General features: G+C 37.7%; 2 protein-coding genes and 1 non-coding gene across 9 annotated transcripts; 1 reads left to right on the forward strand and 2 right to left on the reverse strand.

The window, feature by feature from the left end:
* The first annotated feature begins 7,419 nt into the window (after positions 1–7,419).
* On the forward strand, positions 7,420–48,958 carry WDR26 (WD repeat domain 26). 3 transcript variants are annotated; one of them, XM_063115448.1, is made up of 14 exons: positions 7,420–8,327; positions 10,159–10,258; positions 10,359–10,463; positions 16,694–16,830; positions 20,218–20,315; positions 21,383–21,539; positions 26,528–26,666; positions 32,096–32,236; positions 34,928–35,047; positions 37,084–37,229; positions 37,537–37,615; positions 37,891–38,020; positions 41,396–41,581; positions 44,290–48,958. In XM_063115448.1, exons 1-14 carry the CDS (start codon positions 7,963–7,965, stop codon positions 44,313–44,315), a joined length of 1,929 nt encoding a protein of 642 aa, XP_062971518.1. In that variant the 5' UTR covers positions 7,420–7,962; the 3' UTR covers positions 44,316–48,958. The 3 variants fall into 3 exon arrangements, with proteins under 3 accessions (XP_062971518.1, XP_062971519.1, XP_062971520.1); XM_063115449.1 differs by having other exon boundaries at positions 7,875–8,327; positions 10,359–10,415; XM_063115450.1 differs by lacking the exon at positions 32,096–32,236 and having other exon boundaries at positions 7,875–8,327.
* Positions 48,959–53,879: 4,921 nt separating this feature from the next.
* On the reverse strand, positions 53,880–53,988 carry LOC134391421 (small nucleolar RNA SNORD22). The gene has a single exon (XR_010024962.1). It is a non-coding gene; the product is annotated as a small nucleolar RNA SNORD22 (small nucleolar RNA).
* Positions 53,989–56,841: 2,853 nt separating this feature from the next.
* Positions 56,842–95,328, reverse strand: CNIH4 (cornichon family AMPA receptor auxiliary protein 4). Of its 5 annotated transcripts, XM_063114086.1 has the most exons (7): positions 95,193–95,328; positions 94,822–94,933; positions 92,959–93,003; positions 91,835–91,969; positions 67,959–68,071; positions 61,553–61,693; positions 56,842–57,040 (listed from the first exon to the last, which is right to left on the reverse strand). In XM_063114086.1, exons 4-7 carry the CDS (start codon positions 91,871–91,873, stop codon positions 57,013–57,015), a joined length of 321 nt encoding a protein of 106 aa, XP_062970156.1. In that variant the 5' UTR covers positions 91,874–91,969; positions 92,959–93,003; positions 94,822–94,933; positions 95,193–95,328; the 3' UTR covers positions 56,842–57,012. The 5 variants fall into 5 exon arrangements, with proteins under 5 accessions (XP_062970156.1, XP_062970154.1, XP_062970155.1 ...); XM_063114084.1 differs by having other exon boundaries at positions 94,822–95,328; XM_063114085.1 differs by lacking the exon at positions 92,959–93,003 and having other exon boundaries at positions 94,822–95,328.
* Positions 95,329–101,179: the final 5,851 nt, after the last annotated feature.

A 101,179-nucleotide genomic window follows, 5' to 3' on the forward strand; every position in this document is an offset into this window, starting at 1 on the left:
ACTAAAATGTATGGTCTAAATGTGGCTCATAAATTGTCAGTTGCAACTTTTGCTCTATAAAGTCATTCTTTGGTGCAGGAAAAAAAAAAAAGAAATATGTATGTGTGAAAATGCAAACCCTCCTAGCATTGAGGGAACCAACAAGTCTCTAAAACACCTGAGTTAGTTACACTAGCCACAACAAGCTAAGAGCTACTGTTTTGCTCTTTTGTTGTTAATGACTGGTATTCATGGCCTCTCATTCAACAAACTTTTTTTAAATTTAGGCACATTAGTCCATATATTTAGTATTATTTAGTAAAGAGCACCATTTTAAAAATAAAAATAATTAACTGAAGAAGTCTAGAGATCCCTTCAACAATTTTTTAAATTCTATGAGTAACCTACGACAGTCTTTTAAATTTTTCAGTTTTAAATGTCTAGTCAATGGTTTATTACCTCTTTATGGGCTGTGCATACATAGTCAGAAAACATTTTCTCAGAATAATTAGAATTTGTTTGTTGTTCACAGTAATAACTGTGTTTTACTGTTGATTATTATTTATGATCGTCATAATGCCAGAGGGATGAACAGCACATTTGAAACTGAGAATAAGGAAGACTGCCCAGAGGGCCTGTTGTCTAGTCTATGCAGGGACTCCCAGGGCTATTAATCATTTATCTACTTTTCAAAGTCAATAAATAGGAATGCCACTTTAAGGCTGGAGCTTTTTGCCCTTTTTTCCTCAGGTGAATTTAACCAAATGAGAGATGGGGATGTGCATGTGCAGAGACAGCAGTCAGAGGGTACAGGAGGTACAGATAATAAAAAGGAGACTTTAAAAAACAAATATGCTTAATGTCAATGAAATATGCATAACATTGCTTTAACTAACATGCTTTTATTATGATTTAAGCTCTCATAAATAGTTTAATGGTTTTTGAGTATTCTTTTAAAAATCTGAGTGCTATAAAAGCATAATATTAATACCAAAAAAAAAAAGCAAAATTATCTATAATCTCACAATCCAAACCCCTGTTGACACTTTTTTTAAAAAAAATTTTATTGAATCAATATTGATTATACATATTTTGGGGGTTCAACATTGAGATATGTTGATAAAATCAATATTACTAGCATATATATTGTTACAAACCATACTTACTCTTTATGCCCCTTGCCCAATCTCTCCAATCCCCCCTCCCTCCCCCCTCTAATTACCCTAGATTTCTTCTCTCCTGAAAGACTCATGGTTACTCTGTTGATTTGTTGCCTAGATGATCTGTCCAATGCTGAGAGGTGTGATCAGGTCCCCCAATATTATTGTAGAGCAGATGCTTCTTCTGTCAGTCTGAAATGGGATTTCTGGAGACATCCTCTTTTCTTTATCTCTGCTGGTGACTCTCCTTGTGTCAATGCACTCCAGTGGCTGGCAGACCATCTGCGTGGTGGTTTAGTGTCTAACGGTTTTCGTAACAGTGATGGTTATTGTGATGGCTGTGGTGGGCCACCCACACGGAGGTGATGTTTTTGGCATGCTCCTTAGTGCTGACAGTGTGCCTGGTTGTGAGGAGTGTCTGGTCCCCGGATCCATGCCTCAGATCCCCAGGCATGCCCTGAGGCGCTGGCGCAGTGTGCCTGGTTGTGGGAGGAGGGTCCAGTCCCCTTCTCCATTCCTAAGGTCCCCAGGTGGGCCCTGAGGCACTGGCATGGTGTGCCTCGTTGTGGGCAGGGGGTCCTGTCCCCGACTCCATGCCTCATGTCCCCTGGTGGGCCCCAAGGCACTGGTGGTGTTCCTGGGCCGGAACTAATTTTTTGTCCTTTGCTTACTTCTAACATAGGGGAACTTCCTGTGAGACCCAGTACTTGAGCTGTGTGATTGAGCTAAATTGCCACTTTGCTGCTGTTTCCCAATGGAAGGCTTTTTGCACAGCTCAGGGTTTAATGGTTGACCTTATAGGTACTTCCAGCTCTCCAGAGACTTGGTACACCTGGGCTGTGTAGAAACTCTGATCTGGGCCTGAGTTTTTTCATCAAACTGCATCCCATGCAATTCTGCATTCCCAACCAGTCTCCTCTGAGTGGTCCTGAGCTGACTGGGGGGCTGCTCGGCTGTCCATGCTCCGCCTCAGTGTTTTCCTAGTGGGCTGGTCTCCTCCTCCTCCCATGCTCCAAACATTTCCCATGGGACAGGCCCTGTGTTGGTCCCTTGCATTGACTCACTGGCCTCTGAATGGCTCCCCTTTTTTAGCTGTTATGGCTCCTTACTCCTGCATGGGTCCACAGGAACCCTATTAGTGGTCTTGCAGTCCTGGGGACCACCAAGGTCCTCTTCTCCCCTGCCGCCTCCAAGTAACTCCATCTGAAGGGCACAGCTGCGGCTTCTGCCAGCTCCTGCTCCATGTGCCCAGCAGCTCCAGCCTTAAAGTGGCCGCGGGCCAGAATACTCAGAGCAGTTTTTTCTTTCTCTCATTGTGGCTTCTCCCCCTTCATGAACTCCATAGGTCTCTCCTCCTCTTCCCCTGAACTCCAGCGGCCCCAACTTGGCTGATGTTACATTTTTATATTTGTAAATTGGTTGATTTGTCAGACAGAGTGACACTGGGGACCATCTATTCCACCATCTTGACCAGAACTCCCCTGTTGAGACTTTTTAAAAATACTTGTATGTAGTTAGAAAATGCAAACACTGAGGAAAAGTATAAAATGAAAAAAATAAGAACCTCCTTCCTCATTACCCTAGTCCTCCACCCAAAGATAAACCACTGTTTACGCTTTTCTTTCCTCCCAGAAAAAAAAATGTAGGCATATATATAATCATTTATTTACTAAAATGAAGCATATTATGCACACTGTTTTGTAACATGCATTTTTCACTTATTAACATATCTTGGCACTGTGTCTATATCAATACATGGTGATTACAATGTACTCTTTGCTCTTACAAACAATGATTCCATGAATATCTCTGCACCCACAGCTTAGTGTTACATGTATTTTCTTAATGTGACCCCACCAGAAAGTCAGTGCAGCAAGTACAAACTACTCCAAGCAATCTATGCCAGCTGGGTGGTGAGAAGAGAACAATTTTCTTTCTGTGGTTCATTTCCTTCACAAAATTTCCTGAGACACTGTTATTTACACCAACTGGGTCTCAGGAACAGTTTGAGATGGCTACTGAGAAAATGACTGTTTTTTTTCAGGTGAGAGGAAGGCAAACATTTCTGTTTGCTTCTGACTGTAAAGGCTCCTCTGGCAAAGCAGTAGTCTTTGCCCACCTGGTATGCCAAACCTACCTCTGCTTACAGGAGTATACTGAATGTTCATGGCATGAATGGAATGTTTGTAGACCGGGGAAAATAAGCAAGCACTGGAGAGACATGCATGCAACAGTCGGTAAAAGTGCCAGATTGTGCCATTCAGCCCACTCATGGAAGACCAATATGAAGCACAATATTCAGAGTTGTCTGCCTAGAGCTACACAGGTAGAGCTGGGGTAAGAAAGTCACTACAGAGTCCACAGCTCGGAAATGTCAGTAATAATAAAACTATGTTACACCCTTGCATTTAGCTACCTCAACTCCCTTTTAATGATGGAGGATTTACATTACATTTTGAAATATTTTAACATAGTATTTTTCCAAATATTTGTTATATTCATGATCTCATTTGACCCACACATCAACTCTATTAGGCAGGTAGGCCAGTATCATTTTCCCTACTTAAAGATATGACCAAAGGGCAGAAAAGTTAGATGACAATCAGTTAATCAAGTGTCCTGACTCTCAGAACTGTGCTCCCCTGAATTCTCCCAAGCCCACCTGACTCCAACAAGTCCAGTTTGCCAGTTTGAGAATCCTGAACAAAGAAAAATTAGGAATGAAGCTAGAGATGTACATATAAATATATCTCTTCCCAGGGATATCTGAGATCTTGAAAACTACTTCTTCCTAACAGAAATTTATTTATTTATTTATTTTATTTTATTTTAAAAGATGACTGGTAAGGGGATCTTAACCCTTGACTTGGTGTTGTCAGCACTACGCTCTCCCAAGTGAGCTAACCGGCCATCCCTATACAGGGATCCAAACCCGTGGCCTTGGTGTTATCAGTGAGCCACAGGACAGCCCCTTAACAGAAATTTAGTAAACTGAATATCAATGTTGCTAAGTATCTACCACACTTAAATCTTGACAGAAGAACTATAATCCCTACTAGTTTTACAAAGACTTGGTGAAAATTTGGTTTTATGTTTTATTAAAAACACCTACACTATCTCAGCTTTTTAAAATCTGGTAGCGCTTAATTTTTATAGTTAAGACATTGCCTTGGATAGTACTAGTGATTTGTCATTTGCATATCCAACACCTATTTTTTGAGTTGCCTTCTAGTCAGTCAGGACTGGCTTAGATGAATGTTTTTCGAACTTTTTTCGAGAAAGACCTACAGAAGAAATATATTTTACCTTGCAAATCATAGACATGTATCTGTCATTGAAACAAAAAGTCTCACAAATAATAATCACTCCTCCATAGATTATTTAGTTGGATATTTTCCATGGTTTTACACTTTTCCACTTCAGTTTTAAAAATACTAATTATGGCCCTCTAGATTGATTTCATGACTCACAAATGGGTCATGACCCACAATCTGAAAAAACACTGGCTTAGATGAACAATACACAGATTCTGCCCTCAAGGAATTTATACATTAGTTGGAAGTCTTATATGTACAAAGTTCACAGACAACTCGGCCTTAGAGGTCAAATAGTTCAATTACCTACTCTGTAATCGCTTCTACAGCATTCCTGACTCAGTGGATACACCTGAAAGCCTTTGCTTGACTATTTCTAGGACAAGAAGTTACCTCTTATTTGGAACCTAGCACAGGGTTGGTCACATAGAGACCTGTTAAAACAGTACAGAAATAAATTTAAATTTATTTTAAAATTTTTTTAAATTTCTTTTTTCTAAAAGACAACGTGGACCATTATGTTACCTATTTCCAGGAGGAGGGTGAAAAGGAAAATCAGGGAACAGAGGTCTAGAAAGATTCCTCTTTGATGACTTGAAGAAGGGAATCTTAGCAAATTACATTACAAGCAAGCAGCCTTCAAAACTGAGGGGCCTAATAAACAATAGTCACAATTTGGATTAGGAGGCTGGAAGTCAGGAAAGTCTCCCCCTGAGGATATTCAAAATGAGCTGAGGGGCCGGCCCTGTGGCGCACTCGGGAGAGTGCAGCGCTCCCACCGCCGGTTTGGATCCTATATAGGAATGGCCGGTGCGCTCACTGGCTGAGCGCGGTGCAGGTGACACCACGCCAAGGATTGCAATCCCCTTACCGGTCACAAAAAGACACACAAAAAAAATGAGCTGAGACTTGAAAGACTGACTGCAATAAGACAAGTGGAGGAAAAGATGGGAGGGTGTGGTCAAAGACTGAGAAGAAATGAGCCTAGCACATTGGGAGACAGTAGTCGTAGGTTCATCAAGGGGAGCAGTAAGAGATAAAGCCAAAAAGAAAGACTGAGACCAATCTGTGAGAGCAAGACAGAATCGGGATTTCATCTTGCAGGTAATATGATGTTACTGAAAATTTCAGAGTGTAGAGTAGTATTTCAGAATTATTCATCTGCACGTGGACCTGAAACCTGGCTCTTAAAAGACCCAGAGTTCAGACATCAGGTTCTCAAGCTGTGCTTTAGTATACAGAAAAATGTGTGCACGTGGACTTCATAAATTCACAGTTCTAATAAGAGTAGTCTTGGTTACCTAAAATGTAGAAAAGCTGGGATATACATATTGATTTTATACAGTAATGGAGTCCGATTTCTTTTTCCTTTCATCCTTTTACTTTTGTTAATGAAGTGTGAGCCTTGTCTGTAACTACCATTAAGTGACTGATGGTTTCCTTTATAAAAGCTATAGACTTTATTCAGAAGTGTGTCCTTAGTGTTGCTATGGGCCTAATAAATTATAAACCATTTTTCAAAAATTAAATTTTGCCTAAACAGTAGCAACTTTTAATAATAAGGTTGTCTAAAGTTAATACACAAAGATCTCTGAAGGTGTTAACTATCTAGTAATTCTGGCTCTTCTGGATACAGCAACAGTACCCTACGAACTCAAGCTAGAACTCAGGTCTGTCTCAGGTGAGTATAAACATTGTATATGAGTCACTTTGCAATTACAGCTGCCACCTGGAAGCATATTTCATTGATGAGAACTACAAAGCTAAATCTCTGTAAGATCCTTTATTGGTCTTCCTCTCCCTTCTTCCAGTCTAAGGATCAATAAAGCTCAGGATTCTTTACTAATTCTTCATCAGCATCATTTTTTATTACACTTCTAAATTTAAAGAACACTGTCTCCAAAGGCCTCAAATTACTTTGAGTTATTAATATTTGTAAATTTTAGAGAGATGTATTAGATGAGTACATGTTTCTCTTCCCACAGGGAAACCACTTCTGAGAAAGATTTCTAAAATTTCTGAGAAAATGTTTGTGCATATCAGGTATATATATGCTATCAACCACATACATGTAAATAATTGTTTAGGGGTAATGCAGAACATTAGCCAATGATTAAGATTCAGCCCAGTTCTTTTTTGCTGCATTTCTACATCCACATAAATTGGTATGTCACAGTGACGAAGGAGCCTCACATGTCACGTAAAAACTTCAAACCTGGATGTGAAACTGGAGCCTCCTAGGATGCATATTTTGGAGGCAACTGCGTATTTTGAAAGCAACTCAAAAAGCAGCTGGGCGGCAGAAGGAGGTACTGGGCAAGTACCAAGAAAGAGTGCAGCCCCATCAGGAAAGTCCCTCCCCTCGTCTACACACACACAGCCTTCTTGTGACTTCTGGTCCCCATCAGATATGCTCCTATAGAATATTTCACCTTCCCAGGGCGGAGGACAGAGTGTCATCTGCTCATCATCTCGAACTTCCTGAGATGGCCACGGGCACAGCAATCGTGTGGTGGATCCTGACTGCAGAAATTCAAGTTTTTCCACCCTAAAACGAGGAGGCCGTTATTCCTGGTTTCAGTCCTGGCTGCCATTAAGCGAGTCGACAGGGGCTCACCACGACCCAGTGCCTGGAAGACCTCGCTACGAAACCCCGCCACCTGCTCGACCCCTACCTTCAACCCGCGACAGAACCTGCAGTCCCTCCGCACCTCCTACACTTGCAGGTCACCTCGGCGCACGCGCACGAACGCAACCCCGCCGCCCGTACACGCGCGGCCCGAGGGCGGCTGCGGACCTGCGGCGGCCGAGCGCGCCCCGAGCAGGGGCCCGAGCGGACCGGCGGCGCCGGCGCGGGTGGCAGCCCCCGCGGGCTCCATACCTGCCGCCGGAAGTGAGTGAGGAGGGCAGTATAGGCATTTCCTGTGACGCCAGCGCCTGGACTCCATTAGGCAGCAGCTGGGGAAGGATCAACACACCGGGGAGCGGCGCGGCGCGGCCCGAGGACACAGCGGCAGCTGCCCCCGCCGCGGCTCAGCCCAGCGGCGGCCCGCGCCCCGGCGACCCCGGCGACCCCCGGGCCCCGCGCCCGAGCTGCCTCCGGGAGGGGGGGGGGAAAGGGCCCGGATCCTCCTTCTCCCCCTCCTCCTCCTCGCGCCCCTCCCGCCCCGACCCCCGCCCCGCCGCCCCGGCCCTCGCCTCCCGCCCCCGCCTCGCCCCGCCGGCCTCCCACCACGGCCTCTCTCGGCGAGGAAACTCTGGCCTCCGCTTCCTCCTCCTCCGACTCGGACACCGGCGGAGCCTCCCCGCCCCCGCGGAAGAAACCCCGAGCCTCGGCGGCGGAGGGAGCAGGAGAGCCCGGGGCTTCGGCCGGCAGAGCAGGCCTCTCCCCTGCGTCGTCCTCCTCCTCCTCCGTGGTGGTGGTGGTGGGACTCGCCCCGGCTGCCGCCCCTCCCGCCGCCGCTGTCGCCCCCCGAGGCAGCGGCCACAGCCCGGTCAGCGGCAGCGCCATGCAGGCCAACGGGGCAGGAGGAGGAGGAGGTGGCGGCGGCCAGGGGCAGACCCCGGAGCTCGCCTGCCTGGCGGCCCAGAACGGGGAGTCGTCGCCCTCGTCGTCGACGTCCGCGGGGGACCTGGCCCACGCCAACGGGCTGCTGCCGTCCGCCCCCTCCACCGCCAGCAACAATAGCAGCAGCCCGAACGTCAATAACGGGGTTCCCGGCGGGGCGGCCGCCGCGGCCTCCGCCACCGCCGCCGCCGCCTGCCTGGCCACCCCGGAGCTGGGCAGCAGTCTCAAGAAGAAGAAGCGGCTCTCCCAGTCCGATGAGGACGTCATTAGGCTGATCGGACAGCACCTGAATGGCTTAGGTCTCAAGTAAGTGTCCCTCACCGGCAGCGGGCGGTGGACGGACCGAGGGACGGCGGCTGGCAGAGCTCGGCCGGGGGGACTTGCTGCTGGGCACGCGAGGCCCAGGCCGGCCGCGAGGGCAGCGGACCCGGAGGGACGTAGGAGAATCCGTCAATCTGACGGATGGTGAGACAGGACAGAGGGCCGCGGGGTTGGGGCGGGGGAGTAGACACCAAGAGAACGCTCCTCTCCACACACCTCCAGAGCTTCATTGTCGGTAAAGACAGATGCGGGAGTGTGTCTCTGTATATGACGGGGGAGGGGTGGATTGGAGCTGGTGGAAATAATGAACCTTGGAAGATTTGTTTTTCAAGCACACCTTAGAGGCATCTTGTGGGACACCTCCCCACCCCCACCCGTGACAGACAACAACCCAGGCAAACTACCAGTCAGGAACGACAATCACCTACAAGTGTTTAGGAGAACTGGGGGGCTAGGACAATTTGGAAAGAGGTTTTTGAATAAATCTGATGGGAATAATGAAGTAGGGTACCGTGTTGATGTCATTTAAAGGCCTTTATGTGTACAAGAGGCCTAGCACTAGTCTGAAATCCCAGTTTAATACCAACAAGATGATTGCCTCTGGAAGCGGTATATCTGATCTGGGAAATCATTTGTTTTAAAATACAGTAGAGTGGCCTTGTGTGCCTAACATAGGGTGAAGGTAGACACTGACCTTGGCCCCAAAACACCCTTTTGTACACACACAAAGAAAAACTAAAGGGGTGGAAGGTAGGATTGGTGGGAGTGCCCTGAAGCCGGATGGAGGATGGAAGAGGTGCGACAGGCAGAACCAGAATGAGGTGAGGGGAAAATACATGCAACAGTCAGTTTCCTAGCCTCAGAGGGTAAATTAAAATAAACTCAGGCTGGCCACCGTGTGGTTTTGGATTCATGGATTTGTCGGGAAGTGGGTAAAAGGACGGCACATTTTAAAAGTGACATGAGTATTTTGATTCTCAGGCAGATCATTGCATAGTTTAACTGAAAAATAAGTAAAGCTGAATAAGAAAGCATTGAAAACATACACAGTCAATAAAACTGAAAAATAAAGGTTCTTGGATATCAGAATATCTTATGGAAAAACGACATTTGATGACTCTTTTAAGCTCTTAAAGGGAAATATATTGTAGTAAGATTTCACTTTATTCCCTAAGGAGAAGGATTAACATGAAAACAGATTTTGTAAATGCTAACAGAACATTTTACAGAGACAAGAAGCAAGCTGACAGCAGCAGGAGGAAATAACTCGTGACTGTTTGGAACCTACACCATAGTAAATTTGCTATTTTTAGTACAGAGAGAAAGAGAATGATTTTTGATGCTGGATTTATTTCAATTTTAAAGATTGACCTAGTAGAATTTCTGTGCGAATGTAGTATCAAGATGTAAGGCTCTTACCTAACACAAGTCATCTGTCACCTTGTATGGAGCTGACAATTTTTATCTTCAAAATGTAGCACCATGGGTAGTATGTAGATCCTGCCTGGTTTTTCATTTATTTGACCAGTTGATAACACATTTTTGTAAAGTTTATACTTCATTAAACTTCTGAGGTATTAAATGAGAAAGTAGGAAGAAATTTCTGGTTTCAAGAAAGGTTTTAAACTTGACTAGGAATAAGGGTAGGTGGCAGTTTTAAATCAAGTTTAACAAAGCACATTAAAGCCTTTTTTTTTTCCCTATATCATGAGGTTAGCTTAAAAACTTTGCAACTGTTTTCATAGACATTAGTTTATTTGGAAGAGTAAAACCCTAAAATTGGCCAGGTCTTTTTTACACTGTATCTCTCCTGCAGCCAGACTGTTGATCTCCTCATGCAAGAGTCAGGATGTCGTTTAGAACATCCTTCTGCTACCAAATTCCGAAATCATGTCATGGAAGGAGACTGGGATAAGGTAAAGTAGGGCATATAGAGCTGTGTGACTGCTGCTAAGATTATATATTTGATGTGCATTTTGTGACATTTCTGTTTTTCTTTTATATCAATTTTTACAGGCAGAAAATGACCTGAATGAACTAAAGCCTTTAGTGCATTCTCCTCATGCTATTGTGGTAAGAGGCGCACTTGAAATCTCTCAAACGTTGTTGGGAATAATTGTGGTAAATACACTTTTGTTCTTAGTTTCACATTTATGCTTATTTTAGTAGGTTATTGATAACTTTAGGCTTCTGCCTCTTATAAAAGATAAGACCTAAAAGTATGTAGTTAAATTTCATATAATTAAATTTGTAGACTAGGATGAGTGTTTATGTTTTAAATTGAGTTTTATATTTTTAAAGTTGTACATAGTAAATGTCATTTGAACCTAGTTTATAAATTAAGGTTTACAAAAGTTATCTTGAAAGATCTTCATGCTTTCAGTGCTATTTTATATTACTGAAAATACTGAGTGTACTGGTTAAAGAGAAAATGTGTTTGAGTGTGTGTATATCCATATAGCCTTAAGAAGCTGATATTTAATTACTCTTTTTTTTTAATTAATCTTTGGGAATTATAGTAAATTTGAACTAACTGTGATGGTGTGCTCACCATTTTCCATTCTTGCATTCCAGTTGTGTGAATTGACAGTGTCAGAGTTTGTATACTAGTATCACTCTGGCAGAGGGTTTGTATGCAGATTTGACCATTAGGACCTGCTTACAGGCTTTATTTCTTTGACAAGATCAGTTTAGTAGTTTAACCTGTTAGCCACTTCCATAAATCTGAATGAATCTTTTATACTAATGGGCTTTAATTCTTCAGTTGGTGAGGGAGAGGAGGGGATAAGTTTTTTCTAAGTGCTGATTGTTGGAAACCATGAAGAATCAGCTGCTAGCTGGTGGCTGCCGGCTTTTTAACTTCTAGCTGATTCATTTGTTGTCAAAAGCAGTTTCCTGCCCGATGGGGGAGGGAAAGAGGGGAATAGGAAGTGAAGTAGGAAAACCAGCTATTTGTTAAATATTAGTAAATGACTGTTACATTTTGATTTTTTTTAAATTAGATCAAACATTAATCTTTTCTGCCTTTGTCTATAAACTTAATAGAGACTTAGTTTCTTTTTTTCTCTTTCCCTTTTTTTGGAAATCTTATTGCAAAAGAGTTCTCAAATTCTTAACATAATTCTATACAATAATATAATCTTAGACAATGGGCTTCAGGTGAATTAAAGGTACAAACAAATATAGACAAATAGGGATTCATTTAAATTGATGATCTAGTATATTATTTTTATTCTTCCAGTAAAAACTTAAATATTAAAAATTTTAAACTACTATTGAGTCAGATGATAATAAATTAATTTATGGAATAATCAGTTCCATAGTAGAATTTAAACAGAAATTAAAATAGTTAAACATCTATATTCAAAGAGGTTACTACTTTTTCAGTAACTATAGTTTTCATCAGTGTGTTTGGGGTTTTAAAAAAACCTAAGTATATTTTTATTGGGCAGTTTTCCATAAATTTTTAGCTGTGACTGAATGAGCTAAAATAAAAGACAATTAAATGGCCAAAATAAGAATTTTAGGGTTCCTTTCCCACTGGGCAAGTTAGCACTGCTTACGTGGTGACAGTAAAGAACTTGCCTGTGGGCTATTTTAAAATAGGTGTGTGTGATTTCTTGGAGATTGTTTTCCTTTTTTAAGCTTCACCCAAATTATAACTTTGATTTAGTAGTAAAAAATTTAATAGGCTCACTTCCTATTTTTTTATTTGTTTATAGTAATTTGAGACTTATGTGTTGGATTTAAATTGTGACTGTCTCATTAGAAACCTTCATTAGAAGCAACATGTAAACTGAAGAAAGGTAGTTGTAGATAATAAGGAGAAATCCTTTCTTTTTACAGCCTGTTCAGTCTGTAGAACATTCTAGGATCTAATAAAAGATGAAGATTAAATCTCTGGCTGATCCTCACGCCATCAAACTGTTTAGGTATTTATACAAAGAAAGGGGTTCCAACTTTTATCTTACTTTAAGCATTGATGAATCAATTGCTTTTAAAGATTCAGTTCAGCATTTTTGAAGTTGCTCTTAACCTTTCTAATTGTGTTTAAATTTACTACTCTCTCTGGGCTGACCCCGTGGCTCACTCGGGAGAGTGCGGCACTGGGAGCGCAGTGGGCGCTGGGAGTGCCGTGGCCGCAGGTTCGGATCCTATATAGGGATGGCTGGTGCACTCACTGGCTGAGCGCGGTGTGGGCGACACCAAGCCAAGGGTTGCGATCCCCTTACCGGTCACAAAAAAGACAAAAGACAAAAAAATAAATAAGTAAATAAATAAATTTACTACTCTCTCCCACCCCATCTTTAGAAGATAATCTAATGTAACCTTAAATTTGTCATGTACCTTAGAATACATCTATTTGGATTTTTAAAAATATAATTATTTTAATTGTGCACCCAGACGCATTTGATGACTTAGTCTAGACTAAAATTTTACTTCATTTTTAAAATCTGAATGTTTTTATTAACCCAATCCACTCCTTCCACCCCCACCCTCATCCCCATTGTTAAATCGTTTCCAGTCAGATAATAGTAGGAATAGCAGAAGTTGCTCTGGGTTTTCTGGAAGCTGAGCTCATGAATCAACATTTTTTTAGTTTGGGTTCAAATATGCTTAGCTATGTCTGGGGGATTTGGATGGGTATTTGAGACCAGTTAAAAAGAAAACTTTTATATGTCTAAAAATGTTTGATTATGTTTTAATATAATAGAAATATGCTTAACAAAAATGCTCAAATATTGACTTGTCATATAAAAATTAGCTAATATATTTTGAAGTCAAATAAGGAGGAGTTTTAAGGGCCATGGTTTAAATATAATTCATTTCCCCTTTCCTCTGAGTCATGATTTAATTGATACAACTTGTTTATAACCTTATTCCAGAATTAGTCATAGCCACTACTAAGTTAAGTAGGAACCAGACTTTCTGTGTATCATAACTTCTGAGTTTTTCTTTCATGTTGAGTTTCATTAATAATATGTGAGGAAAGGATAAAGCAGTCCAAATATTGAGTGGGGTAGACAGGCAACAGCAGAATTTGCAATGTGAAACTATTTGTTCAGGCTACCTTAGTCACTTATCAAGTTCAAGTTTTTATTATAAAAAAGAAAATACTGTTGGGCTCAAAGATGCTGAAAAATCAACAGAGACCAGAAATAATCCTTTAGGGGTCTAATTGGGAGTTGGGGAAAGATAGAAAGGAGAGTTTATTTTCTCACCCTCTTTCTTTCTTTATATAAGAAGCTTATGATGTTTTTTAAAAAACAAATGTTAATAGAGCCCTGTCCCGATCTCAGCAAGCTTCAATTTTGCCTGATTTTTAAAACTTTCAATAAATAACGTTATTTGTGCATTAAAAGGTCTTTATTTTCTTAATTATATTTACATCTGTGATTTAAATTTGAGGAGGTAAAATACAGTTTTATTTCCCATCCTTATCATCACATGTGTCAAATACTAGAGTTGAACTGATGTTAGGAGAATGAACATTTTCTCTCACCCAGATCTCTAGCTGTGCTTGGCCATCAGCGTGTTATTTGGCATGCCCAATACCAGGATTTGATATGTTTGAGGATATTCTTTGTCTTAATCTGGATAAAATGACTCATAGAGAAATGTTCTTGCACTGCTTTCATAGCATTCGCTGTATATTCAAAAGTATGTGTTTATATTGGCCTCTCTCAAAGTTTTAGTCTGCCTTCCTCTTCTGTCCTGCCCCACCTCTGCTCCACAGAAAGCAAATAATTTGTTCTATCAAGTTCTTGGTGGGAAAATAAGGGGGAAATAGCACTTGGGGCACTGACCCTACACACATTGGAATGGGGGAGGGGCGGCATAGGACCTAATGATTGATACCAAAAAATAATAAATAAAAGATTTGCCCTGAATTTTAAAAAGTCCCTAAATTCCTAATTGCTAAGAAAATTTAATGAAGACATTAAGTCACATGCTAGCCAGTTCCATGTGCCATTTGAATGAAAAAACTCTGCAACTAAATATGATTTCTCAGGTCTCAATGAAAAATATACTAAATGGAATGAAACTTTTAGCAGCATATTGATAGGTGGATGTATATGAGCTCTTCATTTCCTAAAGAGTTGAATTTTTTTAACCAGAAACTAAAATGGTGAGAACATCCAGAATAACTTCAAACATCAAATCTTTTGATTTTTAGGTTTTTTATTTTGTTTAGTTTTTGGTTTTTGTCACCTGATGAACTCTTGATATTTTTTATTTGACATATAAAAGGTCCTTCAGGCTACCAGTACTGTTATACATAGCTTTTCAGGGCATCTTGGTAATTACTCTTATTTCTGAAATATTCACTATATGTGTAAAATTTGGTAAGTGTAATTTTCCTAGAGTTATAGGAGCTTGTCTCACTTTAAAATTTTTTCTGTTCTTTAGCTATAGATTTAAGATTATATTATTATCAGACATAAGCAATGTGTCTTACAAAGGATGTATTTAAATGTATGACTGACTTATTCGAGAGAGTTTATTTATTTATTTTTAAAGATGACCGGTCACGGGATCTTAACCCTTGACTTGGTGTCGTCAGCACCACACTCTCCCAAATGAGCTAACCAGCCATCCCTATATAGGGATCTGAACCCATGGCCTTGGTGTTACCAGCACCACACTCTCCCACGTAAGCCGTGGGCTGGCCCCGAGAGAGTTTATTTTTGATTACTTTCTCTAAAACCATTTTTATAAGTTTGTAGTTTATGCCTCTCTTCATTTTTTTTTTGTTTTTGGTGGCTGGCCAGTAAAGAGATCTAAACTCTTGACCTTGGTGTTATAACACACCAGCTCTTACCAACTTCTAAGCCTCTCTTGTAAATACTCCTTGATAGAAAATCTTGTACTCTTAATTATGTAAATAAATGGTCATTTCGCCACACCATTTTGTGACAACGGTATTTTTTTTTTTTTTTTTTTTTTGACTGGTAAGGGGATCGTCTGCACCACGCTCAGCCAGTGAGCGCACTGGCCATCCCCATATAGGATCCGAACCCGCGGCCCCAGCGCTACCAGCGCCACACTCTCCCGAGTGAGCCACAGCGCCGGCCCAACAGTATATTTTTTAATGATTTTAAAAGTCAGCATCTTACTCAAGAAGAAAAAGTTATAATTTAGGTTTTTATTTTAAGTGCGCTTGAGATCTTTACCACAGTATTCATTGGAGTCAGCAAGTATAACTAACATTTCCACCTCCTGACCTTTCTACCTAGTTCAGTTGGCTTCCTCAAGTGCCACAAGTAGCAAATGTGATGAAAAGGTCCATCCGTGCAGCATTCCTTAATTAGGTTCAAGGTTTAAAAGAAATTACAAACATGATTTTCATAAACATCTCTTTTCTTCAGTGAAAAGCTACTATGATTGTGATGATCACTTTCAAGTTAAAAGTAGAATGATAGGGTTATGAAATATTTAAAAAGTGTTAAAGCCAAACACATTTCAGAAAAAAACTAAATGTGAAACTGCTTTATAATAAGCTGGAAATGGTTTATCCTTTTGGAGTAAAAGAGCTGATAATTGTGCCTCACAGTTAAATGCATCAGTGATCAGATTGTTATAAATACACACATAAATATTGACTCTTTTCAAAGACCTTTAAGTTCAACCTTCTAATGTAGGCATCCTTTTATAGCCTCCTACAGGAGAGCAAGTCCATCAGCTTATGTTTGTCTACTTTAGTCACAAGAAATTCAATACTTTGTACACCAACCTCTAGTCCATTTGTTGGACAGCTCTTCTTGCTTTTGATAAACCAAAATGTGACACTTTTTGACTTCTAAGTATCTCTAGTTCTGCTTTCTGGTCTACTTAGTCTCTCTTTCACAATTTCACATTGTGAAAATAATAATTCCTCCATTTAATAAATAATAATTAAATAATTCCTCCATTAACTGGTTTTTCTCCAATCTTTTCAAAACTTGTTACATAAAACCCCCCAATGTCCTATTATAAAAGTCAGACTTTTTAAAAAGCAATTTAGAATACTTGGAATAGTTCTAGATTTTCATACAAGAAATAAAATCCTAGCTGAATGTTTTGAGAGCAGAATTCATATTTTCCTATGTTGATGCCTTGGTCACTAATGATCTTGTCTGATTTGAAGTTATTTGTTCAAAGCAGAGTTTTATTAAGATGTGGAATTGAGCAAAGTCATGTTCTTTTATGACTTTTATTAAACCAAAATATTTTGAGTCATCTTGAAACTTTATAAAAAGCTATTTTCAAAGGGCATAGTAGAATGGTTTCTACTGTTCTGTTTAGGCACAAACATTTTCTGAAACTTCCATCAACTTTTTTCCCCTGACTGCTGCTTTCTGTCATGTCAGAGGATGAAGTTTTTGCTGCTGCAGCAGAAGTACCTGGAATACCTGGAGGATGGCAAGGTCCTGGAGGCACTTCAAGTTCTACGCTGTGAATTGACTCCACTGAAATACAATACAGAGCGCATTCATGTTCTTAGTGGGTAAGGAAGCAGAGTTCTTATCAGCACCACACTCTCCCAAGTGAGCCACGGGCCAGCCCCAATGGAAGCTGAGTTCTTAGACTCCAGGTTGATGAAGGAGCTATTATTTTTACAAAGGTTATCACTGGCCATAGTTATATTTCTTTAACATTTTTCCAAGATAAAAATACCTGAATATTGCTAAATTCTTAGATAATATTTGTCTGAGTAAATTAACTTCTGTGAATCAGACAAAAAAAAGTATACAAACTATTTTTGTCATCCTAGGAAGCTATCTAAATTAGGATAGAGAGATATTTAAGTGGGTGAAAGAGAGAAGAAATATGTATTGCCCGTGAAATGTTATTTCAAAATCTTCTATAAAAACCTGTGGCGTGGATCACAGTAAGCAATGAAGTTTCCAGTATTGGTGCATACAAACTTTTTAAAATGAATATTCGTCATGTACCAGGTCCTTCCTAAGCATTTCACATACACAGTCTCATTTTATTCTCACATCAATCCTTCAATATTAGAGTACCCAAAGGCTTGATCTCCCCTTCTGTTCTCTATATACTAGGTAATCTCATTCTGTAGCATGCCTTCATATACTATGTATAGGCTGACGGCTCTTAAATTTATCCCTTCATATGAACTCCCAGTGTTTATATCTACTAGCCTACTTGACAATCTCCATTTGGAAGATTGGTGTCTAATAGATGTCTCAAAGTTATATGTTCAAAACAAAATTCTTGATTCCAGTTGTACCTCCACCTACTCTTACCCCCCTGTAGATCTGTGCCACCTCTAATAAATGGCAAGACCTTCTACCCAGTCGCTCCCACTAAAAACTTAAGCCTCGTTGTTTATTCCTCATCTTTTAGCTATGACATGTATGGTCCAACTCCAGAGCATCCCAAATTTGTCCGTTTTCCTTCATTTCCACACATTCTATCCTGTTAAGCTGTAGACACCTCTCCTGGAAAATTGTAGTAGCTTCCACCTAGTTGCATTGCCTTCACTCTTATTCCTTTATTAATGCATGCTTCACATGTAGCCAGAAAAACACATAAATAACTCCATACGTTAAGTCATTTCACTCCCTTGCTTAAAACCTGCCTTCCACTGGCTTTCCGGCACACTTGAAACCCAAAATCTCTGTTCAAGCCCAGAAAATCCCTGATCCTATCCTGCCATCTTTTTCTTTTTTTCATTACTCTTCAGTGACACGAGTGTTCTTTCTGCTCCTTAACTTTCTAAGCCTTCAGGCATTTGCACTGTCTGTCCCCTGTGTCTTAAGTGTACTTCCCCCAGTCTTTCCATGGCTGGCTACTAGTTGCTTAGGTCCCAGCCCAAATGTCCTTTCCTGAGACTACCCACAGGGCATTCTCTGTAACATCACTTTTTTTATTTTTTCTTTATAGCATATTTTTACTATATAACATGGCCCCAGCATCTAGAATAATATCTGAAACATAATGAGTTTTCAAATAGAAAATGATGGACAAAAGAATGGGCCCAATGAGGTATATAGGGTTCATTTTGCAGATAAGGAAACTGAGCCTCAAAGATATTAAGTAACTAGCCTGAAACAAAGCCAGAAAATCAGAGAGCCAAGACACAAAGCCTGGTTTGACTGATTCCTAAGTCATTGGTCTTTACACTGCCACATCTTGAAATAGTAAATTCTGCTGGGTATTTTGATTATTGTGGCTGACAAATTACCTCATTCTGATTACTTTTTTCATAAGGTCACTTGACTTCTTTTTTACCTAAATATCAGTTACATGATGAGATTTTTTCCAGTGGTTGTAGCAGAACATATAATTTAATCATGTAGTTTTTATTCCAAGGTGAACTGCAGCATCAAGTTTATCCCCTGACTTTTTCAGATAAGGAAATGGCTCAGCAGTGACAAGATATGGAGCTGGGATCAGAACCCAGAGTTTCTTCCTTTCAGTCCAGTGTCCTTTTAGTTATACCATGTGACTTTTCATAAAGAGACATTCATTTAAAACCTTAAGGCTTAATATATATTTTCAGTAGACCATAGAAGCAGTCGTAGGTCACTGTTGCAAAATTAAGCAAAAAATGTCAGTTTTCCCAAAAAGTTAGTTTAGAAACAAAAATTTCACAGTATCCAACAATTTCTTTCCTAAAGGGTATTTTGAGTATAATTACTTATACTATTTTTTTTTTAGAAAGTAAGTTCTCTTCAGCTAAGGCACTATTTATGTTCTAAATAGCAAGAAAACAAGTAGTTCTGCTGTTGAGTAAGAGGCTGTTCAATTATTCAGACTCTAAATGAAATATGCTTTATGTAGTTAGAAAAAGGCGGGGGTGATACTCATGTTAACTGAGAGTTTTGTGATACTTGTGTTACCATGTATTGAGCGTACATGGATAGCAGGTAGTAGACCAAGTACTTGATATACTTTATCCTCATTGTGCTATTTATTATCCCTTTTACAAGTGAGAAGAACAGATTTGTCTAGCAGAGTACCAGACAAAATAGCAGGAGAGTTACTTGCCATGTCTCATCTCCGTGTTTAAATAATGCCTTCACTTCTTTTACTTTCAAAGCCCGTTCTTCTGAGAAGAGCCAGAACCAGGTCAGGGTCACACTCCCAGCAGGGGGCCCATATGTATTCTCCAGACTCCGTGAGATTTAACATTTATGCCACCTTCTGTACATATAGTGAGTAATAAAACAGTTCCCAAATTTTGTGCTCTGGCATCTCAGTACCTCTCACAGGATGACACAAGGATGATTATCCAATTGTACCGTTTCTTGAGTGATGTTTATGATAAACTCTTGAAGCTATATTGTTTTTATTTAATTAACTTAGGATAAATATCTTTGAAGATGTTTTCAGTTTAGTTCTGTTTTGTTTTACTGCTGAGAAGCAGTTAAGTTAGCACAGTGGTTAAGAGCAAGTTCTGCAGCTAAAATGCCTGGACTCATATTTCTTGTTTGACTCTTAACTAGGCAAATGCTAGGCCAGTTACTTTAGCTTTCTGTGCTTTGGTTTCCTCATTTACAAAAACAGAATAATAATAATGCTTGTGCTTCATACAGGGTTGTTGTGAACATTAAATATAATATATGATGAATGCTTAGAACAGAGCCTGACATACAATATATACATAATATATATTCTATGTAATATATATTACATAATATATATTCTATTAATAGGTAACATATTTAGCTGTTACTGTCATACTGTGTTTTAGTAAGTGTATGCAGGTGCCAGGTTGTATTAATGTATTGGGTCTGCTATAGAAATTTCTTCTTGATATGTTTTATTAAGAACTGGATAGTGAAAATTTTGTCGATATTTTTCAATTATATTTATTCCAGAGAAAAGGGTTTGATAATTGTTGCTTTCTCGGTTGTATTTTTAGGTATCTGATGTGTAGCCATGCAGAAGACCTACGTGCAAAAGCAGAATGGGAAGGCAAAGGGACAGCTTCCCGATCCAAACTGTTGGACAAACTTCAGAGTGAGAGTCTTAATTTTTGATATTTCTGTGTTTTGCATTAGAAATAGATATTATGGATCAATTAGAAATACTTATATCTAGACATCTTGTCATTGAGGGGTAATAGGAGAAGAGGGGGATTCATTAAGAGGACTTTTAAACAAAAGACTTTCAGACGTGCCATGGAATCTAAAAAGCTAACCTCAGGAGTCAGTGAGAGGGTACTGGTCCCAGAGCAGTTCTCCTTTCATTTGTATTATGTAGTGATGCTCCTCTTAAGATTTTATCTGGGGTAGAAGTGCTGTGGTTAGAGGAAAAATATGTAAACCACAACTTTGTGCCACAAGTGTTTTTGTTAATTTCAATTGTAAGGCCCAGATTTCTTTAGGTAAATTGTTTTACTCTCCCCCAAATATGTTGTATAACCTCCAAATTGTACTGGGGACTTTATTTTTGCCAAATCTTTCTGCAAAAGACCTTCCCCTCTCTGGTTAAGTCATATTCTATAGTTTTCATGCTGGGATGGGAGTGGAGATCCTAAGAATTAGAAAACCATGTGTTTGGGGAGGTATAAGTCATTGAAGGATTGGAATAGGTTGGTATCAATATTAAAACACCGACAGTTCCCTGAATTTCCACAGTATCCTCAGCGTTAGGAGCAATTTGATGGGAACTGGATTTTGATCTGTTCCAGCAGTTTGGCTTGCTCTTTGTTAAGTGGAGATTTTTCTTATACCTGCTCTTCCTCTAGTACATAATAATTGTTAGATTTCTTTTTTTTTCACTGTCATCTTCTTTTTCTTCTTCTTGTTTTTTGTTCTTGTTGGGGTTTTTGTTTTTGTTCAGAAAATGCACATACAAAGTGAAGCCCTTCTACCCAAATGTATCCCCTTGCAGTGGCAGCATAGGCTATAGGTGTTGACAAATATTCATAAAGCTCACTTTATATCACCCACAACTTCTTTATTTAAGGGACATGATATTATTGAGGTAGGGACAAGTACAGCAGAAGATGAGCAAATGTCTTAAATAAAAGTTTACAATTTATTATTTTTATTTCTCTCTTTTTAAAATATTTTCTTTTGAAGCCTATTTACCACCATCAGTGATGCTTCCCCCACGGCGTTTACAGACTCTCCTGCGGCAGGCGGTGGAACTACAAAGGGATCGGTGCCTGTATCACAATACCAAACTTGATAATAATCTAGATTCTGTGTCTCTGCTTATAGATCATGTTTGTAGTAGGTAAGACGAAAGCTTCTTATATTCTGAAATAGGCTAACATTTTACAAACTCAATTATGAACTTTATTAAAATGTTTTCTCTTTTTTAAGAGTTTTACCCTGTAGCTATATAACAATTTATGTCTGATTTACCATTTGTTCACAAGTGAAGCTAGAACTACCATCATTGAAAATTAAGGAACTGGCCACTTAGCTCAGAGCATGGTGCTGATAACACCAAGGTCCAGGGTTCAATCCCTGTTAACGGCCAGCCACCAAAAAAAATAAAATAATAAAGTGGAAAATTAAGAGAAAGTTGTATATGTTTATATAGTAAACCACACCTTGAGAACTGAAACTAGAAAGTCAGTATTGCCTTTTTATCTATGGATTTGGTTAGTCATTTTCTGTGTCTGACAATTTAACTGTGGCCCAGATTATTTTCTGCCCATGAAGGTCATAAGAATACTTTTTCCTTAATGAAAGTTCTACTTTTTAGTAGAAGATGGACTCTGAACTAGAAATGGTTAGAATAACAAGTAATAACTTCTTTATTTGGGTTTTGGTATACCTACCCATGAGCATAATTTAACTTGTAAGAATTTCGGTTTCTCTTTTGGTTTTAGGAATGTTTTGATTAAAAACATCCCTATTATTTATTATGACCAAAAAACAAATTGTGAAATTTTTCAAACTCCAGGAAGGAGTTTGGGTCTGGTGAACCAAACATGACAGAGAACAGCTGCAGTGCACATGCTCAGTTGCTTTTGCCAAAAGTCATTGAAGAACGGATGAAAGCATAAGTTGGAAGAACAAAAGTTTGTAGGTGTGAGGGTTTTAGATAAATGACGAGCTTCCGAATGACCATAAAAATTACGTGTATATGTACATGTGTACTTTGATTTAAAATAACTTCTTAGATGTACATAAACCACTTTCGCTTGTAGTCATTTTCACCTCTCTCCCCCATTTGCAATAGAAAAGTAGTAATTGTTTGAGCTATTGGCCTTAAATTACTTGAAAGTATTATTTACCTTAAAGTATTAGATTATTACTTGGTGCATGTCTTAAATGTTCTGCAAGAAACTAATTAGAGATCCTTTTCCCTTGTCCCTTTTTACTTTCATACAGTTCTCTGACTTGCTTCTGAGGATTTTTAAATCTTTTCATTTAAATCAAATCGAAGTAAGGAGGAGATAAAAGGTTAAAGAGCTGTATAGTTTCATGTTTCATAGCTCCTTTAGGGGATTTGAAAACAATGTTAAAAATCGTTGTGAACCCAGATCTTTTTTTGGTTCATAAATTTATTGCTGTTGAAATACATTGAAAGGTGATGACTGGATTTTATATTCAAGAGGTCAGTAGGTTAAGAACTTGCTTGCCTTTTCAAAGTGCTTTAACTTCTATATCAGTACCTATGAAACTAAACGAAGGAAAATATCTAGTCTAACTTTTTCCAACCTTAAATCAGGGACCAGGCTGATTGGCAGGTCTTCTCTGTAATTTTAAAAGAAAAAAAAAAAAACTATGACTCTGTGCTGCTAGTTACCACTCTCTCTCTCTTCCTTCTGCTTTAGAGCTAACTTCTTGAAATTATTGCCAACTATACATTCACAATATGTGTCCTTCCTTTTTCCTTTACTCTTAAGAGTTCTGTAGTATTAGGGCTTGTGCAACTAACACAACACCAGAACTATTGCTGATGTTGGTGAGGAACAACCTCTTTATTAAATTCAGTAGATACTTTCCAGCGTATGTCTTGACATTTCCATAGTGTTTGATTACTCTGCTTTGAAACTTTTCCTCTGACTTCTAAAACATTTCAGATTCTTAGTTTTACTCCTGGCTGCTCCTTAGGTCCCCCTCCTCTTTACCTGTCCCTTTATAATGTGTGTTCCAGAATTGTTTATTCCCTCATCTTTCTCTCCTTCTTAAGTTATACTTCTATGGTCCTAATGACTCCTAAATATAGGTCAGAGCTATGGAATTTATCTCCTGAGCCTTAGACCTTAATACAACAATTTGGATGTTGCTCAGGTACCTTAAACACAGCAAAGTCCAAAACAGAACTTCCTCTTTCTCTCACCTATCCTTGCAGAGTCTGTTTTTCCTCTTGAACTCCCTATCTCAGTGAAAGGCTGCCATCTGCCCAGTTTTCCCAAGCCAGAAAATCAAGTCAACCTTGACTTTTCACTCTAAGATAGATTCTAAAGACACTAGGAGGTAATGTCAGGCATCAAATCAGTATACACAGCCGTAAGAGTGACTTTTGGGGGGTGGGGGGGGTGGCTAGCCAGTACGGGGATCCAAACCTGAATTACAGCTTTTTAAGAAATCCTGAACTTTTCAAGAGTGAAAAGTTTTCATTAGATTATATATTATAATTTTTATTTTTCACAGTTAATGTACACATATTTTTGTTAATTTGACCTATAAGGAACACTGGTTTTTTCATTTATTTTTATTTATCTATTTATTTTGGAAGATGACCGGTAAGGGGATCTTAACCCTTGGCTTGGTGTTGTCAGCACCACGCTCAGCCAGTGAGCAAACCAACCATTCCTATATAGGATCCGAACCCATGGCCTTGGTGTTATCAGCACCTCACTCTCCGAGTGAGCCACGGGCCAGCCCAACACTGGTTTTTTTAAAAAATAATTTTGTGGGTTTTTTCACCAACAGTTAACGGAAGGATATTTCCACAGGTAGCTTTATAAGTATTAATTTTTTTAATAAAGGATTATTATAAAATATTTATAGCAACTTACAATTTAAAGATTCAGTTTGGTTAAAATGCTACTTTTTATTCAGTTTTATTTCAGCATGTACTGCTTTTTATAACACCATCTTAAATTTTAAATTTATTTGAAAGCAAAGGTACATAAACTATCACTTGTATACATCTAAAAAATAGGCTTTCAGGCTGGTCAGTTAGCTCAGTTGGTTAGAGCATGGTGCTGATAACACCAAGGTTCAGGATTCCATTCCTGTACCAGCTAGTTGCCAAAAAAAAATAAAAGGCTTTTAATAAGCAGAGCTATTATATTAGTCTTTTAAAAAGATTATTTAAGTAATGATAAAAATAATGACAATTTAAATACCACTTTACTGATATTCAAATAACAGTTGTCAATAGAATAAATGATTTGTGCCCTATAATTTTGATTATGAATCAGTCCTTCCTTAAAGATATTTTGCTAACCTAATTTTAGATCTATCTTTTTACTCATAATCAACTTTAGCTGTTTGGATTATTATGTTTTATACCTACATATAAAGTGTTTCTCATTGACTAAATGACATCACTATTGATAAACATAGGAGAAGGAAAAAACTTTCTGATATCGAAAGTACTTATTTGATTGGAATTTTATCCAGCAGTGCCTTGAGAAATATGATTTTAAAGATGACATTTGGAAAGAAAATTGGCCTTGAGGTTAGCCATGGGTTCAGATCTTAGTTCAGTTTCTTATCAGTTTTATGACATCTGGTAAGTTATTAGCCCTCTTTGAACCTCATGGAAATGGGGATAATAGAACTTCCCTTACAAGGTAGTTTTGAGAATTAGCAATATTATATGTAAAGCATGTAGCACAGTGCTTGGCACCTAGTAAGTACTTAATAAATGTCAGCTAGCATTGATTATGTTTCAGTTCAGATGTAGAATAATAGTTTAGTATGAAAGCATTTTATAGTTAAACAATCTGAAAGTTCAAAGCAGCCTCCAGATAGCCAACTGCTAAGGTAGATTGCCATGTATGCCAGATAAAGAATAATCTATTTTTAAATATCAAGTTGATGAAGTCACACAATATATTTTTAAGTTATTGATTGGGGAAAAAAATAGCGAAGACCATTTTTCAAGATAGACTTAAAGGTTTATCCATTAATGCTTAGATAACATTTTTATTTAAACAAACAGTAGCCACTAACTACATGTGACCATTTAAATTTAACTCTAAATCAAATTAAATTAATCAAGTTCCTCAAGGTTACTAGCCACATGTCAGATATTCAATAGCCACATGTGGCCAGGACTACCATATTGGACAGCACAGCATTTCCACTATCACAGAAAGTTCTATTGTCAGTGCTAATACAGAGACTGGAAAAAGAATGACTTTTAAAAGTGAGTGCTTAATGGGAATAGTCATTTCTATAGTAACTTTATCCTCTTAAACTTGGTAAAGTTAATCATAAATTAGAATTCTTTGCCCTTAATATATAATGGCAGCTGTCATTTATGAAATACTAGCCAAGTGTCAGACTCAATCTAAATGCTTTACGTTCATTTTTTCATCATTGTTTAAGGAATTCTATAAGGCAGCTACCTTTATCTTTACTTCGTAGTTGGAAAAGTTGAGATTTAGAGAGATTAAATAAGTATTCCAGAATCACAGCTAGTAAGTGGCTGAGCCAGGATTTGAACCTAAGTCTGTCAGATACTACTGCCCCTGCTCTTAAGGGTTTACTCTTAACTACTGCGGCCCCTGCTATATATTTCACTTCTTCTGAAAATATAATAAAATAATATTAGTAATCACATTTGAGTATCTATTTTATTCCAGGAATTTTAGGTGTATTTCTAATCCTTGCAAGAATTCTAAGAACCCTCTTAGGTAGCTACTAATCTCCTTTTACAGATGAGGGAACTGAGGCTCAGAGGAGTTTCCAAAGACATTAATGTTTGTGACTGAAAAGGGACCCAAACTCAATGTCTGACTGCAATGCCTATTCTCTTTTTATTATACCATATTGCTTTAAATTGAAGCAGATTTTAGATTTCTGGTTGCCCCTAAGGCTGACTCGACTAAAAAGTATCTTGTGTTACATTTTATTTTTTAATATACTGATATAAATTTGATTCTTAAGATTTACAAATGCAGTATCTTATTTTTAAAATTTATGATGTGATCTCCAAAGAACTCTTATCCATTGTTTAACCTTTTTCGTTATTTTTACACTAATCTATTTTGAAAGAATAATTATTTGTGGATTTCTTTGTTTTAGGAGGCAATTCCCATGTTACACTCAGCAGATACTTACAGAGCATTGTAATGAAGTGTGGTTCTGTAAATTCTCTAATGATGGCACTAAACTAGCAACAGGATCAAAAGACACAACAGTTATCATATGGCAAGTTGATCCGGTACGTACTTCAGTATGTGTCTAGATTGCAAGAGAAGGTAATTTTGAATCTAATTCATTGATTACGTATTTTAAAGTATACCTATATAAATAGCACTCTTTTCTAAGAGCTTTTTTTTTTTTTTTTTTTTTTTTTTGATGGCTGGCCAGTACAGGGCTTGAATCCTGGACCTTTATGTTGTTAATACCGTGCTCTAACCAACTAAGTTAACCAGTTAAGCTAACCAGCCAGCCCCTCAAGAGCATTTTTTGTCATCCAGCCCCTCAAGAGCATTTTTTGTCATCTTTGTCACTTCTTACCTCTTCCTATGTGTGTAGATAATATATGTAGATTAATATCAAAATTATTGAGTGTTTATGTGCTAGTGATGATGAATTTAATCCTCTGAATAAGTCTGAGAGAGGCTAACATCTCCTGTTTTCAGATGGGGAAACTGAGATAGAAGTTAAATGCCTAGGCTGTCACAGCTAGTAAATGGCAAAATTGACTCAAATTCAGGAATATTTTGACTCCAAACTTACTGCTATTAACATCTTTGCCAGTTTGTATCTTTGTGAATACTTGATTTACAGATTAATACAAGGTCCATCTGTCACAAGTTAAACTCATTGCCGTTTCGCTGTATGAAACCCTTCATTATCTTGTGTATTTTGTGGATCTGGTGTGTAAGCCTTACCCCTTTTCTCCCCCAGTGATGTATATGAAAAGTATTGCATTCTGGATTTAAAGTTCTAAGTTCCTTCTAAAATCAGATTTGTCTTTTTTTTATAACCAGATGACCTACATATTTCTAGGAATAAGTATCATCATTTCTTTCAGCCAATTGAACATTAATTGAGCAATCAAAGAAGTATATTGACTCCAGTTAGGTTAAGGAGCTATATTTGGTTTAGGACTTATTCACCTAAAATCATGAAGTAAATTTATTTTAAAGTTTAAAATTAAAATATGATATTATCCCAGGATAAACTTTTGGCTCCCATGTTGAAAATATAGAGAAAAGGAGCCATAGCAGGAAATAATTTTAAAAAGCAGAGAATCAGTTTGAGAGCATACATCAATTCTTGCATACCTGCAGTATGCTATGAACGATGAAGGGTAAATAAGATACATTCTTTGCCATGAAGCAGGTGTTCTTTACCTTTTTTGTACCATTGTACCCCTTTGGCAGAACCTATGAACCTTTTCTCAGAATAATGTTCTTAAATGCATAAACCTAAACATACAGCAAGCTCAAATATGTATTATATAATAATTACTGAGGATACCCAATTATATTGAAATATAGTTATCAGCATAGAACAAAAAGATACATTATTTGTTGCTGCCTTACTTACACATTAAATAATAAATTCTAGCAGCATATATAATAACTACCAGAATTTTGAAGTAGTGGTGAGCATAAATATTTCAAGATATCTGCAGCAACTATGATATGAAAATATTTGCTATTTCTATTGTTAACAGAGTCACCTAATACTACCAAATATAGTATACTAATGTACCTAGTACTACCTAATACAGCTTTGTTATTTACCTGCATTCCAGATTGAAGGAAATATGGACTTTCAGGCTGTGGTTAATGAAGTAGAGATGTGCCCTTTTCCCATTTAAGGTCAGGGACCCCTGACTCTATCCCTGTACCCATTTCTATAGATCTCAGGTTAAGAACCCCTGTGAAAAGAAGGTACAGGTTAGAAAGGGAAATACAGTGCAGTGAAATAAGCACTATACAATGTATATAAAGTGTCACGAGAGCACAGAGGAGCTTCACAGGTTGGCAGTATCTCATTAGAACTTTACTTAGCATCACACAGGTGCGGACAGGAAAAGGGCATCTTAGGAAAAGAGAGAACAGTTCTTGCCCTCTGCATCCACCCCCTCGCCCCCCCAAAAAAGAATAGGATGAGAAATGGCAAAGAGTGAGAAAAAAAACTAGAAAAACAATTTGTGATCAAGTCGTGGTCTTTGAATACTATTCTACAGAGTTTTATTTTTATTAAGTCATTTGCAAAGTGTCTGAGTAGAAAGGCAGCAGTATCAAAACTGTGCTTTATTCGGATTTCTCCGGGCTGCTGTGTGTCAGACTCCCCCTTCATTTGGCTGGTGTTTGTTAGGTACCTGCTGTGTGCCGAGTCTTTTGCTGCAGACAGACTAAGCACATGAAAACACACTGTGATTGTTCTATAATGGGTGCTACAGGAGCTCATAGAAGAGATCCTACGGGAACTGCAAACCTAGAGAAAGTAAGAAAAGTAAGTCTTAGGTGTCGAAGGGGTAAAGAACTGTTTAGGTGAAACTAGTTAGGAGTGGCCCTTGGCTTTTGGGTGGTTTAGGGGAAGAGTTTTTGGTAGACTAGGAGATGAGGTTAATGAAGTTAAGTATCAGCCAGATCAAGGCGAATCTTTTGTATGCTTTGCTAAGGTTAGACTTTTATGCCACTGTTTCCAAGAATGTTTTTGTCAGAATACTGGGTATGCAGAATGTAATAGGCGTTACATATAAAGGGCTTTTGTGGCTAAATTAGCATGGAAAATGCTTACATTCCAATCTGAAATATAGAGGATTTTAGAGACTATAATTTTTAAATAGCTGTACTACGTGAGTGAGTCCTCTGGGGCTGTTTAACTCTTTTGGTATAGTGGTATTTTTGTCGTGTAAAATACTATTTGAAAAAATTGTAAGAAAAGTTGTGTTCTTTTTTAATATGGGGTGTGTGTGTGTGTGTCTGTGTGTATTTTAATCGGTGGAAAAAAGAATACATGGAAGGGCCGAGCCCGTGGCGCACTAGGGAGAGTGCTGCGCTGGGAGCGCAGCGACTCTTCCGCCGCGGGTTCAGATCTTATATAGGAATGGCCTGTGCACTCACTGGCTGAGTGCCAGTCACGAAAAAGACAAAAAAAAAAAAAAGAATACATGGAACTTTGATTAGAATGATATAACAGTTTTTCTTATCTTTGCCCAAAAAATGAATTTTACCCATTCCACCCAAAATCCAAGCAGTCATGTGGACTTTATGAACATGGTATTTCCACTTTGAATAAGTTAATATAGAGGTACTGTATTGTGAAGATATAGTATTAATATCTTTTTTTGTTTTCAGCTTTATCTTTTGTAGGATAATTTTTTTCATGAAAATGCATGAAACTATTGGTTTTTGCATTAAATATTTCTAAAGGAGTTTGTCATCAGTTTAGAAGCAAGTCTTTGTGTTGATGTGGAGCACTGCTGCGAATGAACGTTTGTTTCTGGAAGATCTTGAGCTGGTCAGAAAGATTTGACTTGCTTAATAAATTGTGCAAGCCACTTGGACCTAATGATACTACTAATATCAATACCTCATGCCTATCACCCCCTTCCTAAAGAAGACTCCATAGTAGTTGCATTGTTAACTAGTTCTGTCAAAACAGTGTAGATTTGGACTAGATAATTGTATGTATAAATGATAAACTTAGGGCCTAGTGAAGAAACAAAATAAGTAAATACAGCCTGTTTCTCAGTGACATTTCTGGACAGAAAAATTCTCAACCTAATTTTATCAGATTAGTTCCAGACCTGTTTGTAACTGCTTATAGGTCTTCCCTGTTGGAATTTCCCTGTAGGCTCAAAACTGGACTCAGTAAGTCTTTAGACTAACTTAACTCATTGTTTCTTCTCACCTCTAGCCAAATTCTTACTTCCTCTACTTTCTGTCCTCATCCATCCATATCTCCTAAACCAGAAATCTGGAAGTTGTTTTTGAACATTTCTTCTTACATTCTGTCGTGTCGTTTTTATCTCCAAAGAGTCTTCTGACCTGACCTCTTTCAGTCCTGACCATCTTGATTCAGGGCCTCATTTCTTTGGCACTGTGGCTGCTAACTGTGCCTGTTGCACTGACTCGTTATGGGTGTCCTTTTCTTCCTTCTGATGCACCTTCCATGTTGTTGTCCAAGTTCCTTCCCTAAAGCCAAATATTACATTTTCCCTACCTTAAACATTTTAGGGCTGGCCCATGGCTTGCTTGGGAGAGTGTGGTGCTGATAACACCAAGGCCAAGGGTTCGGATCCCTATATAGGGATGGCCGGTTAGCTCACTTGGGAGAGCGTGGTGCTGACAACACCAAGTCAAGGGTTAAGATCCCCTTACTGGTCATCTTTAAAAAAAAAAAAAAAAAAAAACATTTTAGGTGGCTCTTCACCCACAGGATAAAATTTATCTCCTTAGCCTAAAATGAACATGTCACTTCTTTCAGCCTTGTCACTTGCCACTTATACATTTGCATCCTGCAGTTCAGCCTGCATAGCTTAGACATATGGGCTTTAGTATCAGGTAGCCGAGATTCACATCCCCAGTACTATAAACAGAGGCAAATTTCTAACCTTACTAAACCTTCATTTTCTTCCCTTGTAATATGGGGGAGAGAATAATACTTGCCTTTTAGATTTGTGAGGATTATGTGAGATTGTTTGTGAATAGTGCTAGTACATATTAGCACTAAAGCGGTAGCTTTGCTGGTGAGAATGTAAAACGGCACAACCATTTGGAAAACAGTTTGGCAGTTCCTCAAAATGTTAAACATAGAATTAGCATGTGACCCAAGAATTCCACTCCTATGTATATGCCCAAGAGAAATAAAAACATACGTCCATACAGAAACTCGTACATATTTATAGTAGCATTATTCATAATAGCCAAAAAGTAGAACCAATCCGAATGTTTCACCAACTGATTGAATGGATAAATAAAATACAGTATATTTATAAAATGGAATATTATTCAGCAATGAAAAGGAATGAAGTACTGATACATTCTGCAACATGAATGAATCTTGAAAACATGCTAAGTGAAAAAAGCCAATTATAAGAGACCACATCATGTATAATTCCATTTATATGAAATGTCCAGAATAGGCAAATCCATAGAGACAGAAAGTAGTGTTTGCCTGGGTCTTCAGGGAGGGGGCCATGGGGAGTAACATCAATGGGTATGGGGTTTCTCTTTGGGATAATGTAAATGTTCTAAAATTAGATAGTGGTGATGGCTGCACAACTCTGTGAATATACTAAAACCACTGAATTGTACACTTTAAAAGGATGAATTTTATGGCAAGTTATATCTCAGTGAAGCTGTTAATAAATAAGAGGAAGCTTTTTTTATACCCATCTGTTTTCAGTTCCCTTGAAAGCTTCCTGAGGGCAAACTATGTCATCTTTGTATTTCCATCCAGCACACAATGCCTTGTGTATAGTGTCGGTGCTTAGTAGGCATTGCAGTGTGATTAAGTCTTTATGAAGCAAGCTTTTAAGAGTTTCACTTAGGGGAAAATTTGGTCTAGAAACTTCCTCAGATTAAATTATATTATCAAAGTGCATCTTTGCAGTTCTTGTGATATAAAACAATGACTTTAGGTATGGGAGTTAACTGAGTTGTCTGTTTTCCCTCCTAGGATACACACCTGCTAAAACTGCTTAAAACATTAGAAGGACATGCTTATGGTGTTTCTTATATTGCATGGAGTCCAGATGACAACTATCTTGTTGCTTGTGGCCCAGATGACTGCTCTGAGCTTTGGCTTTGGAATGTACAAGTGAGCAAGTTCCATCCTTGGGTTAGCCTTTAAGTACAGCATAGTCACAATGCACATATTCATTATAAGTTTATTCTTGATTAACAGAGCTGTTCAACCTAAATTATTATAGTGTAGCTCTTACAGAAGGTATTTCTTCAATTGGAACCCAAGTGTCCATATTTATAAACTTAAATATTATGCTGAAAGAGTTTTTGAAAAGATGATTAATAAGCATTTTCAGGATGTTTTGCTTTGTCCTATGGAATTTATACTATTTACTGTGGTGCCTCAGAAAAGATTTTATAGTTGTTTCATAGTTTTATAGTTGTACACAAAACTTACCTTTCAAGTGTGAAATATCAGCATTAAACCAAATTTTTCATTCTAACAGTAATTGTACCATCTCCTTATCTATATTTAATATTCTGAGCTAATTTAGTGAAGCTAAATAATATTTTCAGTTCTTACTATTAAGGGCTTTATTACTATTTCTAAATGAAAACTTGAACTTTATCCAGGGTCCCTTTTTATAAAAGTCAGCATTAGGTTCACTCCATTATTTACAGACCATGAATTAGAAACCCTGTAGTTATAACTTAAAAATCTTTTGAAACTGGTTAAGTGTTTGTTTTTTTTCCTCTTAATCCTTAGGCAAAGGAATGGTCCAGGCTTTGGTTCAGGTATAAACGTATAACTTGATGGGATAGGATTTTGAGCCCAGGGACTTTTAACAAGAGAGTGAAAATAAATTTCCTCAGAAATGACTCAAGTAACAAAGATGATATAGAGGACAGAATGAGTACTAAGGCGTACCTGAAAATGCTATGATGTGATTCCAGTTTTGCTATTATAATAGTAAGATTTCCTTACTTAGTCATTTCCTTAAACATTTTGTGATATTTTATATGTACACACATGCATAGATACATACAAACATACATACATATTTACATATCTATCCATATCCAAAATATTTGAAAGTAAATTACAGATGTGATGTTTACCCCTAAATACTTAAGCACATCTTGTTAAAAAATAACATCCTACGTAATCAAACACTGTCATATCTAAGAACAGTAACTATAATTCTTTAATATTTATTTCATAATCAGAATCTTCAGTTGTTTCCAAAATATCTTTTATATCATTTTTATCAAACCAGCATTTAATCAGTGTTATATTTGTAATTGGGTTCAGGGAGGTGGCAAAACATCATGGAATAGATGGCTTTCTCTCAAGACAGAGCTTGACATGAATCTGACCTAAAGGATGAAAGAAATTTTTTTTCCATCCAAGTTCTTTTTTCCCTTCAAGGGCAAGAAGTATGTAGTCTTAATCCTATAACAGAGACTTAATTTATAGAACCTGTATAGTCTTCCATTGAGTCCACTTTGAATTTCTTGACAATTAAACTGTGTTCCAGCATAACTTTTATTGTACAGTACTTTATATACTTAGACTTGTCCTAAAAAGGTGGTCTTTTAATGAAGTTTCTAATAATCTAATAACCTCACGTACTTACTATTCTGAGCATAACAGAAGAAAAGACCATTTCTGCCTTCAGAATTTAGTGTTAACTAACGTACTGTGTTTGTGGGTATAAAATGTCAAGGATTTACCTGTTGCATGTGTATTTGCACTTCTAAGCTTTTAACTGTTTATATCAAGCAACCCAGAAAGGCCAGTAGTAAACAATCTGGGGGAAGGATTTAGGTCACTGAACTTTTTTCAATTTAAGGGAGACATCTGGTTTTCTGTTTTTGTGCCCTCTTTTCTTTTAGTACTTTGCCCCATTTCCTAATCATACCCTTTGATTTCACTTTATTTCTACTTTTGATCACCCATTTCTCACAAGAAAATTATACCCATTTATTTTTTATTATACCAAGGGCAGCTATTATCTCTCAGATCCTATGTCTAATCCATGAACAAAATGAAATCAAGTCTAGATTAAATGGTATGTGTATACCTTCTAAGTTGAATAACTTGGAAAACTTAACAGGAGGATATCTGAGGTTGTGACCACTGAATATTCTTACTTAGAAATGCTGTAGAATGGCTATTACAAACAACACAAAGATTCATTCCTCTTTCTTTCTGTTGCTTTTAATTGAAATAAGGGGTTATGTATCAGAAAAATAACTTTTATTTCTCTCTTCCCATCTTCCCTCCTTTTTTGTGAGCATTCGAATATGAAATTTAACATAATTTAGACTTCCCTTGGCCTAGTTTAAGGGCATAGTTTTTTTACCCTTTAATTGTGTTTTTGAGGAATTGCTAATTGCAGTTTTAGAGTAAAATTTATAAAGAACTTTGGACCGAGAAGTTGAAGCTCAAAAGGAATAGGTATGTAGCCTTGGACTTTTCATCATCTTGCTTGGGAAAAATTGAACCTTTTAGTTTATTAATGTAACTGATTTAAGATGAAAGATACTGCAGTTTGTCTTATCACGTCTACCCCTTGGGTCACCTATGCCAGGCATTATTCAACTTGTGGGTTTTTCTTCATGTTCTTAATTTCTCTTCTGCGTGCTATAGTCTTTTTTTTAAGGCCAGTTAAAGCAATTTATTTTTCTAATTAGAAATATCAAACTAACCAGATATCCCAGTTACTATTGTTGTTTTTTTTTTTTTTTTAATTATTTTCTTTATATAGCACCTTTAGAGGGGTATCTCGAAAGTCTTATCCATAGTTGTATTTCCTTCTAGACTGGAGAACTAAGGACAAAAATGAGCCAGTCTCATGAAGACAGTTTAACAAGTGTGGCTTGGAATCCAGATGGAAAGCGCTTTGTGACTGGAGGTCAGCGTGGGCAGTTCTATCAGTGCGTGAGTATTCAGTGCCCCTTCCCAGTTTTTCCTTGTTTAAAAGCAAATTTAGTTTTGTTTAAATAAAGAATTCACTTAACTCAGTATCTTTTATTAAATATATGAAGATTTACTTTGCCATCCTCCTAGATAAGCACTGTCCAATAGAATTTTGTTATTTTTTCTTCTGTTTCATTCTTTTTTTAACCATTCAAGTGTTTGTACTAAATTATAGAATACCTTGAATTTAGTAAAACAAAAAATTTTTGCTAAACACTTCTGTTCTTACAAACAAGTTTCTAATTTATAAGAATGAAAAGAGTATTTCATTTCTCATGAGGCTTTTAGCCCTTTGAAATTTTGTAACCAAAAAAAAAAGCTGAATTTCATGAGTATGTTTCATGAGCATATTAACATACACATCAGAGAAAACTTTCTCCAAATACGTTGAGTTTATTTGGGAATAGAAAATAGGATTATAATCCAGAATGCATACCATGGCAAGCCATAAATGCATTCAGTGAGGGAAGGGCAAGAAAAAGTTTTTATTGGCAAAAAGGGAGAGATTAACATAAGCTGCTTGGAAACAGAGTTCATTGGTTTTCAGAGGTTCAGAGTCAGATTTGTTGTCGGTTCATTGGTTGAAATGCCATTACGGGGCAGATTCTTCTTGGAGAGCATCTTATCTAAATTACTGCATTTCCAAAGAATGTCTAATGATAAACTTTGTCACAGAAACGTGTACATATAAAGCAAGATATGTGTGAAGGGAGTTCTGATGGGTTTTTAAGAGGTCCTTGGAAACCATTTTTTTTCTCAGACAGATAAGCATGAGCCCCCATTCTTCAAGCCTTTCCCGGCTCTGTTTTTTCTGGGTCTGACAGAAAGTGATTTCATCAATTTTCACGAGTAAACTGTTTTAAATATTTGAGGAGTAAAAGTGGTGACAAGTGCTGCCAGAGAACTTTTCAGTCTTTATTTGGAGGTATCTTCTGATCAATAACTGCCCTGTTTAACTTGGGTTGTTGAAATGATAAAAATAAGTAACAGGTAAAAAGTGTTACAAGGTAGACCTTGATGCAGACGCAGTGTCATTACTATCCTGTCTAGGTTCTGTGTCTCATACCTCTGCCTTGCATGGTTCCATTTGGCACTTTCAGATTTATTTTTATGACTAAAACAACATAATAAATCATTTAATATAGCCAAAGATCATTTATCATAAAGACTTTTTACATAGCCATTACAAGTTATCAGTTTCTGTTATTAAGCTGGCTTAAAACTCATGGACTTTAGTGTAGTATTATCTCATCATGATTATAAGCCATTAGTTCTTCCCTCCTCCCCCCCAATTTAATGAATTCCTTTTTTTTTTTTTTTTTAAACCATTAGTTCTTAATTCTCTGAATACAAGATGACCATGTTCCAGCTGACTTTGCTATTCCATACAGTGCTTAAACCTTCAGGATACAGGACTTGGTAGTTCTCTAATCTGTAAAATGGGAACAGTAATGCCTCTTAGAGCTTTAAATGTTCAGTGAGATAATAACTGTAAGAGCTTTGATCTATAGAGCACATTAGAAATTCAGGAAAAGTTTGAAAAATGTCATAATAGATTCCTAAGTTCTATATAAAACTATAAAATGTTTCAGTCTTTTCACATATAATTTCCCGTGCCACAATTGTAGGGCAAATCCCAGTATAGTGAATTTTAAAGGAATGTTTAGATTACTTTCTAATAGAAGTGAGACTTTACTTAGAACTTAGAGATTGTCTCATTCTTTGTATTTTCTTTATTTATGCATGTTGGGTTATTGAAGGGAAGATAGATTTACAGAGGGTCTTCCCACCCCTCCCGCCCTTAGGTATTGTTGTAGTTTGGCCTATATTCAAATTCTCATGGTTAAAAACACTTCTGGAACAGTCAGGTTGAGATCAGTCTCAGGAAAACAACAAACCTATTACTAAAGGATATTGCTAAGAGATTCTTTTGGTTCTTTGTTTGCTTTATGAGTGCTATTCAGTAAGGGAGTTAATAGTAGTTTTCTCCTGCTCAGGATTTAGATGGTAATCTTCTTGACTCCTGGGAAGGGGTGAGAGTACAATGCCTTTGGTGCTTGAGCGACGGGAAGACTGTTCTGGCATCAGACACACACCAGCGAATTCGGGGATATAACTTCGAGGACCTTACAGATAGGAACATGTAACTATTTTTTGTTTCCATTAAACAACAATTATAATCTGATTTATATTAAAATGTGTAGTTGCTTTTTCAGAAGAACAGTTTTTATTTTGGTTTTTGTTCTTGTTTTGATTTGATTAGTAATTTGGATTGATGGTCAGGTAGTATTTAGTAATCATTAACCCAAATTCTTCTCAATTGAAGTATAGTGTATAATAGTGATTGCAGGCAAAATTGTCCTGTTTAAACTAGAACATTTTATATTTTGATAATTTGAATGTCTCGACTCTTAATGCATTGCTTTTGACAAATTATTTTCTGGTTACAGAGTACAAGAAGATCATCCTATTATGTCTTTTACTATTTCAAAAAATGGCCGATTAGCTTTGTTAAATGTAGCTACTCAGGTATGTTTATTAATATAATTTTCAGAAAAATTCAGCTTAGTACAAGTTTTATTTTAATTGTGATTTTCAGTATACATTAAGAAATATTTCTGCTTATTAAATTTTAGTGGATGAGTTTGATCCATATGTGCAGGATCACTCATAAATTTATTAGAACACGGGCATCTTGCATAAATGGAAAATGAAAATGTTCCATAGGCAAAGGGATAGTCACAGGTTACTTTTTAAAATTCTTTTAAGATAGAACAAACACATGTATTGTCTTTTGCCTTCAGGGAGTTCATTTATGGGACTTGCAGGACAGAGTTTTAGTCAGAAAGTATCAAGGTGTTACACAAGGGTTTTATACAATTCATTCATGTTTTGGAGGCCATAATGAAGACTTCATCGCCAGTGGCAGTGAAGGTAAGCTGTTTGTGTCACTTTTGGTTCACTTCTGTGATTCTCTCTCAGTTTATGCAGGTAGCCATGTCTTCAAGCAAATTCAATATATTAATTTTTTTATGAGTTATTTATCCAGCACACTGTTAATTTCCTTTTTTGGAGGGGGGGATAACTTGATCCCTCATTATTGTCATCAATCAGTAGTGCCTGTTCTAACTAAATAGTGGTGTGTTTGGTGCATGTTTCAAATCAAGATTTACTTAAATTGTTTTACTTGTTTTTTTATGAGACTGATGGTTTTCAAGGGTTTGTAGTACATAAAAAGTTAAGGTTAATTATGATGTTTTACCTGAACTTGGACAGATTGACTACAGTTAGATCTTCAGTATTTCTTCAGTGGCCATAGAAAATAATTCAGTTTGATAATTCTTATGGTTTCAGAAAAGCTGCAGTTAACAGAATTGGCCTTATAGCTATCGTTTTGAATAAACTTATTCTCCAGTCTAAAAGCATCAGTATTTCAGGCAGGCATATGCCAGAAGTCAGTCTAATTTATAAAACATGTATTTAAAATATGCAAGCACAGATAAGTGAGGCAGTATTAAAATTTAGTGTACTTTTTAAGGTGATAGGAACATAACTAATGACAAATTACTGCAAATTTTTATTCAACACACTTTTGAGTACCCACTGTGCTGTTCTAGGTACTATTGCACCAGATTATTTAAGTCACTTTTAAAAATACTGAATCTAGTTGTATAAGATAGACCAAGGAACTAGATTATATCGGTAAACGCTTTTCATTAAGTTTCATTTATTATGTAAGATGTTCACTATCCCTATCTTGACAAAAAACTGATCTCAGTAGATAAGGGGTTCATAAAGTGAGACACGAGTTTTTCCTTTAAGAAGAAGATTATATAAGGATTGGGAAAAAGACATTTAGGGATTTAGGTTTTAACACAAAGTGTATGAATTTATCTATTCTTTTTTTCCAAAAAAATCATTGTCAGACAAGATTGGGAGGAGAGAAGAGTGGCTTATTAGGTAACAATTTTGAATTCACATCTTTCCAGTCAAATTATTTTTTAATCATGTTATGGTCTTCCAGAGTCTATATTGGTTTCTCTGTTTTTTATTTTTTTGCAATTGGCCGGTACAGGGATCCAAACTCTTGACCTTGGTGTTACAAGGCCTTGCTGCAACCAACTGAGCTAACCAGCCAGCCCTCCATTGGTTTTTAATTGACTTTTTCTGTGGTTTAGATAGGTTAAGCCTACTACTTTTTAGTTCCTCCTACTCCCAAGATCTCTTTCCCTATGCTCTATTCAATCCTACTTCTGGTGGTTTTTTTCCCTCTTAGTTATGCCTCAGAATTCCCCATGGCTCTTTCTAAAAATATGTACCCTAAAAGTGCTTAAAAATATGTAAGGCTACCATTTTTCCCAGTAGTGCCAAACTCTTTTTTTTTTTTTTTAAAGCCCACACTAAGCCTGATGAATAATATAATTTAAACTACATTTTATTGTTTAAGGCTAAAAATGAGACAACTGTGAAGTAAAAAGATTAAGTTTCCTCATGATTCAAGTGATTTAGAATGGTTCTAAATATGTTCTAAATGTTAATATTATATTACCTCCCAAAATGACTACAGTAATCCATTTGCCATTTATCTTCAAAGAATGTATTTCAAGGACCCTCCAAATCCCCACATGCCAGTATAAAATAAGGCAATTAGGAGACTTTTTCCCAAAAGAGTTGTACCATCACTCAAGATTTTTCATTGTCCTGGCAATATGTAGAAAAACTAGACTTATTTTTTACTTTTGCATAAGCAGTGGATTTCCCAGACTGATAGAGCAAGCAGAGCTTTTTATAAAGCCTGTCATTCTGACCTTGACTACTTTAAATCCTATTTTTTCTGCCTCTTCAGCAAACCTCCTTCTTATGTGTTTACAAATGCATTTTCCTCCATATATAGAAGTATTTTAATTGCATTCACACTTTTCAAGCCTTGGATCTCTTCCTCCTCTGTGGGCTTCAGTTCAGTAAGAAACAAAGCTAATCTGTCTTTTTTCTTTTTCTTTTTTTCTAATTTTATGCAAGAAAAAAATTATTTTCAAAAACTGTTGAGCAACAAATACCTTCTAAGAAACAATAATTTCGTTCTTCAGTTTAGTGCCTTTTAGCTTTTGCTTCAGAAACAAAAATGTTCTGATACAGTGCCAGCTTTTTATCTTTATGTCAGAGGTTTTAAAACCAGGGCATGTTCTCTAAATTCTCCTCAGTTGGCAGTACACCCACTGAGAGTCTCCACATTGACCACGTAGTTTTCTGATACGTTGTCAGATTAAATACCTTTCTAATTTTCTTTGGGATTCTGCCTTTTGCTTAAGAACCATCACCCATACTTAATCTCTTCACAGTAATTTATGCTGTTTACTCTGTTCAGAACACTTTTCCGTATGCAAACTTATTGAATCCTCATAACAACCTGATGAGGGAAGTATACCCATCTACAGATGGAGTTGCAAAGAGTAACTTGCCCAGAATTGCACAGCTAGTTAGTGATAGAGGAAGGATGTGATCTTGGGTAGACTGATTCCAGAGCCCATGCTCTCAACCACTACTCTTTACTATTTGGTTGTTTTTTTTGAAGATTAGTTCATTACAGAGAAAGCTGTAGGGGATTTTGGTTTTTATGGTCACTTCATGAGATTATAAATAGTCTACTAGAAAGCTGTATTATGGTGCAGGTATGGGACCATTCTCTAGACTCAGTAGTAAGCTCTTAAGCAAGACTGCCTGGATTTGAATCCAAACTTTTACCATTTACTAGCTGTTAACCATGATCAGGTCACTTAACCTCTCATTGCTTCAATCACCATACATAAGAAGGACATAAGCATAGTAGCAACATCATGGGATGATGGTAAAGATTAAATAATAGACATAAAGTACTTGGTACCTAGTACTCTGTAAGCATGCAATAAAGGTTTAGCTATCATTGTTACTGTTTTTGAATTTGTATACATTACTTTTCTGTCACCTCTCAGTTCCAAAGAATTTATCATCATCTCTGTCTTGGGTCCATTTATGTTTAAAGATCTTGATTTGTAATTATTCATTACTCATGCATTGGCAGAATATTGCAGATAGATTTTTTGGTGACTTAATGGGAGCTGATCGCTCTTAACAGGAGAAAAATGTATATTTTATTAAAACAGCTTTTCATAAGGTAATTTGTTAAACTATTCATGTTATATTTGTTCTCCTTTAAGGTCTAGTAATCAAGAATCATATGTTCTATGCATAGTGAATGATAAATTTAAGATTGGTTGGAATTGTTAATGTAAAACAACTCCCTGACTTTTCTCTGAATTACTATATATTCAGATCACAAGGTTTACATCTGGCACAAACGTAGTGAACTACCAATTGCGGAGCTGACAGGGCACACACGTACAGTAAACTGTGTGAGCTGGAACCCACAGATTCCATCCATGATGGCCAGCGCCTCAGATGATGGCACTGTTAGAATATGGGGACCAGCGCCTTTTATAGACCACCAGAATATTGAAGGTAATACCATTGTACAGTGTTCCTGTGTTTTCTCCAGTTGAAACCGTGCTTATTATAACATTGCAGCACTTTTAAGCGGTAATTTAAGTTATGGGATATGATTTATTTTCCCCCATTTTAGAGATTGTACCCTATCTCACTCCACAGAAGGGGTTTAAGTAATCTTGAGATCCAATAGTGTTTGTTGTTTTGGGGGGGAAAGTGGAGAGAATAAGCTGGAATGTGCCACTTCATTTATATCTAGTTAGCTATTTACTAGTGTCATTTTAAAGATCTTATTGAAAATCTTGCTTCATCATGCTACCCAAATGTAATATTGCCCAAAACATTTTATACACACGAGAACCATCCAGTATACAACGTTTGAACAACTTTAGGTTTAAATGATCTCGATTATGGATTTTACTCTTAAAAATAAACATCTGTTAACACCATGTAGCATACTAACATGAGGTGTGCTTGATAGATAGGGAGAGAGAAGGGAACTAAAACTTACCATGTACCTATGTCCCAAGCAGCATACTAGACCCTTTGTATACACTATTTTGCATAAAATCGTCATAGTCCTATAAGATAAGTATTTTTATCCTCATTTTTATAGGTAAGGAAACTGAAGCATGGCAAGGCTAATTAATTTGTTGTGTGCTGGGCCGAGCCCGTGGCGCACTCGGGAGAGTGTGGCGCTGGGAGCGCGGCGACGCTCCCGCCGCGGGTTCAGATCCTATATAGGACTGGCCGGTGCACTCACTAGCTGTGTGCCAGTCACGAAAAAGACAAAAAAAAAAAAAAAAAAAAATTTGTTGTGTGCTGCCAGGACTTTAAATCTAAGTCTGGAAAGTTTTTCCTATTTCTTTAAGATACTTAGAGATGAGTATAAAGTTAACAGTTAAGGACAAAAGCTTGATTAAGCACAATATTGGTGCTAGAGGAGGTAATGAGAAATCTTATGTAAATGACTTATTTCTCCTTTTTTTTCAAATGGAGCAAGTAAAATGTTTAGTTTGCTTAGAAGGAAGTAATTTACCTAGAAATAGATTTTTTTGTTCTGTGTGTCCCACCTAAATGTTTTAGTAAGAAAAATAGCATTGCTCTCAGTTAAGTGATTCTCAGTGGAGGGATGTTATCAAGGAAGCATGTATGGTTTGGAAAAGTATATTCTCTACACTTTTTTTTTTGTCCTTGTGCTGCAAATTGTAGAAGGCTTGAACAAGTCTTACTGGCAGCTGAGGATATGCAGCCAGATATGAAAGTAAAAAGCATGGAGTACAGTTTGAGAAAAAAGTTTAAGGACTTCTCTTCAGTTGCTCAGAACTTTGAAGGGCCTTTTTGTATTTGTAGATCATTACATGACATTCTAACATTCCTCTGGGAAGTCACCTGAGACCAGAAATCTTTACCTTCTTTCCTTGTCCTGTTGAGATTTTAAGGTCCCCTAAGATAGAGTCTTTATAAATCTACAACTGTAATTATCTGTTCTTTTCTAATTTTATTAGCCATGTGGAAATTATTGAAAATATTAGTTATATAATTACAGATTTACCCCATAAGAGGATATGTTCATGCCTCCACTGCAGTGGAATAAGAGTTGCACTACTGTTTGGTAAATTTGATTAATGTGGATACTCACTTTGGTGGATGAGCCAAATTTTGTGATATCTGGGTCTGGTTTAGCAACTTTCCATTATGCTTTGGCAACATGGATATAACCCCAAAAAGATTTTCATTTTCACCTGAAATAGAAAAACAACTTCTGAATAACCAGATGTTTGGTTATATGCCTATGCCTTTTTTGCATGTATCTTCTGGGCCTCCCCACACACACACACACTTGAAAATATTTTTTTCTCATTAAAATAATACCTATTTGGAATAGAAATTTTGAACACATTAAATGAAGCTAAAGAATATGATGTTCAGAAACCATATCACAATAAGATACTATGTCATTTAAATAAAAATATTTCTCTCTCTTGTGAAAGAAGCCAGACATAAAAGACCTCATATTGTGATTTCATTTAGATGAAATGGTCTAAAATAGGCAAATCCATAGACAGAAAGTAGATTAGTAGTTTTTTAAGGCTGGGGGTAGGGGTGGGGGTGATGAAATATTCTCAGATTGATTGTGTTGATGGTTGTACAATCCTGCAAATATACTAAAAACCACTGAATTGGACCCTTTAAATGGGTGCATTGTGTTAGTATGTGAATTATATCTCAATAAAGCTGTTGTACACACAACCCCAAGAAAATGGAGTAGGGTGATATTGTAGCATTTCAAACTAAACAACTGAAAGGATAATTAACAAGTACATTAGGTTATAATGCACAATTCTACCCAGGACTGCCAGATTCTTTTTTCTTCTTTTCTGTTCTAAACTGTCATACAGATTTTCTGTTCTGCATAACTATTTCAGGGTTAATTTAAATATGAGATTCTAACATGATTGTTATCTTGAGCTTTTCCAGTATTGAAAATAATGATGACTTTAATATATAGCCTAAGACATGGTGAAGACACATTAGTCTAATGATTATTTGTGATGATGAAAGTATCAAGAATTTGCTTTGATGTGAATATTTTTTAATGTTACTGTATTTTATAATGTCATGATGCTGATTTTGAGACTTTCTAACTGGTAACTTTTTTCTCTCCCTCCCCTCTTCTTCCTCTTCCTCCTCCGTATACATTTCATCTTGTCTTCATTCAGAGGAATGCAGTAGCATGGATAGTTGATGGCGAATTTGGAGCAGACGACTTCTGTTTAACTTAAAATTAGTCGTATTTTAATGGCTTGGGATTTGGTGCAAACAAACATGATTGATAGCTGGACAGACATGCTCGTCATGAAAAAAGAACCATTTCTGAAGCCCAGTTGGGGCCAAACATTTACACCTTGCTTCATAGTAACCAGTTGAGATGAAGCACGTCGTTAGAACGTTGTCGGACACCATGTTGAATTACCCCCCCATCGGTCGTGAGGAACTGTGCTACATTCAGGCTTACCCACTGAACTCAGCATATATATTTTTTTCCCTCTTGCCTTTTGTCGGGCAGGATACCATTCTTGTTGCTCTTCTGTGTAATGAAGTTTAAATGCTTGTTTGGAAAACTTTATTTAACAGTTTAGAAGGCTTGATAGAAAGAGTGCATTAGTCTGAAGAGTATACATTGGATAGGAATTTCCTTCTTTTGTTTCTCCAAATCTTTCCGCCTTGTTTAGCTTGAGATCTTTGCAGCTTGGTTCATGGATTCTAGCCTTGCCCGTTGCGCAGTATATACTGATCCAGATGATAAACCAGTGAACTATGTCAAAAGCACTCTCAATATTACATTTGACAAAAAGTTTTGTACTTTTCACATAGCTTGTTGCCCCGTAAAAGGGTTAACAGCACAATTTTTTTAAAATAAATTAAGAAGTATTTATAGGATTAAAGTGACTTCATTTGTATACATTTGGAATCTAAACCAGCTCAAAAACAGTTTCCTCTATGACTTAGATATGTAGTATAACTGATGCTCTTCTGGAATACCACATGAGACATGGTCAGAAACAGCACTTGGAAGGACATTACACAGGAAATTCAGAGTAATGCTTTGAAGGTTTCCCCCCTGGTGTTTTATTCCTGAAGGAACATCAGTACCTGATCTTGAAAAAATTCAAGATTCAAAAAGAGAATTTTAAATATTATACCAACATGAGAGATCAGTGGTCAGTTTAGGTTTTCAACAAAGCTTGTTCCAAGTTGTTCTTAACTTGGTAAGTCATCTTGGTGTGATGTAGCAAGAGAGTAGAAATCAGCTGTAACTACTTTGGAAGTTTATAGCATAATTGAGATTATTAGAAGAATTCAGCAGATTACAGACAAACTGGGATTAAAACCCTATATAGTCATTTCTCTTAATTGCCCTTAATATTTTGACATATAAGTATACATAAATTTAAAGAATATTTCTTCTCAGTTTTTCAGATATTGCCATACTGAACCTCATTCTAAACTGGTGCTGTGGATAGTCTTTCCCTCTCCTCTCCCCTTTTAGTTTAAGGAAAGGTTTCCTTCATGGAAAATCGCTTTTAATTTTAAGAATTTCACATTTAAAATAAGCCAAAAGCCTGATGTTCACATTGTGCTTTTAAACCCCATAACAGCTGAATACAGCATACTTAGTTTCCTTTGAAATTCCCTCCCTTTTTCAGTAGGAGATAAAAAAGGGTGACCATAGCTCTTATGTTGGGAAGGGGAGTGGGGATATTGCCAAAATAAGATTCTGGTGAAGAAAAGTCTTGTACTCGGTTCCCCTTTAGGCCTAGCCAAGTCTATATTATCACCATGAGTAGACTCCTTCAGCATCCACAAAGAGAAAGGCTTGGATGGCAGGAATTCTGTTGTGGGGTAGGGATGGCAGCAGGGAGAAAGGGGAAAGTCAGGGAAGGGGAGAAGAGAGAAAAACACACTTGGCCTTAAAATAGCATGCATTCTCCCAAAAGCCCATAGAAAGAAAAAATGATAGATCATGGTCAGCAGATTATTTTATCAAATTGGCATGTAAAAGATTTCTTCAAGCTCCATTTTGCAGAGACCACCACTTAGAGAATCAAAGAATTCCTGTTGAGATACTTCGAAATTAAAATAACTATATGTTTATCTGGTACTTCATTTTTCTTAACCAAAATCACTTTTTACTTTAAGCTTGAATAAAATCTTCATTGGTAACTATATATAATTAAGTGGCCACTTCTCTTTACCTCAGTACAGTTAAAACCATTCATATTTTAAGTGATTTGTGTATATACCCTGAAGCCATTAACATACCCCAGTCTCTACAGTAACATCACTCACAGTGTGGGCATAGAAACTCCACAGCTGTTTACAGATTTGGTTACAGTGTGCTGTGGTACACTTGTAACATTCACTGAATTTGTGCCCATTCAGGAGCAACTTGGCACTCAGATTCTACAGTCTACTCCACCCAGCCACCCCTAGATCTGAGTTTTCAGAGTGCTTCTGAAGTACCGTTAAAAACACTTTAAAAAAGTGGAGTAAAGTGAGGCACATTTTACAAGAACATAACTCCTATTAAAACGGAGTAACAACTATGCAAAGGTTTCTATAGCAGCTAGGTGAGTTTGTTTTCTAGGTCCGCCATAACTGGCAGTTTCCTATATATACTGGTACTTTGCGGTGCAAATTTGCTGTAAACGTCTGTTTCATACATTTGCCGTGCAGTTACTGTGCTAAAAAGGTGAGATGGTGAAGAAACCTAGGGCTTTATGATACAAGAACTTGATGATAGGACTTCTAATTCATAGCTACCAACTGAAAACTTCAGATAGTTCTGTAGACTCTGTAGTAGGCTTAAGAGAATACTGTCAAGCCAGCCACAAGACACTAACAAATGAATAAATTGAAAAGTACCAATACTTTTTGCACATTGATCAAAATAGAGTGGAGAATTTTGGCTCCAAAAATCAGGTTAGTAGGCTTACTTCCATGTGCTTAAAAATGTTTTTATTGTTATGCATTGATTAAGGGCTAGAGCAAGTATGAAATTAAAATGTCTTTTTCCTCCAAATAATTGGTTGTTAATGGTAAAATGTTGGATTTGGGATTACTGAGATTGGTATGTGGGTGGTGATAAAGAATTAGAGTGGGAATTAGTTGGGAGGGATGACAGGGCTTCAGTTTTGGTTTTTGTGTTTTATTAGTATTCATACCACTACATTTCTGTTGCTCTTATTGGCCAGGTAACTGTGTTATATTAAACCAGGTAAGTAGCTTAAACAGAAAATTTTATTTGCAAATATCCCTATAAATTGACCCATTTTATTGGATGGGAGAACAAAAGGGATTCCCCAACTTTTTAAGTAATTAAAATAACCTGCTAGTCAAAAGGAAAAAAAATACCATCTTGTCGATAATTAGTCAGAGAAAACACAAATTAATATGGTGAGTTTTATTATTAGAAGTGTTCTGCCTCTAGTGGCATTCCGTGGCATTAATAGAAAATTCTTCTTTCCCACCCCTCCCTATCTTGAAATTTTCTTTTTTAGGATGTTGGTTCCTGCAAACAAGAACTGACCCTATCACCTCTGCCTCACAGTGGGTAAATATATCGTACATCTCTTGAAAGGGAAAATATCCATGCCAGTTTCTTTCACAGTAGAAGAATGGCTGCTTTTGAATGGGGAGGAAAGAAGACATTTTTCTTAATATCCTTTTTGTCCCATTTCTAAAATGTGTAATTAGCAACTTTCCTTTGGGGTTGCTCTTCAACACGTTACTTCCATTTCAGAAACCATATCTGTTTTAATATGAACTGCTAACTTTAAAAGAAGAGGAGGAATTTGCATTTACACTTAGACACTTTCTAAAAAACAGGGTGAACTTAATTGAAATTTTTCAGTGTTGTTAAGCTATTGTTATAGTAGCTGCCCTACAGTTGCAAAACAAAGACTATAAAAACCCACCCCCTATTACTTAATCCAGATAGCCTGGATTTAACAAAACTAATAATATAAAAATGTGTGTTTGTGTATTGTGTGTCTGTATGGGAGAGAGAGTACTTAACTCAAAAAGTCCTGGAAAACAGCTATTCTAGGTTCATGTCAATTCTACTAAGTCTCGTGCACATGTGAAGTGCCCTCTCGGTTTAAGGTTTGGTTAATGCTGGTATATTTTTATAAGATTGAAATTGTGTCCCCATCTTTAACTTAAACATTTTCATGATCAGGGTCAATATGCTGGAACTAAATCTCAACATTTTTAGGCACAGATGGAAAAAAATGTTATTGGCTCCTTGAAAATGTGTGTGTGTGGTGAGGGGAATAGATCCACAAAAGCATGTGTGTACTTAAAAACCAAGCTGTAGAGATCAAGAAAAGAACTTAAGTGTTGATCTCAAGATTTCTAAATTGTCAAGATTTACTGGCATTGTGGTGGAACTAGTTAACAGTTAGAGCCTTTGGTATGTAGTTAACTATTTGCTAAGGACTGATTAAATGTTTCAAAGGATTGTGTTCTTAAATTTTGGGGGGTTTGTTTCTTTTTGTTTTTTAACTGCCTTTCAGATTATATTTACTAGTTTAAATTTCTTTGCTTTATTTCATTAAAGTATAAAAACTTCAGGTCGCTGATATTTATTTTCACTTGTTCTACTAATTATTTACAAAACACCCTTTGTTGACTTTTATTTTATAAATGTGTAGTTATGTCTTTAAAATTATGTTCAACTGAAACTACATTAACTTTGATTTGCTTTCCTGGGATTTTTTTTTTTTTTTTTTTTTTTTAATACACCTTTTCCATGTCAGTGCACAGCACTTAACCAGTCATTTGTATTCCCTTTCTTTCAATCCAATAAACAGAATGAATAAGTAATTTTTGGCGTATTATCTCCTTATATCCATTAATCTGAGTGCTTAAGTAGTACTACTTTTACATAAAACAATTGATTTGCTGAATTTTACTTCCATATATTTACCTAGAGTTTGTAAGTGGTATCTAAAGAAACCATGCTGAGTCTGCTGGGATATCTTTTTAAGGGCCACTGTGCAATCATGGATAAATTTAGAAAAATTTTAGGAGCACTGCATTTTAGAGAAACTGCATTTCCCATTTTGTCCAAAAATGTTACTACGTCTGAACTTGCGCATTTAAGCATTGGATATGTTGATTAGTAAAGAAAATATATTTCCAGCTTGAAATTAAAATCCATTTCAGAATGAATAAATTCAAATAATTTTCTAAAGACTTCCTTGGAGAAAACATTCAGTGTGTACAAACCTATGGTACATTTGTATTTATGAAAAAAGGAAATCATTCTCCCATCAGGGCAAGTTATTACAGAAGTGGGTTCTAAGATTAATTACTAAGGGTAGAGTTCTGTACAATAAAAGGAAGTTCAAACGTGAAGAATTAGTATTTGGCAGCCAACTAATGATGAAGTCAGCTGAGGATAGCAGATCCACTAATGTAGCAGTGAGAGTGACTGCTTCCATAGTATTGCTCACTGCTTGGAAAGTCGTGGTTTGCAACTTCCTCTTATAAACGGGCAAGAGAAGGGAGAAGTATCTCTGCTTGTTTTCTTTAAATACATCTGTTACTTTGACAGCAGACTTAGCTAATTTAATCAGATTATTTATCTGCATTTAGAGTTTCATGCCAAATCCCAGCACCAGGTAGAGAAATTTTCCCAGCCTTAACAAATTTAAGAGTGCAGAGTTGTATTAAGACACAATCTAACAAACAATTCAGATTGCTGCTCAGATTTTGAAATTTACTGTTAACTGTGGGGAACTGTGTCCAGATCCTGTTTCATTTTTATATGAACTTGGTAAAAATGCTGCTCTTGATACCCCATCTTCCCTGAGCCTCCTGATAGACTGTGAGTGAGCTCTGGAAAAAAATTAAAATCTAATTCTCTTCCATTTAAACAAAAGAAAAATGAAATTTTGTTACATCGTTTAATGACTTCTACTTGAAGAATTTTTTTCCAGAAAAATTCAAACTGCTAAGGAAGTTTCAACAAACAAAATGATTGCATCAACCTATCACTAAAGTGTCTGTTTTGGTTTTGTGGCAGTGGACTCTTCTCAGATTAGATTAGCCTACTTAAAATGAGATTGCTATTTATGAAACAGTAAACCAGCTGAAATTATAGCTCATGTGAGAAACATAAATGGACTGATATCAGATTTTAATTTCCCTTTCTGATGTAAAGATACTGGCTTCTTTAGGCACTGTATTAAAGATGTTATTTATATACAATTTAAGGCTTTTTTATTCTTTCATATCCTCAGGAAGAACATCTTAACACATGAGGTGGCCACGGTGATAGACCATATCTAGAATTCAAATTAATGAATATGCTAAATGTCCTCCCATGTGGCTTTTTTCCTTACCTGTTTTGAATTTAAGAAATGGAGCTACAGATTGAATTGGAAGTTGTATTCCAAATAGTTTCCAAATATTGAATAGTTTTCTTTATCTCCCACAGCTGAAAAACATCAATTTGTGGCTTGAGCTTTCAGAAAAGGGATCCCTGACTTTATTATCAACACTTTTTTTAAAGTCCTTTTAAGAGAATAGGCAGATGTACTTCTTTCTGATAGTAAACAAAGTATCTTTTGGATCTTAATGCTGTAGTTTGAAAAGGAAACTTAAGATAAACATGCCGGAATCTTTCCCAGGTAAGTATTAAATGGGCTCTTTTTGCCCCATTTAATGGGTTTGCCCAAAAAGACCCTTTCAGTAAGTTTCTGATATTTTGTCCACCAAGAACTGATACTAAATAACTAATTTGGTTTTAATTTTTTTCTTTCTATACTTCCTCTTAGTAAAAGTATACAAGTGGAGTGCTTATTAGGTGCCAAGAATTATGCTGAGCACTAAATATACATTATTTAAACTTCTGCCCCTGTAAGCAAGTATTGCTCACTTGTTTTTCAGGTGACAAACTCAAGCTTAAAGAAATAACCCCTGCTTCATTCCAAAGCCTGTGCTTTTAGCCCCTAAGTCCAAGTGCATGGGAGACTCAAGTGGGGGCTTTTTTAAGTTACAGATTTCTAAGCCATTTTTCGACTCAAAGAGGAGATTGGGAATTTTTTTGTTAACAACCCAGGTAATTTTATGTTGTCAGTCTGGCAGCAATCCATAAGACTGTGCTATATTACTTCAGTGATGAAACCAAGAATTAAAAGCAGGAGCAAGAAGAGTATTAAGAGGGACTAACCACAACATTAATTACACGCACCTATTTGGTTATTGAGCACCATGTCTTCATTTGGGCCAATATATTGGGTGTTTACTGTAGGTCAGTCACTATGGATGAGCCACTTTGTATGCATTCTCATTTAAACATTAAGGTAACTATGTTATTATGGGACAGATATTCTGTAATTCTCATTTTACAAATGAAAGAAATAGGCTTAAATTAACTCATATGAAGAAGCTGGGACTCAACCCCAGGTGCCTCTGAGTTTTTTAATAACCACCACACTGTACAGTTATTCCCTTGGTCTGTAGGTGGCCACTTACCTTGGAAAAATTGACTATTAAAACTTTTCAAATACAGATGAAAAGTTTAAGCTGCCACTTTACTGATACTAGTTAGCTGCTTAATAGAAGGGAAACCTCCACAATAAAATACCTTCAGATTGTTTTGTAAATTTATAGGGTTGGGGTTAAAATCATGGGTTTTGGAGTCTCTCTATAGACAAATTACTTAACCTGTCAATGCTTAGTCCCCTCATATATAAAAGCAGCTAACAAGAGTAATATCTTACCAAATAGCATTGTAATGTGTGAGGATGCACTTACTAAAACTACAAATGATTTTTTTTTTTAAGATGACCGGTTAGGGGATCTTAACCCTCGACTTGGTGTTGTCAGCACCACGCTCAGCCAGTGAGTGAACCGGCCATCCGTATATGGGATCCGAACCCAGGGCCTTGGTGTTATCAGCACCGCACTCTCCCGAGTGAGCCACGGGCCGGCCCTACAAATGATTTTTTAAAGAGTGGTTTGAAAGTAATGATCACAGAGGATGCAGTCAGTAAAATCTGGAATATTGGAGATTCTACACAACCTTAACTTGATTACCATGTCAGATGACCCAGTTTCTTCAAATTGCAAGGCGGGACCTAATAGATTAGGAGATTTAAGAAACATTACCCAATAAAATGTACAGACTTTGTTTGGATCCCAGTGTGAACAAACGAACTATAAAACTTTTGAGCCAGTGGGGGAAATTTGAGCACCAACTAGATATTTAATACTAATACTAAGGAATTACTAATTTATGTATGACATTGGTACTATGGTTATATGTGTGTTCTAAGAACCCTTATCTTACAGAAATACATACTAAAATATTACAGACATAATGATGTCTGGGACTTGCTTTAAAATGCAATGAGACATGGAAGGTAGTATGGTTATGGACAAAAGAATGACCATGAGTTGATGCAGCTGGTGAAAGAGAAAATGTGTACTAGCCGACACAGATAGTCCTGTTACTCTTACAAAAAGCTAGTAAATTTATACAGAGCTAATCCAGAAGACTGGCCTTGCCCCACAGGTGTCTTTCTGGTAAAAGTAGCCAAATATGTTGCTTTTAATTCAGCCATCAGGTTAAACACACACACTTTGTATGCAGCCTATGAAAACAGGCTGCTGATCAAGTGATGAGATACCAGGGCTCAGGGAGGACACTCACTCCTTATCTAATTTGACTCAGGCTGTACCCACCTCTCCATCAGATTATCCATTTGAGTAAAATGACCTAGGAGAATGGGCATAGGAAGGATTCAAGTTCCTTCCTTGTTCAAGAGTACATGGTTCTTAAAATAGCAGACGTAAGATGAAATCAAGTCTACTAGGTCAACAACAAAGTGGGGGTTCTGATAAAGCTCAGGGCCCTTAGAAGCAACCAGGAGTGAGAGAGATGGCTGGAGAGTGATAGTGTGAGCAGTGCATAGCTTGGAATCTTACCACGCCCTTTCAATACCTGACACACAAAGTGCTCCATAAGAAAGGGATTTAAGTATGTGTTGAACTCACATTTTGACTAGGTTCTGTTTAATGGGAACTGACATATATGAAACAAAGATTGCCCCAAAACGGATGTAGCAAACCGAATCACAGCAGAGGAAGCCAGTTAAACCTCTGAGCACTCAGCTAGCTGTTTCTGACCACGCACTTACTCTTCCCCACCCAGCTTCAGAAGGAAGCAACTGAAAATAAAAGCAGCCTTTACCTAGGAACTTACTTTAAAGAGCAACTTGAGCTCAGTACCACGTGAAGTTCAGTGAACAATCCCCTTAATGTGTTTAGACTGCGATTATTATTGATTACTGCAGTTAAGAATGATAACCCTAAGGCTCTGAATGACTGTCAATCATTAGGACTATTTAACTAAAGCAAAAAAATTGGCTTCTACCTTTTTTTAGAACATTCATGAAAAAATATAGCTTAAATCCAAAAGGCTTCACTCACTGACAGACCTTCAGAAAGCCAGAATAGCCTTGTTAACTGAAGTTTCACCATACCAAAAAATATTTCAATCTCGTGGGGGGGGGGGGGGGGTTAAATAAAAGCGTTTATTAGGAAAACTAAAATGATTGTATATTAACGAACAGATATGCAGTACAGGATTCAAAAATTCCCTTTCTGATGACCTTCAAGAGACTCGGATTCCATTTTTATGCACCTTGTTCTTTCCTCAGACCTGGAAAAAATAAACCACCTATGTTTCAGCAAGTAATGAGTTTTCCCTTTCCCGTCTACAGGAATCCTTATCATCACTCAGACAGTTCCTTCTGGAACAAACTTCCTTCTTCCCCAGCCAGCCCCAGTGGGTACACCATTACAGGCTCTGGGACTAGGACAGTCAATCTTTGTTACAGAAAAAAAGTATATTTGGTTTAAAGCACATAAACTCAGGTGGCAGAGATCTAGATGATAATCACAGAATTTCAAACTTACCTTCTCCATCTTGCTGCCTATTTCTATATATTAGAACAAGTTTAGTTTTTTGGAACAACTAATTACACCTAGTATGTAATACTTTTCACCACAACTATCTCTGACAAAATGCTGAGCAAAGCTGATTTCACCAGTCTCAAGTGGACCAAATACAGCAGTTTCCTAGCCTACCATGTCTTAGAATATTTTCACAGGACTGCCTTTAAAACAATGATGATGGACTTTGATTATGTTCCTCCACTGCTTCTTCTCTGACTTAAAACATCAGTTAGACTTCTTGCTGAAAGAGCAACAGAGCAACACATACTTGTTCATTCAACCATCATTTATTGTTTGTGTGCAAGGCACTGAGTTAGGTGCCAGGAGAAGGAACATACAAATATGAATAAGAGTGTACTCTGCTCTCCAGGAGCATACAACCTAGTAGGATGGATTAAGTGCATAAAAACTCTGAAGAACTGAGCTGCATCTTGGATCTTGCTTCCACAGCTCTCTCAGCTGAGGTTCCACTGATTGGCAAGGGCACCTGCTACCACTGAAAGGATGGAAGGAAAGGCAAAGGAAAATGACAACACAGAGATAAAAAATACACAGGAGCACCCCATGGTAGTCTGCACTGATGAGGTCCTCGGTACTGCCTTTATAGAGATACAGGGAAAAGGAATTTAGGTAAGGGAGAAAGAACTCTGGACTAAACATCAGGATTCCAGATGCTCACAGTTTTGAGACCTCAGGCAATCTCTAGACCTTAGTTCTCTTTCTGGTTAGTAAAGTTGGTTAGAGGCTGCCTTGTAACACCAAAGACAAGGGTTCGGATCCCCGTACCAGCCAGTCAACAAAAGAAAAAAACAATGAAGTTAGATTAAATGATCTCTAAGGTCCTCTGCAACTCTCCAATCAATGAAAAGCATAGAAAATTAACCTTTAGCATCTTAACCACAGCTTTTTTAAAGTCAGTGCCTTTCCCCCTTTTTATCATTTGTAGAAGAGCCCCTAAAAAAATAAAAACAAAAACTACAGTGAGCCCCACCTTTCCTGGCTTTGATATCAGTAATGCAAAAAAGGGTTTTTGTTTTTAACCACAGTAATGTTTCAGAAGTAAAACACTCCTGTCCTTTGTTATAAACAAGGCACCTCAGATTTGCTCAGCCTCAGCAACTTATGCCTCGTAATATGTAAACGGGCAGCTGAAAGGCTCAGCTCTCTGAACTACATGGGTTTCTATTTTGGTTATTAAGAATAGGTCAAAAGTCTTCCACCACCACCTTTGAGTTTCTTTAAGTAGCTTGTCTCTCAGTAACGATTTAAGTTCTCCAACAGCTTCATTGCTTGAAAAGCTTGAGCAGAACATTTGGAGGCACTGCAAGTTGGGGATGGGGGGGTGTGCAGCAAAGGGAAGGAACTGTTTTTTAAAGAGGTGCCTCAGAGGGAAAAGGTAAGAAAAAAAGATGCAAGTAAAGTAACTTCTACGTTACAGCTTCTTGGCCCTTTGCCTGGCAGAAATAAGATTACAAAGAGCAATTTCTCCCAAAGAGGAGGAAAGAACCAAATTTATTTTGCCTACCATTTCATCCGTTCCTTTCATGTGTTGCCAGAGCACTCACTACTTCTGTTCCTGAAGCGTGGTCTATCTGTAGAAGGGAATTTAACTCAGTGGCTCCCTTGCTTCTGCCAAGGCTAGACCTAGTCCAGGACCAAAAGGACATGCAACTTCTAATCTTCTGAGGACCACAAACCTTATTTAGCCACCCAATTCTGTCTCATCAGAGTGAATAATCCCTTTGGACTCTGCCATAAAACAGACATGTTTTGCCTAAATGCCAAAGCTTAAGATAACAACATTAAAGCACAAACCTAGGACTGAGGATAAACTGCCAGATTCACTTTAACCTGCAAGCGTTGGCAAACAGAGCCAAGGAGGTTAACTGCTCTCATCAACAGCAAGAGTTTACAAATACAGTCCAAGGAACCAAGTTTGTTTGGATATTGCTATGTCCATGAAATGGCTTATATTGGGTCTCCCAATTCACAAAATAATCAGTGCAGAAGGGCTGTAGGTAACCTGGCACTAAGAAGAGAACAGGCTCAATATTAGTGACATATTCCTGCTTCTAATCTGATGAGCATCTTCTACCAGATCACCTCTCCAACCCCCCTAAAACATATATCAGAGAGATCAAATACAATTGGAACAATTACAATACAAAAACAAGACCCGGCAAGAACCAGTGGAATTGTATGGGTGTGGGGTGACTGTGCAGGCAGTGACTTCTAAATGAAAGTTCTTGATAAAATCTTGCTTTTTTTGATTTATTTCTCCTTTCTATAAGCAGGAATTACATTGTACCTGGGCAAATGGCTGATAACGTTTCACAAATTCTACAAAGAAAAAGATATATTTTGAAATGTCATCTTCTGTTAACATTCTTATGAAAAGATTTTTAGCTGACATAGTCCTTTTAGTCCCATAAATCTTTATACCATATTAAATATATGAAGGTGCCACAATATAGGCAAAAAAGATAATTAACTTTCTTTTGTCCAGATTAACGGTGTTGATTTGTAATCTGACTTTTCAGTAGACCTAAAGAGCAACTTTGCTCATCTATTAAATTCTCCCTTTAAGTTGTATCCTTTATTACTTTGGCATGCATGGCTGGGATGGCAGTCCTGTTCCTACATACAAATAACCATCTTCAACATACAGATGATGAAAAACACCTCCATGTGTTGGGGTTCAGGCTAAAGTTGAGAACCAGAAATCTACAAAAACTCAATTCATGTTTTTTAAATACTTTATATGGTAAAAATACAGCAAAAATAGTTTTTTATTCAAAGAGGAAAATATATACTGCTATGGTCACAGTTCTAAGGATGATTTAAGTAGTCTCTGGCTCCTCAACTGTGTACTGTAGTGTAGGCTGACTTCAACCATGGCTTCTCCAGCTTCAGTCATTTATCAAAGCTAAAATCATACTGTGGAAAGAAGAAATTAATGTTACTAATATTTCCTTACAAATGTTCCTACAGAGTCTGGTCTGTCCAGACTTGTATAAATAAGGTTCATCAAGGAACACTCATTTAAGTCAAAAACAATCATTTACACCTAAAGGAAAGAACATCTATATTAAGACCGCTCAATGTCCTTATTTTTTCACTAAAAAAAGGGTTACTGGCAATAGCAGTGAGGGGGGAGTATAACTTAAAACTAATGTTAGGCCATAGTTTAAAAAAAAAAAAGCTATGTCCAGAAAAATAAACTTTTAATTCTCTAGCCAGGTCTTTGCACATACTGTTGCTATGCCTGAAATCCCTCCTCCCTATCCCACTCCCATCAACCCAGTAAATTTCTACTTAGACTTCATGACTGGGCTCTCAGCCGCCTCTTTTGGGAAGCCAGACTCAGGCCAGGGCAGTTGCACAGCCTCCTTCCACAGCTCTTCATCTTTCTGCATGCTCTGGCTTCCATGGGGGTTTCTACCACCGGATTGTGAGGTCCGCTGAGACGAGAGCAGGATCCAGGCATCACTGCTTTCATGTTCTAATATATTAACACCCCAGTACTGCAATTACCAAGCTCCAAGCTTTTACTGTAGAGATTTTGTACTGCACCTTTGTGTCATCTGAAGTGCCTTACACAGTGTCTGACACATAGCAGTCACCGAATAAACACTCTATTAAAACTACCACAAACAATAACAAAATCATCCTTTTCTTTTAAATACCAGAATCAGCCTTGCTCTGCTGAGATCAATGACTAAAATAAACAGAAATACCCTTGCGTTACTAACGGTATAAGTGATTGGTTGTCCAAATTTAGCCGTACTAAGTGTACTAAGTCCACAACACAGAGCAGCAGTAGTCGCTAATTTTTTTTTTTTGGTGCGAATTTAATTTTATTAAACCTTACAGTGAATGTTGATATCATTTTTCATTATGTGACAATTTATTGGCTGGCATCTGAATACAGTAATTCTTTTGAAACAATGGGACTGACAAAAGGGCAAGAAACTAACAAGTGATATATGAGGGCAAAAATAGAAAAAAGAAAAAAAGAAAAGGATGACAACCAACTAACTTCAGTTTCCATGGTACCTAACTCTAAAACGGTTAAGGTTCCAAGCAAAAATGCTGCTGTTACAGTGTACAAGAATATGTTATCATCATCTCATCCAGCCCATACAATTCTGAGAAAATTAATTACAAGATTATGCCTAAAAATTCAGCCTAAGATTTCTGCTGGGCCTCAGACACTGTTAATGCCTTCATCAAAAAGTATTCCCAAAATTGTTAAGACTGAATAAATTTCCTAAATTTGTGTTACTTTTGCAACTACATATGAGTAAATTTAATACTTATTAAGCTAACTGTACTCATTTGAACTGAACTAAACTGTACACTGTAGCATGGTGGTGTTGGCTGAAGTTAACGTGTAAGTTTTGATTACATTTCTACAAAAATGCCCTGTTGTGGCCTGCTGGATTTTGGATGTTTCATTATTTTGATCATTTCTGTAAAAGAAATGGTCATTTAACTCAGATTAGATACCAGTCTACTTTATGAAGACAACTGGACTATAGATTTTAAAAGTCATTTTTCTTATCCATAAATCCGACAGGCATAAGCCCAAATCAGCAAAGACAATTTGGTGCCCTTTTTGATTCTGAAGCAAGTGATTGCTCACTTGTAAAGTGTAATACCTTAATGTGTAATATTTTACAGACTCCCATTTATGGTGACTTGGGAAAATTGTTTAGGTAGTAGCTAATATTTCTGAAAGATTTTTGAGAGTTTACTATAGGTCAGCATAAACCTAAGTGCTTTACATGTATTACACTCAGTCCATATTATAACTTGATGAGGTAGGTTATTATTAATATCCCATTTTCAGATGAGAAACTGAAGGAAACACAGTTAAGAAACTAGCCCCAGGTCACACAGTAAGTGGTGGAGTTCAGATTCTACTAAGCTAGCACCTAACCAAAAAACCAAAGGCATAGATTCCACCAGTCTCTAAAGAAGTTGAGCATTCTTTCACAACATTAATTCTATTTAACAAGCCTTGCATGTCTGCTATGTGCAAAGTAACATGCAAGGTGTGGCAGGCACAAAGAAATCATCCTTCACATGGATCAAGCACAACTGTGCAAGGACTTTCAGGGTACAGGGAGGTAGAAGACGGAAAAGGAATAAAAATTCTGCACTATTCTGTGACAAATCAAATTTTAAAAGATCTGGCACTTTCTTAAACTTTAAAAAACCCCAGAATACCCCCAAATACCTGAATTGTTAAGGAAAATGTGTTTTCCGAACACACACGTAATTCCACATTTTCCTGCCCTGCTCCTTAAGCCCCTTTCCTTCCCCTGCCCATGTGTCTCTCAGGCTCCAGCATCACCAGCATCACTTCTCTACTGTTTCTCATGCTCCTTAAGGCAGAATTCCTAACCCCCTTGCCACCCGTCACAGTACTTGAGGCAACACAGAAACCAGGCAGGATCAGATCACAGGGTGTAGGGGGTTGGGGGGGAAGGGTGTGTCATGCAAGAGATACAAAGAGGAGCAGCATAAAATCCTTGCAATCAAAAGCTGTTGATTTGGTAATAAAATTACTTTAAAAACAGCAACCAAAAGCCAACAGAAGGGTGTTACAAGACATCTGAGACTGCTCTTTCATCCTGACCCCTTGAACTATGAGTGATGCCAAGGGATAAGGGTAATAGCAATGTGGGTGAAGATGACAAGCTGAAAAAGGAGGGGAAGGGAAGAGAGATGGAAAGAAAGGATGCACCAAAATGAGGAATGCGGCTGCCCAGGCAAACCAGTGACATAGGTTGCCTATCTTACTTAGTCGTAAAGAACCATACCCTAAACCTGCTCCCAAATTGCTTCTTGATTCCTCCAGTCCATCTTCCCATTACTTTAAATTCAACAACTGAGAGCTCAGAAACTCTTGTGCACCTTTAAATCCTAAGACTTCAGGTCTACTAAGCAAGATACTGCTCCCCAATCCTGCATTTACTCCCCAAAGTGTGACTGCACAGTCTGTTCCTATAGCACTACCCTAAGAAAGCTCATGTTACCAAGACCCAGACAATGTCTGCTTTGGTTTACAGCAAAAAACCTGTAGAGGTAGGGAGGGTGAAGAAAGCATAACCTTAGCTAGTTGATACTAGCTTATTTTTTGTCTCTTCAGAAATAGACAAATATAAGAGAACATATATGATGGTAAAGATACTTTCATATTATTTGACCTAAAAAAGAAATAAAAATGGGAAGAGGTATATCATTATGTTCTTAATATTAAATTTCTATGCTCTTTATTCATCTTTAATACTTGAATTAAAAATTAAGCACATTAGCACTGAGGTCAGGTATGAGAATAAGAGATTGGTACTGGTGTGCTATTTCTGCCCTAGTTTTTAAAATACAGAAAAGCAAATAAGATGAATGGTGACCCTGGTATAGAGTTTGGGGCGGGGGGGGGGGGGGTGAATGGTGAAGAGGAAACCATCTAAACCCTAATTTTAATCTAATCTACACTATTGGGTGGATTTAGCACAGAAGAAGGATTATCAGGCAGATGCTAAATAAAATGGATCTGATTCTAAACTATTTCAGACAAAATAGCAATTTTTAAAAACTGCTATTTCTATACAGTCTCTAATCATTAGGAATCTTCTGAGTGGTAAAAGTTAAAATAAGTACAGGTTTTTCCTAATTATGCCTATGTGAAAAATTAAAATTTACCTAGCAAAAAAAATAGGAATGATCTAGTTAAAGCTTTGACACAAAGGTCAACCTGTCTTCCAGCTTCCTAAAGGCTTTATCAAATCATATACACATGAATATGTTTTCTCTCCTTTGCTCTATTCTAAGGGTGGACAAAGGAAAAGGTAGCATGTTCATCTCTAAAACACAAGGAATAAATTTAAGTTTAAAACAGGACTACATAAGGTGTCCAGTATCTGACAGACAATCTTCATATTAATTCTTATTTCCAATGTGTTATAACTGGAAGACTGACACAATTTTACCAGAACAGATCACTTAGCGTGCTGGAGAATCAGCATTACCCCTAAATCCCTAAATGCCAAGAAAGAACAGCCCAATTTGGATACAAGTTGTTGAGAGCTGCTGCCAGTGGTAGGATCCCCAGAGACCCATGCAGTGGAACCTCACAGCTAGATACTAGGGCAGGAAAAGAACAGCAAAGACAATCTTAAGCATGTTGACAGCCTCAACAGCTAAGGAATAACTGAGACACTGCAGAGTAACTCTATTGTAGGTCAGACATGCTGATTCAGTGGTATACATGAAAAACCTACATAGCCACAAGAAATTCACATATACCGAAAAGACCTGCAACATCAATGCAAAATCCCCATAGTAATATCTCATCCACAGAAGTAGACATGGCATCTAGGAAAATGCCAGGAGTTTAAAAAAAAAAAAAAAACTCACCTATAAAGATACCTATAAACTCACCTATAAAGATACATGAAGAAACAGAGCAAGTGGAAACCAAGCTTGATCATGGCTTCTTTCATGTGTGACTTCAGCTGCCCTCGATTGTGTATTTCTGTTGGATCAAACACTCCCATGTTACCACTTGGCACCATAATGAACCTGATAAATTAAAGGATACACACATTGGAAGGAAAATCAAATCATCAACATAAATAGTCAAAAACCAATATAAGTAACCAATAATAATTAACCTTTAAAATTGAAGCAATCATAGAAGCCTTAAATTCAGACCAAATATGAACAGAGTAATATGATGATGTCATGCACTACTACTTAGTTTTCCTTTGGAAGTTACAAAACTGTTAATTTTTAGTATGATTTTGTGCCCTCTGAAACAAAAACAGTAACATTCCAGAGAAGGATATTTGAGACTCTTATCTATCTTCTGTAGAAAACTACCAAACTAGCCCTTTTCTATTACACACAGGTTAAAGGAGACTCCAAAGCTCAGTGGGTTAGAGCACAGTGTTATAACACCAAGGTCAAGGGTTCAGATCCCCATACTGGCCAGCCATCCCACCCTACCCACCCCCCAATAAATGAGAAGCTCCAAAACCAAACCAATTTTATCAAGTTCTTAGAAACTTCTTTAGAAAAATGGGGAAATTAGGTAAATTGAATTACTTTGAGAGGATCAATGAGTTTAAGTGTCTGGGCTTCAATGTCCAAGCTGTGCCATTTGTGTATTTACTTGCCCTAACTTAGCACTGGTCATGACCTCTTCCTGCTCTCAGGTCTAAGCTTCCTCCAGTACTACCTTGGGTTTCTCACCCTTGCCACACAGTTTCTCAATTGGCACTTCTGTGAAATGCAAAGGCCTCTCTGAGTTCCTAAAGTCTTAAATTCTCTTCCAAATCCTAGTAGCCCATCTATAGCTGAACAGAAGGTATTTTCATTTGAATATCCAGATAACATCTCCAAATAGTCTCAGTCTTATCCTTCTCTGACTTCTAGGTGATGGAATGAGAGTGTCAACATTTTCTTAGTGGTCCTAAAACATTTTCCTCTTACCCAATTCTGACTTCTGTCTTTCTCATCTTTCATAGCCAGTCCATTAAACTCTTGTCAATTCTTTCTTACTACCACCAACTATGTAGTTGTCTCATTTTTATTCCCACTATCACAACCCTTTTCCAGCACTATGTTACTGACTCCTGGTCTCTGAACTGGTTTCCCTACCTCCTGGCTCTTCTCCATCCAATCAATACTACACAATGCTTCCAGAAAAATCTTCCCAAAGCATAATTCATTTTATGTCAACTTAGCTGCTTGAAAACATATAAAGCAAGGAAGATATATGAACAACTAATTATCAAATTAAAAGATATTCAATATCATTAGTCATTACGGAAATGTGAATTGAAGCCACAGTGAGATACCCACTCCACACCCAATAGTATGGCTAACACAAAAAAAGACTCAAAATAACAAGTGCTGGCAAGGATGTAGAGAAATTAGAACCCTCACACACAGTTGGCGAGAATGTAAAATAGCACAGCTCCTTTTGAAAACACTCAGGCAGTTCTTCAAAAGATGAAATATCAAGCTATCATATGACTCAGTAATTCCACTCCTAGGTATCTGCCCAAGAGAAATGAAAATATGTCTATACAAAAACTTGCACATGAATGTTCTAGGAAAATTAATCATAATAGGCAAAAAGTGGAAACAACCCAAATGCCCATCAATTACAAATGGATAAACAAAATGTGGTACATTCACACAATGAAATATTATTCAGCAATAAAAAAGAATGAAGTACTAATACATGCTACAACATGGATGAACTTTGAGATGTTATGGTAAGTGAAAGAGGCCAGTCACAAAAGAGCGCATGTTGATCCTCTTTATATGATATGTCTGTTCAGAATAGGTAAGATTTAGAGACAATATAGAATGGTGGCTGCCTGCAGCTAAGGAGGACAGGGAGTAGGGATAACTGCTAATGGGTATGGGGCTTCTATTTGGGTGATGAGAATGTTCTAAAATAGACTATGGTGATGGTTGCATAAAACTATAAATATGGTAAAAATATATTGATAGTACACTTAAAATGGGTGGATTTTATGCTACCAGGAGCCACATTTATATATAAACTCGCTGGACCAGCATTCAAGATTCTCTGTGACCCACCCAAACTGACTTTTCCAGCTTCGTCTATTACCAGTCCTCCATCTACATAATTTCAGCCTAATGGTCCTTCGCTATCCCTTGTGTGTTTGTACAAGCCTCCCCTTCTACCCCTCCCCTTATCCTTTGAACACGGCGGAATTCTCATCCCCACTCCTCTCTGTCAAAGCTCTTCCATCCTATGAGGCTCTGCTCAGACACCACTGCCTCTTTGAAACTGTTCCAGTAATCCAACTTTCCTCCCAACCCATAAACACTTAGTATCCTCATTATTCATCTGGCAACTACCTTACACTTGCCTTAGGACAACCCTTATTTAACTAGCATATTTTGTTATTCAATGTTTTGCCTCTTTGTCCTGATAGAGTCCATTTCATATATGTCTGTAGACCCAATAGCATGAAGTACAGTGGTCTGAAAAGAACAAAAGATCAATCTATTGATTTTTTTAACCTTTTTAAATAGGAGGTAAGCATGTGCCCAGCAGACAGAGACTATCACTGCAGTTATCAGGGCAATAAATACACATGATCTTTACTTCATAATTATAGGAAAATGGAATCACTGGACTTGATTGACTTCATAGAGCCTTCTATCACAGTCTTCACTATATAAAAAAATTATGCCAAACCTTCTTCTTCCTCTAGCACATTTTTAATTCTAGTAGATATGACTGACAGCGTGGTCTGGGATATCATTAAGATCCACCGTCTTAGAGGTTCCAGTCCCCACTCTCACTCCCAAATTTGTGTTTCATTTAGTGGGACCACAGGGAGACTTAGCTCTATTAAAAGTCTTCACGGGACTGGCCCTCACCAGAAGTGCAAGGCATCTGTTTTCCTCCCAGCACTGAACTCAGGTTAGGGTATTGGTCTACGAAACTGATCACAGGAGAACAATAAGAAACTTAAAAGAAAAAAAAAAAAATTCTACCCCAGGAGACCTACCCTCTAGAAAAGAGGTACAGAGATTTAAAAATTTTTTCCTAGCTCAGGTTCTAGTCTCATGATCTTTACAAGATCATTCTCCCAAATCCACTCCTTCCCTCATCTCTACTGCCTTACATTATCTTTTCATGTGCTTCCTATCCTCCTCCAGCCCTTTTTCTCTTCTGTCCTTTTTATTCTAACTGCACTTTACAACATCATGCTTAAAAATCAGCCAATGAGTAGTTTTACGCAAAAAACTTAGACACACGTAAAATTATTATTATTTTTTTTTTTTTTAATTTTATTTTGTCGATATACATTGTAGCTGATTAATGCTCCCCATCACCAAAACCTCCCTCCCTTCTCCCTCCCCCCCTCCCCACCAACCATGTCCTTTCTGTTTGTTTGTTGTATCAACTTCAAATAATTGTGGTTGTTATATCTTCTTCCCCCCCCCCCCCGGTTTGTGTGTGTATGTGTGTATGTGTGTGTGTGAATTTATATATTAATTTTTAGCTCCCACCAATAAGTGAGAACATGTGGTATTTCTCTTTCTGTGCCTGACTTGTTTCACTTAATATAATTCTCTCGAGGTCCATCCATGTTGTTGCAAATGGCAGTATTTCATTCGTTTTTATAGCTGAGTAGTATTCCATTGTGTAGATGTACCACATTTTCCGTATCCACTCATCTGATGATGGGCATTTGGGCTGGTTCCAACTCTTGGCTATTGTAAAGAGTGCTGCGATGAACATTGGGGAACAGGTATACCTTCGACTTGATGATTTCCATTCCTCTGGGTATATTCCCAACACTGGGATGGCTGGGTCGTATGGTAGATCTATTTGCAATTGTTTAAGGAACCTCCATACCATTTTCCATAGAGGCTGCACCATTTTGCAGTCCCACCAACAATGTATGAGAGTTCCTTTTTCTCCGCAGCCTCTCCAGCATTTATCGTTCATAGTCTTTTGGATTTTAGCCATCCTAACTGGGGTTAGATGGTATCTCAATGTGGTTTTGATTTGCATTTCCCGGATGCTGAGTGATGTTGAGCATTTTTTCATATGTCTGTTGGCCATTTGGATATCTTCCTTAGAGAAATGCCTACTTAGCTCTTTTGCCCATTTTTTAATTGGGTTGCTTGTTTTCTTCTTGTAAAGTTGTTTGAGTTCCTTATATATTCTGGATATTAATCCTTTGTCAGATGTATATTTTGCAAATATTTTCTCCCACTCTGTTGGTTGTCTTTTAACTCTTTTAATTGTTTCTTTTGCTGTGCAGAAGCTTTTTAGTTTGATATAATCCCATTTGTTTATTTTTCCTTTGGTTGCCCGTGCTTTTGGGGTCGTATTCATGAAGTCTGTGCCCAGTCCTATTTCCTGAAGTGTTTGCCCTATGTTTTCTTGAAGAAGTTTTATTGTCTCAGGGTGTATATTTAAATCCTTAATCCATTTTGAGTTGATTTTAGTATACGGTGAGAGGTATGGATCTAGTTTCATTCTCCTGCATATCGATATCCAGTTATCCCAGCACCACTTGCTGAAGAGGCAGTCCCTTCCCCAGTGAATAGGCTTGGTGCCTTTGTCAAAGATCAGATGGCAGTAAGTGTGTGGGTTGATTTCTGGATTCTCTATTCTATTCCATTGGTCAGTGTGTCTGTTTTTATGCCAGTACCATACTGTTTTGGTTATTATAGCTTTGTAGTATAGCTTAAAGTCAGGTAGTGTTATGCCTCCAGCTTTATTTTTTTTGCTCAGCATTGCTTTGGCTATTCGTGGTCTTTTATTGTTCCATATAAATGTCTGAATAGTTTTTTCCATTTCTGAGAAAAATGTCTTTGGAATTTTGATGGGGATTGCATTGAATTTGTATATCACTTTGGGTAGTATGGACATTTTCACTATGTTGATTCTTCCAATCCAAGAGCATGGAATATCTTTCCATCTTCTTGTATCCTCTCTAATTTCTCTCAGCAGTGGTTTGTAGTTCTCATTATAGAGATTTTTCACCTCCTTGGTTAACTCAATTCCTAAGTATTTTATTTTTTTGGTGGCTATTGTAAATGGGCAGGCTTTCTTGATTTCTCCTTCTGCATGTTCACTATTGGAGAAAAGAAATGCTACTGATTTTTGTGTGTTGATTTTGTATCCTGCTACTGTGCTGAAATCATTTATCAATTCCAAGAGTTTTTTTGTAGAGGTTTTAGGCTGTTCGATATATAGGATCATGTCATCTGCAAACAGGGACAGTTTGACTTCATCTTTTCCAATCTGGATGCCCTTTATTTCCTTCTCTTCTCTGATTGCTCTGGCTAGTACTTCCAACACTATGTTGAATAGGAGTGGTGAGAGTGGGCATCCTTGTCTAGTTCCTGTTCTTAAAGGAAAAGCTTTCAGCTTTTCCCCATTCAGGATGATATTGGCAGTGGGTTTGGCATATATGGCTTTAATTATGTTGAGATACTTTCCCTCTATACCTAACTTATAGAGGGTCTTTGTCATGAATGAGTGCTGAACTTTATCAAATGCTTTTTCAGCATCTATAGAGATGATCATATGGTCCTTGTGTTTGAGTTTATTAATATGGTGTATCACATTTATTGATTTGCGTATGTTGAACCAACCTTGCATCCCTGGGATGAATCCCACTTGATCGTGATGAATAATTTTTCGTATGAGACACACGTAAAATTAAAATAAAACTTTAAAATGTAGTAGAACAGCAATCCATTAACATAAAAATAATTCCAGGCTTGTCAAGATTATTTCACAGCTCTTCACAAGAAAACGTTATGTACAATAGCCCAAATATAAAATTATATCCAATTAGTGCTTCCATTGAGCTATTTTTGAACAACCTTCCTAAATTATTAAGTGAAAAATTTTGATAAGTTACCTAATTTGCAGGCTTTAAAATGTAATTTTCTTTGGAGTATTCCAAGTTCATGATAATTAAAAACTGCAGATGTAAACAACAAGGGCCTTATATTCTCAGGGTTTTGACCATTCTTAAAGGAAAATAATATTTAAGGCAATAAAAAAACACTTCGAAAGTCTTTAGACATCACAACATTACATATTTTATAAATTTAACATGTAAATTTATGTTTTTACTACAAGACTGAACCACGCAAATTGCCATCTGCCCAGTATGCCAACGTGAACAAAAATTTATGCTGATTTAATAAAGCATTCAGCAGTTCTTTATTTTACTACTGTGTTTTAGGGAAAAAAGAAGAGGCTGTTAAAATGTTTTTAAAAGTTTAACTGCCCTTACACAAAACAGTAAACAAACTTACTTACCGATATATATTCCAAGTGGCAACCGGTAAGTTGAGAAGGAAGATGAACCAGTGCAATGAAACAAGCATTAACATAGTAACGATGGTATGGCCAATCAATTCTGGAATTACCCACTGCAAGGAGAGAACACAGTTTTACATCTCACAGCTATGTCCTTCCTCATGTATATGTTATTTGAAGCTAAATCAATGAACATACAAAGTACTTATAAGCTACTGTTTCCAAGATTATTTTTAGACTCAGATGTCCCAGATTTGCTTACTGCCGTAACTGCTTACTCCATGCAAATACAACAAGGCACAGCTTATAAATAAAGCACTTAAGTTTCAATTACGTTTTATCCTAAACAAAGGCTTAGATTCATTCACTAAGAAAGTTTGAATAACAACTAGGGAAAAAATGGAGTATTATTTACTTTCTATTCCAATATCTACACTAAAGCCTCTTACTGTAATTGGGATGGTTTACATCTATATGCATCCTGCCTTTCAAGTCAAAACATCAATCTTAAGCATTTCCCAATATCCAGAATCCTGAAGATCCATTTCACATTCAAAATAAAAAAAAAATTTTTTTAAGTAACAGCTCAAAGATGCCCAAATATAATGAACCAGGATGCCAGAATCCTGGCCTAGTGACTTTATAGGGGCCTATGCCCTTTTCTATGCTCTTTGTTCACTACGTAATTTTCTAGTTCTCATGAATCAACATCTATTGTGGCAGGATTCTCAACTCATTAATAGTCTTCCTCTCCTATGAGTACAGATTTTTCTTTTAATGTTGTTAATTCCTTTAGTGGAACTTAACTTTTAATGAAAGAAACTGGTATTCCCCACTTTCAGAAATGAGGAAAACAAAATTCAGAGAGGTTAGGTAAATCCTCCAAGCTCACACAGCTACACAGCAGTAGAGCAATATAGCGTAAACCCAGGCACAGTGTAGCTTGCATTTAGATTTCAGATTTTTTTTTTTTTTGTAGTAAACAAAGTAGTAGAGATTTTCTGGGCCTTAAACCTAATTTGCACTCAATTGGAACTTTCCGATATGTAATATTCATTTCAAAAAGTGTAACCAATTTAGCATAATGCTTACAAGTGTGAGCTGCAAAGTCAAACAAGCCTAGAATGGAATGCATGCTATGCCCTATTTATTAGCTAGGCAATCTTGGGAAAAGTTACCTACTCTGTGTATGCCACAATTTTCTCATCTATAAAATGGAGGTAATAATACCTACCTTAAGAAGTTGTTGTAGAAAATTAGACGAAATAACATATGTAAGCCACATGCATAGTAAACACTCAAAAAAAATGTTAGCTGTTGTTACTACTACTTTCCAAGCTATCAGACCCTACAGCAGTAGCTTCCAGACTTTGGATTTCTCAATGTGGGCCACAGTCATCTTTGTTTTACACAGACACGAGTTTCAGGAAGTGTTACTTAACCTCATGATGTTTGGTTTACTGACTTCTGACCAAGCCCTTTGTTTTCTGTCTCTTCCCTCCTTAATGATATTGTTCATCCCCTAACTTGTCAGAACACTGGCCCTAGGGCTTATATACCCCAGGCAGGAGCTTACAGTATCCTTCTCTGGAGTAACTTAAGTAGCTCAAGAGAAAATACCTACAAAACCCAGCCATTTTAAGTAACCAACAAGAGTCCAAGTAGCCACCAATTACCCTACAGAGAAGTATACTAATCAACTAACAAGCCTAAACCACCCACAAAGCTTTCAATGAGCACTGCACTGCTTTACCCTTAAATATAGATAGCCATATATCAGAAATTTGAGAAAAGCCTCAAAAATGAAAGAAAGAGGAGGAAAAAACAAAGGGAAAGGAACTTGGAGGAAACATATAATGTAGGAAGCTCAAGAAAATTTCAAAAGTATTATAATCAGTATTCTCAGGGAACTAAGAGAGTCAAATATGAATTAAGAGAAAAAAACTCTTAGAAATTAAAATTTTAACATAAATGCTATATTTACTAGAAAATTCAGAAGATAAAGCAGAGGAAATCATAAAATGAAAAAGGTAGAAAAACTCAAAGGAATAAAAATAAGAAAAAAGAATTGGCAGATCAATCTAGCAGATCAACTATCTAGTTAATAAAGTTGTAGGAAAAGAAGAGAGAGAAAAAAGAGGGAAGACGTTATCAAAGAAAGAATATAAGAATATTTCCCACAAAGAAAGAGCCTATCAGACGTCCAAAACAACAAATGAAAAAGGCCTAAACAAAGGTACACCACTGCAAAATTTCGAAACACAGAGGATAAACAAAAGACTCTAAAACTTCTGTAGAGAGGACAAGAAAAGAGAGAGTGAGCTATTAAAAAGGATAAGAAATCAAAATGGTAACAGACTTCTCAACTTGAATAACACTGAAAGTCAGAAGCCCAAACAATATCTTTAAAATTCTGAAAGAAAAATCTTTTCCAACCTAAAACTCTGTACTCAGACAAACTATTAATCAAGGGTAAGGGTAAGACATTTTCAGACACACAGGCCCAAAATTGAATTCCCATGTACCATATTTCAAGAGGCTTCTCAGGCAAAATGAGGTAGTAGGCCACGAAGAAGAAAGACATGAGATCCAAGAATCAGGGGATCCAGAACAAGAATCCCAGAATGAAAACTGTGAAACAGCCAGAAGAGCAACCAGTTCAGAGTATAAGAGGATGGGGTGTCTAGAGGAGAAATGTCACCTGTGAAAAAAATTAAATGATAGATTATTTTAATACCTTCTGCCATGTAGAAAATAGTACTGAAGGGCTTTATGGATGTTTTTGAAAAGACTTAGTAACAGGTAAATAGAAAACTAAGAAAATAAAGAAATGTGACAACTATTAACACTGGGAAAGACAAAGCTACCCAGAAAAAAACAAAAGAAAGAAAAATATGATCACTGTCTTCTATGAGGCTCAGCAATAAAAAAAATGTATATAATTACAATGCAATAGTACACCCTAATGATGTAAACACTGAATATGAATAAGAAGGAAAACAGAAAGATGGAAGAGGACACATTTAAGAAAACAGGTACCTAACAACTAAATCTTTCTCTACCGTACTGAGAAGTCAGTAGATAATATTTAAAATTAACAAATCTTACTTCTGCATTTGAAGAAAAAGGAAAAATAAAATTAACAAATGAAGAATTAGCAATGCAAGCATATAAAAGAGAAATATGGATATAAATACCAGAAAGAAATTAACAGCTCAAATGCTAAAATCAGTTGCACCTAAAAAGCAAGACAGATGAGATTTAAAGGGGTCAGTAGAAGAGTATTCTTTCTCACTATAAACTTCATAGTACCATTGACTTTAGTTGTGTACAAGTATAACTTTCACAAAAATAAAACTTAGCATTTAAAAACTACTTAACTTTGGGCCAGCCCGTGACTCACTTGGGAGACTGGTGCTCATAACAAGGCCACAGGGTTCGGATCCCTATATAGGGATGGCTGGTTAGCTCACTTGGGAGAGCGAGGTGCTGACAACACCAAGTCAAAGGTTAAGATCCCCTTACCGGTATTCTTAAAAAAAAAAAAAAAAAACTACTTAACTTCAAATCCAAGTTGTAACTTTCTCAGTAGAAGAATACAGGAAATTTTTTGTATGTAGATTTTTACTTTTATAAAAGAAAGCCCACAAATCATCTAAAATATTGAGTAAGCAAGAAATATAAAGAGAAATAAAATCTACTTGACTTTTAGAAATCTATCATTCTGGGCCGGGACTCGTCGCCTGTCGAGGAAGGGAAGGCAGGTAGAGGTCGCGGCTCAGGGGCAGAGAAGGGGTGGAGAAAGGCACTGGAGATGACTGGAGGTGGGCAGGGACTTGAGGAGAAAGCCCCTCGCGAAGCTCCAGCCGATCTGGAGACACTTTGTAAGGATCACCCAAGTCCATCCTGGCAGGTCTCATTAACTTCCAGTTTCAGACTACAAAGGTTGAGGTCTTGATCTTTTCCAGGAGATTACAACTCCAGGAAGGTATATTGAGAGCTGGCAGGTAAGGGGATCTGATATTTATTTTTGAATAATGATGATTTCACAACTGGCTTGTAAACCTCCTGAAAATTTAACAATCATCTCTAGCAAGCCTGCGTAAGTTGGCTTCTCCAACACACCACTGGTCACCTGCAGTGCTTCACTGAGTGGCTTCTCCACCAGCCTGGGTCCCAGAGTGAGCAGGACCTGGAGGAGATCCCTCAGCGTACCCAAAGTGAACAGATTTTGGATGCCAGCCCCATAACTTAACGGTGGTTATCTGGAAGTTGGACCAGAAAAAGTGGACCATGGGAATCGGCACAGCAGGAACTGCTGAAGGTCAGGTGGTCGAGAACCACCAGTGCGGTAGTGAATGAACTGTGAACTATGAAAGTGACTGACGAAGTTTTACAGGTTTAGGTTTTACATTTAGGATTGTGATCCACACTGCGAGATCCAGCAGGTAGGCTTCACCGCTGCCACCCAGCTCCATTCCCAGCCCAGCCTAGTGCGCACAGAGCAGGGAGACGTCCGGCTAGGGAGGCGGAGACTCAGCAGAAAACACACACCCTGCGGGGCCGCCACTACAAGATCCAGCAGGTAGGCTTCACCGCAGCCACCCGGCTCCATTCTCTGCCCAGCCCAGTGTGCACAAAGTGGGGAGACGTCTGGCTAGGGAGGCGGAGACTCAGCAGAAAACACACACCCTGTGGGGCTGCCAGTGGGTGATCCAGCAGGTAGGCTTCCCCGCAGGCACCCAGCTCCATCCCCAGCCCCGCCTAGTGCACTGGAGAAGGGAGATGTCTGGCAGGGGAGGCGGGAACTCCACAGGGACCACACAGCTGCTGCGCGAACCAGTAGCCCAGCCCAATGTGGACGGAGCACAGAGACGTCCAACAAGGGAAATAGAAACTCCGTAGAGTCCACACAACCTGTGGGGGGGCTGCCGTCACGCAATCTAACCGCAGGTAGGCTTCACTGCCCCCACCCGGCTCCATCCCAAGCCTGGCCTAGTGTGCACAGAGCAGGGAGACATCCTGTAGGGGAAGGAGAAGCTCTGCAGAGACCACACGCTCTGTGGTGCCTCTGCGCATCCCAGCAGCCCGGGCCAGAGCGCACAGAACAGGGAGAAGTCCGGCACAGGAAGTGGAAGCACAGCAGAGACCACACACCCTACGGTACCGCCCCGTGATCCAGCAGCCCAGCAGAATCCAAGCTGACTAGAGAGGTGGCTCCCCGGAGAGGCCCAAGACCCGAGGCAACCACACACACAAGGCACTAGAGGCCAACTGAGCAGTCACGGAGGTAGCCATACCAAATTGGCAACCACAGCAACACCTTAGTTAGTCAATAGTGTCAAACTTGTGGACTGTGAAACCCCCTGCCACAATGAATAAACATCAAAAAAAAGATACCAGAAATACAAAAAATCAAGAAAGTACACCACCAAAAGTTAATAAATCTCAAACTCTAGATCCTATAGAACAAGAAGCCCTTGAAATGACTGATAAGGAATTTTGAGTGATAATTCTAAGGAAACTGAATGAAATACAAGAAAACTCAGCTAGACATCATGATGAAACGAGGAAAAGTATACAGGACCTGAAAGAGGAAATGTACAAGGAAATCAATGTCCTGAAAAAAATGTAGCAGAACTTGCCAAACTGAAGAACTTATTCAGTGAAATAAAAAACACAATGGAGAGTTTAACCAACAGGCTTACGGAAGTTGAAGAGAGAACCTGTGAACTTGAAGATGGGCTGTTTGAAATAACACAAGCAGACAAAAAAAAAAAAAAGAAAAAAGAATCAAAGACATTGAAGAAAATCTGAGAGAGATCAGACAACGTTAAGCGCTCAAATATCCGAGTCATGGGTATTCCAGAAGGGGAGGAAAAAGGAGATTGCATTGAAAACATATTCAACAAAATAGTGGCAGAAAACTTCCCAGGTATAGGAAAACTCACAGATCTTCAGATCCAGGAAGCTCAACGATCTCCAAACGTATTCAACCCAAAAAGGTCTTCTCCAAGACATGTTATAGTCAAATTGGCAAAACTCAGAGACAAAGAGAGAATCTTAAAAGCTGCGAGAGAAGCGTCAAATCACCTATAAGGGAGCCCCAATCACGCTAACATCAGACTTTTCATCACAAACCCTAAAAGCTAGAAATGAATGGGATGATATATTCAAAATACTAAAAGACAAAGACTGCCAGCCAAGAATACTCTACCCTGCAAGGCTATCCTTCCGAAATGAAGGGCAAATAGTATATTTCTCAGACAAACAAAAACTGCGGGGGTTCACTACCACACAACCACCCTTACAAGAAATCCTCAAGGGAGTACTGGGTTTGGTTCCTGAAAAATAGCTACCACTGCCATAAAAACCCCCAAAAAATCAAAACCCACTAGTATAATAAAATGGCATTCATGAAGAGAAAACAAACAAAGAAAAACACTATCTACAACCTAAGGAACCAACAAACACAGAAACCAAACAGTAAATCAGAAAGCAAGGAACAAAAGACACCTAAGACAACCAAACAACCAATAAAATGCTAGGAATAAATCAACACCTTTCAATAACAACTCTTAATGCAAAAGGCTTAAATTCCCCAATCAAAAGACACAGACTGGCTGACTGGATCAAAAAAGAGGACCCAACTATATGCTGCCTACAAGAGACCCACCTCACCCATAAAGATTCACATAGACTAAGAGTGAAAGGATGGAAAAAGATTTACCATGCAAACAGAAAAGAAAAACGAGCTGGAGTAGCTATTCTTATATCTGACAAAATAAGACTTTAAACTAAAAACCGTAAAAAGAGAAAACAAAGGACACTACGTAATGATAAAAGGACTGATGCATCCAGAAGACATAACAATCATAAATATGTACGCACCCAATGTTGAAGCAGCCAGATTTATAAAACAACTCTATTAGACCTAAAGAAGGAAATAGACACTAATACCATAATAGCAGGGGACCTGAACACCCCACTGTCAATATTGGACAGATCATCTAGGCAAAGAATCAGCAGAGAAACACAAGATCTAAGCAATACTCTAGACCAATTGGACATGGCAGATATCTACAGAACATTCCATCCAACAACCTCAGAATATTCATTCTTCTCATCAGCACATGGATCATTCTCCAGGATAGATCACATATTAGGTCACAAATCAAGTCTCAACAAATTCAAAAAAATTGGAATTATCCCATGTATTTTCTCAGACCACAATGGATTAAAACTAGAAATCAATAACAAAAGAAACTCTGGAAACTATACAAACACATGGAAATTAAACAACATTCTACTTAATGACATATGGGTCCAAGAAGAAATCAAGCAGGAAATCAAAAAATTTATTGAAACTAATGAAAATAATGATACATCATACCAAAACCTGTGGGATACTGCAAAAGCAGTACTAAGGGGGAAATTTATTGCATTAAATGCTCACCTCAGAACAATGGAAAGATGGCAAGTGAACAACCTAACACTTCACCTTAAAGAACTAGAAAAACAAGAACAATCCAAACCTAAAGTTAGCAGACAGAAAGAAATCATTAAGATCAGAGCAGAACTTAATGAAATTGAAACCCAAAAAACAATACAAAAGATCAATGAATCAAAAAGTTAGTTTTTTGAAAAGATAAATAAAATTGAGAAACCATTAGCATGGCTAACAAAAAAAAGAAGAGAGAAGACTCAAATAACAAAAATTAGAAATGAAAAAGGTGATATTACAACTGATTCATCTGAAATACAAGGAATCATTCGAGACTACTATAAACAACTATACGCCAACAAATTTGAAAATCTGGAGGAAATGGATAAATTTCTGGACACACACAAGCTCCCAAAACTGAACCGTGAAGACGTAGAAAATTTGAACAGACCAATAACAATAAAGGAGATTGAAGCTGTTATCAGAAGGCTCCCAACAAAGAAAAGCCCAGGACCAGATGGATTCACAGCAGAATTTTACCAAACATTCAAACAGGAATTGACACCGATTCTTTACAAATTATTCCAAAAGATTGAAACAGACGCAAATCTCTCAAACTCATTCTATGAAGCAAACATCATCCTGATACCAAAACCAGGTAAGGATATAACTAAAAAAGAAAACTACAGGCCAATATCCTTGATGAATATAGATGCAAAAATCCTCACTAAAATACTAGCAAACAGAATACAGCAACACATACATAAAATTATTTACCACAATCAAGTGAGATTCATCCCAGGGATGCAAAGTTGGTTCAACATACGCAAATCAATAAATATGATACACCATATTAATAAAGTCAAACACAGGACCATATGATCATCTCTATAGATGCTGAAAAAGCATTTGATAAAATACAGCACTCATTCATGACAAAGACCCTCTATAAGTTAGGTATAGATGGAAAGTATCTCAACATAATTAAAGCCATATATGACAAACCCACTGCTAATATCATCCTGAATGGGGAAAAGCTGAAAGCTTTTCCTTTAAGAACAGGAACTAGACAAGGATGCCCACTCTCACCACTCCTATTCAACATAGTGTTGGAAGTACTAGTCAGAGCAATCAGAGAAGAGAAGGAAATAAAGGGCATCCAGATTGGAAAAGAAGAAGTCAAACTGTCCCTGTTTGCAGATGACATGATCCTATATATTGAACAGCCTAAAGCCTCTACAAAAAAACTCTTGGAGTTGATAAATGATTTCAGCACAGTAGCAGGATACAAAATCAACACACAAAAATCAGTAGCATTTCTTTTCTCCAATAGTGAACATGCAGAAAGAGAAATCAGGAAAGCCTGCCCATTTACAATAGCCACCAAAAAAATAAAATACTTAGGAACTGAGTTATCCAAGGATGTGAAAAATCTCTATAATGAAAACTACAAACCACTGCTGAGAGAAATTAGAGAGGATACAAGAAGATGGAAAGATATCCCATGCTCTTGGATTGGAAGAATCAACATAATGAAAATGTCCATACTACCCAAAGTGATATACAAATTCAATGCAATCCCCATCAAAATTCCAATGACATTTTTCTCAGAAATGGAAAGAACTATCCAGACATTTATATGGAATAATAAAAGACCACACATAGCCAAAGCAATGCTGAGTAAAAAAAATAAAGCTGGAAGCATAACACTACCTGACTTTAAGCTATACTACAAAGCTATAATAACCAAAACACTATGGTACTGGCATAAAAACAGACACACCGGTCAATGGAATAGAATAGAGAATCCAGAAATCAACCCACACACTTACTGCCACCTCATCTTTGACAAAGGCACCAAGCCTATTCACTGGGGAAGGGACTGCCTCTTCAGCAAATGGTGCTGGGATAACTGGATATCCATATGCAGGAGAATGAAACTAGACCCATACCTCTCACCATATACTAAAATCAACTCAAAATGGATTAAGGATTTAAATATACACCCTGAAACAATAAAACTTCTCAAGGAAAACATAGGAGAAACACTTCAGGAAATAGGACCGGACACAGATTTCATGAATACGACCCCAAAAGCACAGGCAACCAAAGGAAAAATAAACAAATGGGATTATATCAAACTAAAGAGCTTCTGCACAGCCAAAGAAACAATTAACAGAGTTAAAAGACAACTAACAGAGTGGGAGAAAATATTTGCAAAATATACATCTGACAAAGGATTAATATCCAGAATATACAAGGAACTCAAACAACTTTACAAGAAAAAAACAAGCAACCCAATTAAAAAATGGGCAAAAGAGCTAAGTAGGCATTTCTCTAAGGAAGATATACAAATGGCCAACAGACATATGAAAAAATGCTCAACATCACTCAGCATCCAGGAAATGCAAATCAAAACTACACTGAGATACCATCTCACCCCAGTTAGGATGGCTAAAATCCAAAAGACACTGAATGATAAATGCTGGCGAGGTTGTGGAGAAAAAGGAACTCTCATACATTGTTGGTGGGACTGTAAAATGGTGCAGCCTCTATGGAAAATGGTATGGAGGTTCCTCAAACAATTGCAGATAGATCTACCATATGACCCAGCTATCCCACTGCTGGGAATATACCCAGAGGAATGGAAATCATCAAGTCGAAGGTATACCTGTTCCCCAATGTTCATTGCAGCACTTTTTACAATAGCCAAGAGTTGGAACCAGCCCAGATGTCCATCATCGGATGAGTGGATATGGAAAATGTGGTATATCTACACAATGGAATACTACTCAGCTATAAAAACGAATGAAATACTGCCATTTGCAACAACATGGATGGACCTTGAGAGAATTATGTTAAGTGAAACGAGTCAGGCACAGAAAGAGAAATACCACATGTTCTCACTTATTGGTGGGAGCTAAAAATAAATAAATAAATTCACACACACACACACACACACACACACACACACACACACACACACACACACACACACACAATAAAAAGAAAACGGGGCGGGGAAGAAGATATAACTACAGTTCCTTGAAGTTGATAAGACAAGCAAACAGAAAGGACATTGTTGGGTGGGAGGGAGGGGAGGGAGGAGGGAGGGAGGTTTCGGTGGTGGGCCACAATAATCAACCACATTGTATATCGACAAAATAAAAATTAAAAAACAAAAAAATAAAATTAAAATTAAAAAATTAAAAAATTAAATAAATAAATAAATAAAAGAAATCTATCATTCTTCTAAAGACAAGCAGGAATATAGTTAACTAGAAATTTTAACTTTCCATAGCTATACTCTTCCAAACAAAGTATAACTTTATTTTCTTTATGGGTCAGAGAAACTTAAGTAGTCTGAAGATGTGGAGGACACATGGGAATCATTTTTAGGTCAAGCCAAAAGCACCTTTCAGCACTGTATTTTTATACGAACTTTCATCCAGAAAGCTGTCTGCTCATCTCACAAAATGAATCCGGGCCAAATGGTTTCCCTGTACCTAGACAAGCTCTGCAATTCAGAGTATTTTTGCCAATATAAAGTTCTGACTATATATACTAAAGGTAAAAAGGCCTTAAAACAAATCAACTAAATAAACTAAGTCCACTTCTCAGCAAGTCACACAAGGAAGGTCTTCTTTCATTCAACAAAAGACAGACTGAGCTTCTTCCACAAGTGGGAGGAGGGGGTTTGGACACAGAAGACAAAAACAATTACCCTCTTAATGAACGTTTGCCTAGTCTGAGTAATGATGTCCACTGTAGACAAGGGGACAAGGAGCATGCAGAGTAAAGAAACAAAATTTCAAGTCAGATCTTCTAGCATAATTTCAATAAGTTTTGCATATTAAAATTATTGCAAAACACAGCAGTTCTACCAACATTCCAATGAATAAGAAACAACAAGCTCTCTAAAATTAAAATACATGTTGATTATCTATAATAATCTCTAATACAGAAAATGAAGAACCATCTTCAGTGCCAGAAAATGAGCAAAGAAATGTCTTACCTTGTTTAATTTTGAGCAACATGATCTAGCATTAATGTAATCACATTCTAAATCAGACAATGTAATTATCTGATGATCAAGATAAGGAATTATTACATTTCTTTTATATTTCTTTTAAAACAACTATGTATTTAAGATTCAGAAAGCAATCCCAGTTGCAAGACAGAATTAGATTTGACTTGAAAAAAATTCAGTTAGTTCCTTAAAGTTCACTCATCAGACAATTCAATTTCCTTATTTATGTTCCTTCTACAAATTATTTTCACAAAATAATCCTCTTATTATGCTCAAATCTAATCTGACCCATACCAAAACTTTTAGTCTGAGTTCATCAAATGTGGAACATTGGCTATAAGAAATGGAAAACCTATAAAAATATTTTAAATGTTAAAAATCTGGTTAGAAAAATAGTATTTACTTATGACATATCCACAAAAGTCTCTGAAGACTGAGGATGCGAATAAAGAAAACCAGATACAAAACTATCACCACTACTACTACTGTCACATGTTGGCAGTAGAATGTCTCAAAAGTTGGATTACAGATGATTTTTTTTCCTTAATACTTTTCTCTATTTTCCAAACTCTCCAAACTGAAACATATATTGGAACTTGGCAAAAAATGTTTTTTAGTACAAAGTATAAACTCACAAATAAAACCTGAGAGACAGAAGGACATAAAGGGAAAGGTCCTCAATTGAACAGTACATTATCTGGGATTTATTTTAAAACGTTCCACCATACTCTCCCCAATAGTTAAGAGAGATGAAAACTGACGAAAATCACTGAAGGTGAATGGTAGAAACATGGGACTTATTACACAATTCTACTTTGTTCATTTGAAAATGTCCATTAAAAATAGTAAAAAGAAATGTTCTCAACTAAATACTAAACATTCCTCCTATCACCTCCTAAAGTCAAATTCATTACTTTCTCCACAAATTGCTCCTCTTCCAATTTGTTTTATTTCTGCCAATGACACAAACATCATTTGCCCAAGCTCAGATTAGGGAAAGCTACCTCTCTGCCTTGTTTCCTATCTCGTAATCAATCATTACCAAGTCCTGGCAATCATTTCTTCCTAATATTAGTCATGTTATTCCCTCTTTTCACCAACCCACAATCAGCACTCTGTTTCAAAATCTATCCCCTATGGCTTATCTTCCAGTCTTTCCTATTTCTTATCCCCTATGGTTTATCTTCCAATCTTTCCTATTTCCAATCCACTCTCCTGATTCACCTTCCTAATATACCACTTTGGGTTTTTGTTTTTTTTTTAATTTGTTTAATTGACAAACAAAAATGTATTTTTCACATACAACATGATGTTTTAAAGAATATATACATTGTGGAATGACTAAATCTAGCTAATATATGCATTACCTCACATCATTTTTGTAGTGAGCACATTTTATATGCCCTCTCACAGTATTTTTCAAAAGTACAATATATTGTTAACTATAGTCACCATGTTGTACTATAGCTATCTTTCTCATGTCAGAGATCTCTAATTTATTTCTCGTAACTGAAATTTTGCATCCTTTGACCAAAAACCACTTTATTTCAAAAATTTTCAACAGCTCCCTATTTTATCCTAACAGCAATATAAAAAGTGAAAGCCCTCCCTCTTCGCCCTTAACATTCAAGCCTTCCAAAATCTGACCTAATCCTGCCTTTCCAATCTAACTTTGTTCTATCGCCAAAAATCAACCATGTTCTCCAGATTCCTTAACTATGTCACCCAGAAATACCATGAATATAGCTAGCTCTGCACCTTTGCTCTTGCCAGTGTCTGATTTTGAATTTCCACTCCATTCCCTCTCTATAGGTTTTGTTCACCATTCGAAGTCCAGGAGAACTCCTATACCCTACATGAAGTCTACCCTGTCCATTTTTTATCTCTTACCTCTAATACTAAGCACAACTATCCTAAAATGCAGTAATACAATATGGTGGATTTCATCAAAACACATCCCAAATGTACCTTAATGTCTATCAACGTCAAACACCCTATCTAACATTTTCTTACATACATAAATTGGTGTAAGCCAAAGTTATTTTAAATTATCAAGCCAGTTTTCCAAACTACAAAAAAGAAAAAGAAACCCAGATTCATTTCTGAGTGTAAACTACAGTTCCTTTTTTTCACAAGAGGAACATAAGTCATTAAAACTTAGGCAAGTGATGCTGCCGTTTCAGTCAGCTCCCCAAAGCTAACAAACTCGGGGCTGTTCTCATTAGAACTCATCAAAGTAAAACCTGCTCCTCAATCGAGGGTGGTGGGGGCGGGAAGGCAGAGCCATATTTACCAATATTTGCTAGGGGGCAGGCATTGTGCTAGATGCTTAACCCACGTTCTCACTGTACGTATCTAGGAAATAAACATTTCCCATTTTAAAGATAAGAAAACTGAAGCTTAGAAAGGGGGAGTAATGTACACAGCAAATAACTAGCTTAGCAGGGAGTCATGATTCCAAATTTTGTCCTTTTCCACTACAACAGACAGCTTGTCCAAAATACAACATGAAGTCACACTGCAACCATACTCTCTGTACGACTACCCTAAAGCCAGCATGCTCTAGCAAACAAAAAGTTTTATCGATCAGAAAGGGGTACATGTGATTTCCAAGGAAAGAAGATAAAATGCAGAGTTCCTCATGCGCTTTTCCTATCTCACACTTAATTACTTAAAACTGGATTGTGCGTTACAACATTGGGCAACAACTAAGACCACAAGTTCCCGCAAAAGGCTACTATAGTGTTAGGTTCAGCAACCATTTACTGGTCTGGAAAATAGTCTGAATACTCTAACATGAATAACTACATAAAATACTGAAGTTTTAATATGAGCCGACGCAGAAAAACTTAAAAGTTGAGAAAAGACTGGGAACTACATCACGTGTAGTTACTGAATTTACAAATCTGCAACCGCCAGGGGCAACCAAAATCCTCACTTTGCCGATAGTTTTGTAAACTCCCTCCCCACACACACTACATGTAGAACAGCACCGTGAAGGAAGCACTCGGCCCGCTCCTGGCGTGAGCCGACTCCGGGTGCAAGGGTCCCCACGGGCACCAGCACCACGGAACAAAGCGGCGGGCGAGGCTGCCCGTGGACGAGGGCGGACGAGGGCGGCCAAGGGCCTCTGCTCGCCCCGGCGACCGCCCGGGACCCTCAGCACGGGTCTCTGGGAAATCGGCTACCCTGGTCTCCCGAAGGCCGAAAGGAAGGCCGAGAGCCGACCGCCGCCCACGGTGGTGGCCGGCGGAGGGAAGCAGGCCGGCGCCTCGCTCGCTCCCACACGCCTGCCCGGCGCTCAGCAGGCCCACCCGCAGCCCGATCCCGGCCTCCACCAGCCTAGGGAAAGGATACAAAGTAGACTGAGAGGAAAATGAGCGCGCAGCAGTCGAGGAGAGAGAAGACGAAGACCACCGCCTCCATCCTCCGCCGCCGCCACCGCCGCCGCTCCCTCTGTCGCCCCGCCCCCGCTGGCCCGCGTCGGCCGCCCGGCGTGCAGGTCTCGCTGCGCGCGGCATGCCGGGAGCTGTAGTCGTTTTAAAACTCAGCCGCCATTATGCTGGTGCATGCTGGGAAATGTGGTTCATTAGCACCAATACAGATCAGGAGTGCGCAGGGCCTCTATTGTGAATCTGATAGAGTGTTTCTAAAAATAGTGACAGCATTTATTAACGATTATTTACTGAACGCAACTAATGTGGATACCCAGTAGGATTTATTTGCCATGTGTGAAATTTTCTTTAGTGTCTGCTCTCGACCATGACTGACTGCATTCCCTGACTGGGGAGTGGCAAGAGGTTTTCATCCCAAAGCACAGAACAAACCTTAACGCTCCTGCCTTGACAGGTGAGATTCGCCCTTCCCTTCCTCATCTCAATCTCTCCGGGACTTTCACAATACCTTGCTTATCCTCTGTCACAGCAATGTTTCTCTTCTTTCTTGATTTTAAGATCGTTAAAAACTGAATACATTGTCTTACTAGTTTATTCATTCATTTAACAAATATTTACTGATAGCATCCATACGTATAGGCCAATAACTGTTCAACACTCCAAGGATATAGAAATGAACACGGCAAACAAGATGATGCTCTTGTAGGGAGGGTGGGAAGAACAGGCAATAAAGTAACAACTAAATACGGGAAAAAGATAACTTCAAGGGGTAATAAACTCTATGACCAAATTGTATCAAAGTTATACATTCATTCATTCATTCATTCAACCAATATTTTCTGAGCAACTAGTATACGTGACGTACTGTTCCAAACCTTAGGGATACAAGGTGAACCAGACTTCCTACAGCCTGTAGCTTATATTACAGTGGGGGAGACAGACAACAAAATAAATCTATTAATAACAGGCAATTATAAGTACTTTGAAGGGGACGGGAAAACATTTGGAGACAGTGATCAGAGAAGGCCAGGCTGAGGAACTGACATTAAATAGAAATCCGAACAATAGTTATGTGAAGATTTGCAAGCAGTATGTTTCAGATAGTAGGCATGGTAGTTGCAAAGGTCCAAGTGCATGTGGAAGATTGGTGTATTTAAGGAACATAAAGAATGCCAGTGTGGTTGAAGCGCAACAAATAAGGGTGAGAGAGCTTTGAGAAGAAGTTAGAGGTGAGAAGGGTAAGGTCACATGAGCCTTGGAAACCCTTGAGAAGGAGTTTAACTTTTATTCTAATATATATATATATATATATATATATATATATATTTTTTTTTTTTTTTTTTGTCGTTTTTTCGTGACCCGCACTCAGCCAGTGAGTGCACCGGTCATTCCTATATAGGATCCGAACCCGCGGCGGAAGCGTCGCCGCGCTCCCAGCGCAGCACTCTACCGAGTGCACCACGGGCTCGGCCCTTTATTCTAATATTATAAGAAACTACTGGAGAGCTTTAAATAAGAAAGAACCTTGATTTCATTTACATTTAAAAAATATTGTTCTACTTGTGTGATGCATTGAATGTGTGAAAGGGGGACAAGTTTGCCAACAAGGAGATCACTAAGGAGAAAAGAGAACAGACAGGGGAATTAGTATGAAGGCAAAACCAACTAGATTTGCCTGACACAGCAAAGGTTCACAGATTCATAAAGGGGTTCATAGGTTATGGCTAGATGTACAATTAACAGGTTATTTATAAACCAGCTATTGCTATACTCGCCTTGTACCTTGTATACACCTCTATCAGAATCCTCATCACCATCTGGTCACACCTTAAATTATGAAAAAGGTAACAAGTTTTATTATTTTTTGTATCACCAGAACCTTCTGTCCTGTAAATAGCTGGTGCTTCATAAATAGTTGCCAAATGCATTACCCATACTGATTATCAGGAGAGACTTTATTAAAATTTGTCAGTCCATATTTTATTAAAAACATAAACCTCAGCTTACATTCACCCTGAGATGGAATAGAAAATACAGACTATCCCATATTCTTTATCGGCTATTTTATTCTGAGAAAATAAAAAAGGTGGCACTACAAACAATGGTAATTATTAAATCACCATTTAATTGAGGTAGTCTCTGTCTCTTATTCTACTTAAGAACTCAAAATGTGATTGCAATGTCAAAATTGTGGGGTATACAAAATTTGGGAGAAGGAAATAATCAGGATTTTTTTTTTTTAAATGAGTGGCATCTGTGTATGTGTGTGTGTTACCATGACTTTTGTCTTAAAATATATCTTGTATTTTAAATGCATAATTTGAAATGTTTTGGTTTCTGGTTCAGCATGTAAGAACCTTGGAAGTAGCCACTCTGTTTTTTTTTTTTTGTCGTTTTTTTTCGTGACCGGCACTCAGCCAGTGAGTGCGCCGGTCAGTCTTATATAGGATCCGAACCCGCAGCAGGAGCGTCGCCGCGCTCCCAGCGCAGCACTCTACCAAGTGCGCCACGGGCTCGGCCCACCACTCTGTTTTAACAAAAAGTAAAAAGCTGAAATAAACTGAAAAATCAAAAACCCTTCTTAGATCCATCGGATAAGTGAAATCATAGGGCAAATCTTAACCTTCCTGTTTTCAGTGCTGCACCTTATTTTTGTTCTCTGTTATGTCTAGTTGGCACAATAGGCAAGAAAAAAAATACTTATGGACTGGAAAGGTTTTATGTACTGAAAGAAATCAATTTTATCTATGTAGACTCTGTAATTAGCAAGATTGGAGGACACACAAAATCAACATACAAAAATCAAATACATTTCCATATACTAGCAATTAACAGAAATCAAAATTTGAAACAACAATACCACTTACAATATCATCAAAGATCATGAAATACTTAGGGATAAATCTAATAAAATATTTCCAGGGTCTGTATGTGGTAACTATAAAACACAGATGAAATAAATCAAAAAAGACCTAAATAAATTGCAAGATGTACCATGTTCATGGATGAGAACACTCAACATTGTTAAAATGTCAATTCTTCCAAAACTGATCTAAAAATTCCATGCAGTCTCAATCAAAACCATAGCAACATTTTTTTGTATAAATCTCAAGCTTATTCCAAAATTTATATGAAAAGGTAAAGGAATTACAATAGCCAAGACAATTTTTAAAAAGATTGAAATTGAAAGACTCACTATCTGATTTCAAAATGTACTAAAAACTACAGCAATCAAGATACTGTAATGTTCATGAAAAGAGAGACACATAGATAAAAAGGAACAAAACAAAGTCTAGAAACAGACTCACAAATATATGGTCAATAGATTTTTTTTTTTAAGGTTCAAAGACAATTCAATAGAGAAAGTATGATCTTTTTCAGAACAAATTGGTCTGCAACTATTGAACATCCACATACAAAAAAAATGAAACTTGAAACTTGACCCATACGAATCATCCTATTCACAAATTAACTAAAAATGGAACCACAGACCTAAATGTAAACCCTAAAAGTATGAAGGAAAAAGTTCATGATCAACTTTTCGTCAGCAACCCTATGTGCAGTAACCAGGAAAGCAATATTCTCAATATTCTAAGGTAGAAATTCAATCAATGTTGATTGAATACATGTGTCAATGAACCAAGCTGACATTTGACTTACCTTCCCTACATTGAGTGCCAAACACAAAGAAATGCCACAAAAAAATGCAATATCAAAAATAAACAGTAAACTCATTCATTAAAAGGTGAATTTACCCTAGTTTCATAAACCCAAATTAGAGGGAGCAGTAAAGCAGAGCTGGAAAAAACTCATGAGAAAATTGTAACTATTTATGGATCTGAACCGTAATGTTTGAGTAGGGCAGAGAGTCCAAAACCAAAACCTCATATGCAAAGGAGATATGTCATTAATTACAGAAATCCTATACATCAGTCCCATTTATAAACATGGTTTATAAGTAATAGTGAGATATAAAAAGCAAATGGAAGCCTTAGGAAAGCTTTACTTTGAGAAAAAAAAAAGATATCACCCTAAAGAAATCAGAATTTCAGGTCAGAGCCATTTTTATATACATGATCTGAATTCACATTTACATTACACACATGAGATATGCTTCTAAAGTATGAAATTAACAACAATAAAAAAACTGTTCTTTGAATAAGGGGAACACTGGCTAAAGTAAACTACCCATTAGGCATAACAAAACATACTCAGATATGTAAGATAATGTAATATGAATAAAAGTGCATTTAAAAAATAGTAGAGAAAAGCCAAAACTGGAAACTACGAAACAATAATGAATAGGCAAATGGATAAACAAATTGTGGTATAACTGTATAATAGAATACTACCCCACAATAAAAACAATGAACTGCTGATATATGCAGAACACGGATACATTCCAAAGACATTATGTTGAGCAAAAGAAATCAGAAACATAAGAGCACATACTACATGATTCTGTTATATGAAACTTGACAATTTAAAATGTAATGTATAGTAACAGAAAGTATATAAATTGCTGCCTAAGTCTAGAAGATAGTGGATTGACATAAGACAATATTTCAGATTTGTTCTATGTGAGAGTACTTCAAAATGTTCATGGAAAGATGGAATCAAAAAGTAATACAAATCCTTCAATGAACTTTCTGAAGTATGCCTGTATGTTAGTGTAACTTACACAGATGCATGTACTGTCAAAACCATTTGAACCAGAGTAACATCAGTGAAGATGATAAAGAACTCCAAAAATCTCTCCCTCCACAAAAGTGGCAAATAAGCTAGCAAAAATTGTCACAATAAACTTTAGCAGAACTTTGGAAACTAATCAGAAGATTACAGCATCCAGGCAAATACTTATTTAAAAAAAAAAAGCTGAATCTCAGCATTTAAGGAAATCTCTGTTGATTCACTAGCTGACCACTAAGTTAAAGGAATAGAGACTTCAGTGGCCACACATGACAAAGAATGTAGACTTTATAAAATTAGTCAAACAAGTAGGACTGGCCAGGTAGCTCAATCCATTAGAACATGATGCTCAAGGTCCAGGGTTTGAACCTATAATGGCCAGTGGCCAAAAAAAAGGAAAAAAAGAAGGTAACTAAACTAATAAATGAATAAATAAACTACAGCAAGCATCAACAATAAAACCTAGGGAAGCATGGTCACATTCTTTTTTTTTTTTTTGTCTTTTTTGTGACCGGGACTCAGCCAGTGAGTGCACCGGCCATTCCTATATAGGTTCCGAACCTGCAGCAGGATCGTTGCCGCGCTCCCAGTGCCGCACTCTCCCGAGTGTGCCACGGGCTCGGCCCAGCATTGTCACATTCTAATTTTCAAAATGTCTAGTTTTCAACAACCAAAAATGAGGCATGAAAGAAACAAAACAGTATGAGCCATACACAGGATGAAAAGAAATCAATAGAAACTGTCTCTAAGGAAATCCAGACATTGGACTTACTAGACAAAGACTTAAGCTATTTAAAATATGGTCAATGAGCTAAAGGTATCTGTGTGCAAAGAAATAAAAGACACCATGAGAATAATGTCTCATCAAATATATAAATTAATAAAGAAATAGAAATTATGAAAAGGAAACAAATAAAAATTCAGGAGGTGAAAAGTGCAATAACATAAAACATTCACTAGAAAGCTTTAACAGCAGATTTGAGCAAGCAAAAGAAAAAAAGAATAAAGACTGAGTTCTGCAAGAAGTACTACTACTGCTAATTAATTAGTTAAAAGAGAAAGAATCAGCAAACTTGAAGATAGATCAATTGAAATTACCTAGTCTGAAAAGAAAAAAGAATGAATAAAAATGGTCAGAGTATATAAGACCTGTGGGACACTATCAAGGGTACTATGACAAAGAGGGAGGACATAAAGGGGCAGGAAGAATATTTGAAGAAATAATGGCAAATACATTCCCAAATTTGATGGAAGAGATGAATCTATACATCCAAGAAGCTCTACAAACCCCAAGTAGGATAAACTCAGAGATCCATACAGAGACACATTATACTCAGACTACTGAAAGCCAAAGACAGAATTCTGAAAACAGCAAGAGAGAAGAAACTAGTCATGTAAAAGGGATCCTCAGTAAGAGTAACAGCTAATTTGTTATCAGAAACCATGGAGGCCAGAAGGCACTGGGATAACATAATCAAAGTGCTAAAAGAAGAGAAAAGAAAAATCTCTAAACCAAGAATCTTATATCCAGCAAAGCGATCCTTAAAAAGTGAAGGAAAAAGTAAGACCTAAAACTGTAAAACTCCTTGATGAAAAACATAGAGGAAAACCTTACGACACTGGATTTGGTAATGATTTTTCACATATGATATCAAAAGCATAGGCAACAAAAGAAAAAACAAAGAAATGGGAAGTACATCAAACTTAAAAACTTCTATGCATCAAAGGAAACAACCAACAGAATGAAAGACAATCTACAGAATGGGAGAAAATATTTGCAAACCATATATCTATTAGGAGATTAACATCCAGGCTGGCTGGTTAGCTCAGTTGATTAGGGCATGGTGTTATAACACCAAGGTCAAGAGTTTGCATCCCCATACTGCAAGCCACCAAAAAGAGAGAGAGAGAGAGAGAGAGATTAATATACAAAATACATAAAGAACTTCTATGACAAAACAAATAATCTGATTAAAAAATGGGCAAATAGGCTGGCCAGGTAGCTCAGTTGGTTTGAGCACCGCCTTGTAACACCAAAGTCAAAGGTTCACATCCCCATACCAGCCAGCTGCCAAACAAACAAACAAAAATGCATTGAAAAGAAGAAAAATAATGGGCAAAAACTTGAATTCACATCTCTCCAAAGAAGAAATAAAAAGGCAACAAACATATGAAAAGATCCTCACCATCACTAATCATCAGAGAAATGAGAAAAAAAACCCAAAAAACTTTACAATGAGATATCACTTTATTCCCATAAGGTTGGCCACTAACAAAACCTAGAAATAACAAGTGCTGACGAGGATGTGTAGAAATTTGAATCCTTGTGCACTGTTGGTGGGAATGTTGAAGCTGCTATGGAAAATTGTATGGCAGTTTCTCAAAAAATAAAAATAGAATTACTATATAATCCAGCAATCCTGCTTCTGGATATACATCTGAAAGCGTTGAAAGGATCTTGAAGGAATATTTGCACACATATGTTCATTGCATCATTATTCACAATCAGTAAAGAAGAGGAAGCAACATAAATGTCCATCAACAGATGAATGGATAGAGAAAATGTGGTATATCACTTCTCGGCCTTCTGGCTAAGATCAAGTGTGAAAAAAATGTGGTATATACACACAATGGTATATTATACAGCCACAGCCTTAAAAAAGAAGGAAATCCTCTTACACACTACACCATTGATAAACCTTATGGATATTATGCTAATTGAAACAATCCATCCACAAATTGACAAATACTGTATGATTCCATTTATATGAGGTATCTAGAGTAGTCAAATTCACAAAAACAGAAAGTAAAATGGTGGTTCCAGGGGCTAGGGCAAGGGGGTAAAAGGAAGTTGTTGATCAATGGTTTAGAATTTCAGTTTTGCAAGATAAAAAAGTTCTAGAGATATGATACACAATAATGTGAATGTAATTAACAGTACAGAACTATACACTTAAAAATGGTAAAGATGATAAATTTTGTTCTACGTTTTTAGCCTCAATTAAAAAAAATTTTTTTTTAAAGGAAAAACTGAGACATTCCCAGATAAACAAAAACAGAGAGTTCTTCACTAGTAGACCTGCCCTACAAGTAAGAGGTAAAGGGAGTGAGCACTTCAGGATATTAACTTGAAACCATATAAAGAAAGAAAGAATTCTGGGGCCGGCTCATGTCTCACTTGGGAGAGTGCGATGCTGATAACACCAAGGCCACAGGTTCAGATCCCTATATAAAGATGGCTGGTCAGCTCACTTGGGGGAGTGTGGTGCTGACAACACCACATCAAGGGTTAAGATCCCCTTACCGGTCCTCTTTAAAAAAAATAAATAAAAGAAAAAAGAAAGAAAGAATTCTAGTAAAGGTAACTACCTAGGTGAATATAAAGGTCTGTATTAATGTATTTTTTGGCTTGTAACACTCCTATTTTTATATGATTTAAAATATTACTATGTAAAGCTATAATTGCAAATCTATAATAATGGGCACACAATGTATAAAGATGTAATATGTGACAATTACAACATAAGGAGGGGAGACAAAGCTATATAGGAGTAAAGTTTTTGTATACTACTGAAACTAAATTGGTATTAATTCAAACTTGATTGTTATCAATTAAGATGTTAATTGTATTTCCAGGGCAACCATTAAAAAATTAACTTTCGGGAAATGTAAGTAAAATCACAATGAGATACTACTTTACATCTGTCCGGCTGGATCACAGACCCCTCTGCCCAGTCCTGTGCAGGTTGTGAGTCAGATAGTTGACAAAAGATTCTGGCAGCTGATAACAGGATAGACATGCTTTATTCCTATGTGAGCTCTGCCAACTAGTGGTTCAGAGCTGCTGCCTTTTATTCTGAAATTACACAATAGTGGCAATGAACCAAGGAGTATATGGACATGCACACACAGTTACACCACACTTATATAACTTGTTTACAATGGATGTGCTGAATCATACCCAGCCAGATATGAAGTGAGGAGGCTTGACTATACTGACTCCATTTTCCTCACACTCCACCCCTTCAGGGTCTCTGGCCATACAATCTATGCATCTGAGATCTTCCGTGATGTTCCTGTAGCAAGGATGGCTGACCCTGGCATCCATAGGCCACAGCAGCAATATAGGCTACAGCAACATGCCACCAAAACACAAGCACTTCCTCCCAGTACAGCTAATGCCCACCTCTAGGAGGACAACATATTGGCCCACCATTCCTGGAGGGGATCTCCAGTCATTTCTAGTCAGCATGAATTTCACTGGTTAATTGCTGCAAAGCCTGAGTAAAATTATGATGATAGTCAGGAATATACACACAACATTCCGTTCAGGCCAGGTCCAGTTAGCAGTCATCATTGGGATGATCTCCCACAGGAATTCTGCAGCCACGCAGGTAGGAAACTCGGTGCATCTGTTTGTGCCCAGTCAACTATGGTGTTGGCAGCCATAAGACTATGGGCAAAAAAACAAAAGTTATTGGCACCAATAGAGGGAGAATACATGCCAGCTTACCATCCTGGAAAAAATGGTTGCAGGAACAGGTGCTGTGGCTCTATGCAACAGAGCCTCTACTGGAGAGGGCCTGCCCTTGTGGGGTCTCTCATTTAGGATTCTGACTGTTGGCCAAAACCACCATGTCCACCCCTTCAGGGATGGGGGATGGGCAGATAGCCTTAGTTCCTTTTTCTGAAGACCATTGTACTGTTCAGTCACTCCCACTGCCTGGGGATGATACGGCATATGTAATGTCCACTGAATGGACAACTGAGAAGCCCACTCCTGTACCTCATGTACAGTAAAGTGGGTTCCATTATCACTCTCTATGACCAGGGGTTGACATACATGGCTGTAGGCTATTTAATGTCTTAATGGTGCTTACCTGGTCTGGGGCTTTACAGGCCATACAAACAGAAGACCTGTAGCTGTTTCAATGGCTGTAAAAACATACCTAAAATTCTCTGACCTTGGCAATGGTTCCACAAAATCCACTCGCCATTGAGTCAAATGCACCCTTCCATGGGTTATTTGCCCATTGGTGTGCAGCACCCACCGAGGTGTGGACTCTTGAGCGCACACCAGACAAACGTGACATGCATTTATTATATCTTCCCATTTTATGGGCAAGTTCCACTTTTGAGCCATCGACCACACGGTCTTGCAGCCAGCATGCTGCATTCTTCAATGTAACCACTGGGCCACATCAGTGGCCAGTGCTCTCTCCAGCCATCTTACCTTAGCCAAGGCATCAGCCACATCATTGTCTGGACTGGCTAAGGGGAAATGTCCTGTGACATGGAAAAGAGTTACTTACTTTTCCTGCCCTAATTCCCCTTACTCTTGCCACATGGCTTGTCCCTACAGGGGTCGGTGGCCTACCATCTAACTTTGATATTTCCAAGTAGAGATCCAAAGGATAAGACCCTTATATATGGCCCACTCACATTCTTCCAAGTGACCTAGCAGTGTTGGAGCTGACTTGGTTAAATCTGCAAGAGAATCAGAGGTTAGTGAGACATCATCTATGTAATGAAACATTGTAACCATGCTGGGCCCAGTCCACTTGGCTAGGGCCCCCCACTAAACCATGACATATGGTTGGACTATGCAGGTAGCCTTGGGTCAACATTTGAAAAGTCTAGTGCCTTCCTTCCCAGGTGAAGGCAAATTGATCTTGGCTACCAGCCGAGATCAAGATAGAGGAAAAAGCATTTGCAAGATCCAGTACATAATGATAAGTTCCTAGCTGAGTCATCAGCTGATCCATCAAGTCATGAACCAAAGGCACAGCTGCGTGCAAAGGAGACACTACTTTGTTCAGTTCCTGATAATCCACAGTCATCCTCCAGGTCCCATCAGTTTTTTTCACTGGCCAAACTGGGGTTTTAAATGGGCTATGTGCAGGACGAATAATGCCAGCCTTTTCTAACTTCAATATAGTAGCACCAATCTCCCCATGTCCTCCTGGCAAGCGGTACTGTTTCACACTGACTACATGTTGGCTTGGGTAACACCTGTCGGTCAAATTTAGCATGTCCCCACAACACAGGCTTTACTGTCCATATCCACAGCTGGTATTCTCCAACCATCGTTTGCAGGCATAACCCATAAAGTACATCTATACCCAAGACGTATTCAGCTACTGGAGATACATACACAGTATATACATGAAGGGGCAATTGTCCTATGCCCAGCGGCAAAGATACAGGTTTGACTTTAGTAGAATATCCTCCATAGCCTTCAACATTCACTGTGGCCTCCAGAAATTTATCTGGGTTGCCACGTATCAGGCTACATTCTGTGCCGGTATCCACTAACACTAACACTCACTGTACATTTGTTTCTTACCAATGTATTGCCAGTTCAACATGAGGCCCCCAGTCCTCATCTACCCCCAAAAGGTGAGCACCTCCACCTGCTCCCTAGCCAAAAGAGAACAGTCTGTCCACCTCCAGGGAAGTAACTATGAAATCTTTCAGAGTCACTGGGCATACATTATCATTTGTCTCTTTGGGAAGTTTGGTGTAATGCTGTTCAGGGTGCAATTGTCACCACAAGGCAACGGGACCACGTTTGGTTATGGGTTGATTTTTTTCCCTATCAACTCCTGCCATAAGCAAGTCAAACCATATCTGCATACAGCTGGTCTTGCTTGGTCCCTTCAGGGTAAAATCCCAAGCATTTCTTGGGGATTTGGTCTTCACCACTTTTTGGATCCCCTTTGTTTGTCTCCTCCCCTCTCCTTCACCCAGATTGGCCATCATTGTCATCACCTCATGTACAACCAACGTTTGGGACTAGTATGGCCATCAGTGACCCAAAGGACATTGACAGAGCATATTGCAGCACTACATCTCTTATGCTGCCTGTAAAACATTCATATGGTCCGGGCCACAGGTGTTCACATTAAACATGGACTGCTGCATCTCCAGCTCCTGAATTATTTGAACCAGCTTGGCATATGTTTGCCATCTACTCACAGTTTTGGGCAGTTCTCTGGCATTTGCCCACATGATACAGATGGCTACCTTTACCCATTCCATCAAAGAGTGGTTATCCTATCCCGGTGCACATTCGCAGCTATTCTATAGCCCCTGCCACAGGCATGGGTGTGTGGTGACAGAGGCTAACTTTTCCATCTAATCACCAGAGCACATCACAGTATCCACCCCTAGGTCCCACAACCACAGAAGCCAAGCAGCTAGGGGTTCACCTTATTTCTGTGGAAACTGTTTCCCCAAGTCAACCAACTTAGCTTGAGTGTAGGGGACATAAGTAGTAAACTGGGTCACTTGTAGGTTGCTTACCGATTGTCCGCCCAGTCCCATGGGCTGTTCACGCTTCAGTTTGTGACGTACAACAGGTCGTGCCAGAGGACTCACAGTCTCCCCAACCTCACCACTGGGTTTTTCATCGTCCCTGGTGTCGAAAGCAGGAGTGACCTGTTGCTGTACGTCAGCCTCCAAAACAAGTACCTGTGCTTCCAGCAAGTCTGCTTTCTGCTGCAAATCTCAAAGCCGCACTGCTTCATGGATTCATGGAGTGCCTGGTCCATACTGACTCATAGAACAGTGAGCAACAGCCAGACCCCAGTCAGCAGGAAAGTGGCCACTGGGTACCACATACTCGAGGGTGGCCAAATTTCCTCCCCCTCCCGAGGGGCTAGTGGCCCCCTTACCTACTCAGAATCCTGCCAACAACTATGACAATTGTTGGGCTGGATCACAGACCCCCTCTTCCCCATCCTGTGCAGGTCGTAAGTCAGGTGGTCGGAAAAAGATTCTGGTGGCTGATAATAGGATAGACATGCTTTATTCCCATGCGAGCTCTGCTGGCCAGCAGTTCAAAGCCACTGCTTTTTATTGCGAAAGTACACAGTAATGGCAACAAGCATGCGCAGTTACACCACTCTTATATAACTTGTTTACAGTGGATGTGCTGAATCATACCCAGCCAGATGAGGCAAGGGGGCCTGACTATACTGACTCCATTTTCCTCAGAGCATCCACTAGGATGGCTGAAATTAAAAACAAAAAAGAGGGGATGGCCGGTTAGCTCACCTAGTTCGAGCATGGTGCTGAGGACACCAAGGCCCAGGGTTTGAACCCTATACTGGCCAGCCACTAAAAAAAAAAAAAAAGACAGAAAATAACTGTTGGGGAGGATAGGGAAAAATTAGAACCTTCAGACATTGCTGGTGGGTATGTAAAATCGTAAAGCTGCTGTGGGAAACAGTTTGGTAGTTCTTCAAAAAGTTAAACATTGAATTACCGTATGACCCAGCAATTCTACTCCTAGGTATGTACTTCAGAGAACTGAAAACAGGTGTTCATAGAAAAACTTATACACAAATGTTCATAGCAACATTATTCATAAGAGCTAAGAAGTGAAAATAACCCAAATGTCCATCAACTGATGAATAGAATGTGACATATTCATACAATAGAATATTATTCAGCCGTAAAAAGGATTGAAGTACTAATATATGCTACCACCCAGATAAATCTTGGAAACAATATGCTAAGTGAAACAGTCAGACACAAAATGTCACATATCATATGATTTCATTTAAATGAAATGTCCATAATAGACAAATCCATACAGACGAAAAGCAGAATAGTGGTTTCCAGGGGCTGGGGAGAGGGAGCAAGTGAAGCGACTGTTCCGTGGGTAAGATATTCCTTTCTCGGCTGATAAACATGCTCTGGTGATGTCTGCACAGCGCTGTGAATGTACTAAAAGCCACTGAATTGTATTCTTTAAAATAGTGAATTTTATGTCATGTGAATTGTCCTGCAATTGAAAAAGATAATTGAATTACATGCTTAAAAAGGATGCTTTTTTATTATAGGTAAATTATACCTCAGTATTTTTTTTAAAAAGATTAAAGATAGGGTTCTTATTCGGGAATATTTTGGCTTTTTCTAGCAATGCTGTATTATCTCTTAATTCTATTTTCCACGAACCTTTTGAAGTACCCTCATATCTGTTTTGATCTTCACTGTATATTCTGACTTCAACATATAACTGGCACATAGTAGACAATAAATATTGGTAGAATGAGTGTATAAAGTGCCAAGCTCAAGATATTATTTTCTTAGAGCACAGTTTTATAATACCAAGGTTCACGGGTTCAGATCCCTGGACCAGCCAATTGCCAGAACGAAACAAACAAACAAAAAAATGGTATTATTTTCATTCTATTCACAATTAGAAACATTTCAAAGAATGACAAGCTTGATTAGAAAACTGAATTGTTAGGCTTTACAAAATAAAATAAGTCAAATCAAATACTTTTTAACCTCAGAAAACTCAGTCTCCAGCTCCCAGCAAGCAGGCTGCCTTGCTTTTGAACCTCAGTAAGGAACCTCTGACATGCACACTCTCACCTTTTTCTTCATGTTCCTATTATACATGGGTGGCCATATAATTTATTGTTCAAACTGGACCCCTTTTAGGAGAGAAAGCCTAGAGACTGAATTTACAAATGAACAACGGCCAGATCACGCGTAAAAATAGAACTGTGACTCATAATCTGCAGCAACCTGCCCGGGAGTCCAAGCCATTATTTACAGTAACCAGCTCAGGAAGCCAACATACCATTTACAACTCAGACATGATGGAACTCAGACCATGATCACTAGCAAACAATCCAGGAAGCCAAGCAATAACCCCTGCACCAATTGGCTCAAAATAGCCAGGACTCCATTAATACTGATAGCTTCTCTAATTTTTGTCCCTGCAAAGGACCAAAGAGAAAGCCATATATGTACCCCTAAGCAAATACATAGGATGCCTTTTTTCTAATTAGCCCACCTACAGCCTCACTACTACACCAACAGCCTTCAATTAGGGCAAACCTGAAGCATTCCCTCTTTTCCACTGTAAAGCTTTCCTACTTGTCTATCTGCCATTGAGTCTCTGCCAAAATGCAAGTGATGGTGGCTGACTTCCTTGCATAGCAATCTCTGAACAAATAGTCTTTACCTGTTCTCATTTGATTGGTCTTCACGTATTTCCACAAAGGGGATACTAGTAATAATTATGCTCAGTCAATAGGCAAAAATCAGGACTGCCCTAAGCAAATCTGTACATCGATCACCCTAATTATAAAGCACAATTAGACAAGAGGCTGTTTGCTAGTACTATACAAAGTTTGGGAGAACCAAAGTATGAAGGACAGAAGGTGAAATGTGCCACCACCACTAGGTGGGGTTGCACCATTGAAGAATGGGGAACATTTTAATTACTGCAGGAAGTGCTCGAGGTGTGTATTCACTCAGCAATCCTTTTGGTTTAGATGTATTGTAATGTAAATCTGAACACTGGAATTAATGTGTAAAATTGTCTTCTAGGTAATAATTACTGGAAACAATTCCAATGAAAAATGTTCAAGCATATTATTGATATTGAGTATTAACTCACTTTCAACTAATGCCTATTGCACCTGATGCAGTAATGAAGTGAACACACTCCCTGCCATTAAGAAGCAGGAATTCTAGAGGTCTTCAAGTCCAAGGGGGAAGGACTAGTTACACAATTTGAAAGACTCAAAGCAAGATGAAAATAAGGGACTCTTGTTCAAAGACTATTAAGTATTTCAAGATGGCAACAGCAAACATTAAATCAAGTGTAGGGCCCTTTTGAGTGTAGGGCTCTTTGTGACTACACAGGTTGCACACTCATGAAGCCAACACTAAGTGTAGAATAGTATTATGACAAATTATAGACTGATAAACCATGTTGCTTGGTATATGTTATGATGTTACCAGGACCTTCAACCTGTTTTTATTCTATGTGATACATGGCATGCACAGACTTAAATTACATTAAAAATTTACTAGGCATTGATGATATCTATGCTATTTGTAGGGAATGTTTGCTAAAGTTTAATATAATTGGGCACATAAATACCTAATCTAATTTTTAGAAGATGTTATAAAAAGTTACAATTATAATTTTTCTGCCTTTCCCCACAAGGCTAAAGGGCAGAGCAGGAAATACAACTAGTAGACACTCAAAATCTGAATGGGAGGAGGGTTCAATGGATGAAGATTTTATTAAAGAGAAATGTCAGGAAAGGCAAAAGGCAAATAATTAGCTAGGATTCTGAAACTCATAGGCTGGTCTGGGTGAACATTGTTAGACAAGAAGAAATGACAAAGAAAGCAAGGTGTTGTATATTAGTTATTTAGTTTATTTGTTTACTATCATCGCCAATAATGTCATTTCCAATAGAACTTCAAGCCCCATGGAAGCAAGAGTCTCTTCAGTTTCTTCATAGCTGTACCCAGTGCCTGTGACATTGTAGACCTTCAGAAATACTTGACTGAGTGAATGCAAGTAATGCTCCTTAGCTGAAAGCAGAATACATATAGAGGAGGATTCTGGGAAGATGGCAGTGTAGGAAGCACCTGGAATCTACAAAATAGTTCCAAAAATTCATGGAAAATAAAATTGATAGATAATATGAATCATTCCATGAACTTTTTTATGTACCCTCTTATCTCCCATCTAGACAACAATCAGACTGGCAGAATCTCTCTGTTCTAACTGTTTTTGGAGCACTAGAGTCTATTGAAGGCTTGCACTTCCAGGGAAAGAGTTGGACGTGAATTGTGGTTAACTTACGTCAATATCACCTCTTAGCACAATAGCCATTACCCATCATCCACTCCCAGCCCCACAGTAGGCAGCTGTACACAGCTGTTCCTGGAGAAGTGTGCACTAAGCTTGCTGAAGCCCTGGGCAGCGGGGCTGTGTGCAAAAAGCATCCTGTCCTCTAAATATTGGGAATCTGTGCTCTGCTCAATGATTGCTGCTTCTGATCACAGAGGTGCAGAAAAATAGGCTGTTGGACATTTTTGCTGCACGACCCCTTATTGCAAGCCCCTCCACCTCCAGCTGACGTAACTTCAAGGCAATTTAAAGGGCCAGTGCTCTTTCAATCAAAAAAATTAAAACAATAAATAAAAGCAGTAACAAAACCCAGAAACCCTTGGGGAATTCAAAGAATCTGATTTCCAGAGTTACCACATTATTAGATTCAAATGTCCAGTTTTTATTTTAAAAAATCACAAGGCACTAAAACCAAGATCAAGGGTTTAGATTTCCATAGCAGCCAGCTACCCCCCTAAATAAATAAATAAATAAATAAATAAATAAATAAATCACAAGGTATACAAAGAAACAGAAAAGTATGACCTATTCAAATGAAAAAAATGAGTCAGTAGAAACCACCCCTGAAAAAGATCTCATAGCAGATCTAGTAGACAGAGACTTTAAAACAACTGTCTTAAAGATGCTGAAAGAACTGAAAGAAGATGTGGAGAAAGTAAAGAAAATGGTGTGTGAACAAAATGGAAATATCAATAGATAGAAACCCTAAAAAAAAAAAAAAGCAAAAAAATTTTGGAGATGAAAAGTACAATAAATGAAATGAAAAATTCACTAAAGGGATTCAAAGGCAGATTTGAGCAGTCAGAAGAAATAATCAACAAACTTAGAGACATGATAATGGAAATTAATTGAGTATTAGGAATAGTGAAAACAAAGATTGAAGAAAATAAATGGAGACTAAGGGACCTGTGGGACACCATTAAGCAGACTGACATGTGCACTGTGGCAGTCCAGAAGGAGGAGAGAGAGAGTGAGAAAGGAACAGAGGAAATATTTAAAGAAATAATGGCTAACCACTTCCCAAATTTGATGTATGACATGAATGTAAACATCCAAGAAGCTCAACAAATTCCAAGTAAGATGAACACGATGAGACCCACACCAAGCACCTCATAATCAACTTTCAAAAGCCAAAGACTAACAGAGAATCTTGTAAGTAGCAAGAGAGAAGAGACTTGTTACATGCAAGAGATCTTCAATGAGATTATCAGCAGATTTCTCATCAGAAACTTTGGAGGCCTGAAGGCAGTAGATCAATATATTCAAAGTATTAACGAAAAAAAAAATCTGTCAACCAAGAATCCTATATCTGGCAAAACTGTCCTTCAAAAGTGAGGGAGGGGGCCGAACCCGTGGCGCACTTGGTAGAGTGTGGCGCTGGGAGCGCTGCGACGCTCCCGCCGCGGGTTCGGATCCTATATAGGAATGACCGGTGCACTCACTGGCTGAGTACGGGTCACGAAAAAGACAAAAAAAAAAAAAAAAAAAAAAAAGTGAGGGAGGAAGAGACTATGATAAACAAAAGCTGAGGTAGTTTATTGCCACTAGACCTGCCCTCCAACAAATGCCCCTGGGAGTCCTGCAGGGTGAAATAAAAGGACACCAGACAGTAACTCAAAGCTGTATGAAGAAATAAAATCTAAATAAATGTAAATACATGAGGAATTATAAAATCCAGTATTATTATAACAATAATTTGTAACTCCGAATTTTGTTTTCTGCATAATTTAAGAGAATAATGCATTTAAAAGAATTACTACTTTATGTTTTGGGACACACAATGTATAAAGATGTAATTTTGTGACATCAACAACCAGAAGCAATAGGGACAGAGCTGTAAAGGAGCAGAGTTTTTCTATGATATTAAAGTTAAGCTCGTGTAAATCCAAATTATAGTGCCTTTAGGATGTTAAATGTAATCCTCATGGTAAACAACCAAAAAAACAGCTATAGAAAATATACAAAAGGAAGTGAGAAAGGATTTAA

Source organism: Cynocephalus volans, chromosome 11 (assembly GCF_027409185.1).
Source record: "Cynocephalus volans isolate mCynVol1 chromosome 11, mCynVol1.pri, whole genome shotgun sequence".
In the NCBI taxonomy this organism is placed as follows: Eukaryota; Metazoa; Chordata; class Mammalia; order Dermoptera; family Cynocephalidae; genus Cynocephalus; species Cynocephalus volans.

Excerpts from the sequence above, each read along its gene's own strand:
- WDR26 (XM_063115448.1), top strand. The coding sequence starts at position 7,963 with ATGCAGGCCAACGGGGCAGGAGGAGGAGGAGGTGGCGGCGGCCAGGGG. Across the intron at positions 21,540-26,527 it reads ATAGATCATGTTTGTAGTAG|GAGGCAATTCCCATGTTACA; the intron begins GTAAGACGAAAG and ends TCTTTGTTTTAG. Across the intron at positions 38,021-41,395 it reads CATCGCCAGTGGCAGTGAAG|ATCACAAGGTTTACATCTGG; the intron begins GTAAGCTGTTTG and ends CTATATATTCAG.
- CNIH4 (XM_063114083.1), bottom strand. The coding sequence starts at position 82,858 with ATGGAGGCGGTGGTCTTCGTCTTCTCTCTCCTCGACTGCTGCGCGCTC. Across the intron at positions 79,487-82,789 it reads TTTTCCTCTCAGTCTACTTT|ATAATTACATTGTCTGATTT; the intron begins GTATCCTTTCCC and ends CTTGATCATCAG. Across the intron at positions 61,694-67,958 it reads GCCACTTGGAATATATATCG|GTTCATTATGGTGCCAAGTG; the intron begins GTAAGTAAGTTT and ends TTAATTTATCAG.